This window comes from Artemia franciscana, chromosome 2, assembly GCF_032884065.1.
Source record: "Artemia franciscana chromosome 2, ASM3288406v1, whole genome shotgun sequence".
Classification (NCBI taxonomy): domain Eukaryota; kingdom Metazoa; phylum Arthropoda; class Branchiopoda; order Anostraca; family Artemiidae; genus Artemia; species Artemia franciscana.
Genome location: NC_088864.1, coordinates 23,801,570 through 23,912,599, shown reverse-complemented (window position 1 = coordinate 23,912,599; position 111,030 = coordinate 23,801,570). Strand labels below are relative to the sequence as shown.

General features: G+C 35.4%; 1 protein-coding gene and 1 non-coding gene across 2 annotated transcripts; both read left to right on the top strand.

The window, feature by feature from the left end:
* The first annotated feature begins 7,078 nt into the window (after positions 1–7,078).
* Positions 7,079–101,589, top strand: LOC136039075 (transportin-3-like). Its single transcript, XM_065722562.1, has 17 exons — positions 7,079–7,237; positions 14,397–14,600; positions 16,050–16,295; positions 19,592–19,750; positions 24,988–25,154; positions 32,655–32,796; positions 36,847–36,993; positions 39,651–39,844; positions 41,043–41,182; positions 42,994–43,185; positions 45,478–45,710; positions 49,937–50,077; positions 51,505–51,716; positions 69,527–69,680; positions 94,179–94,364; positions 95,934–96,046; positions 101,282–101,589. The coding sequence occupies exons 1-17, from the start codon at positions 7,121–7,123 to the stop codon at positions 101,340–101,342; spliced, it is 2,808 nt and encodes a 935-aa protein (XP_065578634.1). The 5' UTR covers positions 7,079–7,120; the 3' UTR covers positions 101,343–101,589.
* On the top strand, positions 85,815–85,887 carry Trnak-uuu (transfer RNA lysine (anticodon UUU)). Its single transcript has one exon. It is a non-coding gene; the product is annotated as a tRNA-Lys (tRNA).
* Positions 101,590–111,030: the final 9,441 nt, after the last annotated feature.

The following is a 111,030-nucleotide window of genomic DNA, read 5'->3' as shown; positions in this document are numbered from 1 at the left end:
TAAAATGCATTTTAATTTCCAGATTCACCAAAGACTTTTTTTCTTCTTTTTGTTGGCTATCCGGTAAGTTGAAGTTTTAAGAATAAAAGTGAAAGGATGAGGGGGTTATGATAAGGACTTGTTAGTGCTTTTTTATGATTATAATGATCATATCCTAACTGGGGACATTAGCTAGGTTCATGATTTTTTCCCCATCCCCTATACACAAAAAAATATATAAATGCTTTAGATAATCTAGCTTATAAAGCTGTACCTAGCTTTATATGAAAAATGCTATCGTGCTTCAACTTAGTTGTATAAAAACATGTGTGAGGCAATAGGGCAAAATGATCCAAAGACCAGATAGAGCAAAATAGAAAAAACAAATTAAAAAAAAAAAATCTTTTGAAACATACTTTTATCTCCAACCGCACTAGACTTCTTTCTTTTTTTGGCTGCTTGGAAAATTGAAATGTTTTAAGAACAAAAGTAAAAGCGTAAGGCAGTTATGAAACAAGTTATTGTTAGCACTTTCTCATGATTATATCCTAACTGGAGACATTAACTAGGCTTATGACCTCCCCCCCCCCTACATCCACAAAAAATACATATACATTCGATAATATAACTTATTAAACTGTGTCTAGTTTTATATGAAAAAACTTAGTTCAAAAATGGCATCGTGCTTCAACTTAGTTGTATAACAACGTGTGCGGGACAATAGGGCAAAACCAATTGAAATATTTACCAAAGGCCAGAAAGAGCAAAAAAGCAAAATCAATTCAATAAAAAACTTTCCAAAACACTCATATATCTTTAAATGCACCAAAAGCGGAATTTTCTTTCTTTTTTTGCCACCTGGAAAATGAAACTTTTCAAGAATAAAAGTGAAAACGTGAGGCAGTTATAAAATAAGTACTTGTTAGCATTTTCTTATAATTATAGTAATCATGTCTTAACTGGGCACTTTAACTAGGCTTTTGATCCCCCTCCCCTACATGAACAAAAAAATACACTTTGAATAATGTAGCTTATAAAGATGTCCCTATCTTTATATTAAAAACTCTTAGTTCAAAAATGTCATCAGGCTTCAACTTAGTTGTATAAAAATATATGTGAAACTATAAGCATAAAAGAAAGAAAAAGGCCAAAAAAAGCATAGTTTTTTGTTCGTTTTTTTTTGGCTACTCCTGCTGTTACCCAGGGAAATGAACTGTTTTAAGGATAAAGTTGAAAGTGTAAGAGGGTTATGGAATAAGCTCTTGTTAGCTGGTCCTCATAATTGTAGTAAGGTTGCCCTTATGTTCACACTGAAGGATGCGGTGACAGAGAAATCCATAAATAGTATAAGATAGTTATGCTGTTTCTTCACCATCCATTGCTTTCATTTTTAGTCCAAAGTTTTTCCAAGATATTGGGCAAAAATAGTTTTTACTTTTCATTGCGTATTTCCTTCCTTTCTATTATTTCTTATGCGCACAAGATTCAATTAAAGTACAGGAAGTAATTGGAACTCAAATACATTTAAGATATTTGGTCAAAATAAAAATTAAATTCTATAGAACATATGCTAATTCGCTCTTTACTAAATTATTATTATCTTAATAATACATGTTTGACTTTGTGTTTGCACAAATTATAGGGTTGTCAACATACTCAAGTGCTATTTAACAAGTTTCTAATAAATGCTTTCATAATATTATCCGTTATTTATTCTATTTGTTAAATGAATTTAAGTAAACTTTTTTAAGTAAGGTTTCAGATTTACTGCTTATATATATATATATATATATATATATATATATATATATATATATATATATATATATATATATATATATATGTATATATATATATATATATATATATATATATATATATATATATATATATATATATATATATATATATGTGCTTTTTTTGCTCAAAGTAGCTAAAAAAAATTGGAAGGACCCTTTATCTAGAGTTTCAACAAATTATTAGGTTAGAGAGTAGAAATTCCAATCGCAAAAGTAATTTATTTTGAATTTGAAGTTTTTTTAAGAGGAGGATAATGCTTATGGTTAATTTACGAGGCATATTATTCGTCTAAGCAGGAATGAAATATTTTATCTGTCTTATAATTGAGATTCTTCAATGCAGCTAAATACAGTCCATCGTCTAATTTTCTCACGGAGAAATCGAACTATGCAAATTGTGTCCTTGTTTCTAATTGCTGGAATTTTCTTTTTTGAGTAATTTGGTTGGAACAATAATCATTACCTCTTCGACCCTGAACTGTTTCTTTTGGAAAGGCAAATAATTGAATTGGATTAAAGACTACGATACCTAATAAATTACTGAAATACCATTAACAGAATACAACAGTTCATATCGGCATCTTTAAATTTAGTGAAACTGTGCACCAGAAATTGCAACCCGCATGTTGCAGAAGAATTAGAGACCTGCAATGAACCTTTTTAGGGTTGGTGAGGGATTTTGAGGAATTTCCTATAAAAGCAAATTCCTTTCACTTTGTCCATTTTTTATTACTATGGCTATCATTCGCTTATTTATGATATACTGGATGCGTGTTTTCCTAATATAGGCGTTATTGTACTCTTTGGGGATTTGAAGAAAACTATTGGCTTTGAACAGCTTTTCTTGCTGGTTTTCCTGCTATTTTTCTACATGATTTTCATGAACTACGAAATTATAATAGAATCTTTAACAAACGAACGATCAATAAAGAAATAACAAGATTCAGTACTAATAGCTATGAATATCAAATTTAATCTGAACATAAAGCAGCAATTTAAGATTGTTCGACCCAACATGACCATTAAAATTTGTGCAACTATTTGTAGCCAGATATTTTTCCTTCTAAGAACTTTAAGTCGTAGGTATTTTAATAGGGAAAACTTCCTTAAATATATTGAAAGCGCAAATTTATTTCGAGTTCTATGATTTTATTCTTATAAGAACAATAATAATGATTTATTTCTTACCCACAAAAACACTATAAAAATATTAAAATGTGGAGCAAAAACAATGAAATACACGCAATAAATGCAAAACATACAAAAAGAAAATAATGACTATAGAAAATTTTTTTACATTAAATAAACACAAAAAATTAAATAAACACACACACGCAAAAAGAAACGAACTTTAGAGAAATAATAAAAAAAACATTAAATACAAACATGAAATTAAATTCACAAAAAAAGAAGAAAATAAAGGTTAGCTATAGAAAAAAATTTGCAAGATGATTATGTGGAGAAAGCCCATCAAGAGCAGTACATGAGAGCTTCCTGTGTAGCTTTTCAACTTTAATTTTATATCAGGTACACCATATTTACCAATTAGAATCCGGTTAAGTGTCCAAGAAGGAATGAAAAAGAGAAACTTACAATACCTGAAATAACTACTCCGGATTCTTTTTCAAATCAATTTTTCTCAGGGTGGAGTAAATTCCTGTCGTATAAAGCACTGATTGATCGCAATATGTAGAGTAGAGTTTTGCCATCGCCCGTCAATTATATTTCCCTCGATTGGGAACAAATTTCCCATATCCAAGTTGTTTTCTTTTAGGAATGTCGCAAACAGTGCGCTGACGAAAACTGAAAGATTATTAGTAAGGCTTATGCACAACCACTGATTTCATGATTTTAAAATTGGGTTCATATGGATTCTGGTGACTGGGTGGCGGTTATATGGAATCAGAGAGCATTAAATCTTAGAGTGTTTAATTTATGTGCCATATCCTAGTGTATGACGAAAGAAATACGTGTTCCTGATTCTTAGAATCTAAGACTTGGGGTGGGGGAGCATTGGGTCAATATTAACTCTAGTTTTGGGGGATTTGTCTCCTTGTCATTATCAAATTCTTGATTGTTTACAATATGTCCTTTAACCTCTTTTATTATCCACATAATGTGCATACTTTTAGATTTTCTGCGCCGCCTCCCCTGGAAAAAATCCTGAGCATTGATGCCCAAATAAAACGAATTTTCAATTTTGATTTATATTGAATGTTAATGCATTCAAACAAAAATTAAACAGAAGATCTTAGAAGAAACCCGAGGATGACGAACGTTACGTGTGTTTCAAGCAGAGTTTATTCTTAATTTTGCTTCTTGTAATACATTTGTCAGCTATTGCATTGAATTTATATTTATAGCCACACACATAAGTACGTTTGCTAGACTACTCACAATAGTACGGTAGCCATTTGGCTTCTACCTACAATTTGGATGAGCTTTTTCTTTCTCGAGTAATTCCTGTAAATAGAAGCAACGACTTCGCGAAATGCTCTCCCTTTTGGTGGTAGACAAATTCGTATGAATTTGACTAAAAACTACAACCAATCCTTAGTATTTCCCCCATACCCGCCTCCTCTCTTTGTTATGCCCCTGTTTGAAGCCAATTGGAAATTCAAAGTAGAACATCGTTTATTTTCACCCTCTATTGTTCCTGATAAAATTAAACAAAATCGTAGCCAACCAACTAAACAAGAAACTACTATAAAAAATTGTCTATCATGAGCTTCTGAAAATTCAAGCTATTGTAAATAAGTCTGAGTCTGTGGTGGTGTTGTTGGCCGATCGAATCTAGGTAAATAAAAATAAAAGTTCTAAGCAATCTTAAATAAAAATAAGCAAGATAATGAGTACGGAAACTTAGATAATTATTGCAAATGTTAAAATGAGCAGGCAATGAAATTCTTAGATCATGCCAGATATTGCAAAGTTCTGTTGGTGATTATTTTCAAAGAGTGGAAGATGAGAATATGAGAATAAAAGCAATGATAGAAAATATTGATCAAATGGCGGTGAAGAATATTGAATGAGAGAAAAGCAAATACTTTGAATTACAAAAAAAATAATTGGATGGCAAGCAATTAATATAATATCAAAACAGGACATGTTTCAAAATAAATCATTGTCTAGAATTAATCAATAGAGTTTTGAACAAACAGTCACTGAAAAACTTCCGATAACTTGGAATAAATTGATACTTTTCAGACTAAGAGGTGGTGTATATAAAGTTGTAAGAGAAGAACGGTATTGCTCTAGGAAGTGGAGACTATGCTTCGGCCATATTCGGAATCTCTTGTTAGTAATTGAACCGTGCATAAATCACCTGAACCCTTATCTAAAACTGTTTATAGATTATGACCAGGCATTCGATTTAGCTGACATAAAACCTTTAGAGAAGGTTCTATTTATGCATGGTATACCAGAAGAGTACATTAAAATTATTAGTGTCTATACGAGAATGATATTGCTGTGGTTAAGGCAAAAAGTTAGATAAGTAGTTAATTCGGTGAGAAATGATTAGTTAAGCAGGGTTGTGTCCTATCTCTACCTAAATCGATTTTTTGGTACGCTTTGTCATAGGGAACTCAGTAAAGGCTATATTAGATTAAATCAAGTTGGAAGGTAGAACTCTCTTAGATCTGGCTTACACAGATGATTGAAGGCTATTAGTATGAAAATGGAAGCGAAATGAATGAGCTTTTGACGGTGTTGAGAGCTCAAATGCAAGAGTAGGCTTGAAAACCAAATTTCAAGAAGACTAAGTCGCTTTGACTAAGAGTAAATAATAGTAAAGTGGTGATGCTTGGAAATTGGAAAATTGATAAATCTGATAGTTTTATTTACCTTAGTAGTGTTGTTAGTAAAAAAGGGAATAATGTAGTGAAAGTGTAAAAAGTAGGGTAGCCAAGGCGCAGGGTGTTTTTGCAGTTACAAAAGAGCGAGAGATAAGTCGGCAAACCAAGATCAAGCCATGGTAATGACAGGGGTCAAATATGGTTCCGAAACGTGGTGCTTCGAAAGGCGGAGAAAGATTTATTAAGTTTTTTCCAGAGGAATTCACTTAATATAGCTTTACGTAGTGATTTGACTGACCCTGAACCAAAGAGTAAGCTGTGCAAAATTTATGAGAAAAAACTGAAACTTCTTTGGGGGGAAGTGTAGCGTGAAACTTTGAATCCGTTGAAATAGAGGAGAAATATGTGCTGCTATATTGGCCTTACGTGACTTGGTACTACAGTGAGTTTACACTGAATTTTCTTGTGGGCAATATTGCTGTCATGATGATGCTCACTAATTATATTTTATATATTTTTTGTGTTTGTTACCAATTTTATGTGCATGACTTCAAGAAAAAATGCTTCAAACATGATTCAGCAAGCAAAGATGTAATTAGATGAGTGTCCAAGTTTGTATCCTTCGCTACTAAATGTAAAAAAGATATAAAAAGTAGCATACTTTTTAGCTATCACATTGCCAAGAATTGTACGTTTTTATTTATTAGCACCTAAGTATGGCCTCGAATAAAGGGCTCGTGGAACTTTGGCTGAAACTGGGATTATTATTGAATAGAAATCATTGAGCCTGCCACCCTCAAATGAAATCTTTGAAAAAAAAGAAGCAATGTCGCTGTTGTAAAGCACCTCGATGAGTACGGATGCAGCTAGAACATGCAATAAATACAAGCACACCCTAACAAAAAATGGCTTAAGCTCCCCCCCCTAAATAAAAATCTTGTGTATTGGCTTGTCAGTCAGAACTGCCTGTGTTCTTATCATTTAATAGGATATATAAAAACGGATTAAATTCATTCTAGTGGATTATATGCAAAAAGTTGTGTCTTAATGACAAAAAATGCCAGTCATAAACATTTAACGGGAAGGCAATTTGGCTTATTATACTCACTAGTGAAATGATCGTAAATAACGACCAAGAAATCAAATTGTCTAAAAATTAACCTTAATTCTTTAATCATAATCAATTTTTCTTAATAAAATAGTGCTGTAACTGGGTGCCAGTCATGATTTTGCTAGCTTTTTCACAAATGCTATTCATTTCTTCACCTTAGTCGGTGGGCAATGCAATTTAAGGCAATTTAAGGTAATTACTTGAGCTTACCGATTGCAAATTAAAGTAAGTTGCCGGAATCGGAAGCTTTATTAAATTATTAAATGTAATACGATATATTGCTAAAAACTAGGGGGCAGCAACAATTTCTACTAGATGTATTTATTCGCTTTCCAAGAACATCAGATGGGAGGCTAAGCCAGCTACAAAGATAAATTTTATAAACGCTGTTTGTTTTTGTTTCTTCTTCGAAAAAAAAGACGTGAAATTCAAAAATGGAACATATGCCAGATTTACAAACTGTATATGATGCACTAAAGTGTCTGTACCATAGCTCAGACTGTGAAGCAAAAGAAAAGGCTTCAAAATGGCTTCAGGCTCTTCAACAAAGTGTACTAGTTTTATTTTTGAATTTAAGAATAAGATTCTTATTTTTAAGCTAGGCTAGTTTTTTACTCTTGGATTAGTACTTGGCCTTTGGTGGTTTCACCTTATTTTTCAAGCTCAAAATGAAGGGATTTGTATAGAGCTTGTTTTGTGCATCATAAAATACTAAAACAGTTCAACTGCCACTACCTACTTTCTTTAATAGCCTGTTTAATCAAACATATAGCTAAGCCTTGAAAGCAAAAATAAAGGAGTAGGCAAAGTTGCTGATCATGGACCATGGAAAAAAAGCTAAGAATGTCTGGATATTAGTTGTATTCTAAATCTATCATAAACCCAAAGGCCCAGTTAGGCCTATATTATCATTTGTAAAATTTCCTATCTTCACTTAATCTTAAATTACTTTGAATCACATTGTCTAGTCTAGCAAATAACAGGTAAAATTCTATTTTAGTGAAGAATTATCATGTAGGTGCTGGTGAAGATGCTGAGCCAATTCATTGGCTGTATCTCTTTCTCAAAGCCAGGGCTTAGACAACCAATCTTCATCCACTGCTCCCTTGAAGACCTCTACACTAGGGGCTAAGACTGTTCCATTGCTTAGGAAGTTTCAGAACCCCATAACTCTATTAAGAAAGAAGTTGTTTTCAGTCTAGTGTTGGCTTATTTGCAGTACAGCTTTATGGTGTGTCCTCTAGTTCTTGTTGACTGGTCAAGCTCAAGCATATTTTGCTGCAAGGACTGAGTATACAGCATTTTATATACCTTGATGACATCACCACAGTTTTGTCAATAGGAGAGGGTAGGAATCTATAACTTCTCCTGGCAGGATAGGTAGTCTAGGCTTTTACAACCCTCTATTGATTTAGTTGCTTCCCTTTGGACACTCTCTAGTGTTTTCTTGTTGCCTTTATTTAGTAGGGTCACCATACACATACCAAATTCTAGTTTTGGTCAAACAAGTCCTTTGTATAGCTTTGACATCAGCTTTGGTGACCTACTACATAACATTCTTTTTACAATTCCCAGAGCCTAGAGCAGTTTAGAGCAATTGACTGGCATGCTGACTAAACATTGAACAACCACATATGAGTATTGTATTCAAAAATAGTATTAGGTAAGATCCCTCTACTCAGACAGCATCTATTGAATAATAAGATTAAATACATCTTTCCTAGGTATAGGCAATAGATTCCTATTCTTAACCACTGTATATATGGCTAAGAATAGGCTAGGTTATGCTGACTACAATCTTGAAACATTTTGATACAATAAGGATTTTATTGTATGCTCATTTTAGCAGACTCTATAGAATATTTTGTTTTAATTTATGTTTGGAGCAAATTAAGATCCATCTTAATATGTTAATTGTGTACTTGTGTATTATTCAGAATGCACTCAATAAGTGAAGTTGGAAGGATAGGTTATAGTATAAAGTCATGTTGTGTCCATTGCTGCACTGTTTTGTTGTGGGCAACAACCCCTTATCCTAGAAAAATATAATTGCCTCTTTTTCAGTCTTTGGCAAATCCCAAATCTTCATTTCAAAATCCATGTTCAGACACTATCTTCTATCATTATGCATAGAAACTAATTGAAAAAACTATATTGAGTTTTGTCTTTGTGGCTATGAAATTAGATTTTCCTAGCAAAATTCTTGAGTGTGTTCTGAATTGAATCAATTGAATAATGAACAGTTACTAAATATTTCATTTAAATGTACCTGCATTGTAGTTTGTTTCATGAAAGACCCTAACTTCACTTATTGAGTATGCTCTGAATAATACACAAGTGTTGTTAATTGTTCTGTACTTGATGATGTCAAATGCATCCCACTGATACTTCCAGGGAACAGCATTCCATTTGTCATCTAATTACTTCTTCAAGACTTCATCATTGGGTGCTGAGACTGTTGTATTTGAGAGACTATTCTAGTATTTACTACATAGCTGGAGGAAAACTGTTTTCTCTAGCATCAAGTTCTGGCAGATGCCTTGAACAGCTTCTTTGAATGTCCCCTCCTGTGGGTGCCAATTTTTTGAGAAATTGATAAATGGATTGGGGGGGGGGGTCTTGTGAAGTAAGCTTATATGTCATATGGTAGAAAATTAAAGACATCTTATCCCATTGAATACAGATGGGAAAGAGGAATCAAAGGAATTTCTTTAGGACAAGAAACAAGTAAGCCTAGGCTAAGAACTAGTGTTTCATTTAGTTTTGAACATTATGATTACATAATTAGAAAGTCAGCTAGAAAAAGATTTTCTTACCCTAGCTTATGGCTATTTCTTATCTGAATCCAGTGTAGCTTATCATTAGTTATTTCCATCATTAACAGCCCCCCCCCCTCCAAAAAAATAACAATTCTCTTTGTAAAGGCAATTTGGGATACAATTGCAATGTCTTTGATCTACTATATTTAATTGAACATTGAACAGCCAGGAAATCTAGTTGTATAGGGTAAAACCTCAGTACTCAGACAGTGTCTAATTTTTGACAAAATAAAATTGAATAAAATGCATTTGTTTTAAGCACATATAACTAAGCCCTAATCTTAGGCATGATGATTGTACTTTTAGATAGTTGAAAATAGGCTATGTTGGGGGAGACTGACTACAATCTCCAAAAAATTGGTATATTATAACAATTTGATTATTGAAGTGATGATTATCTGGGCATCTTTCCATATTTTCTTTTTTAGATATACACACTAGTTATAGTAAAAAGAACATTTTGAATTGATTTTTTTACTGCTTAAAATCTTAGCAAGCATTGGAATTTTATTTAAATTAATTTAAAAAAAATTGCAAAATAGTTTTTCAAAGAAAAGTAGTGCCAATTAAACTTAAGACCAGCAAAAACAAATTCATATAATAATTCAAACTCAATGCAACTAGAAATTACAATTAAGGAATAAATGAAACTAAAAATAAACAACCATAGTAAATGTAAAGATAACAGATACTAATATCTGTTATAAATGACTCAAAGAAAAACCCAAAAAATTCTGGCGTTATGTTACAGCCAACAACCCTTCCCTTTGATGCACCAACAGGCTAAAAAAAATCAGATGGCTCCAGTACTACCGACCCAAAAGAAATTGCTGATTGCATGAATGCCAGCTTCTGCACAAACTTCCACCTCTAAGCCACCTAGTATTACACTCCCAACCATACCTCCTGTAACAGTACATTACCCAATAACTCCTGTAATAATTACTCAAGAAGATGTATTTAAAATACTAAGAAGTTTAAACTCCAACAAAGCTGCTGGACCTGATAACCTCCACCCTCGGCTTTTGATAGAATCTGCTGCTCACATTTTCCCGCCCCCTTGCCAGAATATTCAATATGTCCCTGGCCAAAAAGTCAGTATCAAATGACTGGAGAACAGCATATATTATACTAATTTTTAAGAAAGGTGACAAGGATAACCCAGGAAATTATTGTCCAGTAAGCCTAACCTCAGCCATTTGCAAGATCATGGAAAGTATCATTAACCATGCTCTAATAAACTATTTAGAAGAAAATACTCTTATTAGCGATAGACAACATGGATTTTGCAGGGGCAGGTCAATCAACACCAACTTTATTCAGTCATATGATCATGCAACTAAAATTTTGGATATGGGTAAACTGGTTGACATTATCTTACTCGACCAAGCTAAAGCCTTTGACAAAGTTGACACTCATACCTGATGCTGAAGCTTAAAGCTTACCAGGTGCATGAGGATGTGATTGATTGGATTGGAGCATTCCTAACTGGAAGATCTCAATGTGTCATGATCTACACTGATAATGGCAATCCACTTTTCTCCTCCACTTCCCCAGTTATAAGCAGCATCCCACAGGGAACCATCCTTGGGCCAGTGTTGTTCAGCATATATATTAACGACTGTACAACCTATCTATGCAACCTTTTGACATTATATGCTGATTTCTGTAAGCTCATTTGGCCTGCTGAAACTGAAGAAGAAAGCCTACATTCAGCTAGACCTTGACAGGCTATCCTCCTGGTCATCAACTTGGGTCCTACAATTCAATGCAAGGTACTGCACTTAGGGCACAACAATCCCCACCATCCCTAACATATAGGGTGTGATCAGTTGGAAGCAGTTGCCAAGGAGAGAGACTTAGGCGTCATTTTGGACAAGGATTTAAAATTCCACAGCCACACTCAGGCTCAGGTTGCAAAAGCTAATCAAGCTCTTGGACTCATTAAGTGCTCTTTTGTGACCAGAAAGTCATGCGTGGTTACAAAACTTTATAAAAACCTTTGTCTGTCCCCACCTTGAGTTTGGCTTGACTTTGGCCTTTCCCCAAAATAAAATGGACACAAGAGCCCTTGAAAGTGTCCAAAGGAGAGCAACCAAACTGGTCTGTGGCTTAAATAATGCCCCTTACCAGGATCGCCTAAGGTCTCTGAGACTTCCAACCCTCACGTAGCAAAGATATAGAGGAGATGTGATCATGGCAAGGAAATTTTTCAAATCCAGTCACCTAAACCAGATCTTCACCCCCCCCCCCTCCCTGGCTAATAATTCAAGAGGTCACAGTCTAAAGCTTCACCTGCCTGGATGTTGGAGAAGGGAACGACGTGGCTTCTTTTCCATTCAGGTGGTCCCCCTCTGGAATAACCTATCTGAGTCTACCATCCAAGCTGAGACTCCCCACTCCTTCAAGCCTGGAGTCAACAGGGACTGGGAGAAGGCTGAGTGGAGGCTGGACTGGGAAGCTAAGCCAACATAATTACATCACTCACCACCAGCAAGAACTACAGGAGGATCTACCACTTTATCTTGCTGGCAAATGCAATTTAAGGTAAGGTAATATAAATGGGTATATAAGTCTTAAAACAAGTAAAAATAAAATATTCAAGACAAACTTAAAATAAAACAAAAATTACTATAAATCTGGCTACCGCCTTTTTTCCTCCTTCCCTGGCTGTAAAAGTCTAAACTTTATTGTATTGTTTTGTAATTTATTGAAAACTTATATTTACTGTTATCTTGAACAGTGTGCTTCTGTTTCTTCAAATATAAATAAAAAAAAGTCACTATGCTTATCAAGATTACTGAATAAACTAATGAAAATAATCTGAATATTCAGTATACCATATGATAAACTTAATTCCTGTAAACTCTGCATTTCAAGATTTTACTTTGCTGTAATTTTTATTTTTCAATGTTGTAAATACAAAATAAAATATTTGTAATATAATCTGTTGCACAAATGGAATAATAAGCCCTTGACTTTTACAGCTAGGGGAGCAGGAACAAGGCAGCAGCCAACTCCTGTTTTCAGTAATTTTGTTATTTTAAGTTTGACTTGAATATTCAGTTTAATTTTTACTTGTTTTAAGACTTTATATTGGAACCTGTTACTTTTGTGTTTGCTATGATTGTTAATTCTCATTCCTGTTCACTTTGGGTTTCATTTATCCTTCAATTATAATTTCTGGTTTTATTAAGTATGAATTATTAGAGGGATTTATTTTTCTGGTCTTAAGTTTAATATGGCTCTTTTTTAAGTTTAATATTTCTCCAGTTTTTGTGTCTCTGTCTTAAGAATTAAGACATCTGATTCTGATTTATTAAAATCCCATCCCTCTCAATATACCCTGAAAATTTCAACTAAATGCCATTAACCATATCTAGATTTTTGCAAGTACACACTTCTGACTACTGGGAAGCACATAGTATCTTTTGATTGAGCCACCCATCCCCCCCCCCAGAATTCTATGAAAATTTCAGTATAATACCCTTAATTGTCCCTGAGATATTGTGCACAGTATTTTAACAAGCAGTCTGTACTTAACATATCTTGGTTTATTTAACATCCCCTGCAAGTTTCAACCGAATACCATTAGCTAATTAATCTTCAGATACAGGACATACACACTTTTGACAACTGGGATGCATATAGTTGTATTTTAATTAAGTTCAACATCCCCTCAATTCTGAAAGTTTCAACTTAAACCCCTATATGTGTTCCTGAGATATTGCAGACATATAATTTTGACAACATGAATGCACATGGTGTCTTTTGATTCAGTTCAACATCCCATTGGACATTTCCTGAGATTTTCAACTTGCTATTCTTACCTGTTCCTGAGATATTGCAGCTATGGCCATTAACAACTGGGATGCACATAGTGTATTTAGGTTCAACATCACTTGACATTTTATGAATGTTTTAACTTGTCACCCTAACCAGAAAGATCATAGGGGTTTTTTTGAGGGAATTTTAACTATGTGATTTCTGTAGCCAGACAGTTGCAGATAAACAGTGAAGAACCCACTTTTGAATGGAAATCAATGACTGCCTTTAGGCTCTACCCTAGATAACGTACCTTGTTGGAAGTATTTAAGACCCTCTATTCCATAAAATAATTCTATATCCAGACTTCAACAGCTGAATGGTGGCAGCAGCAGAGCTTGTGTGCACCAAGAAATTTATGATGCTCCAGCCTCTGAATTATCATGCTCCTCAACTGTTGTCAACCCAATATCCACCATTGAAGTATAAGTTGATGCAAGTTTCTTGGTCTATTGCTTTGCACACTTGGAAATCTGTTTATGAGTTAATAATTTCCTCCAGTCTTCATAATAATTTAGTTGTTTTAAGGAAGCTTAGGTTTTATTGTCTTTTTTTGTCTGTGATATTTAGAGACGAAAAGGGATTTATTTTAGTTCATTCAAAAAAAAAAAAAAAAAAAAAAAAAAAAAAAAAAAAAAAAAAAAACATGGAGAATTTTGTTCGTTTAGTCTTTTCACTGTTTGTATTTTGTATTACTTTGACATTTGATTTTTTTTTTCTTTAATTTGCATTCCTTTAACTAAATCAAATTTTTCTTTGATTCAAAGCAAATTCAGTGGATTAATGAGAGTTTTTCATCTTAGAGATGCAGCAATGAAACAAAAGATGTAGTCTCTCTTTTATGGCTATTCTGATTATTGTTTCTCTTTCTTTTGAATTGGATCCTTTTTGCTGTATTTTCTAGTTTAGTTAGATTTATTAAACAAAAATTAAAGCACATTTAGCACTGAAGGACCATCTACTCATGTTAGGCCAAATGGGAGCCAAGTCCGTCTTTCCCCCTTCTGGGGAATGTGCTCAATGTTGACCATCTAACATCTAGTTAGTTCACCATATTTTTTTTTAGATTTTTGGATGGAGAATAGGGGACCTATTGCTCCAACAGAACTGTGATCTTGAATCAGGATATTTTGGGGCTCAAACATTAAGGACGAAAATTCAAAGCTCTTTTCCTGAGCTTCCAATTGAATCACATGTTTCTCTGCGTGATTCACTAATACATCATTTGAAAGAAACAAATGAGAAGACAAATTCTGTTATAGTTACCCAGGTAAGGTATTTGCTTTTTGACATATTTACTTGTGGATGCCATGGTTAATTGTGTACACATTGCACTAGGCCTCCAATTTACCCACTAGGCCTCTAATTGTTTTTTTTAATTTTTTCAAGCCGAGTCTTGGAAAAATCATATCAGCCTCCCCCAGGGTCATATCCAGGATTTTTTCCAGGGGGGATTATGAAAAAAATTCTGTGAGGGTGGGGGGTTGCAAGAATATATTTTTAAAATATCAAAATTTGTTTATATTCATTTTGTTACATGTTTTACAAGCCCACATTTCGAGGGGGGTTCAAACCCCCCTCCCCCCGCCTAGATATGGCTTTGGTCTTCCTTCTTCTGAAGTAAAAATTACTTTGTCTTCCCTCCCCTCTTGAAATTTTTTCTCTGTATCCATGGTCCTTTAGTTTATTAAGAAAAACAAAATATAATAAGCTCTTTATAATTCAAAACTTCAAGATCTTTCAGTTCTAATATTTTTTTTTGTCCTTGATTACAGGGAAAGGAGTATATTTGATAAAGAATAAAAGAACAAACTATTTTAAATGCTATAAGTTAAGTCTTTCATTTTTTGAGAATCCCATCTCATTTTAACAAAATTAGTATTGGGAAGTAATATTGGGAGTCAATTTGAATGGGTTCAAAAAGAGCTTTTGAGTTAATATTTAATTTAAGAAACTTGCAATAACTAGTAGGCCTATTGTGTCATTTTGTTTAGCCAATGGTTTGTAATCTATTACCTAATTTAGCATTATTTAGTGGCCAATAGAGTTCTTCAAATTAGTATTTCCTAAAACACACACCTTAAGAACCTAAGAAGCCACTTGAAAACATTCAAAATAGTCACTTACATGTGACCCTGATCATCAGATAAAAACAGTGGAGTTTTTATCAACATGATCACATTGATAAACCATATATGAATTATTACATAATAAAGGGGTATTTTTGTTTTCAACATGGTTATGTTGATCATTCGTTTTACTAACCTGTCTTGCAAATCTATTGATTGATCAGCTGAAAATTTCAAATAAATTGAATAATCATTTGCATATTATGGTCTGTGGTGTAAAGTTCTGGCAATAAAAAAAAGAAGAAATAGCCCTAATTGTTTGGCTGTATTTTTTTAATAGGAAAAAATAAATATTTAGTTTGTCTTTCAGACTTTTACTTTTTATGAAAAAAAATTTTGTTGCTCCTGCTCATAAAATACGAGGTTTTGTATTTTTTTTTCTTTAATTTGGTACACAATTTCACCCCAAAAGGTTCTTAACTCTTAAAAAAAATCTGTTTAATTTATCCATTTTGTCTTTTTTTTGTTATTGTTGTTTTGCACCGTGCAAGCTAAGCTTTTGGTTTGCTGCTGATTAATTTATTTCGTTTTCGATTTTTAGTAAACAATTGTACTACTATTACTCATTTAACAAAAAATTGCTTTTTCAGTTGTGTTTAGCATTGGCTGATTTGACTCTTCAAATGATATCATGGACAAACCCCATTGATGACATGTTAAGGATTTTCAATGAAGATCAAGGTGTAAATCAACGTTATCTGTGGCCTCTTTTGGAACTTCTAACAGTAATTCCAGAAGAAATACAATTCTCTAGACATTTAAAATTGGGTGCAAATAGACGATCAGAAGTAAAACTGTTAATGTCTAAATCATCTACAAATGTTCTGAGGTTTCTGGTAAGTTTCACTAATCATTATTAGAGCTCTGTGTGGCTATATATAATTTTTTAGAATAGTCATACATTACTGCCCCGAAAATAAGAAACAACTAGATAACTCTACCCAAGATTAGTCTAAAGACCACCCCCCATAAGTTTTTTATGTTTGCTGCTGCAAAAACCGTAATTATAGGCCCGAACTTTATATCTTTCCCTGAGGATATTTCGGGTCTATCTGTGTGGAGGGGGGGGGAGTACGTTTGCCATTGTATTCCTTAATTTGAACAAACATAGCTAAATCAAGTGTTAAGAACAAGAACTACTCTGTACGCTTACCTATTTTAACTTCAATGAATATGCACTAATATAACTCTAAAACCATTACTATGGAAAAAGTTAGGCATAAAATGGAAGATCTCATTAATATGAATACCATGAAGCATATGAGAAAACAAATTCTGTTATAGTTACCCAGACAAGGTTTTTCGTTTTTGACATATTTACTTGTGGAGACTGCAGTTAATTGTGCACATATTGCACAAACACTACACCTGTTTAAGTTGATTTAGATACCTGTGTGCAAATTTTTTTGCTAGGTGTAATTTTCCTCCAAAGACAAATGGTGATGGAGAGGGAGGGTGTCTTATCCAAAAGCAGGCCCAGAGTCTTTTGCAAAAAAAAAAAAAAAAATGAAAAGTGTACCCTGAAAACATGCTTTTCGACATTTCACAAAAGGCTCATGATAATGATCACAAAGATTTCTGTTACGAGATTTTGTTACAGGTTAATCTGAATTGGTTTTCCTAACAAAAAGTGAGTAAAGAGACGAAAAAAGAAACTTTAATAACTAAGGAGTGACATTACACTTGTAACTAAAACCAACAAAGAAGTAAGCTGCTTCCCTTCAACCCAATCAAACAGCTTGTAGTAATGAACTGTAAGTAAGAGCAACCCAGCTCAATAGTAACTGTAACTCTAAAAAATGGAATTTTGATACCAGTAGATATATCAAAATCCTATTTTTATGCTGATTTCAAATAAACAAGTTTCGTTAAGTTTAATCTCAAAGTCTCATCAAAGGTTACAAGCCTGAGAAATTTGTCTTATTTTCGAAAAAAGGAGGAAATACCCCCTAAGAGTCATAGAATCTCAATAAAAATCACACCCTCAGATTCAGCGTATCAAAGAACCCCTGTAGAGGTTTCAAGCTTCTATCTGCAAAAATGTAGAATTTTGCATTTTTTGCCAGAAGAAAGATCATGGATGCATGTTTATTTGTTTTTGTTTGTTTTTTTTCCAGGGGTGATCGTATCAACCCAGTGGTCAACCCTAGAATATCGTGAGAGGGCTCATTAAACGGAAATCAAAACTTCTAGTGCACTTTTTAAGTGACTAAAAAGATTGGAGGTCCCCCTTTTTTTTCCCCAAAATTGTCCGAGTAAAATTTTCAGATTGTCATTTTGTTCGCCATAGTTGAAAAGCACAATAACAATGCCTTTGGATATAACATGACTCACCCCCCACAGCCCCAGGGGAAAGTTCTTCAAGTTACAAAAATCGCCCATTGTTTATGCATAGTATTTGTTATTGGGCAGCATGCATACATTTTAGGGTGGGAAGAAATTTTCTGTTGTTTTTTTTCATGGACGAACTTTCCATGGGAAGGGAATATTCCAGGGGTTGAACATGTCAGAGGTAATTATACACTGGGGGAATTTGCCAGAATTCCTATACAAAATTATTTTTATGTTTTTTGCTTTCTTTCTCCGTCTCAATTTTACACGTGCAGTTGTTAAGGGTAAATGTTGTAGTTGTACTGGGTAAATGATTTCCGGGGATTTTTCAAAAAAGATTAGAAATAAAAAAAACAAGTTATTTCAGCTGAAATTAAGGAGCAACTTATAACTTAAAACGAACAGAAATTATTATGCATGTGAATGGGATTGCCTCCTCCTCAATAAAAAGTTTTAATGTTGCTCCTTACTTTCAATTGAAAAAACTTGCTTTTTTTATTTAATGCTATTCAGGATCAGGTGTTACCTGTGCTTTACTAGAAAAAAACGTACTTTTTTTATACAACTATCCATTAGATTTATTTGGAGTAATGAGTCAAATTTTTCAGTGGACAAAAATAATTCTTAAGCACGAAGGGTCCTTTTCAAAGAAAATTTCTGTTTGATTGAATTTTTGATATCATTCTTCTTTTTATCTAAAAAGTGTTTTGTGTATTAAAGAAAAATTCGCCTTGGTGACACAATTAGTTTTTTTAAATCTCAGAAATAAAGCTTCATCTAACTTAAAACGAAGAGAAAAGTACTATGAATGAATAAATTAACTAAGCTCAACAGGGACATAAATTCAAGCGAAACGAAAATTAAAATGCATACCAATTACACAGATAAGAGTTGAAGTTCGCCCCCCTTACAAACACCATAAAAGCATGAATGGTAATCAGGCTTTAATTAAAACAATGTGTATTTTGAACACATGTCTGTTTTTGTTATAAGAAAAATAACGAACAGAAACACAAAATATGAATGGATTTTACATGAAATAACAGTGAATAATGAGAGGGCTAAATTAATCTGAAAACGATAGAGGTTTTGAATAGATGGTTTTTTGTCCTTTTGTATGACAGACATTCGATAAATAACATGAAAAATATTGAGGAATATAAAATAACCCAACAATATTAATTAATTTTAAGTTAGGACTTCAGGTAGTCATCTCCTGCATAGACTAAAATTTCACTTCAACTCACACACTGTAGGCTCTGGCTCAACTATTAGTAAAACCATTCTTTTTGGCCCCAGGTACGAATTATTAGTAGCCTTCCCATTTGTAATCAATCCGGCCCTAGATTTTCTTTCCATAAAAACCGCGGAGATTCGGCCCTTACCACTTTCTAGAAATAAACTGAGACCGATGGACTAGGAAAAATTTAAGTGGTAAATTTAATTTAAGTGGTAAATTTATCAATTATCAATTTAAGTGGTAAAGCATTAGGTGTACTACATCTATTTATGCTTTTGATAATATGATTTCTGTAAACTAAGCATTCTAAATAATTGGTTCTGTATTTCTGTTAAATATTATATTTAAAGTATAAACCCCCTCAATCAAGATCACTTTTTTCCTGTGTTTGGTATTTCAATAGAAAGAATCGATTCCTCTCGTGACAGAGTGAAATAAGTTTGAAGTTCAGGTTTCTTTCGATTTGAACAGTTAGTTTTGCATCAGGTGTGTTTTTAGACACTGCGTGTTTAGATTAATTTTTCTTGGTTTCAGTTAAGTTTTGTTTGTTTCATCTTTCAGGAAACAACATTGCAGACACCTTTAGAGGATTTCGTTACTCATCATATGCGAGTATTAAAATGCTATAAGACATGGGTAGGTACGCAAACTGCACCTGTGGATATATGGGGAAGGTCTTCAGTTTTAGTTTTCGCTTTCGACTTTCTAAAATCACCTCAGGTAAATACTTATCATATCTCCTTATTACTAATTAATTATTTTCGGTGATCCCAAATGAGTTCAGTATGTAGGTTGTTTTAGTTATTTCTTTTGTCACTGTTTGTTGCTTTATTTCTCATCCTTTCTTTCCGGATGAGTCAATTTCTTTCAACTTCTTAATATGCACCTTGTAATTCAGTGGTACACTAGTATGCAAGTGTCATAAGAGTGAACCAGAGCCCACTGTAACCGAAATTTTAAAAACATGTTTTGAAAAAAAAAAAATAGTGAAAAAGAAGTGACATCTAAAGCAGATTGAGGAATGGAAAGCATCATTTACTACCACAACTGTGAACAACAAACTGCAGCACAAAGCGACCTGGTCCCAAATCAGCTTGACAAACTCCTCTCTTATCTCAGTATGTTCAAACATTCTCTATTTATCTCATCCTTTGAAGTTTCAATTTGCTTTAAATCCTTTCTTATGACTTCTTTTCAATGCATTCGAGGCCGAAACCACAATCATTTAGCCCCAGATGGAGGGCCAAAAAGTACTATCTTTGACAATCTTTCATCTATGAAACGATGCCTGACCATAATAATCTTTCTAGTCCTAGATAGTGAGATCGAATCGCACTTTTAAATAGGCCTACTATTTAGGCACTTTTTAAATAGGCCAATACAGTTTTACATTAGTAGTAAAACTGTATTGCGGAAAATTTTTTTCAAGAATTTAAAATAGATCTTAAAACCCTTGGAAAATGGCTGTGGATGGAAATTGAAAGTGAACCATTGGAATCAACACTGTTGAAAACTCTTGATGGAGGTTTTCAGCCTCCCCCTTCTCTGAAAACCCAAAAAAGCTGGTTTTAGCCTGTGTGTCCTCACTGATATGCCCTTTTTTGATGCTAGCGGGCCAGTAGAACATTGCTTAAAGCTGTTTAAAGGCTTATTTGAAAGTTAATCCTAATATCTACGTGCTTTCATGAATTTGTCTTGATGAGCGTGGCAAAAATGTGCCAAACTTGGCGGAACTGTGTCAAACACGGCAGAGACTATTGGCAAATAGCACTAAAGTAAAATGCAGTTTTTCGCAACTGTATTTTTTGTTTTCATTTCTGTATTATGTGTAATGACGTTATTCTAAATGACGTCTGTATATATCTGTGAATAAAGAGCGACAGTGCCAAAAAAACTGATTTACTCTTTACTAGATCCCAACTAAGAAAAAGCTGAAGGTTTTCCTGTGCATGTCTTTTAAGGAGCCAGCAGGGACATGTTTTTGGGAAGTTTAGAGGAGGCACGTACGCAGAGATTTTTTGGGGTGTGAGGAGGTTGTAAAACCAATTTTTCCGGGGGAGGGATCCAATATTTAGAAAAAAAAATATTGGATAACTTAAACTATAAGTGCCCGTAAATTCAAAAAAATTCAAGGTCTTGGGGGCCCGGGCCGGAGCCCCTCCCCCCTACTTTGATAATTCGCTCCTAACAATGTATAAGCTCTTTCCATTAGAAAGTGAGACTTTCTGACAAATTAGAAATAAGAGTAGTGGCGTCAGTTGCGGGGGGGGGGGGGGCATTGCCCCCTTAATATTTTGAAAAATACCTTTTTTGGTATTAGCTTGGAAAAATGGGCTTGGGGAGTATTTTTATTGAGAAAATTGAAAAAACAAAATTGCCCGTCTTCTAAATTTTATGACATATACTCTTCCTAATCTCCGTGGATTGATACCGCTGTCTAAGAGCCCAAATCTCAGATTTATCTGAAGTAGCAAATATGTCATGTGTTGTAAATTTAATCTCAGATCCATTATTCAAATGATTAAAAACAGAACTTGAGGTATCAATAGAATTACCCAAACATATTTTTATTCATAAGGAATGCCTTCGCTTTCCGGCAATCGGAGAGTGGATTTTGGGGATGTTTGTCTGTGGCCAAAACAAAGATAGACTGCATATAGATAAGAATCCCGAGAGGCATTGCGATTAGGGATTCTAGTTATAATTTTTTTTTAGCGACATTTTATGTTAATATTTCTATTTACATTCAACAAAATGTTAGAATTAATTTTACAGGAGAGTAGTTTGTTATGTATTCAGTTAATTTGAATTTCAAAATAAATCAATAAATGACTCCTTTATAGCAATCAATAATAACATAAAAACACGCTTGCTTAGGGTTATGAACTATACGTCAATGTGTTTGTTTACAATGCACTTAAAAAACCTGAGGAATAGAAGTTTCGCCCGACGGTACAAGTGAAGGCAAGTATCGGGTAGTCGAACTGACGGGTGGCAGGGTAAACTTTTGAAGACCATCCAATCGGGTAAACTGCATTGTACTGGGGTTCATTCTTAAGACTGACTTTTATTCAGGGGAAATATACCCGAGAGTTTCAGACGAAAGACATTTGAAGCCAAATTTCATTGTCAAGTCTTATTTCACCATCAATATAGTCCACGCATAAAAATCATCAAGTTCAACCATGAGCTGTTGGATTTTCTTTGTCCCCATGGTTTGCTTTTGGGCTGAATCACTTTCATCTTTTCAGGAAACACTTTTCTGTATTCATCGTAGAGCTCTTTGGTCAGAGACGAGGTCAAGTAGTTGCCGTCAGTAAGGCAAAGATTGTCGCTCCAGTTTTTATTTTTAACAACTCTTTGTGCACGGTCGGGAGTAAACGACCGGTACACAACCGTTTTTTCTTCTCTGTAACTAATACCTTTTTTACTTGCTTCCCAAATAATGACCAAGTGATCACTGAGAACGATTAGGGGTAATTTATGGGGCATTATAGAAATCGGAAATGTCTGTAAAAACTGGTTCCAACATTTTGTTGTCAAGTCTTTTCCTTTCACGAATTTACAGAGTGATATTGTATTCTCTATCCACAAAGGTTTAAGACTGTTAAAGTTACCAAAAACTACCTCTGCAGTGTAAGGACACTTGGAACGTATTGATTTGCCAAAAATGTGACACAATGTCAATCGAAAATGTACCCTTTGACGGATAGTATAATGCACCAAATATAGTAGAATATACCTCCTTCGATAGGTACTGTTTAGTTCATACCCACAGAATTTTAAGAATCTTTTAAGCCCAGAACTCCGAGGAACTTTAGTATTAAGTAGTCAGTAGGGGATTGATGGACAGTAGAGCAGGTCAACCCAACCTCCATGGGTCACCGGGTTTCTATCTTTGTCAAATCCTGGTTACATGTACACATCATAACCGAAAACTTCCACTAGAAACTCAGTGTAGGCCAAGCCTCGGAAAGCATATAACATCAGTTTGGTGTTTTGTCAGTGTAAGATCAAGCTCTTCAAGTTTATTCGTGAGAGACCTCACTTTTGAGAGGATAACTTTAAGAAACAAGCTTAAGGAACACTTTCTTTTTATATCGCCGTGGTAGTTGCCTCTGAGGGATGGCTGTACTATTGCGGGTACAAACCTGTTAGTGATTGCTATCGGTGTTGGTATAGTTTGTTTGGAGGTGATAGGTGTCGGCATACTGTGTAAGATGGTGACCGGAATGCTGGAAGTTGTTGCTGGTCACAAACAGATTTTCCGCTTTAACCCATTGAAGGCTGAGTGAACCAGGGTTGTTGTGATGGAGCTGGGTAGTTACGCTCATGGAAACAGGAGCCCTACAGACTTTCAGCGGCATATGCGGAACAGAAAATCCTTCTTGAGTCGCTGCTTGGAGGAATGAACCATTGTTGGTCGTTCATTCCAAGTCTTTCCTGGGGTTGTAATGACAGAACAGTCTTTCCTTTTGAAAGATTGATTTCAGCTTTTCATTTTGGGGCTTAGTGAGCCTAACACGGAAAGGCAAATGGAGGCTAGAGCTTGGGTTTGTAAATTTGAATTAGGGGATACCATTGACAGATTTCTTTCAGTGCCCTTCAAAGCGGTATGCACAAACATGAGCCTATTACCGTAATTTCAGTCATCATCCAGCCATTGTCCGTCCTGCCCAGTGTACCCTACAAGATACTCTACCGCGATGTAGGGTATGTTGTGGAATTCGTGGCCAAAATTTGACAGACTTGGGTCGGTAATGGCTGCCAAAACCACGCCAAGGGGGGGGGTTAATCCCCCGGACATTCTAAGCACCGCCCGTGGCGAAAGAAAATAGATCTTATAGAGCAATTCCAGGTGATAGAAAATTAGTGCTGGTTCTCAGGATCAAGTACCACTTAGCGCTGATGCTGACGAGTGGTGGATAACTCTCACCACTCTTTTGAGGGACGAGTGTTGCCTGATCAAGCCAGTCTGAAGCTAGCAGATGGGGCTCATTGAATAGGGAAAACAGTGCTAGATACTTCGACACTACCAACTTAGGGTCTTCTAAAAAGGGGAAAAATTCAAAAGAATTGTTTTAGCACTTGCAAATTATTTTTTAGCAGATCCTGAATAATCCTTACCATTGTTGAGGTAGAAAGAATGATAAATTTTTCAATTATTGTTACTTCGCTGTTTCTTTTGATTTGGCTCTGCTCACGTAGGCATATTCACTATTCCTCTTCTGTCTTACGCTCCATTTATTATATAGATATAATTTACACCTTGATTGAAGTGCAGTTACTTTTTTTTCATAGTCATATTTTATCTTTTTTTATGTTGTCATATTTGGTTGTTCTAGGTCTCTACTTAATCAATTAGAAAATTTATATTTAATTCTCAGTGTCTTTGGTACTTCGAAGATCACTTTTTAGCAGTGAAATTCAAGGTTGTGAAATGTAAGTATAAAACTACATTGACGGTTCCTGGTTTCGAATTTCAGTTATTTTCTTCTTCATCGTATTTTTCTTCATTGCAAACACATTTTTTTCTTATTTTCTACCTTATTGGCTTTTATTTGTATGCAACTGAGCTTTTCTTTTTTAACAGCGTAGAAAGTTGTAGAACGTTCGTATAAAGTTATCTTGAGAGCCTATTTGATCGCAAATGCGGAGCTCTACGCTCTTTTTCATAGTGGAATTGATCAGGTAAGACTAGAACCTTTTGCCTTTATCATACCGCAAGAACTAATATTTCTCCTTATGTCAGATTTGGATATCTGGTAACTGCATTGCTCTCAGAGCTTCTTAAAAGTCAAATTTGACATCGAATCAATATTTCACGATAGTTATTTGAGTAGATATAACCAAAGTATTGTAGTTGTTTAATTTTTAATAAACTGTAAATAGAAACTGTTGTAATTGAATAAAGAAAAAGAATCACATTATATTTTTGAGTATGAAACTTCTTTTAGGGAGGAAATCGCGTACATGAGGCAGCTTCTGACGCAGTTTGTGCATTACTTGAAGAACAGATAGAATGTTGTAATGTGCCAAAGCATTTATCTGACTTTATCGTTGGTAAATGTAAAGAGTTAAGAGATGCGTATTCAAATGCCGTAGTTGAAGAAGACTCAGACAGGTATTCTTTTTTCCGTTTGTTTTATTTATTTAGTCTGCGTTTAGAACTGTAGGATTCATAAACAACACTGACAAGCCCACTATGTTAAAAGTTGGAGTGTGTAGTATATACATGAAAATATATTCAGGGTTGTTACAATTGAATTGTTTTCCGCCAGCAAACTGTGTGCTGAAAAAATTGTTCTAAATATTATGGGACAACGTTATGTTTTTCAAAGTGTCTTAGTCCTTTTTATTTTTACAGTAGCGTTTCTAAAATATTACTTGATTTTGTTGACAATTCAAAGAAACTGGTAATGTCCAGTAAAGGAGTTTCCTTGTACCAATAAACTCAAGATGTAAAATTCAGTCTGTAAGAAACGCAACCAAACCGGTGTAATGGAAAATTTTGTTATCCAAAAAAAACTTTTTCGCATGCAACCAGTGGTCTGTGTTGCGCAGGTACCGATCTCCTGATTATGCGTCTTAGGCCGGGAGTGCAATGCGTGGTTGGTGGCAAATCATCCGACGCTTCCTGTGTTTCTCCCCCAAGTTTCTCCTGGTACTCATTTGAAGGTAGGTCGACACTTGGCTGACCTTGCAGTCATACCGCTGACCCCCGCTAACAACCAAATAACCAGCGACACCAGGACCTGAACCCTGTCCTTACAGACAAAGAACTACCAGTACTCCTATAAATGGATTTGTTTCCTTATTTTGGTGGTCCCCTTTGCTCTCTAGTCATTTGTCTGTGAGTAAGGAGTGTTGAAAAATCTGTTTCACATTCATATGTAGTTTTGAACGGTCAGCCCATTAGAGCTATTTTAAAACGTTAGGATAAAATCCTGTCATTGTAATCCAAAAATTTCTATAATGCTCTTTCCAGAAAACATGTTTTCCGCTCTATCATACGTTAAACAAATAAACTGTTCTTGAGTGAAATTGACCTCAGATCATTATTGGAGGAGTACAATTAGACTGTCAAAAAATCGGTGGTTTTTCAAATTTTTGTAGATGAGGAAAACAGTTTTTAGATGCCTTTGCTGAGAATAAATATATGTTCCTTCCTTAAGAATGCCGTCATCAAAGTTAAGCTCACTTTCATCAATATACTTTTAATAAATGTAAAGATCAAAACAAAACCTAAAAACAGCATTTAGCATTTATTGTTAATGCAGTATATCCCAATAAGTATTTGAGGACTATAATTATACAAATATTAATGTGAATAGTCAGAATATAGGTTGATTTTAATAGTTTTGCAGAAATCACTTTGTGGTCCTCCATAGAACAGCATGCATTAACTTGAGAACCCCTACTCTGGAGGAATCTTCCTCGTTTTTCAAATCACTGTCGAAAAAAGTGCGAAAATTTGTCCTTTCATTTTGAGCACCGGCTGCATACTGTGCATCCTTTTGAGCTCCTAAAGCTATCTAAAATTCCAGTATTAATCAAAAAGGCGAAAGGGTCTCGTATGTCTAGTTGTATAATAAGGAAACAAATACAACGTAGAAACAATAGGGAAAGTTTATAGCCCTAGCATCCTTACTTCAGCGAAGTTCAACCAGGACTGGTGAAAAGAATGAAATGAAGAAATATAAACTCATTCAAACTAAGGAGAATAAATACGGTTTCTCATCGAAGATTCATTTCGTAAGCCTTCTAATTTTTTATAGAGGCGTTCCTTGGACAAGCGAAAATCGTGGCTAAACAAATTCCTTTCTAATCTAACAACTTGAGCAAAATCAACGGTGGACAGGTTTTCCAGCAAAAAAGTTTCCAACGATTTTCTCTCTGAAGAAGTAATATGTCGTTTCTTTTTTTTGTCCTTAATAATATGGACTAGGGTTTTTAACTGTAGTGTATGGGCAAATTGCGCTTCTTTTCGGGTATTTAAATGTAATTTATATCTTAAAGACTTGGGAATAAGGTTTTCCTTTCTACAGGATTCTAAAAATTTTTGTTGATTGATAATATTAGCATGTTTTTTACCTAGACTAATAAAATAAAAGATATCATAGGTCAACTGCTCCCCATAAGCTAGACGAAAATAGCGACGAAGACCACACTGCCTTTCCATAACAAACAAATACAACGTAGAAACAATAGGGAAAGTTTTTTCAAGACAATGGAAATTATTTATTTAGATATTTCGGCCCTATGTCCAAGGGCCGTCTTCAGCACAATACAATACTATATATATATATATATATATATAAAAGAACTTACATCAAATTGTGAGAATTAAAACTGAATATAAAAACACTTATTAAAACATTTTTTTTTAAAATATAGCCCTAGCATCCTTACTTCAGCGAAGTTCAACCAGGACTGGTGAAAAGAATGAAATGAAGAAATATAAACTCATTCAAACTAAAGAGAAATAAAATGATTAGATGCAATTTCTTAAAGCTAATCTTGCTTGTTTAGCAGCCTGTCTCAAAGGCCTTTTCGTAGTTGGTTCAGTAATATTATAAATTGGTTTAGTAAAATATTTTGTTAGATCATTTTTAATTAAATTTGAGTATAAAGAATTTAGTGAGTATTCCCCCAAGTCCCTGTTCAAAGAAATATTTTTGTTTATTTTGAGATTAATTTCAATTGATTCTCGAACCACCTGTTTTATTCCCAAATCATTACTAATGAGTGAAGAGTTTTCAAAAAGTATCATGTGGGACGGATTATTAAATATATGCCAACCTAGAGCAGAATCAAAGGAGTTGTTGGAACCATTTGAAATTAAGGCCTTGTCTATGTCATTTTTATGCTGTTGTAACCTTTTGTCTAGATTCTGATGGGTCCTGCCGACATAGTATTTTCTGCAATCACAGGGTATTTGATAGACCCCTCTTTGGCGAGTAACTGGGGTCTTATCTTTACCCGAATTTAAGAAATTGATGATTTTAAAATTATTAGTAAAAACTACGTACAGATTATTTTTTGTGCAAATATTTTTTAATTTTGTTGTAATCTTTGGGATATACGGAAGATAGACAATATTTGAGGGCTTATCAATAGCCTCACATTGTGAAGTATCTTCTTCGATTTTACAAGAGTGTCTTTTTATTCTACGGCTAATTATTTTATTTACAAAAGGAATGGGGTATCCATTACCAAAAAGAATATCTCTGATAAAATTTATTTCTGCATTTATATATGAATGGGAGCAAATATTTAGGGCACGATCAATGAGGGAAATTACAACTGCTCTTTTAACTTGTGGGGGGTGATTTGAATTAAAGTGAAGGTATCTATTGTTTTGTGTTGGCTTTCGATATATAGTAAAATCCAGTTCATCAGCATTACGAATAATTATTACATCTAAAAACGGTAGTTTATTTTCAATTTCAACTTCAAGGGTGAACTGCAAATTTCGGTCATAAGTGTTAAGATGATCTAAGAAGCCACGAAGTTCAGCTTCTCCATAATTCCAAAGTGAAATTACGTCATCCATATAACGACCCCAATAGACATGTTTTAGGAAATAAGAATCCAATGCCCAATTCTCAAGATTCTCGACGTAAATATTTGCTAGTAGCCCGGATAAAGGTGCCCCCATGGGTAATCCATTTTTTTGCTGATAAAAAGAATCGCGAAATTGAAAATACATAGAAAACTTATTACAAATTTTAACAAGAGTCATTAAAACTTCACAATCAATTCCTGTCGCTGAAGTCTCGATCAAGTGGTAATTTTCTTCTATTTTGTTTTTTAATAATTCCTCTGAAATAGTTACATCTATATTTGTATACATGGAAACAATGTCGAAACTACTAACTATTGTGTTTTCTGAAATACTTGTGTTGCTAAGTTTTTTAATCAAATCTGCTGAGTTATGAATATGGGAATTTTGAGAATACAATAAAGGTTTGAAAGCTGCACAAAGCCATTTTCCAATATTGGCAGCGGGAGCTTTAGTACAAGCTACAATAGGTCTTAAGGGAATACCCTGTTTATGTATTTTTGGTAAACCGTAGAGTTTAGGACAGAAACTACCACGGGGAAAAAATTTATTGTATAGTTGTGGGGTGATTTTACCATTTTGTTTTAGCTGCTTTAATTCATTTATAATATTATTAGTGAACTGATCAGTAGGATCATGAGTTATTGTTTGATATGTAATTGTGTCATTTAAATGCGAAAAAATGTTGTTGTCATAGTCTGTTGTATTCATGACAACAAGTGAATTGCTTTTGTCTGCTTTAGTTATTATAATAGAAGGATCTTTTCGGAGATTAGATAGTATTTTTATGTCATGCAAATTTTCCGGTGTGGAATTGGTAGGAGGCTTAAACTTTTTTTGGCTATTATAGAGGATATTTATTAGACCAGATCTAACTTCATCCGGGTTAGAGACAGAAGGATAGTGTTTATGCAAAGCGGACTCTAGAGAGGAAACTATATCTGCCACAGGAACCTGTTTCGGTAGAAAAGAAAATTTTGGGCCTTTTTCTAGTGTTTCGATTTCCTGGGGTTCCAATGTTTTAGAAGAGAGGTTAACGATAGCAGGCCCAGGAGTGAATCTTGGAGAATAAATACGGTTTCTCGTCGAAGATTCATTTCGTAAGCCTTCTAATTTTTTATAGAGGCGTTCCTTGGACAAGCGAAAATCGTGGCTAAACAAATTCCTTTCTAATCTAACAACTTGAGCAAAATCAACGGTGGACAGGTTTTCCAGCAAAAAAGTTTCCAACGATTTTCTCTCTGAAGAAATAATATGTCGTTTCTGTTTTTTGTCCTTAATAATATGGACTAGGGTTTTTAACTGTAGTGTATGGGCAAATTGCGCTTCTTTTCGGGTATTTAAATGTAATTTATATCTTAAAGACTTGGGAATAAGGTTTTCCTTTCTACAGGATTCTAAAAATTTTTGTTGATTGATAATATTAGCATGTTTTTTACCTAGACTAATAAAATAAAAGATATCATAGGTCAACTGCTCCCCATAAGCTAGACGAAAATAGCGACGAAGACCACACTGCCTTTCCATAACAAACAAATACAACGTAGAAACAATAGGGAAAGTTTTTCAAGACAATGGAAATTATTTATGTAGGTATTTCGGCCCTATGTCCAAGGGCCGTCTTCAGCACAATACAATACTATATATATATATATATAAAAGAACTTACATCAAATTGTGAGAATTAAAACTGAATATAAAAACACTTATTAAAACATTTTTTTTTAAATATAGCCCTAGCATCCTTACTTCAGCGTAGTTCAACCAGGACTGGTGAAAAGAATGAAATGAAGAAATATAAACTCATTCAAACTAAAGAGAAATAAAATGATTAGATGCAATTTCTTAAAGCTAATCTTGCTTGTTTAGCAGCCTGTCTCAAAGGCCTTTTCGTAGTTGGTTCAGTAATATTATAAATTGGTTTAGTAAAATATTTTGTTAGATCATTTTTAATTAAATTTGAGTATAAAGAATTTAGTGAGTATTCCCCCAAGTCCCTGTTCAAAGAAATATTTTTATTTATTTTGAGATTAATTTCAATTGATTCTCGAACCACCTGTTTTATTCCCAAATCATTACTAATGAGTGAAGAGTTTTCAAAAAGTATCATGTGGGACGGATTATTAAATATATGCCAACCTAGAGCAGAATCAAAGGAGTTGTTGGAACCATTTGAAATTAAGGCCTTGTCTATGTCATTTTTATGCTGTTGTAACCTTTTGTCTAGATTCTGATGGGTCCTGCCGACATAGTATTTTCCGCAATCACAGGGTATTTGATAGACCCCTCTTTGGCGAGTAACTGGGGTCTTATCTTTACCCGAATTTAAGAAATTGATGATTTTAAAAAATTGATGATGATTTCTTCAAGTGTGCATTTTCAGTCAATGAGATAATTGTATCCATGAAGGTTGAAATAATATTGTCAGTAAATACATTGAATGGTACATGAATCGCAACTGCAGGTGAAGAGGGAGGAAATCCAGTCGAATTCCCCAAAAGTTGGCATGATGAACTCACCTGGAATATCTTCTGTACCATCTGAAATTTTGGCAATCTTCACCTATTAATATAATCTTTTCGTCTAGGCAATGATAAAAGATTAAGACGCGGTATATTTATCTAATCTCCGACTCAGGGGATAATTTAGTCCTAAAATATGGATTCTTGTCTTTGGCAGGAGACTTCTTCTCTGAGACAAAACTTTTTACTTTTACCTCTAAAGAACAAATCAGTGCACATTTATGTAAATTACACCCCTCTCTGTAAAACTCGAATAATTTAAAGGAAATATTTCAGAATATTCAATTGTTGACAGCGTAAAATTTGTCGTCTGATTATCTTGTAAATTAGACCAGCCAAGGAGAATCAGCTAGTGTATCTATAAAGTATTCTAGGGGCTCAGATAAAGTATTAAGGGGTTGTAGCCTTTAATTTATCTGTTGGAGGCTGGGGCTCATTATTTTCTATTGAGTTTAACTCCAATGCATTCGTTCTGCTAAGCCTTAAGGGTTGGATACCTTAAAGGATTTGTTTTTGTGACCAAACTATTCAGAATGGATTGGGAGGTCTTGCCATAACTTAAATAGTTTTGATAAAAGTCTGAATAACTGACAGAAAACTAAAAGCCGATACCTACTTTCTCGGAAATCTTAAAAGACCATTTAACCTCTACCGTTTTGTGCCGCAGTTAGAGATATTGGGATTTAGTGAAACTTACGTCAGTAGAAAGCTTGACTTTTGTTTTTGATTGGATGGAGCTGAATTTTCTTTTTAAAATTCAGGCAAGGGCAGTCCATAAACATATTCTAAAATACCTGCTTGGAAAAATCAAAAATCAGCTCAAAAGTAGTATCATCGAATAATTCGACAGCTTTGGAAGTTCCTTGTTGTGCTAACCGCTTTAATTGAAATTTTGCCGACAAAAGATGTCCATTATTTATGCTGTATGTACATTGAGTAGACAGCATTTTGCTTAGCAACTAGTAAGAGATGATATGTTTTCTTTGTTTTGAACTAGCCTCTCGTTAGCTTTTCGGACTGTTGATACATTTAAGATCCCCTGCAAATTTTCACCGAAATTGCATCAGAAGTTCTCTGTTTTTCTGGAAAAATTTGCTAATGAACCCTTTGTCTTTGAGACTGTCATCCAACGTTGAGACTTCCAAAATGACTTATGATGTCGAATCCCCTTAATGTATCGCTACATATTTGTATAATATTTCCCCTTTACGCTTTGGCTTCCCTGGTCAGTGTAATTGAATATTGTTGAGCTAGGAAAGGATAAACTTATAAGAATAAATAGCTTTAGAGAATACTTTTTTCTTTAATTTGTTCTCTCTGTTATTCTTCAATTATATTTCCGCCTAACAAGTTTAAGATTTAAATATTAACAATTTTGCCTCTTAAATTTCTAGGTATTTTCCACCTTAAATTTGTAGGTCGTGTGATTCTGAAAGTAAGAAAACCAAAGTTATTAAGGTTATAATAGAGAAAACCGGTAGGTATACAAGTGTTGTTTTTGTAAATAAAAAGCTTTATGTCTTTTCTTCCTTTGAAGGGCAATGAATTACTGTCGAATTTTCACATTCCTCTGTGAATCTCAGTTATATGACATCGTTGGAGATAATGATGTTTATCAACCAGAACGTTTGGATCTAATAGATATATTAATTGCCTGCTGTGAGCATCCTGAATATGAGGTAAGGACTCAAAAAAAGGCAAAGAAACGCCCAAATATTTTAGAAAAATCTTTTTCGAGTCATGTCGCATGTGTACCGGTGTGAAATTTCTATCGGAGGTTTTTAGAGGTTACCACTCTTTTCGTACAAGCCAAATTTAAAGAAATTCCTTGCTAAGAAAATTTAAGATTGATTTCTATGATTTATATTATTATTGACTTATATTATTATTATGTATTTATTTATTACTATTGAGTATAACGGATCCTGATCTCTTATCTCAATGAATTAATGAGTATTTACTTAAATTAAATTTGATGACGTGACTTTTTTTAATGAGGTCGAATGAGTCCTTTATGCAGAGAAGAAGGGCATTTAATTGCATTTTTCTCTTTTTTTTTGTCTTGGTTTGACTGTGAGTGTGCTATGAGTGCAATTATTTAATCTTTATATAAATGAAACTGAACTAGACACTAAATACCGCTATTGTGGGCGATATCCATGCGTCTTTTCTTCTGGTCTCTGTCCCCTCATTTAATGAATGTCTAATGCGACGGTGCTCTAACGGTAAACATTCTAGCTCAATCCCACCCTCTTTAAAGTTTACTTTTCACCTTCTTATGAAGACGTTAGATGCTGCTGTTTGAGTCACGGAGTAATATAAAACATCTCTGGTTTCCTCATGTAATTTTACCGATATTTTGAGCCTGGCAATACAAGGTCTTGTATAATAATAATTTAACATTTTTGAAATTATAGATATAAATATATTTATTAATAGAGAAAATTATATTGTTAAATTATAATAATAATTTAACTCAATAACAGTTTATATAAGGAAATAGGAAACAGAAGAGAAGTGTATATTCAGTGCTGGAATTAGAACCGAAACATGGCTCTTGAGGGAATTAAAAACTACTAGCTTCATTAACAGTATATCATTTTGCAGCTGGAGTAAGAAATCGATAATACCTGTGACATAAATCCCACAAGCACTTCCAGTAGAACCACCGTTGATGGTACTGGCAGTACTGGTACTCCCAGTGGTGGCACACACAGAGCAAAATTTAAAAAGCACGGTCAGCTTTAGGGTTTACTTTGTAGCTTTATATGGCTTTGATCGCTTTTTCTTGGAGATCAACTTGAATTACAACTCTAATCAATTTCCCTTAGTCTTTAGTATTATACCCTTGGCCGTCCAAAACGCAAAGATGTCCCGAGTTTGTTTAAAACAATTGGAGCTTACAGCTGCAAGGCTAGATACAAAATTACTGCAAATAATGTGTTTTGATTTAGGATACATCCAAAAAAAGTTTTGTGTGGGTTTTGCATGCCTTACCAATCCGAACATCAAGGCTATTTGCCATCTATTTTTGTGTTGAAAATGTCTTTTGATTTTTGCTGGCCAAAATACAGAGAATTGGGAGTCCCTATAAAGATCAATTTAGCACTTTTATTAGAAAATCTTGTGAAAGATTTAGATTTCGCAAGAATACGCTTTTTATGGCACTTGGTATTAACCAAGTGACATACAGCAATCGTAAATTATGTCGGTCTGTCGGTCTGTCTGTCGGTCCCGGATTTGCTACTTTAGGCACTTCAAGGTAAGCTAGGACGATGAAATTTGGCAGGCGTATCAGGGACAGGACCAGATTAAATTAGAAATAGTCGTTTTCCCGATTTGACCATCTGGGGGGAGTGGGGGGCCCGTTAATTCGGAAAAAATAGAAAAAATGAAGTATTTTTAACTTACGAACGTTTGATCAGATCTTAATGAAATTTGATGTTTCGAAGGATATCGTATCTCAGAGCTGTTATTTTAAATCCCGACCGGATCTGGTGACATTGGGGGGGGGGAGATGGAAGGGGGAAACCTAAAATCTTGGAAAACACTTAAGAGTGGAGGGGTCGGGATGAAACTTGGTGGGATAAATTAGCACAATTCCTACTTGATTGACATAACCAGAACGGATCCGCTCTCTTTGGGGTAGTTGGGGGGGGGGGGGTTAATTCTGAAAAATTAGAAAAAATGAGGCATTTTTAACTTACGAACGGGTGACCGGATCTCAGTGAAATTTGATATTTAGAAGTATATCGTGTCTCAAAGCTCTTATTTTAAATCTTAACTGGATCCAGCGTCATTGGGGGGGGGCAGTTGGGGGGGGGGGGCGGAAATCTTAGAAAATTCTTAAAGCGGAGAGATCAGGATGAAACTGCATGGGAAGAATAAAAACCTGTCTAAGATACGTGACTGACATAACCGAACCGGATCTGCTCTCTTTGGTGGAGTTGGGGGGGGGGGGGTAATTTGGAAAAATGAGGTATTTGTAACTTACGAAAGGGTGACCAGATCTTAATGAAATTTGATATTTAGAAGGATCTTGTGCTTTAAAGCTCTAATTTTAAATTCCGACCAGATCCTGTGACATTGGGGGGAGTTGGAGGGGAAAACCGAAATCTTGGAAAACGTGAAAATTGGGGTATTTTTATCTTACGATTAGGTGATCGGATCTTAATGAAATTTGATATTTAGAAGGAATCCATGTCTCAGAGCTCTTATTTCAAATCCCGACCAGATCTTTTGAAGTTGGGGGGAGTTGGAGGGGGAAATCTTGGAAAACACTTGGAGTGGAGGAATCGGGATGAAGCTTGGTGGATAGAATAAGCAAAGGTCCTGATACGTAATTGACGTAACTGTACCGGATTCGCTCTCTTTGGGGGAGTTAAGGGGAGGAGTCCAGTGATTTGGCGAGTTTGGTTCTTCTGGACGTACTAGGACGATGAAGATTTGTAGGCGTGTCAGGGAGCTGCACAAATTGACTTGATAAAGTCGTTTTCCAGATTCTACCATCTGGGGGGCAAAAGGGAGAGGAAAAATTTTAAAAAATTAGGTATTTATAACTTACGAGTGGGTGATCGGATCTTAATGAATTTTGATATTTAGATGGACATTGTGACTCAGAGCTCTTATTTTCAATCCTGACCGGCATTAAGCCTCTGATTTTCCTTTTAAATCAATCTATTGATTCTTAGAATTAAAAATCCTCTGATGCCACCCTCCTGAGATTCTAGTTGCCTAATCCATTGAAATGCAGTACGTAATAAATCTTCAAGTCGAGAAGGGGGGCTCTAGTATGTTTAGTAAAATAACTTGCCAAAGAAAATATGAATGAAAATACAGTTTTTATTACAAACGCTAAATGTCTTGAACTGAAAACTGGCTATTTTTGGAATCTAGAGCTGCCAAATAAGTTGAAGAAACATAATATGAGATTTAGGAAAATTAAGGAATATAATCTGATTCTATATTTTTTTAATTGTATTATTAATTGTCTTACGAGAAAATAAATTCAACTATAATTTTGTGTATTTCACTTTTTTAATTTGCTATTTCATATTTTAAAAATAGAGCTAGGTAATGAAGTCTATCTTTCAATTTTTTGAAGATAGTATTTATGATTAAAAATTAACATTTATTTCTTGTAAATTCCAAAGTAATTACATTATTAGGTCTATTTTTAAATAAATGATCTACAGTCTCTACACCATTGCCAAACCCTGCCGTCCGTCCTCCAAAGTCTACCTCTTGTTACACTCTTATTGATATTATTCTGGTATTTTTAAGGGGGTGGCAAACAAATGATTTTGTCAATTGAAAAATTTATTATAAGTGGAAGTCTTCTGGAAGTTTAAAGCTTATATTGAATGACAGCAATGAAGTATGTCTTACATTTGGAATGCGGAAAATTAAAAAAGCAAAGAAATTTAGCTTTACAGCTCCATCCCCCTCCCCTCTCTCTCTCTCTATCTCTTTTTCTCTATTTCCCTCTGTATCTCACCCTATTTTGCCTCTCTCTCTCTCTCTCTCTCTCTTTCTCTCTCTCTCTCTCTCTCTCTCTCTCTCCTCTCTCTCTCTCTCTCTCTCTCTCTCTCTCTCTCTCTCTCTCTCTCTCTTCTCTCTCTCTCCTCTCTCTCTCTCTTCTCTCTCTCTCTCTCTCTCTTCTATCATCCTTTAGTGCAATATTTGTAACGGTGCGCCATTTTTTTGTTTTCTTTCTATTTGTTTTCTAGGTTGTTGAAATAACCTTTGGTTTCTGGTACAAGCTATCAGAAGAAATATATCAGCGTAACCAGGATCGCTTAACAGAGGTGTTTAGAAGACCTATTGAAAGGTTATTGCAGTGTTTGCAAAAGCACGCCCAGATTGAGCCGGATCATGTGAGTTTCGTTGGTTTTTTCTTATATTTATCACATATTCGCTTTCAGTGCTCTTGTCTCATTGGACTTTTTTTCATCATTAATTGATTTTTTTTTAATAACCATCACTTTGACAGTAATTTACATTTTTAAACGCGAATCATTGTTCATCATGTGGTACCTTAGAGATTTTCAGGATTTTATCTGATTTTTTAAAGTTTTATTCACTTGGTCCTGCCAGTAACGATTCTAGCCCCTCTTTTGCCCGGGGCCTAATATTCGTTTGCGCCCCTTCCCTTTCTCCTCAAAATTTTCAGGCCAACTTTTTGACAAAACTTTCACTCATCAACAACATTTTCCATTTGTTTAAATCCGATTTTTCTTACTTTATCCCCTGCAAAATTATTAACTATCTCATCCCAATAGATTGCTTCTAACTATCCGCGTTCTATGCTCATTAATACTAAATCATTTAGTCGCTCCTGGCCCATGATCGATCTGAGGTGCGTTAGTATTAGTTTACGTTTACTAAATGACCGCTCATCACTGGCCCCTGACCCTGCAATCGACAATAATATTTGATGGACAACTCTTACCTTTGCGAAGACCCCATCATCCCGTATTGCACAATTAATTTTGACACACCTATAAGTTTCTTTAAGGAAATGCGTCGATGTTTAATTTTTTTTTTTTTCATATCTTTGAGCTCATGGAGCAAGTGAGTGGGATCGAAATCATTGCAATATTTTTCATCAAGTTCGAATCAATTCGCTTTAACATCGTTAACATTCTTGCCATCGTGAAATAACTTCTGTATTAAACCAAATTTTGGGTTCAATTTGCTAATACTTATGCGCCTTCTGCTTTATTTTAATAAAGTCAGTAAGCGAAAGTATCTAAGTTCCGCTAAGATAAACTTCGAAGGATTATTGTAATATTTGGAAGTTACACTAAAAATAAGAAGATTTTGATCAACAGCTTTTTAAAACTGAAATTCATTTATTACAACCCTTAAATGTTCATAAAGATAGTAAGTTTCTGACAAAACCTATTACTGCTCATTTTTTTTCCTAATGTGTAACATTTTATAGACGTTGCTATTTGAAATATCAAAGTACTTTCCTAGTGTCCCTCAAGGGGATACATGTCAAAAAAATAGGCAGATTTTTTTTACCACGTACAATACTGTGGTGAATAATTTGTTGATTGAATGAATAATTCCAATTTTCGACTTCTTTACCTTGTGTTTCCGGAACTCTCATACTAAATTACCCCAAAATTCGAACGGTTAGAAGTAGGGCCATATCCAGGGGTAGGGAGCTAGGGGGTTTGAACCCCTCCCCCCCCCGAAATGTTTGTCTGACTCGCAAAAACGTACAAAAAAGAATATAGAAAAAAATTTTGATGCGTTTTTTAATATTTTTTTTAAGCCCTCTCCCCCGATTAAAAATCCATTTTGAACACCTCCCGAAAAAAACCTGGATACGGCCCTGGTTAGAAGTTTTGATTGGGTAGTTCCTGAAGCATCTTTTCATACGAGACTAGCCTATTTCTATTGTATATTTCGAATAGGCAAATTCTTCTAAGGGTTTTCACTTGATTTTTTTATTTTCCTCCTACACCCCACCCCCCTCCAAAGGAAGCATATGCATTCCTTACAAGTTGTATGATTATCAATCACCCTAGGACCAACTGGCATTAAAAGAAAATTGAAATCGTCTAACACAAAATTTTGAGATAATGATTGTCACGTTTTAGGGGGGAACGATCTTTGTAGCAAAAATTGCAGTGCCATCAATTCATTGATGATGTGTCACTAGTTTTGGTGATTAGATAAATTACAAAATCCAGGTGGTCATCTCTTATAACTGGCAAGAATTCTCCAAAGGTAACATTGCTTGATATTCAACAAAGCCACCCCCGTATGGCTCCATGGTAAGGAAGGACACTTATCCGGGTTGCAGCGATAGCTAGCAACCTAGTAAAAGACCATCATGTCCAATACTAAGAAATATAATAACCTGTAACTTCTAGTGTCGTTAATCTGACACCTGTAACTTCTAAAAATAGAGTCGGATCAAAACAAGAAGTACAAAATTAGGACCGCCTTTTCCGAAACCTTTGTATAGGAAACTTACCAAGCCTTAGCTTGAACAACAAGGGAAATATATTGGCTTGAAAATCAAGAAAAGTTGCACCAACCACGATATTATGCATATACGATATCTTTTTTTTTTCTTTCTTTGTTTTTACCTCAGATAGCTTGGCACTGGAACATCGTAGAGAGTTGTTTAATGGCTCATTTCAAAGGAAATTCATGTGGTTAAAAACTTTTTGTAATTTAAAAAAAAAAATTTTTTGAAATAAAATCAATTTCGAAAAACTGTATCTGTAACACTGTAGTAGCTTATGTTATATACATCAGGAATTTGTCACATCTACGTGCTTTTGTGAATAACAAAAAAATATTTAAAATAATTCTCTGTAAATATGGGGGGTAATCCTTATAAGTCTTCAGGCCTGGTTCCTTGCGGGGGTTGATGATACTTGCCTATTTGTCTATTTTTTTTTCTTTTTTCTTTTTTCTAATTCGGTTTCCATTATATGTCGAATTGGATTATTCTTTTGCCAATTTAAAAGTGCACTATACACCTAATGTTTCTGCTATTCATTTTTAGGAAGGCATATTAGATGAAACGGATGAGTTCGCTGACTTTAGGAGGCGCATCGTAGATTTAGTTAAAGACGTTGCTTTTATTGTTGGCTCGACCTCTGTATTTAGACACTGTTGTTTATCACTGACTGGGAGTTCTTGGGAGGTTACAGAAGCTGCCTTGTTCATGATGGGTGCAGTTGCCAGAAATCTGTTACCGTAAGCATTTCTTTCTTCTTTCTTCCTTATCTGTATCATCATATTTTGCAGTTATTAGTACCTAAAATTTAATGCTGATAAAAAAAATTTTAGCTGGAGTTGTTTGGTACATATAAAAAAAATGCAAAAAAAATATTTAATAAGTTTTGTCACTGGTTTATCTAGAAAGGTAGTGTAATTTCTCCATATTGTCCATTGACTTACGTATTTAGCTACGCTATTTTAAAGGAAAATAGCAAACATAAATGTATGCTTAATACCGAATAGCAGTGAAAATGTTTATATTTGTGCTTGAAATATTTTATTTCGTTGTTATAATCATACCGTGTGGCTTTTTAGCCACTTTTGGTGCCCGACAGAAGTCATCTCTGCAGACGTCAGAAATATCTGCGCGCAAATTCTGAAGAAGAAAAAGCATAGCACTAAGAAAATGAAAATAAAAATGTCTTTACCCATTTCGAAACATTTTTACTCATTTTCCCAATTTAAAAACATTTTTAAAGAATTGAATATATCAAAATGTCCTCAGCATATTTTTCCCTTGGACCCTTCTTAGGTTTATTCATGTATGAAAACCGCCATTTTGTATATTTAACATTAAAGTTGTTGTTTTTGATTCCCTGTACATCGCTAACAGCTACAACAGGACTCTTGAAGAATAAATAGATTAGTTGCTCTTTGCCCCCCCCCAAAAAAAAAATAACAAATGTTTGTCTGACTCGTAAAACTGTAACAAAAATCCATATGAAAAAATTTGAAGTATTTTTTCTTAGGTTTTTTGTACCCCCGAACAAAAATCCTAGATACGGCCATAATGTATTCGCACCTATTTTACACCTATAGATTCATTGCTTTGTCAAATATTTTAATATATTAATATTTTAAATAATTAATTATTTAATTTTAATAATCAAAAATATTTAAGAGTTTGATAGAGAACAATAGAGGAAGATATGAGATGTAGAAAAAAATCAACTCTTTTTTCGTCTTCTTCTAGCTTTGATCATCTCAGATAGAAGATAAAGATGACAGGAGTAGGAGATTTAAGCCAAATTCGTTTTTTCTTCTTCTTAACTCCTAACACCAATCCACTCAACACATGGCTTTACTTGCCTTACCCTTTGATCAGTGCAGTAACAGCACTGTCAATGCTTTTATAAGTACTGTCTTACCGTTACAGAGGATTGTTCTTTTTTAGGGATGAGAGTGAAGTAATTCCAGGTGTCCTTCAAGCAATATTGAGCCTTCCTCACGAGGCTCACATATGCGTGCGTCATACATCGCTATGGCTTATCTCAGAAATGCCTGACTGGATTAATCACCACCCAGAGTACTTAGGTAATACAACCAAACTTTTGAAAAGTGTTTCATTGTAAGTAAAAGATAATGAACAAGGACCATCAGGCTAATATAGCTAGTGTGTTTTAATTTCTGCAGTAGGTATTAAGAACGTTTATTTTAGAGAAGGATGAATGGGGAAAGAAGTGAATACCTCATAAAGACCAAACTGCTACTGTAAAAAAAAAGTAGAGTTTTTGTGCTTTTGTTGTCCTTGTTTGATAGATTGTACCAAAACTATGGGAAGGTCGTATAACTAGAAATTGAAATCCAACTTCGAAGTGAAATATATCGACGTTTTTTAGAGTCTCCGAATAAGGATTTGGTGGTGTTTTTGCTTTTTGATTGAATCGGCTGAAGCTGTTTTAATTTTAGAGCTAGTGTTATCCTTTTTTTTTCTTTTTTTGACAGCACTGATGCTGCACTGCCTGCGCTACTGCACTGTCTTGTAAATCCATATAAATTGCGATCTGATTATCAGTTTGATATGTTTTTTGTTTAGTACTAGCATGAAGTTGGATATGTAAACAAAACATGACTTCGTTCATTCAAAAATCTAATCTGGCCCTTAAATTAGTACCTAAAATTATTTTCGAAGGGGCTATGCAGTCAATTTTTTTTTTTTTTTTAACAGTTTTAGCTCCATCTGACAGTGATACTGAGAAATATTTATGTTTGATAGTGTACGTTTTATCCGACCTCAAATTATCCCTATTTCAATTCGATCCTTTGCGACGACCTAGTTGAACGCCTATGCTAATCTTTGGAAGGAAACTCCTGCGAATTTCTTCATTTGACTCACTTATGGTGTCATAAAGTGAATACTGTATGCTCATGCTTTTCCCTTTTGTTTTGCCCCTAGGTTGGCGTCAAAATCAATTTACAATACCATGCAAGTCATATACAGTCGAATACAAGTCAATTTAAGTATTTAGGAATACCTAAATACTTAATTGACTTGTATTCTTAAACATACTGATGGGCTGACTCCGATCAGCAGAGAAGTTGACAGCCTTGTCTGCTGAGCTGGGGCTAGGGATATTCCCAAGTATACTGGCACCTATCACTTTCGAGGTTTACTTTTACTGATGTGGTAATGTATTGAACTTCATTACCTTTTACACTAATTTTAAGTGTGAAGGACTCTTGTCTGATCTGAAGGCCATTTACTTGATAATTATTCAGAAGCAATGTTGATAGAAATAACTACTTAAAGTGGTTGCCAGAAGACCTGTGAACCTCCTTCCCCCGCAGAAATCAGAATTGTTTTCTACAATTAGCTTAATTAACTAAAATTGTTTGATCGGTGTTACTATTACGAGTAGCGTAGTGTTTGAGTACGTTTTTTGAATGGAAGCCTATTGTGTATAATTGTCTGTAACAATTTGAAGACATGTTTATTTCTCTATTTGTTATTGCAGTGCTAAAATTGAGAGAAGAAGCTTACCAATCTTCCCAATCTTCTATGAAACAAAAACGCTTCTTTATGTACAACAAATTGATAAAAACTCACTTGAGGAATCTTTATACCTCTTGAATTTATTTAAAAAATAACATGGTAGATATGCCTTTCCCTTTTGGGCCTTGCAATATTAAAATAAAAGCCATATTTTTATAGCTTTTTTTTCGTTAAAATATGCATGATTTTGTGATTGCACCATTTGCTGGAATTCTCAACTAAACTGTAAGAATTGTTGCTTACGAGGTGTATGATAAATATCCTGTGTGCCAATGAATCCGAACGTAGTAGTACTGATCTTAATCTGTTTTCTTATTCTTTTCTTTCAAAAAGTATTTTTATTACTTTTCAGACTCTGTCTTAAATTTTCTTTTGGGCCATTTGACTGACTCCCGTTTAACTGGCATTGCTTCAAGTGCTATTGAATCAATTTGCAACGTTGCAAGAGACCGTTTAACCAAACACTTTGACGGCCTTCTTCAAATTATCAAGAATATGGATGCTTTTCCCCTCAGTTTACATGCCAGCATAAATATTCTGAAAGGTAAGAATTGTCAGTTATTCTTCTTTTTTTCAGTTAGATCTTTCAAGCTGTGTGTACCGAGTATGCTCCTTTGTCCTGCTAATGATTGATGTTACAGATTCAGTTCAATAAATCAGCTTCCAAGTTTTTTTCTATATAAGAATCTTAAATTGAGGATGAATTTTTAGGAGCTTCTAACTGCATTTTCATTATAATTATTATGATAGGTGTTGTTATTCCTATTTTAAATATGAAATAACAGCAATAACGCTTATGAATAAAATCGAACAAAATTAACAGGCTTTGGGTTTTTTTAGCGAGCATCAGTCACATTTCATCAATACGGGTTGATTTTACTCTAGCCTTTGACATCGGTTCAAGTTAACGCTCAGTTTTGTCCCTTATTTCATTTGTCTATTTTTACTTTTAGAGTTCCAACTGACAGAACTAAACATTTTGAACTATTGAACAGAGAAAAAATAATTGTTAAAGTAGCTTACATTCATCAGATAACTATTGAGATGCTTAATGCTAGTTTAAACTTTGACCTTTCTATTTGTTTACATACTTTAAAAGTTTAAAATAATGACTCCAAAAATAATAAGTTTCTTTTCATAAAATTCTAAGCGTAGTTTGCAGGCTTAGCTCCTCAGACCCTTGGTGGACAAAATATTAAGTCTGTTTAGCCCTTGAGAAATTTAACATTATTTTTATTAACAACTTTCCCAGCTTAAAACCAATTCTGCAATACCTGTATTTGTGGATCCTTTCCTTTTAATAGTTTTGTCCATAGCATTACTGCCCTAACCTTTTATTCTTCTTGGAAGTTAGATCTTGTTCCTGCTGTGTAATTTCTAATCAGGAATTTTAAGTTCACAAAAGAACAAGGCTGGGTGAAAATACCATCTAATGACACGGCAACGCCTAAGAAGAATTTGCGATGTCCTTACGGATATAGAGTGGGAGTCTAAATAGTTATTTTATATTTGGTTCGTCAAAAATATGCAGAATGTCTTATTGAATGTTGGAGGAACAATAATAGCTTTGATGGCGAAGGATTAAAATTATGTGGAACCCCTCAGCGAAGAAAATCCTGTGGTTCCCTTAGAAGGATCCCCTCCTATCGAAATATGAAAGTGAATGTGTAAACTAACCCGAATTGTATCGAAAATTTGGAACTTAGGATTGAGGTTCTTTAATTTCTCGTAAAATATCTCAAATTGAAGGGTGATTTTTAGCCACTTAGTTATTAAACGCTTTTATTTAAATTCGTCTGCTTTGGTCGAAGATCAAAGCGTTTAACCAACAGTTTCATCGACTTTTCGTGGTCCAATGAGCTGAAGTTTTGCATGCGTATTGATTTCCAAAGATAATAGACAAATAAAGCATAATCACTTAGCATTAATCAGCTAACTCATTAATTTTAATTAACACTTTGTTTGCATACAGGGTTTTACATGTTACTTCCTTGATTCTGATCTGATAGCTAATCCTATGGCTATTGGTTTTTAAGAAAGAAAGGAGTGATCTCACGATGAAGCGTTTTAAGTAAGAAGCTTTTTCCTTGAATAGTTAAAGGTGTTGTAAGGTCTTTGAATAGTTATACAGATTTGTGTCTCTGATGAAAGTTGATCCCGCGATTTACCAAAAATTTTCGTTGTCAAAAAGTAGAAAATTATCTGCTACCCGGAAGAAAGGAAATTTTTAAGACTGAAAACGAATCTGTGACTGTGAGTCAGTCATGACGTAAATACTTCCTGGTGATGACCACCCAATGCTTTCAATTATAGTTTTTTTTTTAAAAATTCAAATTTTCCTAGTAACTGGAGAAAGAGTTTTCATTTTACTTTCCAATACATTTAGAGTTAAAAGCATTTTTTTAAATCTAGATTTATATATAATTTGTTTTTACGTATTTTTTCCCATGGATTTCCAGATTCTTGGGTTTCCTCAATTAAAGCAACGTTTTAAGCTAAGTAATGCCAATTGCACAGTAATCCTAATTTTTAAGATGTTTTATTCTGTTAATGAAAGGTTTTTTGCATGTGCAATAACCTTGAAGTGCTCATCCAGCTTGGATCACTAGTCTATTTGGTAGTTGGCCCCTGAGATAGGCTAATAGACCACTAGCCTACTGGATAATCCTGGTTCACCTGTGATATACCGTGTTTCTCAACACCAAGATACATTATCTATACAATTTACGAGCTAAAATTTTACCTTTCAGAAAAGTAATACATTACCCTAGTAGAATGTTTTTGTTTTATACTTATATTTGGAACAAAATTATGTTATCTTCTTTGAATTTCTTAGGAGTTACTACTGTTCTAAGTCGACTGCCTGAGGATCAAATCGAGGCGGTACTCTTTGAAGTATGTCGACCGCAGGTGGAACCGCTCAAAAGTCTAGTCAATCCAACTCCAAATCCAGAAAAAGGGAAACCCTCGGATCCGGCTTTCTGGTTCGATCGGCTGGCAGCTGTTTTTAGGCATTTAAATATAAATACAAATGGAAATTCACACCCTTGTCAAGCTGTGATGATTCAGGTAGATCTAGGTTTCTTTTAAATACTCCTATCTTTTTTTGCACCTGTGTCTGTGTGCGTGTATATTTGTGTGTGTAGAGTTATTTAAACTTAGGAGAGTAGATGGCTACAAGGAGTAGGGGTGCATGTATCTTGGTAATTACTTGTGTTTTGTCATCTATGAGAGAAACCGAATGAAACACAATGGAAATTAACCAAAGAGAAAAGGCTTGTTTATGATGGAAATCACTTATTGTATTATTTTTAGAAGCAAAACAATAATTTAAATGCAAATTTAGTGAAATTTCTTTTGAGCAAGCCTTTCAGGTCTGGGTTTTGGCTCGACCTTTTTCATGAAGATTTTTTACAAAAAAAAAAGTCAAATTAAGTTGCTGTATTTTAGGGTGAAACCTATTAGTTTTGTAATTTTTTATAGGAAGGTTTACACCACATTAAATGAATAAATATTTAAATTGGTTTATTAGTATAAGTAAACACTGAACATTGTTTCTTATCTTTAGCAAATGTTGGAATTTGGATGTTTCGGAATCTCTAGTCATTTCTCTAATTTGAAAAGAAGTTTCTTATTCCTCGGGGCTTCCTAGCCACAAGCCATTCGATAACACAAAAGTAATGTAATCAAATTCCAATAACCTCAGGTCCTTAATATTCGTAACCTACTTTCTGTTACCTCATTTAGGTACTTGCGCATGGGAAAGGGGTCGGGAGGGGTTTATCGTCACGATTATTTTTTTAAAGTTCTAATATAATACACTCATCTCTTGTGTTTATTATACCTCCTACCCTTTCCCTGAAGTGAATTCATACGTTCATGATCATTGCGTGGCCTATTTACGTTAATAGTTCTGTTGTAATGAAAGAAAGTTCCTAATGACTTGTATATTTTCCAAGCAGATATAAAACTAGTAATTTGAATTATTAGTAGCAGAAAAAAAGAAGACGAAACACGATTTTCGCTAGATACAAAATTTGTTTTTTTCGTATTTAGCAAAATACTCAAATAGTTTATTGTTTGAACTTTAATCAAGCAGTAAGGCAGACTTTATTTTAATTTATCTTTTCATTTTTTTTTTCTTTAAAAGAATGCTTTTATAGTAGATTAGGATGGTAGTTTTTTTTCTGCTGTTGGAGGGAATGGCCCTTTGTGGCCTTATCCGTGCTTAATATTTTCTACATGATGATATTTTGAAAATTTTTCTTTTAGAAGATTATTGTAATCATTGTGATTATTGTAATAATGCCACTTAGAGGGATAAATATTGGTTAAATCCAGTTTATCTGAAAGAGAATGCACCGTAGGTATTTCTTAAGCTGAAAACTGGTAACTTTCAATAAAGGTAAACACTGAACTCAGTAAATACAACAAATAAGTGTGTGGGTAAATTGCACATAGTATCTTTGTACATAGTTTTGTTTTACATTGTGCATAGTTTTTGTAAACTTTCCGTTAAATGACTGATGTTTTTTTTTTGTAACTAAGCACAGTCAGATACTCTGCCTGAAGATTTTGGTGTTATTCTCTTCATCCAGTCCCTAGCTGGAAAAGGAGGAGAGTTTGACAGGGAGCTTGCAACCCATCTTCGTAAAAACTTAAATTGCAACCGAAAAATCGAAAATAATTGACAAACATATTAAAAAAAAGTAGTAGGCGTGATAAGCTTCAGCACTTGGACTAAAATATATCTAAGGTAGAACATGCTGCGAAAAAAACCTTATACAAGATTACAAAAGCAATTATTGGTAAGAAATTCCACCCGTTAGGAGCAATCCGGAAATCTAGTTACAAACCCAGAAACTGTTAAGGAAGTGTAAGCTCAACAATATGAGGAAGTTCTTAACCGCCCACCCCCAACTGAACAACTCAGGATCAAGCCAGACCACTGTCCTCGCTTGACATTAGTTCTGATCTGTCTAAAGTCGAAGAAACACTTAAAGCTTACAAGAAATTGAAGAATCAGGAAGCACCTAGTGGAAACAGAATCAAAGCTGAAACGTTAAATATTCTGGGCAATATTTGAGATTCAAGAGGGTTGAACTCTTTACAATTCTGAGGTCTATGGAAAAGGTTCCCTTAGATGGAAGCTTCTCGAAAAAGATGATGTATCTGTATGTGACAATTGGCGTGGGATAATTGTACTCTATACCTGGAAAGCTACTTTCACACATTTTTCTCAAACGTATCCAATCAGTAATGGATGATACACTTAGAGATGAACAACATGACTTCAGACCTAACCTCTCCTGTACAGATCTTGTGTTCACTCTTCGAGTACTTACAGAGGAATCCTATGAATTGTGGTACAAACTTTGCATGAATTTCTTTGATTCTGAATAGGCATTCGACTCGCTCTATAGAGCAAACCTTAGGAAGTTACTTTCCCATTATGTTATGCCATCAAAGATAATCACGATAATTTTCGCTGTGTTTTTGAAAACCAAACATTGTGTTCATACATGTGAAGGTCTAATACGACACTTCAGGGTTCTTTGAAAAGTTAAGCAAAGCTGCCTCTTATCCCTGTTGCTGTTCATCATAGTAATTGACCTTGCCTTTAGAAATACAACCGCTCAAGGCGTCGGTGTGAATATAGAAGAAATTATTTGTGGCCTTGACTTTGCTGCTGACGTCATAACTCTTGAGATTTGCAAGTAATCCCTTCAATGACTTCTTGATGAAGACAACACGGAGGTGAATCACATAAGGCTTAAAGCTAGAGTCAACAAAATTAAATGCATGGTGACTTCAAAACTCGTCACATCAGATCAAGTCCAGTAAAAACAAGTTGGAACAAGTGGTCAAATTTGAATTCCTGGGAAGCATAATTTAAATTATGGCTCATTGCAGAAAGAAGTAGGGTACTGCATGGGTTAAGCAAGTGCAGAGAATCTGGCAATCGAACGGTTTCACACTCCGTAGCACACTTAGACTCATAATGGTAAATGTTCTGTAGATTCGGAAATACGCTTCCGAATTACGATATATTAATGCACAAAAAGAGCGTCGGATCCTGGCCTCTGAAAAATACATGACTCCGAAGAATTTTGAACAGACAATGGACTGATCGAGTCTGGAACGTAGAGATCCAAAAAAAGGCCAACCAGCCTCTTGTTAGCGATATCATTCGTCAGTGTCGCTTGTAGTGTAGGCCATATCTTGAGAATGGGGGACCATAGAACTCCCGAGGCAACCTTTTACTGGCAACCTAGAGGATCGAGTAGAAGAGGTCGTCCCAAGAACACCCTACGCCGCACTTACCAATCAGATATGCGCTCTCTTAACACGTTTTTGCAATCCGAGTGGGGAAAATGTACTGGTGACAGTAGAATACCATAAAGATTGGAGGCTCCTTGTCGATGCCCTAGGTGCTTCTGGAGGCAGAGAAGGATCTAGGGCGTATGTACTAAAGTCAGATATATATTGAAGAGGTCGAGTCTACAAGCAAAGATCCCCTACCCCCGTGTGGTTTTTAAATTGTATGACCTTTTTGTCGTTTCTACAAATCCTTCCCTATCCCCCAAGATTTGGTTTGATTCTTCGTGCTTAACTCGTGTGTACATGATTATATAGTTCTATTGCTAATTTATTTAATATGTAATTCCAATAATCTGCAGAATTAATTTCAACGTTCGGACCTACCATATATTATATCTACTTGTATAGTTCTATTGAAAAATTTTATACAGTAAGCTAGACAAAAGCCTGGCCGTTTGGCTAGCAAAGAGCCATCGTATGCACCCGCTTGATTGAGCCTTCAGCCCGTGCACGCTTATTATATAGGTGTCACATATTATTCGCTTCGGCCTTTGGCCCTAGCATGCTTGTAAGTTTTCCTTGGGTATCATCTTCCGATTTTAACCTTTCTGTTTGTGAGATACTTTTTCCGACTCCAGGGAGTTCTCAACTCGTCATTGCGTAAATAACTAAAGTAGTAAAAACAAACACTTTTTAATTGCTCTTTTCTATAAACAATTTCCTAAACATTCGTCACTAGTTAAATGGAACCTATTTTGCATAATGAGACAAAGACTCGCTTGTCTATTTGCTAACAAACAAAACTCGAGGCACCCATCATGATTCAGTACGAAGCTGATTATTAAAGAGATAGCCATGTATCATATAGGATAAATCCAAGGACCAGAAGCTCTTTAAAATGGCTCATTTTTCTAGAAAGAGCTGTTACACTTTTTCTTTTTTTGTTGTTTTTACATCTTTGTAATTCCTTCCAGATTTGGCCAATATTTTCAGAAGTCCTTCATAAATATGAAAGCAATCAAAGGATATGTGAGCGTTTGAGTAGATGCTTGCGCTTTGGCCTCAGGTCTCTTGGACGTTTCTCTTCCCCTGTTATTGGCTCAATTGTGAAAGAGGTATGTAGATGCTATGTAGATGCTTGCACTTTGGTCTCAGGTCTCTTGGACGTTTCTCTTCCCTGTTATTGGCTCTATTGTAAAAGAGGTATGTAGATGCTATGTAGATGCTTGCGCTTTGGTCTCAGGTCTCTTGGACGTTTCTCTTCCCCTGTTATTGGCTCAATTGTAAAAGAGGAAAGAACTTTTGGAAATGAAAAGTATGTCTTCAATTAATCATTATAACTTATTGTATAAATTTTCGTTAGGAATTGTAGTCACATAAATTGCTTTATATTTTAATATCTTTTCTTTTTCTAGGAGAATTTACCGAAGCCAATTGTTAATTCGGCTTAGTTCTAGCAAATTTGGTGTTTATGGCCAGCGTGAGCAAATTTGATTAACCTTTTCAAAACTAAACTCATGTCAAGCTAATGTTCTGGAAAGTCAATTATTTTTTACCTTAATTCTACTAATTTTTACATGTAAAACACACCATGTATGGGAATTTTTGTGATCACACTTTCAGATCACACTTTCAACAGTGTGATCTGTTTTCCATTCATTCAAGATGAATGTTAGGAGCTAGAGAGAGAGTAGTAACCATTTCCTTGAGTGGTCTAATAAGTGTGAACGTTCAGCCTTTCTTTTTAAAGAAAAGGTGAATGTTTTCTTGCCAATTATTCAAAATAGTTGAAGGTCGGCGTTCAAAGAAAAAAAGCTTTTCCTTGAGCGTTCTAATAACTGGACGCTCAGGCCTCGCTTTTTAAAGGAAAAACTGGTAATTTTTGCCAATTACTTAAAATTGTTAAGAATTCTACGAAGGAAGCTTTTTTTAGCGTTCTCTTTTAAAAAAAGGCAGCGTGTCCTTGTCACATATTTATAATTGTTGAGCATGGGCGCTCACAGAAAAAAAGCTATTTCTTGAGCGTTCTATTAACTATAAACGTTTCGCCCTCTCATTAAAAAAAAGTAGTGTTTTCTTACCAGTTATTTGAAATTGTTGATCTGAATATTGATTCGTGTTTTTCCTTATATACTTGCCACGGTTTATAACTTTTTGTATTGTTTATGATTTTAGTATAAAGTGCTGTTTTTACAGTGGATAATGGGAAGAAAGCAAAGAAATTAAAATTTTTTTTAATTCTTTCTTAACATAGAATGTGTAATTCGACTTGTAATGCTATACCTTGAAGAAAGGGACTGGTAAAATTTAATTTGCACGAGACTGGGATCCATCGGGTTCAATTAACTGGAAGGAAATCGTCTGCAAAGTGGTTAGCTATCTGAAAGTCAGGTAATGCTTGGAATAAATATTTCGCATGTTTGGTTTTAGAAAATTATGATCTATGTGAAATAAGCAAACGATTTGTATCCATAAGTGCCTGTCATTACTGGTGTAAATCCTGAAGCTACTTACCTTAATTCAAGATCATGTTTTGTTTCAGATAACTGAGGTATATGCAAGACACCAGCATTCGTGTTTTCTGTATCTTGGCTCTATTCTTGTGGATGAATATGCCGGTGATAAAAGTTGTGCACAAGGCTTTCTTACTATGCTTGAATCATTCCTTGGACCAGCATGTGCCCTACTCCAAAAAGAAAATGGATTAAGGGACAATCCAGATACTGTTGATGACCTCTTCAGGCTATGTACAAGGCAAGGGACCCTTCTCACTTGTTTCTTTTCGCAATTTATATTTGTTAGCAAAAATCTTACCGTCTTAAAACTTGCAGTTCAGATATTCGTCCACCCTTAGCCTGTTTTGCTTTAGTCCGTTGGAGGAATTTGAATATGAGACAACTACTAAGGTAAAGAGGTCAGGCATTACGTTGGAAGTCAGGGGGAGGGGGTCTGAAAAAGGAACTAAAAAACAGGTGACGTGTATTATGTAAACAAATATGGGAGGGAAACCCCAATAGTCTTGAAAATCTGTTTCGTATCGCTGGTCATAATGGAACCTCAAGTATTTGGAATCTTGTTTTCACTTTTTGAGTCTTGTTTTCACATTGTCTAGAAACGTTCAAACAAGTATATTCTAGAATTAATTCAAGTTGGAGAAGTTAATGAGGCAAAGTAGTTCTTAAGTTCTTCGTTAATGTATTCGTTATTGCAGGTTCCTTCTGTATGTTTTTTTTCCTGCAAAACGCAAGTCAGACAGTTGGCTACTATTACCTGTGAAAAGAAACTGTTTTTTTCCGAGACTGTAGACCTAGAGGAAAGTTGTCCCTACTTTTTTGTATTTTTCAAAGAAAACAGACACTAGAGGAAGCCTAAATTTTGGTGTGATTTAATTTTGACTTTGGTTGGATTCGATGACTCTTAAAATAGTTGTATACAGTCGTGCTTAGTCACAAAAATGTGTGTCAATAAACCCAGTTTTGGGTTGTCATTAGTTCAATGAAGTCATTATTCATATCATAACAACATAGATTTTGAGTCCTAAGGTCAATTGATAAGTATGTTTCCCATTTAAGTCTAAAAACGATGTTTCAAGCAACTGTAGCTTTTGGTAATGAAGATATGAAGAAAGTCAATGCAATCCCTTAATATTTATCTTATTCACTTGATAATTTTGGATCGCATCCTTGTAAGGTTTCAATCAGGGATAAGGTCGAGGGACTTAAAGTTGAATGTAAATGTCCAACGCTAAGCACAGCATTATATCAGGACTGTTTAGTTTTAAAAGAAGCTCTTAAAAAAGACAAAAGGTGAGAAGAGCAGCTTTCACAAACTCAGAAAATGTTTGGAATACATGAATGAAACTTTATGACATACGGCCTAAATTGGACTTGGAAAGGTGTTTAGATCTCACCTTTACCCCGTCCAATGGTTAGACTGCATTGCACTGCAAAAATAATTTAAAAATATACAAGAAAAAGAAAAGTGTAAAAACACAATACCATACAAATAAATGATCGCATCATCATACAAAATTAAATTTATCGGTGCAGTAAATAACCTGAGAGATGACCTCAATTACGACTACTACTCCTACTCCTTAAAGTCACTGCAGCACAAAGGTGCCTGAGGCTAGCAATATTACACATGCTGCTCCGCCACCCAAATCTATTCAAAGCTTCACTTTTCATCCCCTCCCGTGTAGTCTCAATTCCTTTTTAATCCTTCTCTATGACTTCTTCCCGTCCCATTCGGAAAGTCCTGCTTTGTTTGGCCCCAGATGGAAGGCCAAGAAGCACAAATCTTAAAATGATCTACTTTTCGTTCAGCCCAAGGTGGAAAGTCCAGAAGCGAAAATCTTGGAAAGATCTGCTTTTCGTTTGCCCTTAGGTGGAAGGCCCAGAAGCAAAAATCCTGGAAATATCTGCTGTGCATTTAGCCCCAGGTGGAAGGTCCAGAAGCAGAAATCTCGGTAAGATCTGCTTTTCGTTTCACCCCAGGTGGAAGGTCCAGAAGCACAAATCTTTGAAAGATCTGCTTTTCGTTTGGCCCCAGGGGGAAGGTCCAGAAGCACAAATCTCGGTAATATTTGCTTTTCGTTTGCCCCAAGTGGAAGGTCCAGAAACACAAATCCTGGAAATATCTGCTTTGCATTTAGCCCCAGGTGGAAGGTCCAGAAGCAGAAATCTCGGTAAGATCTGCTTTTCGTTTGGCCTTAGGTGGAAGGCCCAAAAGCAAAAATCCTGGAAATATCTGTTTTGCATTTAGCCCCAGGTGGAAGGTCCAGAAGCAGAAATCTCGGTAAGATCTGCTTTTCGTTTCGCCCCAGGTGGAAGGTCCAGAAGCACGAATCTTGGAAAGATCTGCTTTTCGTTCGGCTCTAGGTGGAAGGTCCAGAAGCAAAAATCTTGGAAAGATCTGCTTTTCGTTTGGCCCCAGGTGGAAGGTCCAGAAGCACAAATCTCGGTAAGATTTGCTTTTCGTTTGGCCCCAAGTGGAAGTTCCAGAAGCACAAATCCTGGAAATATCTGCTTTACATTTAGCCCCAGGTGGAAGGTCCAGAAGCAGAAATCTCGGTAAGATCTGCTTTTCGTTTGGCCTTAGGTGGAAGGCCCAGAAGCAAACATCCTGGAAATATCTGCTTTGCATTTAGCCCCAGGTGGAAGGTCCAGAAGCAGAAATCTCGGTAAGATCTGCTTTTCGTTTCGCCCCAGGTGGAAGGTCCAGAAGCACAAATCTTGGAAAGATCTGCTTTTCGTTCGGCCCTAGGTGGAAGGTCTAGAAGCAAAAATCTTGGAAAGATCTGCTTTTCGTTTGGCCCCAGGTGGAACGTCCAGAAGCACAAATCTCGGTAAGATTTGCTTTTCGTTTGGCCCCAAGTGGAAGGTCCAGAAGCACAAATCTTGGAAAGATCTGCTTTTTGTTCGGCCCTAGGTGGGAGATCCAGAAGCAAAAATCTTGGAAAGATCTGCTTTTCGTTAGGCCCTAGGTAGAAGGTCCAGAAGTAAAAATCTTGGAAAGATCTGCTTTTCGTTAGGCCCTAGGTGGAAGTTCCAGAAGCAAAAATCTTGGAAAGGTATGCTTTTCGTTTGGCCCCAGATGGATGGCAAAGAAACACAAATTTGTCATCTTTCATCAGTAAAATGTGCCCTAGCCGTTTTAACCTTTCTTATATTAAAACCCTAGAAAGTGGCTAATTGGTATCAGTCAAACGAATATTTAACACTACTCTTTGGCAATTGCGCTTGAATTTTTTTTTCTGTCTTCCTCGCCTTTCGGAGTGCCCACGCTTTAGAGCTTTAATTGACCATTTTCATTACGATGGGTTCCTCATATTCATCTGAGTTCGCAGGAGCTTTTTTCATTTGTCAAAATCCCTGTGCCTTGGCTATTCTACTTTATATATCTTCACTGCATACCATCTTAATTAATAATACTACCCGGGTATGTGAAGCCATTCACTTGATCGAGTTTCTCGTTGCCTTACGTCACCTCTGCGTCCGGGGGTATCCCTAGCCTAAGTGGCATAGTTTTCTTGACGTTAGTTTTAAGAACTATTCTTGCACTCTGAAATCTCAAAACCTTCAAAAATTCTTTCAATTTGGTAACTTATTTATCTTTGATCTTCAAATCATCTGGATAATCCAATTCTAGGAAAATTTTATCTTTCCAGTTGATTTCATGTCCTACCATAGCCTTTACTGTGCTCCCTAGGGGGCAGTCCATCGAAATAGCCGGTGTAAACAGAATTAGGAAACAACCTTGCTTAATTTTTCACACCTAACCAACTGCTAACCTCACTTCATTCCTTAACCGCAGCAATATTATTCTCGTATGTAGCACCAATCACAGTAATGTATTTATCTTGCATACCATATAGAGACAAGACTTTTAATAAAGCTTTTCTATCAACTCAATCAAATGACTGTTCGTAATTTACGAAACTGAGAACTAAAGGGATCTGATGATTCAGACAATTTTCGGCTATTAATCTAGAGTGAAACTCCTATTTACTTTTAGATTCTATTCATCCTAATTGAAAGGTCTAATAAATATGGCCTATGGGTATAACAAGATCCCCCAGTGCCCTAAAGGAAGGGGCTGTAAGTTTTGTAATTTGTCCATTGCATTTAGATAGTATTTGTTATTGGGAAACATACGGACATTTTGGAGAGTTATAGTCCTTTCTTTATAAGTCGAAAGTAATTGGAGACCAACTAGCCCTGTCCTAAAACTGGTTTTGATATCTGGTCCTTTTGTTACCCCTTAGAACATCTGATCGACATTTTGAGGTACCTATTTTGTACTTTTTCTTTGGCTGCTCAATTGTGTGCGTGGGGGAATTTTCCATTGGTGGGAGGGATTTTCTGTGGAAGGGGAGGGGGGTAAACACTTAGGCTCTGTCTCTAGAGCCTACTGAGGAGAAAAAGCAGAAATACTGGAATTTACGCCCAGTATCCCTTGTATATTCATTTTTTAATACGTGTTTCCAGTACATTTTCTAAATTAAATAAAACATATAAAATGTAACCAAATGATGCAAACCTATTGAAAATACTTCCGAAACCAAATCAATAAACTTAGAAAAGAAATATTAATTAATTGAAGATTGTCGCTTGCTTATGATTGTTTCCATAGCAATGAGTGGGAATCATACTTCGTTTCTCTTAGTAACTACTGTGGTTCCCAACTAGTCCTAATCAATTATTTTTCTGGGATTATTAAAAAACCTACAATGACAGTAAACTACTAGAGTAGTTAGTGTAATTGTTTATGATTCCTTTGGAAATAACTGGCAATCCAAGTGCAATTGTTTACGATTCCTTTGGAAATAATTGGATCTCCATTTTCGTTCTTTTTTTCTTCCTGTTTTCCCCTTGTTTATCTAAACACTACTACTACTAACAACTCACAGCAGTATCAAGCTGCCCGAGGCCAACTCATCTACGAATGCTCCTCCTGCATTTCAATTTATTAAAAGCCTTCCTCTTTACACCCTCCCAGGAAGTTCCAATTTTTTTTAAACCACTCTTTACGACATCCTCCCACCCCAACCGCGGACGACCTGCTTTCCGTTGAGCCATAAACGGTTGGCCAAAAAGGACAATCTTTGGCAATCTGTCATCCTACATCCGCAGAACGTTCCCTAGCTCAACCTTTCTCACATTATAGCCCTAGAAAGCGAGATTGAACCAGGCTTTTCGTACAGCCTACTGCTTGAAATAAGGTCAGTCAGTCGGGTACCCAAAACAATCCGTAGGTAATTTCTATGGATAACATCTAGCAGATCTTTTTCCGTTTTTTGTACCGGCTACGCTTCAGAAAAATATTTGACCACTGTCATAACTGTAGCTTCCAATATTCTACTCTTGGTTCGCAAACATATCTTCCTATTCTTCCGAAGTTTTTCAATTGTGAAAAAAACACCCTGAACCTTGGCTATTCTACTTTTAACAGTTTCACTGCTCCCACTGTCTTTACTGATAGTACTACCAAGGTTATTGAAGCTGTCTACTTGATCGACCTTTTCGATACACAACGTCACCTTTTCATCTTCACTTATTCCTAGGCTTAGCGACTTAGTATTCTTAACATTGATTTTCCAAGCTATTCTAGCACTCTGAACTCACAAAACCTCTAAAAGTTTATTCATTTTGCTCAAACTTTCATCTACGATGCTTAAATCATGAGCATAATCTAAGCCCAGGAATATTTTTCTTCCCCATTTGATTCCGTGTTCTCTCATTGCCTTTCCTGTGCTCCATGGGACAAAGTCCATCAAAATGATCTAAATAAATGGGAAAAGAAATCAACCGTGTTTAACTCCTGATTTAATACTAAATTAGCTACTAACCTTATTTCCTACCTTAATCGCAGCAGTGTTATTCTCGTGCATATCACTAATCACTTTAACGGATTTTTCTGGTATACCATACAAGGATAAGACCTTCGGTAAAGCTCTTCTTTCAGCTGAATCAAACGCTTGCTCATAATCTATAAAACTGAGAAGTAAAGGTTTTTGATGACTCTGGAATTTCTCAATTATTAATCTAAGAACGAAAATTTGGTCGGCACATCATAATCTATAAAACTGAGAAGTAAAGGTGTTTGATGACTCTGGCACTTCTCAATTATTAATCTAAGAACGAAAATTTGATCGACACATCCTCTATCCTTCCTAAAACCGCACTATTTTTCTCTTAAAACCTTGTCTACAGCATCTCTGAGTCTAAAAAGTATCATCATGCAGTTTGCTACCTAAAGAAACCAGGCTAAAGCCTCTGTAATTACCACACTCACTCTTATCACCTTTCTTATACAGGGATTAGTTAGGGTTTTCCTAAAATCGCTAGATAGGGTTTTCCTAAAATCGCTAGTTATTAGCCTTTTTCGAAAATCATATTCATATTCTTTAGTAACTTATTTGTAACCTTTTAGCAACCATATTTAATAAACTCATTTACCACATTTTCCGCGCCTGGAACCTTATTGTTTTTGAATCCTTTTAATACTGTCATTAATTTAGTCAGGGACCCAGCCAACGAAATTCTAACATCACAGGCATCAATGAGCTATAGAAGGCTTTAGGAATTTATTAGGGGCAGAATTGGTTTCTGAAAACTAATATTGGTGGGCGCAACAAAAAATTGTGTGTGCCAAAGGAGATATCACCTAACTTGCATAACCGATGACGTCATCAGCTTTACTTTTTCGACCTAGATGAGAGGTTTGAACTTCGAATTTGAAACAGAATAAAGTACCAAGAGAGAAAAGAAAGAATGATGAGTACAACCAGATCTAGCTTCCTAACTTCACATTATTAAAACATACCTTAGTGGTGACACTTGATACCAACTTTTCTGTACTTGCATTAGAGTTATGTTCAAAGGGAGAGGAACAGAGTAGTTGGGGCTGCATAGGAAAGTGACAACATCTTTGCAACTCGATTCCGTTAGTGGTGTCAAAACCGTAGCCACTTGGAATAAATTAAAGTGCACAGATATTGAATTCGAGTCTCGTCAGAAGTGCGTCGCCCCCCCCCCAAAAAAAGCTGCAGAAATAGAGCTTTTGATGAAAAAAGAGAAAGAAATAGAATCTGAAGAAAATGACCACGAATTACGCAAACGTTATACTTCTTCGGGCGAATTACTGCACTTTCGGGCACAAGAACGCAAAACATCACAAAATCGAGGAAGACTTCACGCCCATACAAGCAACGTTCCTCTTCGACGTATAGGTTTTCAGGCCATTCACGCAAGCCACTGTCCTCTCTCAGAAAGTCTAGCACGGTAGACTTAACACCACTCCGAAGCGACAACGGTAGAATCCCTGAGCTCAAAAATTGAAGGAGCATAAGAAACTAGTTCAAAGCTCAGAATATTTTTAAGCTGCTTCAGTCCACTGTAAGTGCTGGAATTTATCCCACACAGGATTCTCTTCACTGTCGTAAGCTCTGAAAAAAAAATGCTATTCGTCCAACGGCATTCGTCCTAGCCGAGTGGATTGGTGCGTTGGATTTGGGATCCTTTGTCCGAGAGGGCAAGGGTTTGAATCCTAGTGTACCCAACTATTTGGTTTGGGACTGGGGTCAGTGGCGTGACTCTGTAAGCTTAGCCAGAGTCGACCCAGCTCTAAAGGAGTACCTGGAGAAATCTGGGGAAGCTAAACAGGAAGGGTATGCGAAAGCACAGGATCTGATACGTACGCAGGGGGGAGGCCTACAGCTTTTAATGGATCAATTTTGGAAACTATCATTTCTCATTAAAATCTACGTTTTTGCAATAGAAGAACTACCCCCCCCCCCCAACAGCACCCATATTGCACTGTTAAACCTGAAATTTCCCTTTCAGTGGGATATAATAGATTAATCACTGGTTATAAATCGCTATGAACATAACCTGAGCCTAAAACGTACTTTTGAGGCTTCAGTCTTCTTCCCCCATCCGCTACAATACTACAGATTAAAGTTAATCTGTGTTTTCTGATATACGTGCTTTTTGTGTTACTAAATAAAAAAGTGCTACTTTATATCTGCTGTTTCGAAGGTTTTGGGCCCTCCGAAAAAAAAATTTCTGCGTACGTGCCTGCACAGGATGGTTGGCCCCTAACCCCCCGTTGTTCTTCCTGGGTGAAGGGCCAACAAATGGAGATCAGCACCCCCTGTCGGGACTGTAAAGTCCAGTGCCTCATTCCTTGCTATTTATCTTTACCTTTACCATTCGTTTTTTATCCCGATTTTCTTGACGCAGCACCCATTTTGGGACATCCACTTTTGAAAAGGCTTTTTTCATCCCCTTTGACATACAAGTCTTCGTTCCTCAGCTGCAAGTAAGGAGCTCGCAACCGATGGACTGGCCTCTTAATTGGTTATCGTATTCGTAAGGATCTCTTCAGTTGTAGTAAAGGGGTCTGTGTGACAGTGTAATACAGATACAGCAGTTTTCACAAGCATCATTTGCTTTTCGATCATTTTGAGCTATCTTCGTGATGCGGAGAATCAAACTTAAGTTTCCATTCATATCAATAAGGTCATACAAAGCAGACGACTTGCAGAAATATTGAAAAAAAAGATGACTTGCAGGGAATTTGCAAAAAAAGAAGTAACGGTAAAGGATACGGCATTAGACTTTACAGTCTGTACCGGCGGTGCTGATCTCCGTTTCTTGGCCCTTCAGCCAGGAAGTGCAATGGGGGGTTGGGGGCCAGCCATCCTGTGCTTTCGCACACCCTTCCTGTTTACCTTCCCCAGATTTCTCCAGGTACCCATTTAGAGCTGGGTCAACTCTGGCTAAGCTTATAGAGTCACGCCACTGACCCCCGTCCCAAACTGAAGAATTGGGTACACCGGGATTCGAACCCGCGTCCTCTCAGACAAGGGATCGCAAATCCAGCGCACCAATCCACTCGGCCAGGACGGCTATAATTTGCAAAAATATTTAGTATTGTACAGAGTGTAGCTTTTTCACTCTAATCTCGGTCAGTTGACGAACTCGTGAATTCTAAATACTTACAAGTGCAAATTAAGGCAAGTTAAATGTGAAAAATAGAGTGGAGAGATAATACTCCCCCTCTACTCTTGAAATCCCTCATGAGTGAAATTGGATCTGAATTGCGCTCGTGGAGAAATATTCTACCAGACAAGCTCAAAATAGCTCCCCAGAATAAAAATATATCCAATCTATATTTTTTTCCTATTTCTGCAGATATGCACTTTTTGTCATTGGCGAAAGGAATTTTGAATGCGCCACCAAATATTCGTTTTCAGCGCTTTTTTTCTGTCCTAGATTCCATATTCAAACCTTCTTTAGATTGTTGAAGTCTTGTACTATTTTCTAGCAATCTTTCTTTATGGTGGATCCTTGACTAATTCTGCCCCACAAAAAAAATCTTCCTTCACGTCCAAGGTGTCACAAACTTTTTCATTTTCCTTTATATATTTTCCGTTAACTTTGTCCTGGTTTAGCACATTCTCAAAATGTTCTGCCCATCTCTCTTTACCTCTTTCCTTATCCCTAATTGTGGCCCCGTTTCTATCTTTAACTGGGTCAAATTCAGATTGACCACTCCCTCTCAATTTATTAACATGCCAGTACAATATTTTACTATTATGCTGTCTAGCTGCATCTTCCTGATTTTCGGCAATTTCATCCATGGTCTTCACACCTCCTTAGTTCATATTTTAATATTTTCTCCTCTTTCTTTACATCCTCTTATTCTCGTTTACACTCATATAATCCGTGTACAAGCCCCTTCCCCTCGCTATTAAACATAAAGCCTTTTCACTAATATTCCTAGCTGCGTTTCTAAATTTCTTCCCTAAGGCACCATCAGCCATTTCGCATTTTTCTTAAAATTATTCCATCCATCTTCTACATTGTCAAATTTTAAACTTTCAGTTTAGTATTCAACTATTCCTGGAAAGTTTCTCTCAAATTCTCATCCTGGAGTCTACCAACGTCATAGCTTCTCGGAAAGCAGTTATCCTTCCGAAATTTCAGCTTTAAATTTGTCTTAGACACTACTAGAGGGTAATCTGTACTTTTAACGTCGGTAACAGCACTCCCATATAACCTAGTATCTCGTATTAATCCTGCCAATCTTCGGATTACAGTAACATAATTAATAAGGTTGACTGTTTTACCATGATGTGATTGCCATGTTAACTTATGGGCGATTTTATGACCAAATACCGTATTGGTTATAACTGGATCATAATTCCTACAAAGTTGCAGCAGTCTGTAGCCATTACTGTTTTCTTTTCCTACAGCAAATTTACCTAGGCGAGGATACCATTTATCCCTGTTTCTTCCGACCTGTGCATTAAAATCAAATAAAAACACCATATTCTACCTGGGACATTGTCTATTTATTCCTTAATTGTAAGTAAAATTCATCTGAGTCACTACTATCTCCGTCAGTCGGTTATACAGGGGCATATACCACTATGACTGATACCCTGCACTTTTTAATCATAAAGTAAACGATTAGTATTCTATTATTAATACCTTCCCAACCTAAACAGAACATAGCAGCTTCTTTATTCATCATGAGACCTACTTTCTGTCTATTTACCCATCCTTCCTTCCTAAGTAAATAATTTCTATATCAGCTAATTCCGTGTTTCCTACCCCTGGGATACGAGTTTTTGAAACTGCTAATAAGTCCAGTCCGAAGTGTCTGAATTCGTCAGTCAAAATGTCGATTCGATAGTTATTTTTAATGTAGGTGAATGACCAGAGCTTCTCCGTCCACACTTCTCGGCTGCATGGCCTCCATCTCCAATGAGGTTTTATTAGTGTGACTCCAGTAACTTAATTTTTAAACTGTTTGTATATTACAGACTGGACGCCGGGACACAAATAACGACCGAGACACAGGGAATATAAATGACGACCAGGACACAGGGACACAACTGCAACGGGGACGCCGGGGGCACAGGGGGGATATATAAATGACGACCGGGACACAGGGAATGTTCGATTAGCAATCACCATCAACAAAGCTCAAGGGCAAACGTAGTTAAAAACATATATATGTATATATATTTATATCTATCTATATTCACAGGTGGGACACAGGGACACAACTACAATGGCGTGTAACTAATATGGCGCGCAAGGACTTACGCGCGCGGGGGGGCGCGAAGCGCCACCCCAACAGCTAGTATATGTATATATATATATATTTATATATATATATATATATATATATATATATATATATATATATATATATATATATATATATATATATATATACATATATACTAGCTGTCGGGGTGGCGCTTTGCGCCACCCCAACACCTAGTTAGTGGGGGCGCTTCGCGCCCCCCAAGCCTCCCCCGCGCGCGTAAGTCGTTACGCGCCATTGTAGTTGTGTCCCTGTGTCCCACCTGTGAATATAGATAGATATATAAATATTTTTAACTACGTAAAACTTGCGAATATACAACATTCTTGGCTGTCCCATTGTCTGTGCATATAAATAGATTGTCAGGTTTACCGACTCTTGAACATGCAATATATAATTGTCCATGGGAAAAACAATCTGTATTCAGATCTATACCTCATTATTCTAATGATTGCCCTTGAGCTTTGTTGATGGTGATTGCTAATCGAAATTCCCTGTGTCCCCGTTGTCATTTATATATCCCCCTGTGCCCCCCGGCGTCCCCGTTGTAGTTGTTTCCCTGTGTCCCGGTGTCCCAGTCTGTAATTTCTCTTTGAATGTCCTGGTCTTCATTTATATTCCCTGTGTCCCGGTCGTCATTTGTGTCCCGGTGCTTTGTTGATGGTGATTGCTAATCGAACATTCCTTGTGTCCCGGTCGCTTTCTCTTTGAGTGTCCCGGTCGTCATTTATATTCCCTATGTCCCGGTGTCCCGGTCGTCATTTGTGTCCCGATGTCCCGGTCTGTAATTTCGTTAGTCGACAAACATGACGTCAGTCGACACACAAATATGACGTCACTCGACACACAGACAACTTATTTTTATGTATATATATTTATATATATATATATATATATATATATATATATATATATATATATGTATATATATATATATATATATATATATATATATATATATATATATATATATATATATATATATATATATAAAAATAAGTTGTTTGTTTGTGTGTCTGTCTGTCCGCATATGACGTCTGAATTATTTCATCATATACCAATTCAAAAACGAATGTATTCAAGCCGAAGTAGCTGAGTTGGTAAAGCGTTATGCTCTAGGTTCTAGGTTCGAGAGGTTCCAGGTTCGAACCTTGGCTTTAGCATTAATACAAAAGAAGAAAAAAAACTAAAAAAGGTAAAAACTACAAAAAAAAACTAAAAAGAAGATACTAAAAAAAAAAACTAAAAAAGCTAAAAAACTTTAAAAAAAACTGAAAAAAACTAAAAAAACTAAAAAAGAAAAAAAAACTTAAAAAACTAAAAAAAAGGTAAAAACTACAACAAAAAAAACCAAAAAGAAAAAAAAACTCAGGGAATGTTTGATTAGCAATCACCATCAACAAAGCTCAAAGGCAATCATTAGAATAATGAGGTATAGATCTGAATACGGATTGTTTTTCCCATGGACAATTATATGTTGCATGTTCAAGAGTCGGTAAACCTGACAATCTATTTATATGTACAGACAATGGGAAAGCGAAGAATGTTGTATATTCGCAAGTTTTACATAGTTAAAAACATATATATAACTATCTATATTCACAGGTGGGACACAGAGACACAACTACAATGGCGCGTAACGACTTACACGCGGGGGGGGGCGAAGCGCCCCCACCAACTAGGTATTGGGGTGGGGCGAAGCGCCACCCCAACAGCTAGTATATATATATATATATATATATATATATATATATATATATATATATATATCTATATATATAAAAATAAGTTGTCTGTGGATGGATGGATGGATGGATGTGTGGATGGATGTGTCAGGTGACGTCACCTGAAAAAACTGGATTAGGTGACGTCAAAACTGAAAAAACTAAAAAAAGGCAAAAACTACAAAAAAAAACTAAAAACTAATAAAAAAAATAAAAAAGCTAAAAAACTAAAAAAACTATAAAGGTAAAAACCAATAAAAAACTAAAAAAAAAACTGAAAAAACTAAAAAAAGGCAAAAACTACAAAAAAAAACTAAAAACTAATAAAAAAAGTAAAAAAGCTAAAAAACTAAAAAAACTAAAAAAACTAAAAAAGGTAAAAAACTAAAAAAAATAAAAAATAAAAAAAAACTAAAAAAAAGGAAAAAACTGAAAAATAAGCTAAAATAAAGGTAAAAACCAATAAAAAACTAAAAAAAAAGGAAAAAACTAATAAATGACGACACTCAAAGAGAAAGCGACCAGGACAAAAAACTAAAAAAAAAGGCAAAAACTACAAAAAAACTAAAAACTAATAAAAAAAATAAAAAAGCTAAAAAACTAAAAAAACTAAAAAAAGGTAAAAAACTAAAAAAACTAAAAACTAAAAAAAAACTAAAAAAGGTAAAAACTAAAAGAACTAAAAAAGAAAAAAATAAATGACGACACTCAAAGAGAAAGCGACCAGGACAAAAGGAATGTTCGATTAGCAATCAACAAAGCACCGGGACACAGGGAGTATAAATGACGACCAGGACACAAGTAAAAAAAAAAATTAACAAAACTAAAAAGAAGGTAAAAACTACAAAAAAACTAAAAAGAAAAAAAAACTAAAAACTAATAAAAAAACTAAAAAATCTAAAAATCTAAATAAACTAAAAAAGAAAAAAAAAGGAAAAAAATAAAGGAGAAAAACAAAACTAAAAAACGAATGTATATACAGACCGGTACACCGGGATACAAATGACGACCGGGACACAGGGAATATAAATAACGACCGGGACACAGGGACACAACTACAACGGGGACACCGGGGGAAACAGGGGGATATAAATGACGACCGGGACAAAAAAACTAAAAAGAAATAAAAACTAAAAACTAATAAAAAAAACTAAAAAATCTAAAAATCTAAATAAGCTAAAAAAGAAAAAAAAAGGAAAAAAATAAAGGAGAAAAACAAAACTAAAAAACGAATGTATATACAGACCGGGACACCGGGATACAAATGATGACCGGGACCCGGGACACAGGGAATATAAATGACGACCGGGACACAGGGACACAACTACAACGGGGACACCGGGGGAAACAGGGGGATAACCTGACAATCTATTTATATGCAAAGACAATGGGACAGCAAAGAATGTTGTATATTCGCAAGTTTTACGTAGTTAAAACCATATATATATATATATATCTATATTCACAGGTGGGACATAGGGACACAACTACAATGGCGCGTAACTATTATGGCGCGTAACGACTTACGCGCGCGGGGGGGCTTGGGGGGGGCGCGAAGCGCCCCCACCAACTAGGTGTTGGGGTGGCGCGAAGCGCCACCCCAACAGCTAGTATATATATATATATATATATATATATATATATATATATATATATATATATATATATCTGACCGTTGACCGCGTTTTTGACCGTTGAAAAGCGGTCAGAAGCACTTAGAAAAAGGAAAGTTTACCAACTTTACAAGTAAACATGGATTTTCATGGAAGAAAAAGTAAAAATGACATCATAGTTCTGGCTTGGTGAATTGATAGACCGGAAACTAATGGACCAAATAATCGACCAAAAGTATTTTGTCCTTATAGTGCAATTTACAGCTCTTTCTTGTCGAAAAATCGTATGTTTCAGAACCAAAGTAAACCTTAATCTTGGGTTTAATAGGAACTAAAATTACTAGTACTATCGACGACTCGGTATTACCCATTAGAACTAGAAACATTCAGAACAAGCTTGAATTTATCAAAATCTGGATTTATGTCAAGATCTAAGTTAATTTGTGTCCAGACAGAAATTTTTTAAGCAGGGAGATTCTTTTCTTCTCTTACAGGGAGGTTATACGATAGGTCTAGGTTAGTAAGCCGAATATAGCTTAGTTAAAAAGAAAAGAAGTATACAAATATACATAGTCTGACCTTTTGACAAAACGGGCTGTTTCATCTTCTGTCTGAATAAAAGCTAAAGTAAATAGAAAGTTGACACAACTGTTTTTTCCATCAAGTAACTTTGAAGACCACTCTGCCTTTCCATGACGAAAATATGACAGTTCAAAATAGGGATTTTAATCGACAGTGAGCAAATATAAAATTTTAACTGAACATTTCGGACACATATACAGTGTCCCTCATCAGCAGTAAAACTAAAAGATATCAATAAAAATAACAAAATTTATACCCAATAAACTAATTTACTGAAATGTAATAAATAAAAATAACTAATTTTCATATTTGTTCACTGTCGATTAAAAGGTTTCATCCCTATTTTGAACTGTTATATTTTTGTTTTTCCTGTGTAATGTTAGATGGTGTGTCTGTTTGCCTTTTTCTCAGACATGTTTGTGCTTACTTTCTCATCAATTTCCCATACTCTTTGGCGAGTCCCCCTCTAAGAGGTCAAAAGGCTTTAAAATGCAGGGGAGGGTAAAAAAAAATCAGGATTCTTTTACGAAGGCTTCTATTTGGCGATGATGACAAAGACTTTTCACGTTCAAAGAAACAATGTGGCAACCAACAGCTAACTGCTATCCGTTCTGTTACTTGAATAAGATTTGCAATTTTTTACTTTTTGAGTTATCTCATTGTAATACAAAGAGGAATATAAAAGCAGGTGCGTTTTGGGTCTTTTCTGTTTTGTTCCTAAATGAAAAAATACTTAAATTGACATATCTGTAAGAATTCTAAATTTCTGGCTGCATTAAGGAATAACAGAAATTGTAACAAAATCAATAATCTTCTTTTCCTAAAAGGTTCAGTGTCATCGACTCACGAAGTTGGCTTATGATAACTGCAATAAATCTAGGTGGACTATAATTGCTTGGAGTATGTATCCTCTATTGCATAACAAATGATAATGTGGTCTATCCCGAAAAGCTTCCTATACTTTCCTTTATTTTTACCGAGTATTCGTTTTTGATTTATTCGAAAAAGATTTTTTTTTGTCTGTTCCAGTCCTGAAACGGCACTAAGAAGCAATCTTAACAGGAGCGTGATCTGCTATGGGGTAGGGGGCAACTGCCCTCTCCAGACCTCAGTTTGTCCCCCCCTCCCGACCCAAGTTTGCCCCTTCAGCTGAAATTTCTTCAAAAATCTGGCCAAAACTGAGATAATTCCTAGAAAGGGCTCGTGCGAGATTGCGACAATCTTGTGACGAGCCTCTGTCTTGGCTTTTTCTATAATCAGCCATGGCTTGGTACCTGCAACTACTCGATTTTTGTTCAAAATCTTAATTTTAAGTCAGTTTTCTTTAGTATATCTTTGCCTTTATGGTAGTATATAGCTCATTTTTCATTTTTTGCTGTCATTTTCACTTTATTTTGGAAAATTGGCTCCAACTCCCCCCCTCCCAAAGGATTTTGACAAAATTACGCCACTGATCTTGAAGAGGAGCTTGGATCTTCGATTCATGTGAGTTTTTGAACTACAGGCGTTGTGGTTTGTACCCTCATAGTATTTTCTTGACTTTGTATAAAGCTTATCTTAGAAGGAGAATAATATGAAAAAAACTTCGTTTTCTTAAAGAGTTAAAGAGGCTGCGTCCCAAAGTCGAACCTTAAAACGTACAGGAATTAGGAGAGGCAGTTGGGGGGCTGCCGCCCCCAAATACCCCGCTTTTAAAGACTCTTTTGTACAGGTTTTTTGTTGTGGGGGGCTGCCGCCCCCCTAACCCCCCGCTCTTGGCTTCGGAAAGGCCCTCTTTTAATTAACAAAACAAAAAACCTGTACAAAAGAGTCTTTAAAAGCGGAGGGTTTGGGGGGCGGCAGCCCCCCAACTGCCTCTCCTAATTCCTGTACGTTTTAAGGTTCGACTTTGGGACGCAGCCTCTTTAACTCTTTAAGAAAACGAAGTTTTTTTCATATTATTTCTGTACGTTTTTCTACAATCCATGGTGGATGTAATTTAATAATTCCTGTACTCCTCGTACAGGAATTAGGACTGCCTCTCCTAATTCCTGTACGTTTTAAGGTTAGACTTTGGGACGCAGCCTCTTTAACTCTTTAAGAAAACGAAGTTTTTTTCATATTTTGTGAAAAAAAACCGCCCGATAAGGGACTTGAACCCTTGACCTTAGGATTAAAAGTCCCACGCTCTACCGACTGAGCTAACCGGGCATGTTTGAAGTCGAAATACCTGCATGTGTATAAATATAACTTTTAAATAACTTTTAAGAATTTCAAAAATTAACATGGGCTCTTATGGGGAAATGGGTTTTTCTAAGCTAGAAAATCGGGGGGTTAAGATTTTCCGACGAAACTTTCCAGGAAAATTACTCGGAGAATTCCGCGTCGAATGAGTCTTCGTACACCCAGATCCGATGTCGGCTGTGACCTGTAGGCGTGGCAGAAAAAAAAAACAAAAGGAGAACATGAACATTAAGTGGCTATGCGTGGTTTCTGGAAAACAGGGAAGGAGTTATCGGATCGAGCTGAAACTTCGCGGATAAGCTCCTGGGCGCTAGGGGACCTTAACTTGTGAACGTTAAAGGGGGGTGGGGTTGGGGGGTCGAAACTTTCGGCCAGATTTTCCCCATGAAGGAAAAGTCGGAGGGGGATGAAATTTGGCAGGTTTCTTAGTTGGAGCTCGGGCTACGAAATACATCCCTCCCCATCCCTCTGCGACCACTGGAACCGAAGATCGCTTAACATTGTCGTGGTTCGCCTCTTTGAAGAGGCACGAGTGTGCCTCCTTGAAAGATGGGGTTTAGAAATAAAAGTAAAATAAAGGTACAACTTTGCTCACACTTGTAATGATGTAGTTACTTATTTTTGACGATTTATCTTGGAGTTTTTTTCTTGAATTAGTGGGAACCATTGATATGGAAACCAATGGTTTAGAGGCTACAAATTGAATATTACCAATTTACTTATTTGTGATATTCATTTTACTAATTTGGTTTCTATTGAAAGACGATTTTATTTAATATCAAGTTTTTATTTACAGGTTGCTTCAGAGATACCCAACTGAGCTGTTAAGTAGTCCCCTTTTTTCTTATCTCCTCCAATGTTCTCTGATGGCTTCATCTTTAGACCATCGAGACGCCTGCTCTTCTGTTATGAAATTTATTTCTGAAGTTGTTCAATGTGCAAGGCCAAAGGTATGACTTCTTTTTTTCAAATGTGGCACGGGTACAATAAAATTTTTAACTAATTTTATCAAGTTATCATTAAACCGAACCACATCAAATCTGTTTTATTGCTGCAAGAATTTTGGCAATTTAACTTAAAGGAATATAATTCTTGTTATGTGTTTCTGTTCCGAATTTCTTTTCTGATTGATTAAGGTCATTTTTGTCTCTAAGGACTTTATTTCTTTCTTGGTATAACTTGTGCTCTTTTTAATAACACATTCAAATTTGCCATCGATTATAGTTTCCATATATTATCAGTTTTTACAATCCACAAGGAGTAGTCGTTTCATTACTGTCTTTTTTTTTTTTTTTTTTTTTACTCTGTGACCGAGAAGAACCAAAACAGTTGACTCGGGAATAGATAAGAAAACGCTTCACTTTCTTGGATGGTATATTCCTAAAACAGTAGATTTTAGAGGAATGCTGATGTTAATGATGAATTTCTTTGGATATGACAATAGCCAGAGATGTGTACCCAATAAAGTAAGGAATATCCATAGCTAGGGATCCCTATCCCCAGTCTTTATGAGCTTTGACTGTCTAGCATTGATTCTGACTTTTGAATTTAACCTAGTTTAGTCAATTTTACCGTATGGGTTGAATTCTTAATCTGTTTATTTAGGTTTTTATTGTCTTATCGCAGTGCGAACGGGATTGAGGAAATGTGTTTTATTTTATTTTATCGGTAAAGTCCTCCTAGTTGGCAGCAATCTGAGAATAATTCTCCTAAGCACACTTTGCCCTGTTCCAACTTCATTTCGTTCACTTGTTCTTTTTATTGCCGTTTTATGAAGAGTTTGATTGGTTCGATTGATTAGGCTTCACCTTAGGAGAAGCGTTCTATATTGGACTGCTCAGTTAAATTTTTCATTTGTATTTCTTAATTTAAATACTGATTTTATTTTGAAGTTTATGTTAGGTCCTCGGGTGTCTTACCTTCTTAAATTGTTTTTGGAGACAAAAAAGCTCTTCTTCAAACCTTAATGGTCGCACTACAACTTGTCCACTTCCGTACAGTCTCTTCCGTTCCGTCTCTTATATTAAAATTGCCATTTCTGGCTTACTCAAAATTTTACCGTTTCCTTCCGCGACAGAAATTATCAGCTACCTAGTATATCATTGCGCCTACGTCTGTAGACCAATGGTTTTTGTCAATGGTAAGAAAGTCTGCTTTTGTATGGCAAATGGTGCATATCTTTGAATATTTTCAAGCGATTTGATTTAATCCGCATAAAAAGCGCTGTAAAGCTAGGTTCAAATGTCCAGATGTGGTCTTACTACTGCTTGAGCCTAATAAAGATAGAAGGAGATTGGCTTTTATTGATTCTTTTTAAAGCATCCCAGCTCCATGATCCTTTTCTTCCTCTACGTATTAGACAGTAATCTCTTAGTTTGTTCTGGAAGCAGAAGAAGCAGCTCGCACTGATAGTAACTAGAACTCTAAAAAAAGAGTTTTTATATCTGAAATAATATGCACGTAGGCAGTACCATTGATATTCGTGAGAAACATTGCAAAAAAACTTCACAGTTTTGGAACAACCCAAAAAAATCTTAAAAAGTCGTGGTTTCGGCACTTTATATGATGACATGGATCCATATGGTGTTTTTTTTTTTTTTTTTTTTTTTTTTTTTTTTTTTTTTTTTTTTTTTTTTTTTTTTTTTATGTACTTAGTACTTTAAGATATTGAGTGGAAGTAGTCTGGCAGATCAGTTATAGATAGGAACTGGGTCTCAGTTACTGGTTAAGAGATGTTATAGAGAGATGATGTGACATTTTTGGAATTTGTAAACTGTGATTCTGGTGTAGAAAGTAATAAGAAAATTTTTGAAAAGTTGGAAGTGAATAAATGTTTATTTAGCAATAAGTTAGAGATAGTAACAAAACGATCGAAAATTCATAAATACATGTACTTAGAGCTAAGATTTTGGAAATCAAAGATATGGCTTTGATGAAGGAGAAATTCCTATGGATGAGGGAAGCTTTATCTAAACCCCTGTATAAAAAGAAGTGAGTGGGTGCAGTAATTTTTAATGCACTGGCTTGATTTTTGTTGAATGCAATTTTATTAGCATGATGACAATTGTTAGACTATGATATTCTGTAGCTAAAATCTTACAGGGTGTAACAGTCTGGTTTTAGGAACGGAAGAGGATGGGGTGATGAAGTGTTTACGGTTAGATTAATAATCGAGAACTGTGTGAATTTTGAGAGCTCTTAGGTCCTAAATTTTAGGGATTTTGAAGAGGCATTAAATTCAGCAAATAGAAAAGATTTAATGGAGGTCACAGCGTTGTGAGGTGTGCGAGATGAGCTTGTTGAAGTGTTAAATAATGCACACGAGGGTTATATTGCCGTGGTTAAAGTAGGAAGCGAGGTTGGTAGTTGGTTCAATTGGTAATTGGTAGGTGTGCCTTATCTCTGTTTATATAGATGTTCCTTGGTGGGCTTAGTCTGAAGAAACACATTAAAAGCTATGGGAGAACATTGCAAGACAAGATAATGTTTTATTGTCGAAGTGACCTTACTAGCAAACCCCCTTGAATCTTCAGCCAAATTAATGCAATTCAAAAAATTAAAAAAAAACATTTATGAGATTTAAGAAAAATAATGAAGAAAAGTCAAAAAATTAAACATCAATATTAAAAAAATAATTTTTAAACAGAGTTAAAACAGTGGGATCGCGTTAACGTCAGAAACAAAATACGGTATTAAACTTGTATGTCTGTGTGTATCATCACATTATGTGTTAATTTACCTTGGTTAGGCAATAATGCCAAACAGTCAACACAAATCAAACAGCTCCTGGTAACGAGCTGTGAGTAAGGAGCAACTCGTCCTGATAGTGACCGAAACTCTAGAAAAGAAGTTTTGATAACTATATATTTGTCAAAGAATTGGCTTTTGATGTTGATTCTAAATATGTAAAATTCCCTAAGTTTAAAGTTACTGTCAAAAGTTGCAAGCCTAAGAAAATTTGCTTGATTTTCAAAAAAAGGGGGGGGTAAATACCCCCGAAAAACGAGTGGTCTTGATGAAAATTGTTCCTTCACATTCATGATATCAGAGAAGTATGCTGCAGAAATTTCAAGTCGATGTCTACAAAAAAGGGAAATGTTGCATTTTTTTTCGGGAAAAATGATCTGGGATACGTATTTTATTTCCTTTTTTTGAGGCTATCATGTCCAACCAATGGGCCTAGAAAATCAGGAGAAGGCTTATTTGAACGGAAATTAAAAGTTTTTGTGCCCTTTTTAGTATCAAAAAAGATTGTGTCACTGCAAATTTGTGTTTTTGCCGTTTTAGGCACAAAGCAACGATTTTCCTTCAAAGAGGGTGAAACAACTATCAATCGAAAATTCGAAGATAGCTAATCGAACAAGAATTATCAAAAACTACAAATTGAGCTGCTCAGTTTCATGGGCAGTAATGTTGTAGATAGATAGATAGATTTATTTTCCATATAATAATACAATAATAACAGAACAATCTACGAATCCCCACAAAGGCTCCATGGCCTGTAGGAGGGGATTATTAAATAGATCTAATAACATTAAACATTTAAACCCTTAACATGTAAAGCATTTGCTTCATAAAAATGAAGAAAAAAAACATAAGGAATGAGAGTTATAAAACTCTCTTTATATAAAAAAAAAATCTTTTGAAGGTGCCAAAAGAGTGGTATTCTCGAGTCGAATCGGGAAGGGTGTTCCATGTCAAATGACACGCAACGAAAGAATTAAATTCGGAGCTTATTGTTGTGTATGTGAAATTTTAATATTTAGAGAACTACGGAGCTGATAATTTTACCGATCAAATACAAAAGAAAACGTAAATCTAAGGGGCCTAGGCATATCACCATGGAACTGAAGAAAAGCTAAAGACACACATTAAAGAATATAGAATGCTTCGATATCAAGTAATGGTTTAGTTGCCGAACGATTTATATCCTGAATAAGATTTATAGCTTTATCGTAAGTGTTCGAAAACAGTTTTTGAAAAGAAGGAAAGTAGACATCCATTTGACTGGAAAATAAGAAACATAAGAATGAATTAAGCTATGAAATAGGATTCTTAGAAATGGTTTGAGTTTTCTTAGAATACCTTGGTTTCTGCATACCTTCATTTTAATCAAATCAATATGGTGATATAAAGATAAATTTTCGAATGGGGGGATACCTAGGAAATGGACATGGCCATCCTTTGGTCTACTAATAAAGCTTTTGGGTGTAGGAATGTCATATAGCTGAGGACAAGCCTGAGATATACGAGAAAAAACTAAAAAAATAACTATTTTTAGAAACATTTAGGGCAAGAGAGTTAGCATCAAACCAAATTAAAGCTTTCTCAAACAGGTCCATTAACTTTGTACCAAACTCGTCCTCTGTTCTCCCAGAAGTAATAAGGGTGGTATCATTGGCAAAAGTAACAAGAGATTACTACTACTACTACTACTACTAATAACTCACTGCAGCACCAAGCCGCCTGAGGCCAACACAGCTACGCACGCTCCTCCTCCAACCTAATCTATTTAAAGCCTCCCTCTTTACACCCTCCCAGGAAGTTCCCATTTCCTTTAAATCCTTATTTATGACATCCTCCCAACCCAGACAAGGACGACCTGCTTTCCGTGTAGCCCCAGACGGTTGGCCAAAAAGAACAATCTTCGGTAATCTGTCATCCTTCATCCGTAGAACGTGGCCTAGCCATCTCAACTTTTCTTTCATTATAGCCCCAGAAAGCGGGATTGAACCACACTTTTCGTACAACCTACTGTTTGAAATACGGTCAGTCAGCCGGGTACCCAGAACAATCCGTAGGCAATTTCTCTGGAAAACATCTAGTAAATTTTCATCTGCTTTTCGGAGTGTCCATGCTTCAGAGCCATATTTGACCACTGTCATCACTGTAGCTTCCAATATTCTAATCTTGGTTTGTAGGCTTATCTTTCTATTCTTCCAAACTTTTTTTAACTGTGAAAAAACACCCTGAGCTTTAGCTATTCTACTTTTAACATCTTCACTGCTCCCACCATCTTTACTAATAATACTACCAAGGTAACTGAAGCTCCTAACCTGATCAATCTTTTCGTTACCTAAGGTCACCTGTTCATCTTCACTTATTCCTAACCTTAGTGACTTAGTCTTCTTAACATTAATTTTCAAGCCTATTTTAGCACCCTGAACTCGTAAAACCTCTAAAAATTCATTCATTTTGCTCACACTTTCATCTAATATGCTTAAATCATCAGCATAATCTAAGTCCAGGAGCGTTCTTCCTCCCCATTTGATTCCATGGTCTCCAATTGCCTTTCCTGTGCTCCTTAAGACGAAGTCCATCAAAATGATCCATATAAAGGGGGATAGAACACAACCCTGCTTAACTCCTGATTTAATACAAAACCAGTTGCTAACCTCATTTCCTACCTTAACCGCAGCAGTATTATTCTCGTACATAGCGCAAATCACTTTAATGTATTTTTCTGGTATACCATATAACGATAAGACCTTTGTTAACGCTGTTCTATCAACAGAATCGAAAGCTTGCTCATAATCGATAAAACTAAGGACCAAAGGTGTTTGACAACGAAGGGACTTCTCAATTATTAACCTAAGAGTTGCAACTATGTAACCGAGGAATCCAAACTATGGTTATGGGTACTGGAGAATGTTGGGTGACATAGACGACAACAATAAGGAGGCTATTACTTCTAACTGCAAAAATTAGGTCATTTGTATGCATGAAGTACAATACTGGCCCTAGAATTGACTCTTGAGGGATTCCCTGGTCAACACTTGATGGTGAGCGAAAAGGCGGATCAGCAGAAATTATTCTACCAGATATGAAAAACTTGAACCAAAGAAACGCACTACCTCTTATGACAATATGAGAAATTTTAAAAAGAAGAAGACTGTGGGTTACAGAATCTAAGGCTTTACGAACATCCAGAAACAAAGGAGCAAGAATCAAAAGGGAGTCTAGGGGAGAGTGAAGATAATTCAATAAAAATGCACAAGCATGCTCAGTTGAATTATTAGCTTGAAAACCAAATTGAAAAGCGTGAAAAAAATCTTTTGAAGTATCAAAACTATTAAGATGAGAAAGCATCGCCTTTTGAAATATTCTGGTAACCACAGACAACAAAGAAATTGGCCGATAGTTGGCACACTACTCGGGAAAACACCATGCTGAAAGGAGAGGTTAATAAAGTTCGTTAAGGGAGAAATAATGGAAGGAAGTATGAACTTAGTTACTTTAGTAGGAATATTATCAGGGTCAGACGACGAGGAATTTCTCAATCCCTTAACAGTTTTAGTAATTTCTAATTCTTGGTAATTAATCAGTCGCTGGCTCAAAGAACATTGACTTAATACAAGGTTCCCCAAGGTAAGACCTGGAGTTGGATCTTGAAGGAGAAGAACTTACAGTAGAAGCGGTTCTTTTACCAATATATTCGCAAACTATGAAGTTTATGCATCTTGAACGTTCAGTTCCCCCTCGAAAATTCTGCCATCGAGATCCAAAAAAAGGGACTGATAGAGACTGAAAAGAGGACAGAATTTATACCTGCCAAGTTTTTAGAATATCTTTAGTGCAACCTGAAAAACAATTAAAATATTACTGGGATTTGGCCTTTCGACACACAGAATTTTAAATATTCCTGTAAATTTTAAATCACTGAAAGCCCATAGCTTTCATTGAGGGACTAGCAGACTTACAGAGGTCCAGACTTACTAGAAGATCCAGAGATTATTTTTTCTCCTACAACCCCTGAGGAGACCAGGGGTCATCCAAGGATTTAGAGGAAAGGCCTTCTTAGATTTACGATTAGAAGTTGAAACAGAACAAAGTATCAAGAACAGCGTCTTTAATAGACTCATAAAAAGTATCAAATAAATTTAAAAAAATCAGAATCAATCTCAAAATCACCCCAAGAAATTTCTGCCAACTTTGACCGAAGAAGCGTGAATTCCACTTCACCAAATCTAAAATGCCTTTTACCAGACTAACTGGTCCTCTTAATAGTCAGATCATCAAAACAGTATCTAAATTAAACAGGGAAATGATCAGAAAAGTCACTCTGTATAATTTGGCCATATGTTTGCACGTTAGGGGTGGGCTGGGGGTAAGGTTGGGTTGGGTTCCCATAATTTTGTTTCTAAAGTATTATTTTATCATCATGTTTTGTTGTTTTTCATTAGGATTAACTTCGCTTTTTGGATGTGTTTCCAATAACCGACAAGTACCAAAAAAATTTAATATAATAATAATAATTATACTAAAAAATATATCTAAACACAATCTGCGAATGATCGAATCTTTCGTATCAATGATTGACCAGGTAGTTTTGCCAGAATTTGCCCGCGGTCAATCCACACATTAAATTTACCGAAGCAATCTCTTGCTGCATTTAAAACTTCACGCCGTTTTTTTTTTTTTTTGTTTTTTTTTAGCGATTTCGATAAAAAAATATTCTACTTTTTGCTAGCTTAATCTTTGCTTTGAAAACAACTTGATCAATTTGAGCAGAATTTTTAAAGTGTATTAGCGCTGGAGACACTTTAGATTGATTGTTCATTCAAACGAAATCGATAAACATTTAAAATATTATTAACTTAAAAACCAGGGACCAGCATCTTGTCTTTATTGATAACCATTATTTATTTCTTTAGATCAAGCTTTGCTCCACTCATCACTAAGAAATCCAACATCTTTTCTTGTTCAAAATCATCCACTTTCGATTCCAATGACAAAATCCTACTTTCTAAGCTTTTAACCATTGCAAATAGTCCTTAGAGGGATCTTTATATTTCTTGAAATTTTGGATTGTATTCAATTGAAATAGTATCATAATTTTTTGGGTATAGTATCAAACTGATTGATTTGCTGTATCGGGATGTGATAGTTTAGCCGTAACCTGACGGGAAATCTCAGCTGTAAGAGTCGCTTGTGTGTGATTTAATTCATCCTGGGTAAAAACTATTTTTGCAGGATTAGGCTAGGTGCCAGTGAATCTTCTCTAATCTGCAATAACGCTTGCTGGGTTTAATGCTACATAAGTAGGTGGTGACGATTTATAAATGTGTGGAAACGAATCCAATTCGGTAAATGCTTTATCGACATCTTTTTCCGGTCTTTTGCGAGCACTAAGGTTATCCGAAAGTAATTTCAAATTAGTTACTGCCACTTGATGCTCAGAATGATTGCCATAGCAAAAAGACTGTATATCTTGATGTTCCTTTGGCACCAGTTTTTGACAGCAAAACAATTGCAGGCCAAGGGGGATAACTTCTAAAGTTAGCAAGAACAATATCAAAAGGCTTGAATTTAGTTGACATGGTCGTAGCGAAAAGGCTAAAAAAGAGCGTAGCAAAGAGAATGAATAATTACTTATCTTTGAGTGGCGCCTGCCTACGTGTGCAGTGGCAATCAGCTTATTGGTTATGACCCAATGGAGCGTGTCTATACAAAGTAAACGATTAATACTATGAACAAAGCCTGTGATATGGGTGCTACAAGGTTATAGCTCCCCTCTTATTGTAGATTTTTTTTTTCTTTGTAACACAAAGACTATATTCATATGTTTACTGGCAAAATAGGTGAATAGATGGCGGGAAGAGGGGATCGTGAGCGCTTTCAGAAAGCTTTCCTGGGGGTGGCAGGGGCCATAAAGAGATTTGTTTTATCGAAATTAGAATGGGAATATCTATCATTTTCTGTTTATATTCATTTTAAATGTCTTCTTGTTTCCGCGGGCCATTGCCCTCTGCTGGCATCCATGGAGCATATCCCTATAAGAATGTATTCATTTTATATTTCAACCCCCCTCCTCTAAATAAATATTCTAACAGGTGCACTTTTCGAGGAAGGATTATCATTCTCGGAGCATCATTATGATATTAAAACTAAAATATATGCAACAGTAAAACCTACTATTTGTACTGATTCTAAATATGTAAAGTGCATTAGTTTTAAAGCTGCTCATCGAAAGCTATTAAACACATAAAATGAACAAAGTTAGAAGTAGGAACTGAACTCTCCCAAAGTTTTTGCGGTCTGGATGGAAATTATGCATTCAAATTCAATATGCATTAGATTCCTAAACCCACCTTCGACAAATTATTAAATTTCATGTTGTTCCTTAGCAGGACGTTCATGCATGTGACCGTCCATAGTAACCATATCTATTGATAAAGTTTGGATTTACGTAGCCAATACTACAAATGAACGACTCTCAAGCAGAAGGGTATTTGCACTGGAAAGAAAAGTGTTTTTACAATATCTTAAGAATGGAAGAGCTTATTGGTGTGCATTTGCTCTAACAATGCAATTACAGCTCAAATGTTCTAAAAGACATTCGGTTCCACATTTGCTGCGCTCATAAATGCTTCTAACGTAGTGCAACAACATTTTAGCTTAAGAAGCGGGGGCTTAAACGGAAAGCTATTAAGGAAACTGAAGAGAAAAGATTAATTAATAAAAAAGAAAATGAGACCGAGTTGAATGCCTGATGTCCGTGGTGATACTCAAGGAAACGGGTTTCGTCTTTGATAACTTCACAGCAAGTTTTTACCAAAAAATAGATCCGCTAATTAAGACCGTCATAAAACTGGTTTTTATCGGGTTGTGTGCACAAGTATTTTAGGTAAGAGAAAATGGTGGTATGTCCTATGATACAATTTTTGGCGTGTTATTTTTCAATAAATGGAGTGTACGGTCTTAGTTTTTAAAGCAAGAATAACATCCTGATAACAATCTATTGCTGTTTCTGTACATGAGATTCCTGAATCTGTGTATTTATCTTCTTTATAGCATGATCAACTGTACGATTCTCAATTATGCTTCAGATATTAGCCAAGATTTATCCTCAGATTTTGATGCGGTTATAACTCTGGTCTTTAGGGTAAACTCAGGGATACAGACGAGATATCTGACACAGTCAGGGAACAACATGCTCCCTATCTTACACTTCAGCGTGTAAAAAAGAAGATGTTTGTTTTAAGATCCCAGTATCGCTTATCAATGGCAAAAAAGACTTGCTCTGGGAAAAGCTTGGAAGAATAGCTTTGAAGAACATCTTTTACTTTGGAACAGGGGTAGGTCCAGGATTTTCTTTATGGGGGGCTCTTAAAATTGAAATGGTATAAAAATATTGATACAAAGAAGTTAGTTATAAAAACCCACCCCGCCATAAAAAAAAATAAAAAGCTGTTCACCATCTATTAAAAACATATGATATTTAATATTTTCTGCATAATTTTAAGCCTTTGCACTTTTAACCACAATAGCGAGTGAGTTAAGCTTTTTATTGTCAAAAAAAAAGTCTTGAACCATCTTTCGGGGTCACGAACTCTTTGTGACAATTTGTATAGGTCGAACAATTTAGCATGTCGCCTAACTCGTGGCATCGCTTGGTAACTATGATTGTAATGAAGAGTAAGAAATGAGGATAAAGATGCAACTTGTAAATTCGTAAAAGATATTTTAAGCATTAAACACTAGTTCTTTTAGAAAAGAAAAACAGAACGAAGTAATAGAAATTCATAGAAGATATTTAAAACTAGGGTTTTAAATATAGGCAATAAAGCATTAACTAATCACTGTTTCTTTTAAAAATAGTGTTTTAATAAACAGTGTCAACTTTGACGAAATCTTAAAAATTTACCAATCAAAATTTTACTTTTCATAGCATTCTCTATTTCTCTATTTCTAGATTCCCGCCGAATCAATATTTCTCTATTTCTACTCCCGCCATATCTATTTATTACACTTTCGATGTCTAAGTCAATATTGCGGTGAATGTTTATAATGGCTAATCCTTTCAGTTAAAGCTCTTTGTTAGTATTTCCTCTTGTAGGCTACTCATCCTAAAATATTCGAATATACCATAATCGTCAGAAAAATATGAACTTTAATAAAGATGCATGGAAGTACGTGCTTCAAAACTAAGCATATGAGTCGAAATACTCCTTAAAAAAATAATTATATGTTTGTTATCTTTGTATTTGATAGATATAGATTGGTGATTTAAATTCCCAGAGTTTCAAGCTGTGGAGGTTTCTAATTATTTTTTGTTAACCTAGAGATTTTCAGATATTCAATTCAAACGTTTAAATCTCGATGTGGTTGTTGAACACAAAAATAAAATTTGAAATTGGACTCAGATTTAGCATTAAGTAAGAGAATTGTCTTGTAACAAATTTTGATTTAAAAACAACTAATCGTGGAAATATGGTTGGATGGCCTGTGCTAAAATAAGGTTTAAAATCGCAAGCGGTATTGCCTATATAGACGTTTAGGCAATTTTATGGACGAATATATGCAACCCTATACAAAAACATTACTACACTTTGTGACTGGTTGGTATGGAGAAGGTGAGACATCCTGGAGTAATATTGCACTTGCATTCCGTTTCCGTGGTTAACTCAAGTTGTGTGAATCTCCACTTTTTATCCACATTTTATTAATGAGTGTTTGAAAAAAAAACGGTTTCATTCCACTGATTCAAACTGAGAACTCGGAGACTCATTTATACCAGCTAGATAACGAAAAATAAAATAAAAATACAATTGTTTGCCTTCTTCAGGCAATTGCCTTCTATAATCATTTTTTTTGCCTGTAAACAATTTTTCGAAAATCTATTCTTCTTAAATGATTATTCCGACATTTAAGGAGTATTTTGACTCATATACTTAGTTTTAAGTATATACTTATACGAACCTTTATTAAAGTTCTAAAGAGTTTGGCATTTATTTTAGTGTTTTAGGATGAACAGAGGAAGGGATATGTCATATAATGCAGAGCTTTAGTTAGATGAAAATAGGTAGTAAAGTGGCCGCCATTTGCTTACCAAAATCCAAAACTTAAATTAATAATTTTTGTACTTCTGATACATTTACTTTCTATTATACAAATCTCCTAAAAAAAACAATGTTGCAAAAACCAACCCGCTTCCCAAGAAAAGCAAACCCAAAAAACTAAAACAGACATGGTAATACGGACGGACCCTTGATAAACTTAAATTTAATTTGATACTTTTTGGCGGTATGCGTCATTAGTAAAATCTAACAGAGACCGCGCAAAGTAACTAAACCTTGTTTCAAACTTGTTTGCAAAAACAAGCAGTCTTAATAATTTAAAACTTATTAAAAACTCAGCTATTAAAAACCAGTTAGCCTACAGAAAAAACTGCCGTCCCAACCTGAACCAAAACAAGCTGTCCCTACCACAAATCAGCCACTACGTCAGGGGGCGCGAGTCCCCCTGGATCATCCACTGTTTGGAAGAATATGGAGATTAAGCCTTTGAACTACTATTAAAGTATTGGAGGGCATTATAATGACGGGGTTAAGTATGGTTTTGACTGAAACGTGGCTGCTTGGAAACGTTGAAGAAGGTATGCTTGATGTTTTCCCGAGGAATCGTCTTTGGGTAGTTTTTGGTAGTCGTTTGGCTGACCGTATATTAAACAATAATCTATATGATAAATGGGGTCTATCCCGCTTTCTAAGGCTTCAATGAAAGAAAGGTTAAGATGGCCAGGTCACGCTTTATTTATGAAGACTGATTATCAAAAAATCGTAGTGTTTGGCCATCCATCGTGGGCCAAACAAAAAATAGGACGTCCACAGAGAGTGATTCAAGAGCATAAAAAAAGGTTTGAAGGAAATTGGAATTTTATTGGAGGGGAGGGTGAAGTTTTGAATAGATTGGTGTAGAGGGTGAGCCTTATTGGTCGCGAGTGACTTTGTTCTGTAAGGGATTGTTAATAACAGAAGTATGTTTTACACAAGTCCGTATCCAGAATTTTGTTGGGTAAGGGGGGTAAAAGGATTAAGAATGGGATTACCTTCTAGTGTATTTCGTCTAACGCTCTCAAGTGAGTTTTTTTTTTACTTGTATGATAAGACCAATCTACGAGTCGTTCTTTTTTTTTACTTTGGTTTTAGAAGAAATAGTCTTCATAACTGTATTTTTACAATCAGTTTATGAGTTAAAGAAGCATTCTGGGGGATGAGCTGAAAATGGATACCCACCCCATGGATATGGACCTGACTTTACGCTAGTCTATGCAATTGTGTCTCGTCTTTTGCTCTGCCCAAGAATTAATTTAAATATGTATCTGTCAGCCAGTACACACTCGAGAATTTGGATCTATAAAATCAGACAACAACTGGTTTATTGCTGATTGTATGCGGAGACAATTAGCTTCGGCCTAATGAAAAACTACATTGTAGCTATGTTTTTATAAATATTTAGTTGGTATTTTGGTTATGTTAGGTTACATTTTGCAAGTAGCCCCACTATACTTACCTCCCCCCCCCCTAATCTGCAAATATATAGCCCAAATTATATATATTCTATATATCTCCCAAGCATTTCAGTTGTTTCAACCCCGTACCTGTAGATCCAAATTTTCAAGTGTGTACTGGCTAACAGATAAGTACCTTGATTTCCCAGAAAAGAGGCTATTTACATTTTTATTGATACATTCTTTTCTCAGGAAACCTTAACTATGCCCTTATTCCCCAACAAGTAGAATTTCGTCAAAAAATCAAGAGAACTTTGGTCCTAACTGAACTTTTTTTTTTTTTTTACAAAAACAAATTTATTTACAAATACAATAAGCAATAAAAAAAATAGTGCGAGTCAAAACTGTAAAACATGTATATGTGGCTTTTTTGAGGTGCCCCTAATTGCATCATGTTCGAAAGTATGATTTGAAATAATCCTATTCGATCTCAGAGTCACAGACTGCGCGAAGACGTTATTTATACCCGTTTTTTCCTCTCTTTTTCTGCTTTAAACTTAAAGTAATATTATAATTATATTCTTCTATTATAAGGTTTTTTCAGACTTAAGATTTTAAATTCGTAGTTTAGTCACTAGGCCAGCGCTAAAACTGAATTGGAATGCCATATAATCAATTCCTCCACCAATTACTGACCAAAGTCCTCCCAGCCGCCTCTCTGTTCTCCCTGTTTCTTTAGACGATTTCTACAACTCCTATCTTTTTCAGGCTTGGATGAAGCCTTCCCAGTTTTGACATAGTTACAGGTTATTTAACGACTGCGGAAATTATGTTTCCTAGCAAAGAAAGTGTTGTAATATTATCATCACCAGATTTCAGGGATGTTCCCTTTATGGCTTTTTTTCTTTTTTTTCTTGTTTGTTTGTTTGTTTGTTTTGTTTAATTTGTCTTTTAGTTTGATTTTCAGTATGTATTCGATCCTATCACCTCACTTTTAAATGGGTTGAAATCACTCTGTTCTGTCGCACGGTGTGGTCAGCAAAAATGATCGGTACACCAAATTACTTATTCAATCCCTGCCCCCATTCCAATGCATCCAATCTGAAGGTGTTGTTGGATAGGCAATGAATTCAACACGCCATTTTAAAGCTACACTTATTGATTCTATTTCCTATCAGAGAAATCTGCTCTTCTTGTCAGGAAACTTGGTCTAAACGAGGTTATAAACAAACTACGCCACCATAACCATGATGAAAAGCGACAGCAATACTTTCTCAGAGATTTTTTCGATTTTCCACTATTGTACTGAGCATTTTACGTTCTTAGACGAAAACCACATTAAACCTGATGAAGGTTCATGTGCGTGAAATTAAAAACGTTTTTATTGACGTGTCCTTGCCTTAGCCCTAAGGCCCAGCACCCGCAGGACAACTGTTTCAAGACTACGGTTGGAAACTAGTCTCATCTGCAACTGGATTATGACCAGTTTGCAAACAAAATAAAGCATGTCTCCGCCCACGGATGCGAGTGGTTGTGGATCAGTTGTGTTTATATAATTGAGCAGTGCAATGTGGTTAACTATGCTGAGTTCCGACGAGGAAGAATTAATTAATTACTAGGAGTACCGTAGGTTTCACAAGGTTCAGAGGGTGAATTGGGTCGATCCCCACTAGGAAAAGCATGTAAAGTATCGTCCGTTCTTAGCAAAAAAAGAACTGTCTCCAACAGATAAAAAATGCATCCCATTTCATAGAATGTCGAAGGAATCTTCATGCCTATCGACTTTTCCTGCGAATTTAACGTTTAGTTCCTGATCTGACATTTTCAGAGCCAAAATAATTAGGTAATATCAACGCGGTAGCTCCCGAAAATGTGTTGGACAACACTGCAACGCAACTGTGATCACGGCTGGAGTTTATACGGAACCGGTTTTAGACTGATTGGAAACCAATCTCATCTGGACTGGATTGCCCCCACTCTACTTCAAGGTCATGGTCACAAAATAGTTGCGTTGGCAATCAGTTGGCAATTCTACTCTGAAAACAGTCGCCCCGTGGGCGCTGGGCCTAACAGTGCGTTCGAGCAACCATTAACCGATTTATTCAGCTAACCATAGTGATGGCCCAATCTATTCCAGAAGCGACATAGGGAGTATACTATTGGAGCTAATAGTCCCTCAAAACGTTATTACACGCACCTGTGTAATACACAATACTAAAGTACACCTGTAACGGTATAGTACACCTGTATGTCAAGGAGGCACACTCGTGCCTCTTTAAAGAGGCGAACCACGACAATGTTAAGCGATCTTCGGTTCCAGTAATCGCAGAGGGATGGAGAGGGATGCATTTCGTAGCCCGAGCTCCAACTAAGAAACCTGCCAAATTTCATCCCCCTCCGACTTTTCCTTCATGGGGAAAATCTGGCCGAAAGTTTCGACCCCCGAACCCCACCCCCCCCCCTTTAACGTTGTCCGATCGGGCTGAAATTCACAAGTTAAGGTCCCCTAGGGCCCAGGAGCTTATCCGCGAAATTTCAGCTCGATCCGATAACTCCTTCCCTGTTTTCCAGAAACCACGCATAGCCACTTAATGTTCATGTTCTCCTTTTGTTTTTTTTCTGCCACGCCTACAGGTCACAGCCGACATCGGATCTGGGTGTACGAAGACTCATTCGACGCGGAATTCTCCGAGTAATTTTCCTGGAAAGTTTCGTCGGAAAATCTTAACCCCCCGATTTTCTAGCTTAGAAAAACCCATTTTCCCATAAGAGCCCATGTTAATTTTTGAAATTCTTAAAAGTTATTTAAAAGTTATATTTATACACATGCAGGTATTTCGACTTCAAACATGCCCGGTTAGCTCAGTCGGTAGAGCGTGGGACTTTTAATCCTAAGGTCAAGGGTTCAATTCCCTTATCGGGCGGTTTTTTTTTCACAAAATATGAAAAAAACTTCGTTTTCTTAAAGAGTTAAAGAGGCTGCGTCCCAAAGTCGAACCTTAAAACGTACAGGAATTAGGAGAGGCAGTCCTAATTCCTGTACGAGGAGTACAGGAATTATTAAATTACATCCACCATGGATTGTAGAAAAACGTACAGAAATAATAAGAAAAAAACTTCGTTTTCTTAAAGAGTTAAAGAGGCTGTGTCCCAAAGTCGAACTTTAAAACGTACAGGAATTAGGAGAGGCAGTTGGGGGGCTGCCGCGCCTCAAACCCCCCGCTTTTAAAGACTTTTTTGTACAGGTTTTTTGTTTTGTTAATTAGAAGAGGGCCTTTCCGAAGCCAAGAGCGGGGGGTTAGGGTGGCGGCAGCCCCCCACTTTAAAAAACCTGTACAAAAGAGTCTTTAAAAGCGGGGGGTTAGGGGGCGGCAGCCCCCCAGCTGCCTCTCCTAATTCCTGTATGTTTTAAGGTTCGACTTTGGGACGCAGCCTCTTTAACTCTTTAAGAAAACGAAGTTTTTTTCACTTAATAGGGAGTGTTTTCTTCAAGACACTTCAAGACGTTTTTAATACATTTTTCTTGAAGACATTTCAAGACGTTTTTAAGACACTTTTCTTCAACGTTTCTTTGGTTGTTACATAATAGGGTATGTTTACTTGTGTTAAGGATAGCGCATTCTCGCATAACTTGTTTCTCTAGTCCCCGTAGGGAACCCTTGCTTGTAACTGACGATGGTACAAACGTGAGGGGTTATGGATGTTACGTAATACTTCAAGAGATTTTTTCTTCAGGATTTCTCTTTTCTTTCAAGGCGTTTTTTTTCAACATTTCAATTACTTTCAAAGCTTTTTTTCTCAGGGGATCTTTATATTCCAAAGATTTTGTCTGCATTGGGATTTGAACGAGTTGTCCCCTCAAGAAACTGGTTACATTTGACGCTCACCTGCTTTTTAAGCAATGCTTTAGAGTGCATTATCAGATTATATTGGGGTGTTCTTATCACATTTTTTAGTAATAGAGTCTTTTACTTTATCGGAACTTGAGGGAGCTATCAAAGGTGAAATAAAAGCAAGATTATCATTATGGCTAGAATATGGTAAAACTTCATATGCGATCAAAAATTTATCTTTTTTTCATCACTACATGGAATTTTACACTTACATTAGAGGCAATCCTGAACGAGCATACCTATGTACATAGGCTACAAGATGCCTAAATTGCATCAGTGAAATATATTGAAGTTTTATCCTGGAACTAGAAATCTAAAAAAAGAAGGTTTTTTTGTGGCTACAAGTTTTATCAATAAAAACAATTTTACAAATGTTATTAAAACAGTTTATTCTTAAGACACTGAATTCAATATTTTACAGGCAGGAGGGAGATATTTTCAACTAAGAAATCGTTCTATCAAGGGTTATTAACATAAATGCTAAAAAATTTTACGTAAGTATGTCCTTATGTCAAAAGTATAATACTGCATGAGAACCATTACTTTTAACCAATAAATCTAGATCTGTTGAGGGGAGGGGATGAGTTATTGGAGGTAACTTCAAGGGGGCATATGACGTGACTTTATTCTATATTTTGTTCTTTTTTTCTTGGCATTATTTTTAGCAATTCTTAGCCTGTGACACTCATTAGCTTGCACATGGCACCCTCTGGTAAGCATTATCAGACATGGCGTTTTTCGGGAATTTTTCTACTAAAATATCGGTTTACGCTAGAATTGATCTAATGTGTTCAGAAAAAGTGGATAGTCTTCGAAATTTGATAGTCAATTCCTTCAAGTTGATTTCTTTTGAACAATATACACAGGAAAAATGGAAAGTCTTTAAAATTTTATAGTGAAACCATTAAAGTTGATTTTTTTAACAGTAGATCCTTCAAACCCCAGGAAAAGGGGAAAGCCTTCGAAAATTCGATAGTCAAACCAATAAACTCGATTCATTTTGAATGATAGACCCTTCTTACCCAGGTAAAGAGAAGTATCTAAGCTTGTCGGAAACATAGGAAAATAGTTTTTGGCCACAAAACTAACCCAGGTACCTGCAACCAAAGTGTCGCGCCCTGGGTTCCTCATGTCGACTTGTTTTAACTGCTAGAAAAACAGTGTGGTTGTTATTTCATACAAACTCGCACTATTTTTAAGGATTCGGCTTTTTTCTTACATAATTGTAGGTAACCTAACCTATCATGTTTAGATTAGGTTAACTTAACCTAACCTACTAGCATGTAAGAAAAACGTTGAATCTTTAAATAATGGTGCGAGTTTGCATGAAATTCCCATATAATTCATATTGTTTTTCTAGTTGTTAAAACAGGTTGACGGATGTGTAAACTGACATGGTATTTCACCAGAGGGCTTGGGAAAGTTGAAAACCTTTTTTCAGAAAAGTTGAAAAACTCTTAGATGTGATAGTTTGTGCCAGGTGGTGTCATCAGACTGGAACAATGTGCCACGCTGGCCTCAATTGCCATGAAAAACCAGAAAAAACGCTATTGGGGATTTCTTATTAAGTTTAAACGATCGATTCTAGTCTCAACAGATATGTTTGCAAGAAAATGCTCTAAAATGCCATATGTGTGATAATGCTTGCCAGAGGGTTATTTGTTATGATTATTATATGGATTTATTGGTTAAAAGTAATATCTTTCATGCAGTATTGTATTTTTGATTTTGTGGATATACTTATGGCGAATTTTCCAGCATTTATGTTGATAATCCTCGATTGAACGATTTTCCAGTTTAAAATATCTCCCTCCTACCTGTATAATATAAATTTTAGTATCCTAACAAGAAAGTGCTTTATTAATGCTTGTAAATTGTTTTTTTTTAGAACTTTTATGTACAAAAAAGCCTTCATTCTTTAGATTTCTTGTTCCAGGATAAAACTTCAATATATTTCACTTATGCAATTTAAGAATCTTATATCTTATGTATATAGGTATGTCAGTTCAAGATTGTCTCTTATATACATATAAGATTATGTATAGTGAAGACAAAAAAGTAGAATTGTGATCTTATATGAAAGTGTACCATATTCTAGCCATTATGAAAATCTTGCTTTTATTTCACTTCTAATAGTGCATTCAAGTTCTAATAGAGTAAAAGACTCTATTCCTAAAAAATGGTCTAAGAACACCTCCCAATATTATCTGATAATACCCTCTAAAGTATGACTTAACAATCGAGTGTGCGTCAAATGTAATGAATTTCTAGCAATTGATTTCTCTCCCGCATGTCAATTATTCCAGACATAACAGACACGTAATCCATTTAATTGTTCTAGAAAGTGTTCAGGGAATTCTCCATGCAGAGAATAGGTTTTTTTGTAGAATTTATTTCCTGAATCAAAATAACATCAATTGATTTTTTGGTCCAGCTGTCTAGTGATCCATTCCGGTGAGGGGAAATCTCTTTCGAATCCTAATGCAGACATAAATCTTTGGAATATAAAGGTCCCCTGAGAAAAATTGTCTTGAATGAAATTAAAATCTTGAAGAAAAACGCCTTGAAAGAAAAATGATATCCTGAATTAAAAAAATCTCTTAAAGTATTACGTAACATCCACGTGCGCATCTTCTTTACGCAATACCCCACGTTTGTGTCTTTCTCAATTATAAGCGGGGGTTCCCCACGTGGCCTTAAGAAACAAGTTATGCGAGAATGCGCCATCCTTAACATAGGTAAACATTCCCTATTACGCAACAAAGAAATCTTCAAGAAAAATGTGTTGAAGAAAAATATCTTAAAACCGTCTTGAAATGTCTAAACGTCTTGAAGATAAATTCCTTTAAAAACGTCTTGAAGAAAAATTTCGCAAAACATCTCGAAGAAAAACGTTTTGAAGAAAACACTCTCTATTGCGTAACATACAGATATATTATACCGTTACAGGTGCTCTATAGTATTGTGTAGAACCCAGATTCACGTAATAACGTCGTGAAGGACTAGTAGCTGCAATACTCTACTCCCTATGGGGCTGCTGGAACAGGTTGGGTCGTCACTACTGCTGACCCCGGCTTCCTTGGATGTAATATGTAAGAGATAACAGCAAAAACGTATTCGGACATCTTTTTACTGAAATGGTTGTGGAAAATTAGGCGAGTAACAATGATGGTCTTGTATACTCCAATGTGAATGCATCTTGTCTAAAGATCCCTGAAGGCAAGGGTGTATCCAGGATTTTTGTTTGGGGGGGTTGCAAAAAAACTTTAAAAGATGAATGAAAAAATTGTTGATATGTATTTTTGTTACCTCTTTACGAGTCGGACAAAAAATCAGGATAGGCCTTCAAACCGTGAATTCCCATCCCTTTTGGATACTGCCTTTCCTGAAGGTATCCCAAGTTCAACTATCATTGCTCTTTTTGTTCTCTGTATATATGCATTCAATTGCTTTTCAGTTTTGAAATGATTAAATTGTTTATTTGCATATGACTTAACTTATTATCGTTTATGCACTTTCTGGGGTTAGCCTATGTAACTTGTCTGATTACTACCATTCATTGGTTAAGTATCAGTCGTCATAACCTATGTGTCATTTACGTCTCGTGAAACGCTTTGAATAGATAACTCGGCCTATCAGAAAAGAAGTCTTGGTGTGTTCAAACGTACCGTAATTCTGACCAAGTTTTAAATGGGATGTAGACAAAGGAATTCCCTTCCCCACTGGCATCTGGCTTTTTATGGTGCATTTCTTGGTATAAAAAAAAAACAAGCAAGCAAAGCTGTAGATAAAGGAATAATCGCCGTCGATCTTAAAATCCAGGCAGTTCATAACAACTGACAGTTGATCATAACAACTAAAATAGCAACGAAGGCATTCTGAAAAGCATTTGCTTCTCTGTAAGGTATTCTCTAAAGGTATTGTAAAGGTGTGTAAAGGTCTGTAAAGGTATTCTGTAAGGATAACTTATGCAGTTCCTTATTCTCTTACAAAATTTAGGAAAGGAAACTTATGCCCATAAGCTTAATGCCAGATATTGATTAGTAAAAAAAAATGCTACTGCGGGGTTAGTCATTAGATCCTTCGCCCATAAATTACAAAACGATAAAACCGTAAAGAAGTGAGGGGATAAAGATAAAAACAACCAGTTATAAAATACAGATTAAAATGCAAATATTTCGGTTGGCCTCCGCTTGACCGTCCTCAGTGCAAACTAATAAAAAAAAAATTCCGACAAAAAGTTCCAAGATAATATGAAAAACCAAACCTTAAAACAAACACAGAACTAATTGACCGTAATATTTGCATTGTAATCTGCGTTTTTTTTTTTCGTTTTGTTTTTTTCACTGGCTGTTTTTATCCTCGTTTCTCTTTTCCTTGCGGTTTTTTACCGCTTTGTCATGATGAGCCATTGTGGTCTCAGAAATGATTTTCCCGTATAGATAAAGTATTCTGAGCAAAATCGTCATTGATTCAATCAAAATTTGCACGTAGCAATTTAATGGGTAACATGTTCAAATAATTTTGTGGGCAAAACCACCCCCTCAGCTTAAAGCTAAAAACTTCTTACATAAAAACTCTGGTTTATCTTTTGTTTCACTTGGACAAATTACCGTTTTTGCTGGAAGGTGTGGTTGCCTTATCTCTGTTACTATAAAAAATAAAAATATTGTTTCAACTGTATTCTCGTTGCCGACAAAAATGGAAAAATACTCTCACGGATCATGCTCCAAGTTATGTTTTCTTGGATTTTAACACATATTAAATAAAAAAAAAAACTAATTTTTTTTAGCTGAAACTAAGGAGCGACATTAAAACTTAAAACGAACAGAAATTACTCCGTATATGAAATGGGTTGTCCCCTCCGCAATCCCTCGCTCTTTACGCTAAAGCTTTTAATTGTTTTAAAAAGTAGAATTGTGGCAAAGAGTAAAACTTTAGCGTAAAGAGCGAGGGATTGCGGAGGGGACAACCCATTTCATATACGGAGTAATTTCTGTTCGTTTTAAGTTTTAATGTCGCTCCTTACTTTCAGCTAAAAAAATTAGTTTTTTTATTTAATTTCTGAACGTTTGAATTAATGCATGTTTGGTTTTGGCTCTCCGCACATAAATTATTAAATTGAAATTTGTATATTAATTCTTTTTTTGGCTAAATGGCTTTCTCTTAGTTTTGATCAGACAATTTTGAGAAATAAGGGGTGGAGAAGGAGGCCTAGTTGCCCTCCAATTTTTCGGTTACTTAAAGAGGCAACTAGAACTTTTAATTTTTAACGAACGTTTTTATTAGTAAAAAATATACGTAACTTAAGAATTAACTTACGTAACAAACTTTCATAATCTTGTATTTTTGTTATGTATACGAGGGGGTTTGTACCCTCGTTAATACTTCGCTCTTTATACTAAATCGTAAGTTTTGTCCCAATTCTTTAAGAATGACCCCTGAATCAGAAAGGCCGTAGAATAAATAGTTGAAATTACTAAAAATACATTAGCATAAAGAGCGAGGTATTTATCTCCTCCTAAATACCTCGCTCTTTATGCTAAAGTATTTTTAAGAACCCCTCATATGCATAATAATCTCTATTCGTTTTAAGTTTCAATGCTACTCCTTCCTTTCATTTGAAAAAACGTTTTCATGTTTATTTTTCATTGTTTTCTTATAGTAATGCTAGAAAATCCTGCGTCCTTTTCATTGAATTTTTCTTCCCCCATGACAGATTCCTCCAAGGAAAGATCCTCCAACATAGCCCCCTCCCCTCAGCCCCACCCCGAAAAAAATAAAATCCCCCTGAAAACGTCTGTACACTTCCCAATAACCATTACTATATCTAAACACTGGTCAAAGTTTGTAACTTGCAGCCCCTCCCCCAGGGATTGTGAGGGAGTAAGTCATCCCAAAGACATAGTTCTTATGGTTTTCGACTATGTTGAACAAAATGGCTATCTCAAAATTTTGATCCGTTGACTTTGGGAAAAAATGAGCGTGGGAGGGGGCCTAGATGCCCTCCAATTTTTTTGTTCACTTAAAAAGGGCACTAGAACTTTTCATTTCCGTTAGAACAAGCCCTCTTGCGACATTCTAGGACCACTTGGTCGATACGATGACCCCTGGGAAAAAGAAAAAAAGCAAAAAAAAACAAACAAATAAACACGCACCCGTGATTTGTCTTCTGGCAAAAAATACAGAATTCCACATTTTTGTAGATAGGAGCTTGAAACTTCTACAGTAGGGTTCTCTAATACGCTGAATCTGATGGTGTCATTTTCGTTAAGATCCTACAACTTTTAGGGGGTGTTTCCCCCTATTTTCTGAAATAAGGCAAATTTTCTCAGGCTCGTAACTTTTGATGGGTAAGACTAAACTTGATGAAACTTATATATTTAAAATCAGCATTAAATGCGATTCTTTTGATGTAGCTATTGATATCAAAATTCAATTTTTTAGAGTTTTGGTTACTATTGAGCCGGGTCGCTCCTTACTACAGTTCGTTACCACGAACTGTTTGATACAGCTACTCATGATTCGCAAAGATTCGAAAGTTTCTGTATTGTTATAAATCCGTTTCTGATGTGGATTAACGCATCAATTTTGGCGTTCAGCAGGCAATTGCGATTACTTTGAATTGAGTTCAAAAGTACTTACTGAAACCTTTTAAAATAATTATTTGCTGATTGCGTGTTAGAACTTAATAAGCTATCTTTGCACCCTTTATAGATAGAAAATTCTTGATGTATTTATCTATTAGAATAAATTCCAGGACTTCGATTCCGGTGATGAGGTTATAAGAAAGCGTCTCCATAACAGTCCAAACAAACAGGAAAAAAAGAACAAGTATTGGTATAAATTAAAATTTTTCCTATTAGAACCTTTCGTAAAAGGACGGTGTTGTAGAGCAGCAAGATTTTTAACTCTTAATATTTTTTTTTCATTTTAACTGTAATTTTCGGTACAATATGAACAGTGTAGACGTATAGAGAGGGAAAGTTAAGCCGCTAGATTTGACCATTTTTTTCGATTTTCAAATTATTCGTGTAAATTAATTTTGCTGCCTAAACAACGTTGAATAGAGCATAAAATAGAGCAATGAATAGAGCATTGCGCTTATTCAATAGGTAATTCCAATTAATTAATATAAGCTACATTGAATACGGGGTTAGGCTTTTAAAACCATTTTGCTCTCAAATCAAAAGAGTAACATGGAAAGACTAAGATTTATCGATGATACAAGAATATAAATATTATTGCCATGAAGTTGCATTACGCAAAGCAAGTGTATTTATTTTTGTTGATCAAGTAAGTTTGTGTTTCGTATTTTTTAGCCCAGTAATGGTGTAACATATAACGATGAAGACTCCCAGCGCCAGGAACTAGTTAGGAATGTGATAAGCTCACAAGGTGCTCTTATACTCACAACTTTGCTAAATGCTTCAATTTTTCAACTATCCAGCTATAATACGGTTGATGTGGCTGATGTCATATATTCGTTTGCTAGTGTGGATAGAGAGGTAGGTTGTATTGCTTTTAACTTTATTACCTCGATAATTCCTAAGTTAAATTTATTTCTATGTTACTTTTTAACCCATCACAGGGAAAGGGAGATCAAGTTACTATTTCGGCATTTCTAGTGTTCTAATACCAGTATGCGCGAGTATTTCGATTGATTTGTTGCTGTTGCTGGTGTTCTGTTTCATATCAGTATTTTTCTCCCTTGCTTCTTGCTAGTTTGTAGTCTAGAGGGCGTAGTCTAAACCTGAAAACAACAGTGCAAAGAAAAAATCAGATTTCCCCAGGTACCCATTCAGAGCTGGGTCGACCCTGGCTGAGCTTACAGAGTAACACCATTGATCCCCGTTCCAAAACAAAAAACAAGGACACCAGGGCTCGAACCCATAACCTCGGCTAGGACGGAACTAGAATGTTCAAAATTTTACTGAAAGACATATGGAATTATAAACAGAATACAATACTACTAGGTTATTTGGTGTCTTCCGTTTTTTTGTTTTTTTTTCTCCATCATCTGATTGCCTCAATTATATTTGAAGTCGATACATTTGCAATTAAGAACATATCTATTTTGGCTTCAGAGGAAGATAATAATAGAAAACCAATGAGAACGGGCCAACAATGAAAACAAAAAAATTGGCTGATATTTCAGACTGACATTCATGGCCCGTCTTCAGTGTCAAATAAAAACATCAAAACCTAAAACTTGCGTTATGAAAACTAATATTTACAAATTATAACATATACCACTCGCAATGAACTGTGCAATATGGGCTGCATATTGACGGGAGAAACCATAACTGATTCAAAATATAAGCCAGCAAAATAACAATTCAAAACTTGTTTTTAGTCCTAGGGAATGTCACTGCTTTTCCTCTGGAACATGTAGTAAAATCAAAACTGCTAGTTGATTGTATGAAGCCTGGAATAAATCAACTTCTTTCAAAAATATGTACCGTAATCGAATGCTATCCCCACTCCCCAGTGTCCCTATGAATTAATCGGCAATTTCTAAGAAGTAGGCGATATTAGCTGACAGTAAAATGAAGTCTCAGTCAGGGCTGTAATCAGGATTTTTTTTTTTGGGGGGGGGGTCTCAAGGGACTCAAAGGAGAACGCTTTTACAAACGTGTGATTTTATCACGTTTTTTAGGTTTAATTTATTTCAGTTTGGCACTGAAGACAGGCTTTGAATGTTGTCCCAATATATTTTTTTTTTTTTTTTTAAATTGGCATAATTTAATAGGTTTTTTTATATTATTTTCCTTTGTCATATTTGGCCAACTTCGCCTGGGGGGGGGGGGTCTCAAGGGACTCAAAGGAGAACGCTTTTACAAACGTGTGATTTTATCACGTTTTTTAGGTTTAATTTATTTCAATTTGGCACTGAAGACAGGCTTTGAATGTTGTCCCAAAATATTTTGTATTTTTTTCAAAATTGGCATAATTTAATAGGTTTTTTTATATTATTTCCTTTGTCAGATTTGGCCAACTTCGCCTGAAAAATCATCTTTTTTAAGTCTAAGTGAACTTTTACTTTTTATTTTCTGTAATTTTATCCTTTCTTGCAGAATACAAAAATGTTATTGACACAAACCTTCGCTACATTACCTCGCACTACACCAAGTGGTTGTGTTACAGCAACAGACGAACAAATGAAAGCATTTCTCGATAAGACTGTGGGGTTAGTTGTTTTTTTTTTCTTTTTTCTTTTTACTTTTTGATACATCTTCTTTAGGAGTTGGATATACTCGTCTGACTGTTTTAAGTATACGTTTTCCATCAGCGATTCTCAAGTTGTCAGTAATTGGGAAATACTCCTCCGTTCTATATTAAATTGCAATAAGTTGATGCGGTCATTCGAAAAAATTATTTTTTAATTTAGTAAAACCTATCGGCATATCGCCACTAATTCCGAAAAGATGAAAGTATGATTTAATTGGCTATCAAGCAATAAAAGTAAGGAGCTTCGGACTTGAAAACCTTTTTTCCTCGTTGAATATGCTCTGGAATTACGAAAGTAGTAATCTTGAAGAATGGCACACGATTTTTTTTTTTTTTTTTTTTTTTTTTTTTTTTTTTTTTTTTTTTTTTTTTTTTTTTTTTTTTTTTTTTTTACAGAGAAGCTCGGCTGTCTAAAACGAAAACGCATCCCGAGCAGTTTTAGTTAGATTTACTAATTTATATTATTACCCTGAATAACTGGATGGATTATTAGTCCCAACAAAGTCGCTAGTTGCCTCCTTCTTTATTTACCCTTGTTGTAAATACAATATTCCCCAACATTTTCTATGCAATCAAGTTTGTTTCTAACTGCAGTTGCTAAAAACCAGGATTTTGCTAATACTTTGTTTGATTTTGGCTGGCTGTGGTGCAGTAATATTCAAATTAAAATTTTGATTTTGAATCCTGATTTAATAGGGAATATATGGACCATTGAAGTTGAGATATAGTCGTTTTATGTTTTACTTATCCAGCGTGGTCTCAGAAATTAGTTGTTACATTAAAACTGGCATCAATTTCTTTTATTTTTGGGTAGATAAGCTGAATAAAATAACCTGAATTTCTTTTATATTTGGGTAAATAACTTGAATAAAAAAACTTGAATTTCTTTTATATTTAGGTAAATAAGTGAATAAAACTATTCAGTTGATTCGACACAATATTTGTTGAAATACTTTTTATTCATTATCAATTTTGAACACAGCCTTGAAAGGGTATTTCTTCTAAAGATACTCGAATTCCTATTCGGCGATGGCATCACTTGAGGCAATCCCCAGTTTCTACTTAGTACCAATTTGTTCCCGTTTGAAGAACTGGCATCGTTATTAATTATTGAATTTCTTCTTTTCTATCTTCTGGCAGCAAAATATTGGTCTTCACACAACTAAACTACTACGTAGGGCAACATCATGCAACTGGAATCCCACTCTACCTTTTAATTCAACTACCAAAAAAGTCGATTCAGAAGTAAAAACTTGTTGTTGTTTTTTTTAAGCTGAAGGTAATTCTAGATTGGCAGTTGCTACCAGAGAGGAGGGTAAGTGTACAAGGCCCTATAGCAGAAGACTAATATTTGATAGAAGTACTGAAAAATGTCAAACTTTAAAAAAGAAGCCTTTTATCCCAAAAAAGTTAAAACACCTATTTAGCCTTTACTCCCCTGAAAAATCTCAGGTTTGCCAACTTTCAGAACAATTGTTTCAGGGGTTTATGTCAGATAAGGATAGAAATTGCTCAGAAAGCTAAAAAATTTAAAACAAATCGTGGGAAGAGTCTTCTTTCCTTTTCTGGAAGAAATTTCATCAAAACTATGATTCCATTTAAAATGGTTATTTTTCCGAGCTCTATTTGGAAAACAGGAGAGAGAGAAGAGTAGTATATGATGTATATTGCGAAAACATATGCTTGTCCTCGCTTCAGTCCTATGTTTATTTACAGGGACGAAGATGGAGTAAAAATTTAGGGTGAATCCAACATTATTTTGAGGGGAGGGTTCTAATGCACTTTTTAAAAACTTTTTTTAGTTGCTGCTGTTTAAAAGTAGAAGCATCAAAAACTGTTTCAAAATTAGTTGTACGGTCTAAACCTAGGGTAAGTAATGTTCCTATGTCGGCTTGTCCTATAATGGAGGGACTGGACCCTACGAAATTTGTTGATTTTTATTTTGTTTTTACAAGGTTCAGTAATTTTCATTTAGTTTACAATTCTTGTTCCTGTTTTTGGTCAGTCTGACAAAGCAGGAATAATATTGGGGTAAGGAAATATTTATTCACAATAATATAGACGTGCATAAGCACGTAGCTGATACATGCATACAATATTACGCGTTGTAAGTATTTTTAGTTCACCTTAGATTTGATCAATCATACCTGAGGTTTAGTCCTCCCTAATGCTTTCCATCATTAAACACATTTTTTTAAGATGTTTCATGTAAAATTTGGCTTTGGTCACATTGATTAAAAATGATACTGTTTGAGCCAGCAATAGCGATCATATTACTAATAAGACAAGACGATCCTAAACGATTTTGCAGAGGCCTCTGAGGTCTTTTCAAATATACGCTTCACCCAACAATATCGACACCGCAGAAAACTGTGCCGGATCACCTTTACTGTTGCATGATACTTATTGCTTGGGCACCTGTGTACTTGCTTCTTTGCAACACTTTGTTGGCATTCATGAGTATTTGTGGTCCTACTGTAATTGTTAACATAATACTGGTCTTATATTATCTGCTATAATGTCAAGGCATGTCCGCTTAACCCATCCAAAAATCTTTTCTTTTCTTTTTACTAGTAAAGATTTCTTGCATAATGTCTTATTGTATTCAGGGACCTGGTTCTAGCTAGCAATTTATTTCTGTCTGGAGTATTTGATCCAAAAGCTTCCGTATTTCGGAGTTCCAGAGGGCTCAAATCCCTAAATTTTCTATTTTGAGTAGGCAAAAGGGAGATAGGCTTAACAAACCTTTGTATGTCGGATTTATGCTCAACTGCCATCTATTGTATTGAAATCATAGATCCTGTAATTAAAGTTATTATGACCTTTTCTTCGGTAAATCAGTAATTAATATTTTTTTTTTGTATTTTCAAGTAATTTGTATTAGTAATATTCTATCGTTGTTTTTAAGATTCCTAAGAATTTAAATGTAATGGTAAAATTGAATTCTAAAAAAAAAAGAAACAAATACATATTAGTATGAAAAGGTTGAATTTAAACCACAAGATTTTACTTTGCCCCATTTTAGGATACAATTTTTTTATGATGTTCTTGTACTGGGGAAGGCCTCTTCTGCTATCTCCTGCCTCTTTTAAATGTATTCTCAGTTGTGTATAGATGAAACTTCAAGCCCTCCTCGTCGGCCGTTCTATAACACTGATCTCGTCCGTATATCGCCCCTCCCCTCGTCCGTATATTTCCCAATAACAAATACTTTCTGTAAGCAATGGACGAATTTCAAAATTTATAGTCCTTTCCCTAAATCTGTTGGGGTCTTGTCATCCCCAGAGGGATATTTATCTGACCTTTCAGTTATGATGAAGGGAATGGCTATGTCAGAATTTCATTTGGATGTCTCTGAGAGAAAAAGGGAAAGGGGAAGGGGGCTAGTTGTCCTCAATTCTATTTAATTTTTTTTAATTCATTTTTTATATTCTTTAAATTTTGTTCGAATGAGTCCTCTTCCGATCTTCTAGGACTCTTGGTTTTATACAATAACTATTGGAAAAAAAAACACATCTTTAGATGACGGCGAAGATCACATTGCCTTTCCTTCATAAAACAACAAACTTGTGATTGTTTTAATTTATCAATTTCAATTTTAAAGATCTCATTTTATTTGAATTTTTATTTAATTTATATACGTAGTTTGCCGTGGATGACCCTTGGATATAGAACCAAAATATTTTGTAAGATCTAACAAATTTGACCGTCTTAAGTAAATTCCCTCTTGTCCTACTTGTTGTTGTTTTTATCCATGATCATTATCCATGGCAATAAATACACAGTTCCAAACATTTGTATATAAGGGCTTTAATCCTTTACAACAGAGTTTCTGATTGTTTTGTAGCTATGGAGGGAGGGAGATGTCTCAGAGGGTGCATTGTTATGCCAAAACATCCCAACTCTCATTGAGCTTTCAAAAAAATACAGAATTAGTTTTAAGGGACAGGCGAGGGGAGATAGGAATTAGAAATTGATAAATAACCACGGGATCGTATCCAGGACTTGTTTGGGGGGGGATACAAAACTTTTCTTTAACGTGTCAAAAATATGTTTTTATGCATTTTTGTTATATTTTTACAAGTCAGACATATATCTCCACCACAAATTGAGCCTTAGGTAGATACAGAATTAGTTCTAAGGAAGGGGCGGGTGAGGGGAATTGGAGGTAAAAATGTATATTTAATTCCTCTTGATATCTGGGGAAGTTTCTGGTATGCCCTATTATTATGAAAGTAAAGAGTAACATTAAACCCGAAAATGAGCAGAATTTATTCTGTATAGGGGGGAGGGGGACTGTCCCTTCCTCATTTGCGTGCGGATAAATCTTCCATAGAGGGGGGGGGTATTTTTTGTGGGGTAAACGTCTAGACCGATTTGTCATGTAATTTTGTAAACTAAACGCCCGACTGTGAGTCAAATTACGTAGCCAAGATCAGTATGATTTAAATTTCCTGTGAGCAAAATGTACAAGATTGGCTATATGAGTAAAATGTCGTTCTTCTTTCTTCTAAGGTCGGTCATCTATGTAAGGTTCATTCCGCCCATAAAGAATAGACGCATTGGAATCCCTTTGAGTAGTTATGCTTGGTGTCTATAATATGCCAAGGTCTTGGGTTGGGCTCAACAGTATTCCGGTCTTAAAAACCTTGAAGCGATGACAAGCAGTAGAACTACTGTTAGATAAATCTCGGATCTTGCACTTTCACAGTTCTTTTTATATTTTGTTGCAAGACTGAAACCTGCATGCAGTGCCATCTTTATTAAGAATTACCATCTTTTGGAACAATTTAGCGAATTAGTATCTTATTTCAGTGGAAATTCTTGCCATGCTTTTCCAAACTGAAGCTCTTTAGCGAATACACATTGAATCTATCCCTTTTATATATTAAAAAGCACGATAAAATTGCCGTCCGTCCTTATTTTGTTATTATCTACTATTCCTAGTATCTTTTGAGCTTTCAATCGTATGCCATCTACTGGCCTGTTTGGATATTTATGGAAACCAGAATTCAAGTATTCCAAGAATTTTTTGTTCTATTCATTTCTGAAATATTTTGTTTTTAAGACGAATGTGCTGCCTCTTGCCAATTTTAAATTTGTATTCCCAAAATTTGGCAGAACTCAAGAATTGTATTTTAATGAGTTCTTTGTCAAATTTCGTCCCTAACTATTTTATTTCTTTTTTTTCTAGGGCTACTAGTTCAAAAGACGTGACACGTGCACTAAGGGATTTCATTCGACTCTATCGATAATAATTCTTTCGAGTGTTTAATACAAAGCATGTACTAGAAAAAAAATCGTATATCATTGTAAAATGTTCTTATATTAGTTACGCAAAAACTAAGTAGAATCCTAAAATTGCCTTGCTCTGTTGTCATAGTGCAACGGATATAATTTTTAAACCATTTCTGTAATTGATTTTTGGCCAGGCCTGGTGTGATATAAGAAAAGTATGTTACTATAATGATGTGCTATATAATTATAAGTAATGACAGTTCTGATGTATGAAGATTGGATGGACGATTAGCAAGGTTAAGACGATTGAGAGTCCAGTAAAATGATGTGTAAAATTTTATATTTTTTTTCTTTAAGCTACTTATGTAGTGTGACAATAATATTAATAGTCGGTTACAGCCCCATGCAATTTATTAATATTGTTGCATATTCGGACATGTGGAGAGGAATTCTTCCCAAAATTGGAGTCATTTTAAAGGAAGCCCCCCCCCCCTGGAAAATTCGAAAAGTATGCTTCAAAATGTTTTTTGGTGCATATTTGCACCCTAGAGAAAATTGTTTGTTTCCTAACTTGATTCTGGTCTCTTTGTAAACTTGTTTTCTTCTTCCTTTGCTGGATTAAATTTTAAAAAAAAATCAATCTTATTTTTATGCTATTTTCACCGCCATTGCGATTATGTTACCTTGTCTCTTTTGTTTCTCTTTCGTCCATTCTATATTTTTTCATACGTTCAACGTAGCTTGGATTGATCAAAGCTATATATAAGTTAGTTATTACTTAAGTGTGTCTTGCGTTGTTATTAATATGCGATAAGAAATACACAAGAAAATAAGTAACGCTATTATTTTAAAAAATAAGATTTGTCTGGTGTTAATCTAGAAGATCTGGGAAGCTTTAGGAGGTTAAACGTAAAATATCGGCTTAAAAAAAGAAAAACATAAATAACTAAAAATAATTGTCAACCATAAAAAATCAAAATAATAAGAGAGCCTATTGGGTTAAAAGAAAAAATGGAAAAACGTTCCATATTGAATTAATTATTGGACTTGTTTACGTTTCCGTGGACCTTTAACTTTCCGTTTTAACCTTTTTGACCTTTCTCCATTTGGAGGGAGTTCGCCATTGGGCTATGGTGAGGAAGGAATAGTTCGTGGGCCCAGGTCTCTATTTATTTCTTTTACAATGATGGAGCGTAAAAGATAAATAAATAAAGTTACAAAAACCCTCCTAAAAATCAAACAAATGAAATTTTTACGGAAAAAAGAGAACCCAATCAGGATAGAAAATAATTGAACAGAATGCATTAAAAATCGTCGTTGTTATGCCCAAAGATCGTACCTGACATTTCCAGACCCCCGAGGCAATCGCAAAAACCTTGCCTAAGCTGTTTTCAAAGAGAAGATAAGGAGGGTAATATAAATTAGGAGGGCCAAAGCATGATTTGCAAAGAAACATGCATTGCATTTCTGATCTATCCTTTGAACTCAGCAAGGGGTTTTTGGCAAATGCTTAAAAAGTTTGAAAATGTAAAACGGGACCTTTAAAAATAACGGCGACGAAATAAAGTAACGAAAATGAGAAGATCTCAAGCGTTTATTATATTATGAAAACAAAAGAAGATGGTTATGGATACCGACAATATTTTCCGTTTTAATGTAGAAATTATCGTTTGCAATCTTATCCACTCCAACAGTTCATTAATTGGAATCTCGAGACTTTTCTAGTGATGCTAAACGAACCTGGAAACCCAAGTAAGAATTTACAATATTTACAATACAATAGAATTAAAATACAATAGGAAACGTAAGTTCTAGAAAAAGCACAAATTCTAAAATCACGAAAACGAAGGGATGGATAAAGGACATGTGGGAGGGCAAATGTATTAAAAAGATAACTAAAATATCCCGATTGATAAATGTCAGGTAGTCATATTAATGATCCAAATGTCCTTTTAGTTTTCTATTGATTATAAAAACTAGCATGGTCTTACTTTTTCGAGCTGATGCCCAAAAAGGCAATTAAAGCCTTTGATCAAAGCTGGTGCAAAGGGTCTCATGTGTATTACGTAGGGTTATATCTAACAAGATACGTTTCAGCAAACAGTTTGTGGGATATTCTGAAGAGGGGAGAATAGTTTCCAAGGGGTGTTGGTACGGTCAAAGGATAAAATTAATCCTGATGAAATATACAAAAATACAATGAAAATATAATACTTTAGAAGCAAAATTATCGAAACTACAACAGAGAATTATGGAAAGCAGGTCGCCCAGAACGCATTATATTAAATACCTAACTTACCCTATCCCCCACTACATATTATATATTTAATTTAAATATACCTACATCTTAGTTTTACTCACTAAAAACGCGCAAATCATAACCGAGTGCAGTGAGGCAAACCCGTTTTTGTCAGATCTTACAGAGCAAGATTCTTGAGTATGTTCTTGATAATTAACAAGTACCGATTATAGTCACATTTCTTTAAAAGGTTTCTTTCAAAGATAGGTCATCTGTGTTTTAAAACCAGTATTAAGAGCTCTCTTCTGAATTTTCAAGGTTCAAGGTACAATCGGGTTTAATTAAAAAAAAAGAAAGAACTAAACTTAAAGTACACTGCTCTGTGACAAAACTCACGTTGAGACCCATCAATTCTTTTCGAATGACCTCGATTTTTTTTTTTATTTCCCTCAGTTAGGCTATAATGCCACTCAGGAAACGAATATAAAGAATGAACGAAATATGTAGAATATGGAGGATAGGATTCACTAAGCATCTAAATTTGAAGAGTCTTAAGTAGGGCGAAGGATTAGTTAACCTTTTTAGTAATGTTGTCAACATGGGTTTCCCACCTAAGATTAAATGACAAGGTTAGGCCAAGTTCAGTTCAGCATGAGCACAGTAGGAATAGGAGTTTCAAAAGATAGAGAGTTAATTAAGAAAATATAAGTAAGAACTGAGGATTTATTTAACTTTCATACTGCTTGAAGAGGCTTACTGGAAATGTCTTCAAGGATCTTAAACACAAACCATCCAATCCCCTATAAGGAACATTAGAGGGTCAAATATGATTCCTTGCAGCAAGTTACAAAAACTGATTGAAAATTAGAGTAATTGCTTCGGTGTTAGACACATTGGGAACGGTTTGGTAGAAAGGAAGCAATAATTCTTACAGGGAAATGGTCGATATGGAACTAATTTAAAAGTTTTTTCAATGAACAAACTATGATCAGTTGAAAAGAAAGCCTTCTAAACGTCAACTAGAATAAGGTTGAGTCCCTTTTTTGTAATTCTGGATTTGCATGCGTTGAATTCAGGCGAGTTGCTAAGTAAACAACAGGCGGAAGTTCATTTAATTTTTCCAAAATATATAGGAGGCTAGAATTTTTATAGTAATATACGAGGCATATTTTTCACTTTTAGTCAATCTGTTGGTAATTTCTCATGCAACTGAAAGAAAACTGGAGTAAGGGTAATGGGTCGACATGCTTTCAAAATCTGAACTAGTTATTGTATTAATGATACGAGCAAGGGGGGTAGACAATTTGTCACGAGAATTTTCGAGCAATCTGGAAGAATATCTGACGGACTGGTATTGTTCTTTTTTAAAGAGGTGTTTATTTTTTGACTTTAAGACCGATTTATAATTAGAAGAAAAAATCCGGAAAACTTGAAGGGGAAAAAGGAAGAGCTTTCCTGAAGGGAGATTCTGCTCCCGAAAATCCATCGTATTATAGTTTGTAAGGGTGCACGAGCCCCTTTGATGCACACTTTCTGAGAAAATCCCTGAATAACTAGGGAAAGTGTGCCCCATAATCCCTAGCACGAAGTTCTGGATGAGAAGTTCCGGTTCTTTACTATTTTCCTCATGAAAAAGGTGAGATATGCTTTGAAAAATGACAAAAAATTCTGTAAACAAAGCTCATTTGGTCAATACATGCCAAATACTAACTTGCACACACTAATTTGATTTTGAATTAGATTCTAAACCTGTAAAAGTCAAATTTTTGTGGAATGGGGGATTTAAAGTAAGCGGAAGTCGGAGAAATGTATGGAAAATAAAAGAAATTATAGGAACAGTTGTAAAGATCTACAGATTTGGGTGAGGTGCCAAGGGCCCGAAGGCCCAGTGTGCGTGGATACCTGCTGATTTGCTTAATATTTTATTTATTAGGGCGTTGAATTATTTTTTTTTGTACTTTCCAATTCTATTTCTCAAACTCGTGTGAACCATGCATGCAGAAACAGTGGAGGAGGGGGAGGAGTGGGACTTGGTAAATACTAATTTTTATAGACTAGTAACTTTAATAGATTAATAATTTCATTTTTTTTACTTTATGAAAAATTCAGAAATAATAGCCTAAAAATTTCAGAGCCTCTCTTCGCAATTTTGCTGAGAAGTGTACTTTTTTCCGGTGTAACTTTATCTAACCAGTGGTAACAGAAAGTAGAAAAAAGGTAATATCAGATTGACAGCTAGTTTGTCCATTGCATAGAAAAACACCATACAAATCTACCTATTTCCAAGTGCACACTCCTAAGGGGGGCTGAGTTTTGTCCTTTGGCAAATGTTTGTGTGGTCTATGATTCACTTGTTGCAAACAAATTAAAACAGATAGAAAATAATGTAAAGCGTAAGCCCTCTCTTAACGAGGGCTAGTATATATTTTGTTTTAAGTCTGCTCATTACTTTCAATTGTCAATCAGGCTTATATATATGGGGAGGGGGTGGGGCTTTCGGTTAATATCTAACGATTTCAGGATCAATTATAGCTTCCTCTATGTTTTTTGTACAACTCCCCTATGTATTTATTTTTTTAATTAGTCCCTCTGGCAAGAATTACTGAATGTGTGCTCGATACTAAGACCTTTGACAATACGAGCATAACCGAAATGGGGAAAGCACTGGTTTGGAACCCAACATGGTTGTTCAATTCTATTGGAAGGTAAAAAAATGATAAAGAAAAGAACCTATCAAACAGTTTGTGGTAAGGAACTGTAAGTAAGGAGCGATGCGGCTCAATAGTAACCGAAACTATAAAAAACAGGATTTCGATATCAATAAAATCGGCTTATTTTGCTTATTCCAAAATTTATAACATTCATTAATCTTAGTGTTTCCTATGAAAGGCTATCGGCCTGAGAAAATTTGCCTGATTTTCAAAAAAGGAGGGAGACCCCCCAAAAAGTCAAAGAATCTTAATGAAAGTCAGATTCAGCGTATCAGAGAACCCTACTGTAGAGGTTTCAAGCTCCCATCTGCAAGAATATGGAATTTTTGTTTGTTTGTTTTTTTTAGCCAAGCGAGAGATCACGAATACGCGTTCATTTGTTGTTTTTTCCAGCGGTGATTGTATCGAACCAATGGTCCTAGAACATCGGAAGAGGGCTCGTTTCAACCGAAATTAAAAGTTCTAGTGCCTTTTTTAAGTGACCAAAAAGATTGTAGGGAAGCAAGCCCCCACCCAAACCTCTTTTCTCCCGTTACCGTCCGATTAAAATTTTGAGATAGCGATTTTCTTCAGCAGAGTTAAATGGTCCAAAAACCGTACCTTTGAAGATAACATGACTCCCCACAGCCGCTGAGAATATGCCTTGAAGTTATAAATTTTCCCAATTATTTACCTATAATATTTTTTATTGGGAAGTATATAAAAGTTTTTCGGGTGGGGGGGATTTTGCTTGGGGTGAGTTTTTATGGGGAGGGAAATATCCCGGGGTAAACTTTAAAAGGGGAATTTTATACTGGGAGGAATTGACAGAATTCCTATAGAAGTTCTTTTTATTGGTTTTATTTTATCTTTGCCAACTGAATTTTACATGTGAATATGTTCCGGTGGAATTATCCGGGGAAATTTTTAGCAGGTTTGGATTTCATGGAAAAAGTTTCCAAGGAAGGGGGATTTCCGGAGTGATCAGAAAAACGATTAGAAATTAAAGTCTTTTTCGAATGAAAGCATGCTAAGGAGAATTTTTAAGGCTCAGTTGTCCGCAAGAAATTTTACGGGGGGGGGGGGAATTCTCATTGAGGATGGAATCGTTCGGAGGTAATTTTAGGGTGAGTAGTGTATTTTTCGTGGGAGGAACTTCCTACGAAGGAGTTTCCCGTAAAGAGAGAGAATTTTTCATGGAGGGAGAGCCAGATATACCAACATTATTTGAAAAACCATCACAAATTAAAAGACAAGCATTTTCAACTGAAAGTAAGGAGCAACATTAAAATTCAAAACGAACAGAAGTTATTCCGAATCTGAAAGGTTCCCCCCTCCTCAATACCTTGTTCTTTACGCTAAACTTTGATTGTTTGTCCATTTTTTTTAGACTACTGAATCACAAGGGCCGTTTAATTTGGATAGGAAGTTTTTTTAAGTGCTAAAAATTTTAACGTGAATGGCAAGATGTAATTGATCAAACTGAGAAGTTTGTTGAAAAAAGAGTAAAAGAAGGAATGAGGGCACCACAAAAATCCCCTGCATATACCCCTGAATGATCATGAGTCACCATTTGATATATTAAGAAGTTTCTGTGCTTAGCCCTAACAACGCAGTTTGTAAGTCACGTTTTTCTAACAAACTTCGTGAACGACTTCGTGGAGTTCAGTTATTTGCCGATTTAGCATATGAAAGCTCTTTTTGTTATCTCCACCTTTTGATGCATGCACCATCACTGAAAGCTCTATATATATACTAGCTGTTGGGGTGGCGCATCGCGCCACCCCAACACCTAGTTGGTGGGGCGCTTCGCGCCCCCCCAAGCCCCCCCGCGCGCGTAAGTCGTTACGCGCCATATTAGTTATTCGCCATTGTAGTTGTGTCCCTGTGTCCCACCTGTGAATATAGATAGATTTATATATGTGTTTCAAACTACGTAAAAATTGCGAATAAACAACATTCTTGGCTTTCCCATTGTCTGTGCATGTACAAAGCCGTATGTACTAATAATGACGTCATATGCAAACGCTCTTTTTACAAACAAACAAACATGCATCCACACAACTCGTTTTTATATAGATAGATAGATAGATAGATACAATACAAATTAACTGCGTAAAACTTGCGAATATACAACATTCTTCGCTGTCCAATTGTCGCTGCATATAAATACATTGTCAGGTTTACCGACCCTCGAACATGCAACGTACAATTGTCCATGGGAAAAACAATCAGTATTAAGATCTATACCACATTTTTCTAATGATTGACCTTGAGCTTTGTTAATGGTGATTGCAAATACTAATCGAATTGGGAATTGCAATCTTTTAAATTGAAAAAGCAGATCCGTTGGAATCATGGGAATGCGAGGAATAAGAACAGCCTCACCCTCAAAAGGCCCTGTCAAGATTGTGGCCTCTATTAGGTTTTCCATTGTTTTTTTTACAGCAAGTCGCGTGCCATTGCAAAGCTTTGGTGGGTTGATATTTCTTAAAAGTATTATTGGTACGCCTATTTTTAGTTGTAGCACGTGTGGTGGAAACCCTGAAGGATCTATGGAATTTAAAAATTCAGATGGATAATTAACCGCTTCATTTGGTTCCAAAACTGTGTCGACTGACTTGTAAAGGACTGCCTGGTCTCGAATCTTGGTCAAAACAATATTGTTGATTTCGTGGACGTCTATATTTTTGGGTGCGAGAATCGCTCTTTCACTTAGCCATTTATTATTTTTATAATTTTTTAGAATATTCGGAAATACTTTTTCAATCAATTCATTTTTGGACGTCACTAAATTACAGAAATCAGCAGGTAGTTGTATACGTCCTGAAATTGAGTCTACTGTTTGACCAGAGTCATCGTTTTGCAATCGGACACGCATATTTGTAGTTAATTTTAATATTTGTACGTGTGCCCATAAATTAGAATTTTTTAGGCAAGCATTCATTTCGTCTGCAGGAGTTAAACTACGTAAAAATTGCGAATATACAACATTCTTGGCTTTCCCATTGTCTCTGCATATACAAAGCCGTATGTACTAATAATGACATCATATGCAAACGCTCTTTTTACAAACAAACAAACATGCATACACACAACTCGTTTTGATATAGATAGATAGATAGATAGATACAATACAAATTAACTGCGTAAAACTTGCGAATATACAACATTCTTCGCTGTCCAATTGTCGCTGCATATAAATAGATTGTCAGGTTTACCGACCCTCGAACATGCAACGTACAATTGTCCATGGGAAAAACAATCAGTATTAAGATCTATACCACATTTTTCTAATGATTGACCTTGAGCTTTGTTAATGGTGATTGCAAATGCTAATCGAATTGGGAATTGCAATCTTTTAAATTGAAAAGGCAGATCCGTTGGAATCATGGGAATGCGAGGAATAAGAACAGCCTCACCCTCAAAAGGCCCTGTCAAGATTGTGGCCTCTATTAGGTTTTCCATTGCTTTTTTTACGGCAAGTCGAGTGCCATTGCAAAGCTTTGGTGGGTTTATATTTCTTAAAAGTATTATTGGTACGCCTATTTTTAGTTGTAGCACGTGTGGTGGAAACCCTGAAAGATCTATGGAATTTAAAAATTCAGATGGATAATTAACCGCTTCATTTGGTTCCAAAACTGTGTCGACTGACTTGTAAAGGACTGCCTGGTCTCGAATCTTGGTCAAAACAATATTGTTGATTTCGTGGACGTCTATATTTTTGGGTGCGAGAATCGCTCTTTCACTTAGCCATTTATTATTTTTATAATTTTTTAGAATATTCGGAAATACTTTTTCAATCAATTCATTTTTGGACGTCACTAAATTACAGAAATCAGCAGGTAGTTGTATACGTCCTGAAATTGAGTCTACTGGGAGCTTTCCGTTTCCAATTGTCAGCAATTGATCTGAAAATGTTTGACCAGAGTCATCGTTTTGCAATCGGACACGCATATTTGTAGTTAATTTTAATATTTTTACGTGTGCCCATAAATTAGAATTTTTCAGGCAAGCATTCATTCGTCTTCAATGGCTCTGGTGGTGCAGCCAATAGAGGAAGTTTTACTTTTCCTGAGGCACAACACATTCCCATTGTTTCACCATTGAATTTCAAGGCCTTGCAATAGGGACAAATTTTAGACATTGTCCCGATTTGAACACATCTACTCAAGCTATAATCATCGACTGGGTTGTACCTGAATGCCAGGCGATAACTTTCAGGTTGCTCTGATTCCTCGGCACGCTTTCTTTTCTTACTTTCTCTATCAGCAGCAAGCCTGATTTCTTGCTGTTCTTGTGATTCCTCGGCACGCTTTCTTTTCTTACTTTCTCTATCAGAGGCAAGCCTGATTTCTTGCTGTTCTTGTAATTCCTCGGCACGCCTTCTTTTTTCACTTTCTCTTTTAGCAGCAAGTCTGCTTCCGCGTTGCTCTGGTAGTTCCTCGGCACGCTTTCTGTTCTTTTTTTCTCTATCAGCCTCAAGCCTGTTTCCTTGCTGTTCTTTTGATTCCTCGGCACGCTTTCTGTTCTTTCTTTCTCTATCAGCCTCAAGCCTGTTTCCTTGCTGTTCTTTTGATTCCTCGGCACGCTTTCTTTTCTGACTTTCTCTATCAGCAGCAAGTTTTTTGGCATAGACTCTTTGAGCATCTTCATCGGCTTTTGCCATGGTAAGTTCATCAGTCATTGTAAACTTAAACATTAATAGATTTCTACGTGAACATATGTCTTAAATATCTTGAATGACGTCACCGTCAAAGCAAAAATGACGACAAC

Excerpts from the sequence above, each read along its gene's own strand:
- LOC136039075 (XM_065722562.1), top strand. The coding sequence starts at position 7,121 with ATGGAACATATGCCAGATTTACAAACTGTATATGATGCACTAAAGTGT. Across the intron at positions 7,238-14,396 it reads TTCAGGCTCTTCAACAAAGT|ATTTTTGGATGGAGAATAGG; the intron begins GTACTAGTTTTA and ends ATTTTTTTTTAG. Across the intron at positions 36,994-39,650 it reads CCCAGATTGAGCCGGATCAT|GAAGGCATATTAGATGAAAC; the intron begins GTGAGTTTCGTT and ends ATTCATTTTTAG.